Source organism: Lutra lutra, chromosome X (genome assembly GCF_902655055.1).
Source record: "Lutra lutra chromosome X, mLutLut1.2, whole genome shotgun sequence".
Lineage (NCBI taxonomy): Eukaryota > Metazoa > Chordata > Mammalia > Carnivora > Mustelidae > Lutra > Lutra lutra.
Genome location: NC_062296.1, coordinates 27,532,040 through 27,673,462, shown reverse-complemented (window position 1 = coordinate 27,673,462; position 141,423 = coordinate 27,532,040). Strand labels below are relative to the sequence as shown.

At 44.9% G+C, this 141,423-nt stretch overlaps 6 protein-coding genes, 1 long non-coding RNA gene, 1 other non-coding gene and 1 pseudogene across 11 annotated transcripts; 4 read left to right on the top strand and 5 right to left on the bottom strand.

Annotated features, from left to right (window-relative positions):
• Positions 1–3,310: 3,310 nt before the first annotated feature.
• Positions 3,311–4,851, top strand: LOC125091440 (partitioning defective 6 homolog beta-like; annotated as a pseudogene).
• A 4,124-nt stretch (positions 4,852–8,975) lies between these two features.
• On the bottom strand, positions 8,976–14,092 carry RPL39 (ribosomal protein L39). Its single transcript, XM_047714933.1, has 3 exons — positions 13,847–14,092; positions 12,120–12,223; positions 8,976–9,223 (listed from the first exon to the last, which is right to left on the bottom strand). Exons 1-3 carry the CDS (start codon positions 13,847–13,849, stop codon positions 9,175–9,177), a joined length of 156 nt encoding a protein of 51 aa, XP_047570889.1. The 5' UTR covers positions 13,850–14,092; the 3' UTR covers positions 8,976–9,174.
• On the bottom strand, positions 9,722–9,853 carry LOC125092543 (small nucleolar RNA SNORA69). Its single transcript, XR_007124997.1, has one exon. It is a non-coding gene; the product is annotated as a small nucleolar RNA SNORA69 (small nucleolar RNA).
• A 14,516-nt stretch (positions 14,093–28,608) lies between the features above and the next one.
• On the bottom strand, positions 28,609–45,953 carry UPF3B (UPF3B regulator of nonsense mediated mRNA decay). 3 transcript variants are annotated; one of them, XM_047714928.1, is made up of 12 exons: positions 45,691–45,953; positions 44,697–44,803; positions 44,225–44,331; positions 39,903–40,001; positions 38,510–38,620; positions 36,808–36,851; positions 36,150–36,332; positions 35,706–35,744; positions 33,772–33,932; positions 33,150–33,450; positions 29,521–29,628; positions 28,609–28,734 (listed from the first exon to the last, which is right to left on the bottom strand). In XM_047714928.1, the coding sequence occupies exons 1-12, from the start codon at positions 45,844–45,846 to the stop codon at positions 28,726–28,728; spliced, it is 1,425 nt and encodes a 474-aa protein (XP_047570884.1). In that variant the 5' UTR covers positions 45,847–45,953; the 3' UTR covers positions 28,609–28,725. The 3 variants fall into 3 exon arrangements, with proteins under 3 accessions (XP_047570884.1, XP_047570883.1, XP_047570885.1); XM_047714927.1 differs by having other exon boundaries at positions 28,609–29,628; positions 45,691–45,951; XM_047714929.1 differs by lacking the exon at positions 35,706–35,744 and having other exon boundaries at positions 28,609–29,628; positions 45,691–45,949.
• Positions 45,954–46,152: 199 nt separating this feature from the next.
• LOC125091364 (uncharacterized) lies at positions 46,153–58,342 on the top strand. Its single transcript, XR_007124659.1, has 4 exons — positions 46,153–46,256; positions 46,973–47,177; positions 51,757–51,822; positions 57,254–58,342. It is a non-coding gene; the product is annotated as an uncharacterized LOC125091364 (long non-coding RNA).
• A 22,001-nt stretch (positions 58,343–80,343) lies between these two features.
• Positions 80,344–81,603, bottom strand: RNF113A (ring finger protein 113A). Its single transcript, XM_047714930.1, has one exon. The coding sequence runs from the start codon at positions 81,443–81,445 to the stop codon at positions 80,399–80,401; it is 1,047 nt and encodes a 348-aa protein (XP_047570886.1). The 5' UTR covers positions 81,446–81,603; the 3' UTR covers positions 80,344–80,398.
• Positions 81,604–81,646: 43 nt separating this feature from the next.
• On the top strand, positions 81,647–85,840 carry NDUFA1 (NADH:ubiquinone oxidoreductase subunit A1). The gene is made up of 3 exons (XM_047714931.1): positions 81,647–81,860; positions 82,977–83,066; positions 85,720–85,840. Exons 1-3 carry the CDS (start codon positions 81,759–81,761, stop codon positions 85,738–85,740), a joined length of 213 nt encoding a protein of 70 aa, XP_047570887.1. The 5' UTR covers positions 81,647–81,758; the 3' UTR covers positions 85,741–85,840.
• A 687-nt stretch (positions 85,841–86,527) lies between these two features.
• AKAP14 (A-kinase anchoring protein 14) lies at positions 86,528–114,054 on the top strand. Its single transcript, XM_047715779.1, has 6 exons — positions 86,528–86,741; positions 97,786–97,952; positions 98,308–98,399; positions 110,970–111,149; positions 113,252–113,304; positions 113,866–114,054. The coding sequence occupies exons 2-6, from the start codon at positions 97,796–97,798 to the stop codon at positions 113,948–113,950; spliced, it is 567 nt and encodes a 188-aa protein (XP_047571735.1). The 5' UTR covers positions 86,528–86,741; positions 97,786–97,795; the 3' UTR covers positions 113,951–114,054.
• On the bottom strand, positions 93,710–140,268 carry NKAP (NFKB activating protein). Of its 2 annotated transcripts, XR_007124759.1 has the most exons (13): positions 139,755–140,268; positions 136,952–137,032; positions 126,198–126,268; positions 125,869–126,009; positions 123,725–123,788; positions 122,004–122,113; positions 121,830–121,905; positions 120,694–120,843; positions 116,881–117,019; positions 109,606–109,718; positions 99,536–99,615; positions 98,293–99,222; positions 93,710–96,910 (listed from the first exon to the last, which is right to left on the bottom strand). XR_007124759.1 is itself a non-coding variant. In XM_047715778.1 (9 exons), exons 1-9 carry the CDS (start codon positions 140,138–140,140, stop codon positions 116,845–116,847), a joined length of 1,254 nt encoding a protein of 417 aa, XP_047571734.1. In that variant the 5' UTR covers positions 140,141–140,267; the 3' UTR covers positions 116,427–116,844. The 2 variants fall into 2 exon arrangements, 1 of the variants encoding a protein (XP_047571734.1); XM_047715778.1 differs by lacking the exons at positions 93,710–96,910; positions 98,293–99,222; positions 99,536–99,615; positions 109,606–109,718 and having other exon boundaries at positions 116,427–117,019; positions 139,755–140,267.
• Between the last annotated feature and the right edge of the window lie 1,155 nt (positions 140,269–141,423).

The window sequence follows — 141,423 nt, the reverse complement described above, 5'->3', positions numbered from 1 at the left end:
GAAGAGGCCAGTGTGGCTGGATCCAGCTTAGAGTGAAGAGGGGGTAGGAACTGTGCCGTGCTTTTTTGGGGCACTTTTAAGACTTGACCCCACAAGGAGTGTAAAGTGGTGGGAAAGGGGTGTGGTGTGCTGAGCAGTACCTGTGTTTCCTAAAGCTCCCTGAGGCTGGCTGCCATGCTCGTAAGCCAGGATTTCTCAGACTCATCACTATTGACCTTTGGGGTCCGACAATTCTTTGCTTCTTTGCTGTGGAGGAATGCCTGGTGCATTGAAGGATGGTTTTTTATGTTTTTGTCTTAAAGATTTTATTTATTTATTAGAGAAAGAGAGAGAGAAAAAAAAACATGAGTAGGGGGGCAGGAGGAAAGGGAGAAACCAACTCCCCACCAGGGAAGGAGCCCGATGTGGGGCTCCATCTCAGGACTCCAAGGCCATGACCCGAGCTGAAGGCAGACACCTCACCAAATGAGCCACCCATGTGCCCCATATGGAAGTATGTTTAGCGGCATCCCGGGCCTCTACCCACGACTTGTCAGTGACACCTTCCTTCCCACTGTCATAAGCCAAGAGGTCAGACATTGTCAAATGTCCCCTGGGAGGGGCAGGGAGGGCTGCAAGCCGCAGAATTGCTCCCAGTGAAGCATGACTGTCAAACCATTTATTTCGGTCAGGCCAGTCCGTTCTCCCAGATGAAGGTCTGCTGCCATCTCTCCCTCTTTCCCAGACCTGCACAGACGAGGGACACAGGCACATTAACAGCTGCATGCGGCGCTCACCGCAGTACTCTTTCAGGCCACACTGGGCTCTGGTTGCCCAAACACTCCTCAGGGTTTTGCATGGGTAGGGGCTGGACGTTCATGTCCCTGGCCTAGAAGAGGTCCGGTGAAGTGTTAACAGTTAACATTTCACTCCGTCCAATCTGGTTCTCATTGCCATTCCTGCTAACAGCAGCTAGCCAGCAGCTTAAGCACTCAAAATTTTAGCTGCTAGACTGGCAGGAATGAGAGTTGCAGAACCTTCTCGAACCAGTACAATGGGAGAACACTCGGTACAACAGATCTTTTATAGACATTTTCAGTCCTTACAAACCCAACGTAGGAATGATTTTGGCTAAGTCTCTCTCTTTTTATTTTATTAAAGGTTTTATTTATTTATTTGACAGAGAGAGAGAGAGAGAAAGAGACAGTGAGAGGGGGAATACAAGAGGGGGAAGCAGGAGAGGGAGAAGCAGGCTTCCCGCCAAGCAGAGAGCCCGATGCGAGACTCGATCCCAGACCCTGAGATCATGACCCGAGCCCAGGGCAGACACTTCACCGACTGAGCCACTCAGGCGCCCCTGGGTAAGTCTCTCATGAGATCAAGTTTGCACAGCTGGCCCAGGGAGGGAGCTGGGTGCAGGGCCCGGGACTGTCACTCTCATGTTGCCCTTGAGGGGTTCATATACTCCAAATCAGAATCCTGGAACTGGAAGGGAAGTGGCATCGATGTAGAGGCGGACACCGAGCCCCGACCTGACTTCTCCCTTGACCATCTGCCCCCTCACTAACGGGCTCTTTTCCTTAGCTTTACCCAGCATGTCACTCACATCGGCGGGGGACGGATGCACCCCGAAACTTCAATCCTGCTCACTCCCCAGCCCTCTTGTTTTCTTGAGGCTTACAGCCAGCAAAGGAAGGGCAGGGTTCGGATCCCAGCTCCGGGGAGGGGTAGGCAGCAGCAACACTGGGTCAACCCCACGTCTTGCAAAATTCGAGCACCCTACCTCTTGCGGTTTGTCAGTGTGGATCTTAAATGTCTCAAGCTCCCAGTATTCCTCCTCAGGAACCGATCTCATCCCTCCCATCTGGGAAATGGAACATGGGCAGGTGGATGAGCAGGGAGAGGCCACGGGAACCAGAACCACCTCCCAGGCTCAACAGTAACTCGTTTTGCACAAGCAGCCCACCCTCCTGTCCGCACCGTTTCCCCCTCTCATTTCCAACACTAGCTACGTAAGGTCCGTAGGGAAGCTCCCTCCGCATCAGTGCCACCTTCGCCCTGTCCCAGCCTCCTCTGAAGAGTGAGGTGAAGGTATTTTTTTTTAAAGATTTTATTTATTTATTTGACAGACAGAGATCACAAGTAGGCAGAGAGGCAGGCAGAGAGACGGGGGGGAAGCAGGCTCCCTGCTGAGCAGAGAGCCCGATGTGGAGCTCTATCCCAGGACCCTGGAATCATGACCTGAGCTGAAGGCAGAGGCTTTAACCCACTGCGCCACCCAGGCACCCTGAGGCGAAGGTATTTTTAATATTCCAAAACATCACATGCCATAACTGCTGATCAGACCAAGACCCTCCACTTTGGCCCTGTGGACACTTGTCACAGGCTGACTCTTACTGTCATCCACACAGCCACAGCTCCCAGGTTCCTAGGTTGGTGAGTTGGTATACTGTAGCTCACTCTTCCAATTTCTGGTCATCACTGGTCCTTAAGCGTTATGGTCATCAGAGCCTGCTAACGGGGTGCTAGGCTGGGGAGCCCTGTGCCATGCCACGCCTACCACTCGTTGCCTCCGCTACACCCAGCACGGGGTCCCTACAAACCAGATATAGGATTGCCCCCAAACTTGATCCCCCACTTTCTCTTGCTATAGTTTCACCTTCATTCCACACATAATTAGGAACTTTGTTTCCCTTCCCACCTTTTCCAGACGTTTGTTCTGGCTTCCGTAGTGGCCTGTTACCAGCCTGACATACAGGTGTCTATCTACCAGCTGCTCGCAGGTACCTAGAACAGTGCTTGACACATAAACGCCCAGTAAAGTAAAAAAGATTTAGTAAATGCCAAAATGGTGTTTTGATTTCTCTCAACCATTTAAAGATGCAGAAATTTAGTTCACAGGCTCTGCAAGACCAGACAGACCAGTTTGATAACCCCCCATTCAGAGGATTCCTACTTGTTTTAAAGACCCGTGGGGGCGCCTGGGTGGCCCAGTTGTTGGACATCTGCCTTTGGCTGGAGTCATGATCCTGGGGTCCTGGAATTGAGCCTTGCATCGGGCTCCCTGCTCGGCAGGAACCCTGCTTCTCCCTCTCTGACTCCCCCTGCTTGTGTTCCCTCTCTCGCTGTCTCTCTATGTCAAATAAATAAATAAAATCTAAAAAAAAAAGACTGGCATTAGTCCACCCCTTGGTCCCGGCACGTGGGGTGGCATGTCCCCAGCCCCCAAGCCGCGCACTCGCTCCCTGCTCTCTGCGGTCACAAGGGGTGGCCAGGCCTCAGCGTGAACCACTGCCACTGGCTGGGGCCGAGCAGCGGCTGCCTGGGCTCCATGGAGGTGAAGGGCAAGTCTGGAGCTGAATTTCATCAGTTTTCACTGGAAAGATTTAAAAAAAACCTGGAGAATTTGAGTTTTACAGGTTACTGCAACATTTTCATAAGATACCCAATGTTAGGGACGCCTAGGTGGCTCAGTCGGTTAAGCTGCTGCCTTCGGCTCAGGTCATGATCCCAGGGTCCTGGAATCGAGTCCCTCATCAGGCTCCCTGCTCGGCAGGGAGTCTGCTTCTCTCTCCACCTCTGCCTGCTGCTCTGCCTGCTTGTGCACTCGAGTTGTCTCTCTCGCTCTCTCTGACAAATAAATAAATAAATAAAGTCTTAAAATATTAAAAAAAAAAGATACCCAATGTTAATTTTTTAAAAAGATTTTATTCATTTATTTGCTAGACAGAGATCACAAGGAGGCTGAGAGACAGGCAGAGAGAGAGAGGAGGAAGCAGGCTCCCCGCTGAGCAGAGAGCCCGACGTGGGGCTCGATCCCAGGACCCTGGGATCATGGCCTGAGCCGAAGGCAGAGGCTTCACCCACTGAGCCACCCAAGTGCCCCCCCAATGTTGATGTTTTAGTAGGCTACGCAGACATCCATGGAGACTTACTACCTAGAAATAATGATAATTATCACAAAGCTGTCTCAATGGCCAATTCACTGCTTAGGATTTTTATACAAAAATATTAAGAAGGAGACTACAGTGCCTTTGGTACGGGCACACTAATAAAGAAGAATGTTGGGTTTGGTTTTTTTTACGATTTTATTTATTTGTCAGAAAGAGAGAGTGCGTACAAGCGCGGGGAGCAGCAGGCAGAGGGAGAAGCAGGCTCCCTGCTGAGCAAGGAGCCTGGTGTGGGACTTGATCCCAGGACCCTGAGATCAGGGCCCAAGCCAAAGGCAGCTGCTTAACCAACTGAGCCAACCAGGCGTCCCAATGAATAATGTTTTAACCAACCTACTGCATCCTGACAACCACAGAAAAAAACCACATATAGTCATTGGTATGCCCCAAGACTTCAGACCTGTGTCTTCTATTACAGACGTGGATATGCTCCAAGAATATCCAAGAACCCTCCAAGACGTAGGGTTCGTCTTTACAAATAGGGCACTGAGAAGCCCTTGGGATTCTACATCCGGATGGCTCCAGTGTCACGGTCACATCGCATGGCTTAGAGAAGGTCCCAGGGATCTTTATATCCAGACTACATCTGGCTCAAAGCCACAAGACTATTAGCTGTTAATGATGAAGTTTTAGTAGTTAACAGCATAGAAGTTTCAGGGAAGAGTCTTGTGCTAACAGCCGCAACCTCGTTATACCCGTGAGACCCGCAAACGAGAGGAATACTGTTGTTCGGAACAGTCAGACTTCGGCGGCTCTGGCCCATCCAAGAGAACAGCCTCCTGGGCTACCCCAGCAGGTAGAACTGAGCTTTGAGCCAGAGGATGGGGACAGTGATGAGGATGACATTATTGAAGGTAACAGAGTGCCGCAGCAGATTCCTAAAGCGGTTCCTAATACTGAGAGCCTCGAATCATTACCATAAATAGAACTCAATTCTGAGTCTGGACAGAATGGTTTTATCCCTTCTAATGAAGTGAGCTTAGCACCTGTAGCAAGTGGCAGAAGTACAGAAACACATGCTCCAGATCAAAAACTCTTAGAAGATGGAACGATCATAACACTATGAAACCTTTGTCCGAATGTCCTTGGAGTAAGGATGCCGCAGGGACTTGTAAATCAGGCTAGTTTAAAGCATATGTACCTTTGAACCGGAGACCTCCAGTAGGCATGAGAAAAATAAAATCGCAAGCTTAAAATGTTACTAAAGCAGTAGTTTGATCATTGTTAATACAAACTTTGGTTTGTCAGAGGTTTGTCTTAAAGGGGCCTTTGCTCATGAAATTATGTGCTTTCGCTATTTGTCTCTGCAGAACTGGATGTCAGAGCACTTTCTCAGAACCGAGAGGACCAGATCTTTTCCGTTCAAAGTGGTTGTCATTGCCATATTTAACCAGCTGTGCGGAACCCAGTTAGCATTCCCTTTACCTATTTTTTTAAAAGATTTTATTTATTTATTTGACAGACAGAGATCACAAGTAGGCAGAGAGGCAGGCAGAAAGAGGAGAGGAGGGAGCAGGCTCCCCGCTGAGCAGAGAGCCTGATGCGGGGCTCAATCCCAGGACCCTGAGATCATGACCTGAGCTGAAGGCAGAGGCTTAACCCACTGAGCCACCCAGGTGCCCTATACCTATTTTTTTTTTTAATTCTAATGTGAAGAAGACTGATTCTGTCCTTTGGTAGCTTGGGGACCTCAGCTCCTATGTTTATGGTTTTTTTAATGTTGTTCCTCTGTGCTCATTGTTATGAGTAATTTTTTCAAATGCTTTTTTTCCCTCTAATAAGTCAAACCGACTGCCTGTTTTGGGGAGTTGCTTCCTATGTCATCAAGCACTGAAGCCAGGTTCCTGAATTAAGAAACTCAAACAGCCATTCAAGTTCAAAGCTTGTCATCCTACAGCTTTCACATTTACTCACATTAGTCTCATTCCACGTGCATATAACTTAATGTTGCAAAAGGCAGTTCTGTAACTGGTAGTATGTGGGACTCCCTTAATCTCCTCTCATTCCCGTATCATTGGAAACCATTCCTTTTGTTGCTGGTGTGTGTTTTGTTGGTGTGCTTTTATACTCTCATGTATTTGAGCAGTAGGCATCATTCTGGATTTTAAAATGCACCCAAATTAAGAGATTTTTACACACAGGACAACTTGAGTGCTTTTTTATATGAGATACTTGATTTTTTCCTTAATGGGATTTCTAGGAACCCTGCCTACACTTTACAAAAAAAAATTATATATATTCACCTTGGACAGGTAGAGTTTATTGGTATTAATTTTATGAGGCTATTTATTACTTTCCAATGCATCCACTTAGAACAAGTGAAGGGTAAGGCTGCTAACTTCCATTCCTCACCCGATTTCCCTATACAACACGCCTGTATACAGAAACCCGGGACCGTGTGAAGTATTAATTTGCCTGTGGCTTATGGCTACTTCTCTAGGAGTTACTCATTTTATGGTAGGGCTAGAATGGGTATCTTTCTAACAGTTGCATGCTATGGAATTGGTTATTTTCTCTCCATGGTAAAGATGAAGAAGTCTTGGACTGAAGGAAGGTCACTTGACTCAGAATACCTATTTTGTTCACATTACCACTAGACAGATTATCACTGAACTATTAATTGCACATTATGTAATGCAATGTACCTTTTTGTTGAATTCACCCAAGTTCTTCCACTCCTACACCACCATTTGTTCATGGCATTCCAGCTTTAATCTTCTGTGAGGTATAGGAATTTGACTCTACATTGGCAAAATGTGAACATGTAGGTCAAATTTCATTTGTTGGTGCAGAGGCTCGACGTTTTGAGTAAAAATCCTTTCACATACTTTTTTTTTAAAGATTTCATTTATTTGGGGCGCCTGACAGTGGGTTAAGCCTCTGCCTTCAGCTCGGGTCATGATCCCAGGGTCCTGGGATTGAGCCCCGCATCAGGCTCTCTGCTCAGCGGGGAGCCTGCCTCCCCCTCTCTCTGCCTACTTGTGATCTGTCAAATAAATAAAATCTTAAAAAAAAAAAGATTTCATTTATTTGAGAATGAGAGAGCGAGCGAACATCAGAGGGTTAAGATCAGAGGGAGAAGCAGACTCCCCGCAGAGCAGGGAGATGATCCTGGGACTCCAGGACTATGACCTGAGCCAAAGGCAGTCACTCAACCAATCGAGCCACCCAGTCGTCCCATGTACTTTTTTTTTTTAACCAAGTTTTAATATCTGAACTTTTCTCTTGGGGAAAAAATACTTCAGGGTTTGACTTTTTATTCAAATTTTAACTATACAGACTTGTCTTGTGTGTATGCATGAAAATGGAAATCAAAGCTGCTAGTGCTTTTTAATTACCCTAAGGGTATAGATCATGGTGTTTAAACTAGATTTCTCATTTAAATGATTGGTGAAATAATTACTAGTTGTATTATAAAACCAACAGATCTTGGTTCTACAAAATGTCGATTCATTGGTAGTCTGAATCAATTACTTCAAGTGTACCTTAACGGAGATATCAGTGGATTCAACATAGAATTTTATAGTACAAAAGACAAGCCTAACTGAATTTTGTTCTGTATCTTGAGTAAATTTATATTGTTCTCAGCGATCAACAAAATATATGCACTTTTGTGAACTATGAATGTTCTAATTTTACCTGCGACGTTTTTTACATGAATGATGCTTTATGTTTCAACTATCAAATGTTTTTAGTACAGTTTTATTATAAAAAAAATGTTCATCATCGGGGCACCTGGGTGGCTCAGTGGGTTAAAGCCTCTGCCTTCGGCTCAGGTCGTGATCCCAGGATTGAGCCCTGTGTCGGGCTCTCTGCTTGGCAGGGAGCCTGTTTCCCCCTCTCTCTGTGCCTTCCTCTGCCTATTTGTGATCTGTCAAATAAAATCTTAAAAAAAAAAAGTTCACGGGCGCCTGGGTGGCTCAGTGGGTTAAAGCCTCTGCCTTCAGCTCAGGTCATGTTCCCAGGGTCCTGGGATTGAGCCCCGCATCAGGCTCTCTGCTCAGCGGGGAGCCTGCTTCCTCCTCTCTCTCTCTGCCTGCCTCTCTGCCTACTTGTGATCTGTCAAATAAATAAATAAAATCTTTAAAAAAAAAAGTTCATTATCACCAAATGAACTTTGATTTTAATCAAATTAGCTTTAGTTGTTTATTATGTTCTACAGTTATAGACTTGTATCACTTCTCAGCCTTTTGGCTAAGATCAAGTGTACAAATACAGACTTGTAAAAGAAAACTGGCATAGAGCAGCAGATAAAGATGCTATTTAAAAATGCACTATACTGGGCGCCTGGGTGGCTTAGTGGGTTAGGCCGCTGCCTTCGGCTCGGGTCGTGATCTCAGGGTCCTGGGATCGAGTCCCGCATCGGGCTCTCTGCCTGCCTCTCTGTCTACTTGTGATCTCTCTCTGTCAAATAAATAAATAAAATCTTTAAAAAAAAAATGCACTATACCAGGGCGCCTGGGTGGCTTAGAGGATTGGGGCCTCTTGTCTTCGGCTCAGGTTGTGGTCCCAGGGTCCTGGGATTGGGCCCTGCAGGGAGCCTGTTTCCCCCTCTGTCTCTTCCTGCCTCTCTGCCCTCTTGTAGTCTCTGTCAAATAAATAAATAAAATCTTTAAAAAATTTAAAAAAAAAAAAGAGAAAAAGAATGTGCTACACCCACAGGTATGATGACGACACATATATTCACTTCCCACAAGGTGTAAGAGCCATTAGCCACATGGAGCTTAATTAAAATTAAATAAAAATTCAAAAGTCAGTTCTTTATTCAAACTGGCCATGCTTTGTTTTTTAAGATTTTGTTTGAGAAAGAGCATGAGTGGGGTGTGGGGAGGGGCAGAGGGACAAGGAGACCCCCACCCCCCTCCCCAGAAGCTGACTGGAGCCTAACTAAGGCAGGCGCTTAAGGCACTGAGCCAACCCAGGTGCCCCCGGCCACAATTTACATACTTGGTCATGAAGGGACATTTCTATCACTGCAGAAAGTTCCGTTGGTGATCTAACAGGAGGGGGAATTCAGTACTTCACAAATCAGAAACACAACAGCAGTACAGCTCAAACGCCTCACATTTATTACCAAACCAACCGACTGGTGCAGAGCTATAGTAACAGAAAAATCTTTCGCTGATAAGTGGTATCTATTGGCCAGGCAGAAAGGTGTTTACAGGGTGATGGAATAGTGATCTTCAAGTAGCTTAATGAAATACGTGGTGCCCATTAGGTGTGACATCGCGTGATGTGGGACGCCTTAGAGACCCAGCTTGGTTCTCCTCCAGTGCCTCCTCTTGGAGTTGTACCTGCACAGAAAGACACTGCTGGTTACAAGGACAGTCTGACCTCAATTCCGCCGCCCCCATTCACCACAAACCCTGCCTTGTCAGTACCATAAAATCCTTAAAAGGCAACGGGTCCCCTTTTCCCTTCCTTTAACAGGTTTGGCGCTCTCTCTGGAGAGTAAACAGTGATTTGCTAGATGTGTTTAAGAACTCATCAATTCAAATCTTTACCTCTCAAAATGATTCCAGGCTAGGAAAACACACTGGTTCTTAAAGGAGACTGGACCCGTGGGGAAGCTCTCGCCCCTCCCAAGAGTACCCCCACCTATTTTGGATTCATACCCGGGGGCTAGACACAGACACATTTCTTTCGAACACTCCCCAACTTCATCCAAAGCAACATTTCTACCCATGGGTCACCCACAAGTAAAAGCCCCCACATTCATTTTTATGAAAGATCAACACCCCCGATCATTTCAGTATCAAAGCAAGAGATCTGCAGGGCTAAGGCTAACTCAGAATTGTCCATGTCACTCGGTCACGACTTTACCCTCATGAAGGCAAAATCAAACAGGACTGACACAGATTTTCTTTCAGCAGGATAATGTCAGTACGTCCACAAAAGGAAGCACTGTAATTGCAACCTGCTTTCAATACACTTTTTTTTTTAAAGATTGTATTTATTTATTGGACAGAGAGAGAGATCACAAGTAGACAGAGAGGCAGGCAGAGAGGGAGAAGCAAGCTCCCTGCTGAGCAGAGAGCCCGATGCGGGGCTCGATCCTAGGACCCTGAGATCGTGACCCGAACTGAAGGCAGAGGCCTAACCCACTGAGCCACCCAGGTGCCCCTCAATACACTTTTAAAAAGCTGCAAGACAGCGGACTTTAACAGAAAGATCATTCAACTGTTGCCAGTTCCCTGGGGCTGAGTTGTATACTTTTTTTTTTTAAAAGATTTTATTTATTTATTTGATAGACAGAGATCACAAGTAGGCAGAGAGGTAGGCAGAGAGAGATAGGAGGAAACAGGCTCCCTGCTGAGCAGAGAGCCCGATGCGGGGCTCGATCCCAGGACCCTGGGATAATGACCCGAGCTGAAGGCAGAGACTTCAAACCCACTGAGCCACCCAGGCACCCTGAGTTGTATACTTTTAACCACACATTTTTTTCATACCACGTAACACCCAAGAACAGCAGGTCCCACCACCAGATGGGTGTATGACAGAGAAACCGGTGTTCACGCCAACACATTAAAAAGGGGCTTTATAGGGTGCCTGGGTGACTCAGTCATTAAGCATATGCCTTTGGCTTGGGTCATGATACTGGGGTCCTGGATCGAGCCCCACACCAGGCTCCCTGCTTAGCAGGGAGCCTGCTTCTCCCTCTCCTTCTGCCCCTGCTTGTGTTCCCTCTCTCGCTGTCAAATAAATAAATCTTTAAATAATTCAAAGGGCTTTACTATGGATGGCTGAGATTCTCAACAGAAACCCATCATATGCATACAAGGGCTGAGCTGCCAAAGTAACCATTTGGCCAAGCGAATGGTTTTCTCAGCATCATTCTGACGGCAACGCCAGGGGTTTTAAGATCCAGCTGCAGTTCTAATCTATTAATATAAATATAAATGATAGAGGCCGGTGTTCAGTATACAGTAACGAAAGGCAGCAACTAACTGGCCTAGAAGGTGAAAGGGTGTGATTTTCACTTGTCTTTTTAACCAGCTAGAAGAATTAAGGAAACAGGCCCCCACATTCACATCTTGGTCTTCACACCAGCAAACTATTTCCACTTAGACTTGTAATTCAATCAAATCAGAGTCCATATTGGTGTCACGATCTTGGCATTCCTCAGCTTCCAAGTCTATCTTGTGAAAGGGACCCACTGGCTAGGCCCGCTCTATGGTCTCAGCTTAAACAAAAAGGCTTTTCAAATAAAAATTTGGTAATAGTATTTGCTTCCTCCTCCATTGTGGTCGTTCGGGCTCACTTATTTGGGAAAGCCAGAAAAATCTACTACTTTATTTTTAAAGATTTTACTTATTTATTTGACAGAGAGAGATCACAAGTACGCAGAGAGGCAGGCAGAGAGAGAGGGGGAAGCAGGTTCCCTGCTGAGCAGAGAGCCTGATATGGGACTGGATCCCAGGACCCTGAGATCATGACCCCAGCCGAAGGCAGAGACCTAACCCACTGAGCCACCCAGGCGCCCTACTACTTCATTTTAAACCAATCCAAGTTCTGGAAGGTGCTTAACACACAGGGGCTTATCCCTGGATGTAAGCCCTTGAGCAAATACCACCAATTTTTGTGATGCTTATTTTTCTTTCTTTGGAGACCTGTCTCAAGGTCCACCTGGCCCCCCAGAGAGCAGTGAGACTGAAAGGCGCACAGAAAGGCGCACAGGAGACCTGAGTTTTAGGTTTAGCTTTGCTTGTTAGCCTAGGTGACCCTGGAGGCCCTCTGTAGCCATTTGAATAATGTCTTTCCCCCCAAACCATCAATTCAACTACTTCTGCAGTGGAGAGCAATCACCCAATCTTTCAAAAAGATAAACACCTCAAGATGGACTGAGTGAGCAACATGGTCTTTCCCACTGTGATGAGTAAGGAAGGACAGCCTTCCACCTTACCTTCTGGCACAGACTGAAAACGACAGGAAATTAACAAATACTGGCCTGTCTACCCTGAATTCCAGCTGCAGCCTGGGCTGCTGTACAGAAACACGGAAAAAGCACGTTGTAAAAACGACCACAGGGCAACCCTCTCGGGTCCCCTCCCTCCTCGGGAGCTCTGTACTATCACTTTGCTATCACCCAATAAACCTTGCTTTGCTGCCCACCAAAAACCTAATTAGCTAAAAATAAACTAAAATACAACAGCAACCACAAAAACAGGCTGGTGGTTGTGGGGGCCTTACCTGATTTTATTACCAGTTTTCATCCGAATCCACTGGGGAATGGGACGATTCTGCTTTTGTTTCTTGGCCAGGAATCGCTTGATTCTGAAAGTCTTGTGAGAAGACTGGGAAGGAAACGTAATCAATTTAGACAGCAACACCGAGAGCTTGCTCCACGGATTCAAAGTCAGATGGCCTCGATCCACAAACATCTGAATGCTTCACCTATACCAAAACCAACGTTCTCAATGCTAAACTCATCCTTCCTTTGCTCTGTTCCTCAGAACTTCTGGAGGCAGATACCATAATCCCCACCGTTCGAGTAAAAATCAGCAATAAAAGTCAGGAAAGCAAGTAACCTACCCCAAATCAGAATATTAACGCACAGAGCTGGAATCCAAACCCAGGTCATGCATGCTCCAAGGCTAGGATAACTTCCAGTTGTCCCTGCTGCCACCCCAGGACCCAGAGGACCATTGGGGATGGCTGGAGAACTTGGTTTTCTCAAAAGAACACAGCTTTTTGTCAACCGGAACAATCTAGCGCTTGCAAGTCAAGCAGTTTCAGTGCGCAATGTAAAAACAGGGATAGCTAACCACACGGAGAGCGCACGCGCCAGAGCGAGCGAGGGGGCGGGGCAGGAGGAGTCTGTCCCCTGGCAGAGCCGATTCCTCGCTGAGGGCGGAGCCAGATGCAGGCCTGGATCCCAGGACCCTGAGATCGTGACGATAGCCGAAATCAAGAGTGGGCGGCTTAAACGACTGAGCCACCCAAGCGTCTCCCCGCCCCTTATCATTTTGGCATGAATTCTACTCTATTAAAATATATTTTCAAGGACGACTTTCCCAATTTCTCATTTCATTTTCTGCCTTTAAGAGCCCGGGTCATCCAAGTCCAACCTCGTCCACTCCCGCTCGTCCGTTTGCCATACAATCCGGAAATGGCAGGAGTGGTAGTCTCAAGTCTGGCCAACGTGGTCCAACACACCCTTGCACCTTGCATAACAGGGGCCCATTACAAAGAAGGCAAAGACTACATCCTTGTCTCCCAGCTCACTAGAGCAGCTGTAAATTTCCTGCCAACTAAAAAAACCAGATACCGATCCCTCTCCATACCTCGAAACATACAGCAATTTTAATTTCTCAGAAAACGATCACAGGTAAAACCCACGACCACAATTGTCCGCAGCTGGCATTTTACTAAGAACGCCCGAATGGCACGCAGATCCACACTGCGGCACCCCTCCTTCCAGGAGCTTCCACGGGGAGATGCTAAGTCCCTTAACAAAGGACTAACAAGTCCCGTAAGCTCCTAACGTGGTATGATCCTGGGCGCCACCTTAAAAAACTTCCAAAAAACCAGCAGACCCCATTCCCTTCTCGATGCCTGGCACGTGCGGCGGGCACCCCACTGTCTGGCCACGATTTCTGGAGTGGACACCCCCCCCAACCCCAGAACCACAGTTCGCTCCAGAAGGGCGAAGGCCAGTGGGAAGCCCTGCTAGCCGGGGCGGCAAACAAAGCACCACCCCTCGGCCCTCGCATCGCCAGATTAGCCAGCCCCTCCTTGATCCCTTGCTAGCTTCCCGCCAGGCCCGCGGACTGGAGCGGTGGCCGAACTCGACCTTCCCTGGAAAAAGGCTTTAAAAGGGCCCCCGCACCTCCACGCAGAGTGTGGCGCCGGCGAGCTCGCAGAGACCTCAGGTTTCGGGAAACCACCCCGGAGCCGATGGGAACGGATGAACTTACCATGGTCAATTAACAGCGAGCGGCACACAACAGGATGGCGGCGAAAAGGAGAAAGAAAGAAGCAGCCGGAAGGACGTGTTTAGAAGACGCAGCCGAGGGCGGAGCTTAGAAGCCAGAGCCAGAGGCCCAAATCCCCCGCTCCGCCCCGCGCGTATCCGCGCTGCCGTGGGAATTTGGCAAACCGGGTCTGCGGGTGAGAAAAGGGATTCGCTTTGCAACACTTCGTAAGTGCGTTCCTCGGGAGCCTGTCAGTGTGCTAAGTGCACCGTGCTTCGTGGGTGAGGCCCACGGCCCGTGGTAGATGCCACAGGGGGAGCCCTTCCCAAAGGCGGAGGGAGCAGAGCGGGCGGGGCTGACGTCCAGGGCGGGCGGGGGAGACGTCACGTCCGAGTACAAGGTCCTTCGGTCCTGGGCTTGGGAGGGAGCGGTGGGAGGACTAACCTCCGCCGGGGTGGCCCGGCAGCACCCATCTCCGCCCTGTCTTGATCTGGCCGGGCCGCACTGGACGGGAAGGGATGGCGATGATGGAGGAAGCAAGAGAGGGCGGCGGGGGCTGCCCTAGGAGGGTCCGGTAAGCCCAGGGAAGAGGTTGCTAATCGAGGTCCGAGCGGAGAAAGTTCGGGACAAGCTTTTCCTTGGCTGCTAGGAATGCCAGGCTTTTAACCCACTTTGCAAGATGTATGGGAGCTAATGGCATACGTCACCTCAAGCGGTTTTTGCATCAGTAGATTAAGGTGAGGGTTTTTAACCTGGGGTCCACAAATGGTCCACGGATAGAATTCACAGAATACATGAACTTGGATGGGAAAAAAAAAATCGCAACTTCGTTATTATCAAACTGTCTGAAATTTAACCCTTTATTTACAAACGTAGGCGGCGAACTGTAGTGGCATTAACACTACCTGTGACTTTGTCACCAATGGAAATCAAAGATGGTTTCATATTACATTGCAGTTGATGGAGGCCTCTTGAAATATCATTTATACACTCATCACTTCTTTGGAATTACAGTACAGTAGACCCTTGAACAATATGGGTTTGAACTTCGTGGGTCCACTTATAGGTGGATATTTTCAATTAATACAGTACAGAACTATAAATGTGTTTTCCTTATGATTTCCTTTTTTAAAAAAGATTTTATTTGACAGAGAGAGAGAGCACAAGCAGGGGGAGTGGCAGAGGGAGAGGGGGCAGACTCCCCATTGACCAGAGAGCCTGACATGGGACTGGATCCCAAGACCATGGATGGGATCATGACCTGAGCTGAAGGCAGAGACTTCACCGACTGAGCCACCCAGGCGCTCCCCCGTCTTTTTTTGAGAGAGAGAGAGAGTAGGGGAGCAGATGTGCAGAGGGAGAAGAAGAGAGAGGGAGAATCTTAAGCGGGATCCAGGCACAGTGCAGAGCCCATCTCAGGGCTTGATCTAATGATCCTGAGATCATGACCTAAGCGGAAATCAAACCGACTAATAATAATAGCAGTAGGGCTATTAAGTTTTGGGGGAGTCAAAAAGTTACATGCAGATTTTCCCCTGCGCTAGGTTGACACCTCTAATCCCTGCATTGTTCAAGGATCAGCTATAGTTATTAGACCCATAAGGAGAACTATGTTAAGAAGACTTTTAAAATAAATTTAGTCAATTTTGGGGCACCTGGGTGGCTCAGTGGGTAAAAGCCTCTACCTTCAGCTCAGGTCATGATTCCAGGGTCCTGGGATTGAGCCCCGCATCGGGCTCTCTGATCCACAGAGAGCTGTTTCCGCGGAGAGCTGTTTCCTCCTCTCTCTGTCTGTGCCTGCCTCTCTGCCTACTTGTGATCTCTCTCTGACATTTCAACCCACACACCAGCTCCCCCTCTACTCCCCCTCCACTCCCCCTCCTCTCCCCCTCCAGCTCCCCTCCAGCTCCCCCTCTGACTCCTACTCTTCAGCCTGTGTCCCCTCAGGGCCACCGGGAGCAGGTAGAGCAGGTACCGGGGAGGGTAAATCATCTTTTTAATTCTTACAGCTTTATAGGGGCGCTCTTCATTCTACCTGGATTTCCTTCTGCCTTGCATGCTACCCATTCTGTTTCTTTTGCTGATTCTTCCTTCTTTCAACTCCTTTTTGACATCAGAGAGCCCCAAGGTTCAGTTTTGGACTTCTTCTCTTTTCTGTATACACTCCCTCCTTTGACAATTTCATCCAATATCAAGGCTCTAAATTCTCTTGGTTGATGATACCCAAACATATATCTCCAGCTTGGACCTTCCTTGAACTCCTGCTACCTTCCCAACATCCAGTTAGATGTCATTTACACGTCTAATATCCAGTTAGATGCCTTAAACTTAATATGTCCCCAACAGACCTCCTGATCTTCCTCCCCCCACCCACCCAACAGGGTCCCTCAAAGTCCCCCATTTAAAACAATGGCACCTCCATTCTTCCTGTGGCTTGGGCTACAATTTATCTTCCACTTTTCTCTCTCACATCCCGCATCGGGTTTGTCAGCAAATCTGGTCAGCTTGACTTGGAGATGTATCCAGAACCCGAGGACTTCTCATCACCTCTGCACGGGTCCAAGCCACCCGCTCTCACCTAGATAGTTTTAAGGCTCCTCGCTGGTCTCCCTTCTTCTGTTCTGGCTTCTCTACAGCAGCTGGAGTGACCCTTTCGAGACCTAAGGCAGATCACATCAGTCTTCTGCTCAACACTCTCCAGTGGCTCCCCATCCCTCTCCTAATAAAAGACAGTACAGGAGGGGCGCCTGGGTGGCTCAGTTGGTTAAGCATCTGCCTTCGGCTCAGGTCATGATCCTGGGGTCCGGGATCGAGCCCCATATCAGGCTCCCCGCGCAGTGGGAAGCCTGCTTTTCCCTCTCCCACTCTCCCTGCTTGCGTTCCCGCTCTTGCTGCATCTCTCTCTGTCAAATAAGTAATAAATAAAATCTTTTTTTTTTTTTAAAGTACAGGAATTTTCCATGGCCTGAAAAGCCCTACCCAGTTGGTTGGACTACCTTACCTCTCCAACCCAACCTCCTGCTATTCTAACTCTCACTTAGTTTGCTAAAGCCTCACGGACCTCCTTGCCCTTCCCTACACACTCCAGACACAGTTCTCTTCACAGCCTTAGTCCTAGGTGTTCTCCCTGCTCGGGACTCCCATTTCCCCAGGTAACCCGTGGCTGGTCTCCTCATGTCCTGCAAGTCAAGGCTTAGATGTCTCCAGTTAAGAGAGACCACTCCCCCCAACATTCTATAGCCCCACTCCCTACTTTTCTCGGTAATACTTAGCACCTTCCCGCCTGTCATATCACTTATTGGTCATCTAATTCCACGTCGGAATGAATCTCAGTGGGGGCAGAGAGATTTTTTTTAAACTTTTTTTTTTAAGATTTTATTTATTTATTTCACAGACAGAGATCACAAGTAGGCAGAGAGGCAGGCAGAGAGAGAGGAGGAAGCAGGCTCCTCCCTGAGCAGAGAGCCCGATGCAGGACTCGATCCCGGGACTCGATCCCAGGATGCTGGGATCATGACCTGAGCAGAAGGCAGAGGCTTAACTCACTGAGCCACCCAGGCACCCCTTTTTAAAACTTTTTATTTTGAAATAATCGGGGGTTCATGAGAACTCCCCCAAACTTACAGAGAAGTCCTGTGCACCTTCCACTCAGCCTGCTGGAGGGTCCGTGTCTTGCTTCACTAATGTAAATTGACAGGAGAATTGACATTGGAAATTGACATTGGAACAATCCAAAGAGCTTACTCAGAATTCACCAGTTATATATGCACTTGTCTGTGTGTGTGTATGTCTGGTTCTATATAGTTTTATCCCATGTGTAACTCGCGGAACTACCACCATGGTAAAATACAGAACTGTCCCATTACCACAAGCCTCCATGAGGGCAGGGTGTTTTGTGTTTTGTTTTTTGTTTTTTTGTGTTTTTTTTTGTCAGATTTGTTTGCTCCCGTACCCCCAGCACCAAGACCCAAGCCCAACACATGGTAGGCCCGGGTGTCTGTTGAACTGAAAAGGGCACTAAGTGAAGGCTGGCCGACTCTGAAGCCAGGATGCCCGGAGTTCGAATATCAACAGCGCAATGCACAATCCACGTGACCTTGGATCCATCGCTCAGCCTGTCCATGCCTCAGTTCTCTCTTCCGGAAAATGGGGATAAACACTACTACTTAACTCCCAGCGCTCTGGCAAGGCTTCGCGGTCACCGCTCAGACACGTCAAGCACCTACGAAGCCCTGCATTCATATCCACCTGGCCCATGACCGCTGTCCGGCTCCGTACACGGCGGCCGTGATTAATTTCATTCCCTTGTGTTGTAACAGGGCAGACAGTGCTAGGAACCAAATAAACTATTACAAGAATGTTGAAGGGGTGCTGATTGCTGGCTAAGGGGAGGAGGTAGCATTTGAATCCAGCCTTAGAAGGGGGACAGTGGTATTATGGGCTGACTTGAGTTCCCCTATAATTTGTACGTGGGAGCCCTAGCCCAGTCCCTGAGAATGTGACTATTTGGAGGCAGGGCCTTAACAGAGGTGAATTAGTTAAGATGATGAGCCTTGCTCCTGTGGACCCTAGTCCAATCGGCCTGGTGTCCTTATCAGAAGAGAGTAGGACACACAGGAAGACAGCAGGGACGCTCAGAGACCATGTGAGAACACAGTGGAAGGTGGCCGGCCCTCTGCAAGCCAGTCAGGCCTCAGGAGAAACCAGACCCGCTGATGCCTTGACTGTGGCTTTCTAGCCTCCAGAACCATGAGAAGTTTCAGTCGTTTGATGTACCCAGTCTGGCATTTTGTTAGGGTAGCCCTAGCAGATGAATACAGGTGGGATGAGGACATGGGCAGTTGGGGAGGAGAGTGCTGTAGCCGAAGGCGCAGCATGTCACCAGAGTGCGGGAGGCAAGTTTCGGGGACCAGAATCTAGCAGAGCTGGGTCCCACAGGTGTCAGAAGGGACAAGGGCTGTGAAGAGGCTCCAGGATTTGCCCTCAGGTGCTCCCTGGTGCCTGTGAAAGGTGGGCCCCTACAGATGGGAGGCGAGGAAGGTGGTGAGAAGGGGAGAGAGTGAGCAGTGAGATGGGGCGGGGCTTGAGGGGACGGAGATGCTTTTAAGATGTTTGTGCGCATGAAGAGAAGGAGATAAAGAAGGATCCTTAGGGTGGTGAGCTCAAGAGCTGGTTGTTTTTGGTAGATCTGTGCAGAAGAAGATGGGAAGGAGAGAGATTAAAGTTGCAAGGAAGTGCAGGTATAGTGGGAACACATGGCAGGCTGAAGGGCATTGGAGAGGAGCTTCCCTTGAAAAGAACAGTCATTTCCTGCAGTGGGAGGGAAGACAAAAAACATGAAGAGACAATGTTTTTTGTAAATTAAGTTTCTAAATTCTGTAAATATTTGGGACGCCTGGGTGGCTCAGTTAGTTAAGTGGCTACCTTCGGCTGAGGTCATGATCTCAGGGTCCTGGGATCGAGTCCCACATCGGGCTCTCTACTTGGCGGAGCCTGCTTCCCCCCCCCCCCCCCCCCCCCCCCCGCTCCCCGCCTGCCTCTCTGCCTACTTGTGATCTCTCTGTCAAATAAATAATTAAAATCTTAAAAAAAAAAAGAGAGACTAAAACATTTGCCACCCTTTCCTCTCCAGCAATGACAACAAACTCCCAACTACCCAGGGTGGCGGCGCTAATCTCATAAACATCCACAAGCACGTGGTACAAAGGAAGCCAGACAAAAGCGCGAGTGCTGTATGATTCCATTTACGGAAAGACCCAAGCCAGTAGAACGGACCCTGTGCCATGAGAAGTCAGGGTATTGGTGATCCCTTGCAGGGTGGGGGGCACTGGTCATATTCCGTTCCTCGCTCTGGGTGCTGTATCCATGGGTGTGTTCGCTTTTGTGATGGTTCATCTAGCTGTACCCTCTGGGTCTGTGCACTTTTCTGTGTGGGTGTTCTGTTTCAATGTAAAGTTCAAAACACATCGACCCGGGTCTACAGACAAAGCTGTAGATGAAACGGTTCACAGACGACTTTTCTGCCATCCCAGTCAGCCCCAGCCACCCCATCGGCTATTTCATCCCCGTAGGTAATTTTTCTTAGCTGCTGAGTTCTCCCTCCATTGTTTCTTTGGGGAAATATCTGGATATTTTCTTTTTATTTTTCCCTTAAGATGTATTTATTTATTTGAGAGAGGGGGAGCGAGCGAGCAGGAGCAGGGGGAGGGACAGAAGGGGAGGGAAAGAGAGAATCTCAAGCAGACTCTCCTGCTGAGCATGGAGCCGGCCCGGAGCTCGATCCCATGACCCCAAGGTCGGGACCTGAGCCGAAACCAGGAGTCGGCCACTCAACTGACTGAGCCACCCAGGCGCTCCCTGAATATTTTCATTTTCATGACACCTCAGATATTCATATCATTTGAATAAGCCCCACCCCTGTCCTCCTATGATAAAAGCAGTCTGGCACATACAAGAGGGAGCCCGTGACAGGGATGGACGAGAGCGAGGGAGCGCATGGCAGGTGGGGTGGAGTGCAGGAAATGAGGCACCCCGGCCTTGTGCAGGGGGTGAAGGCCTCTGGAGGAAGTGGAGAGGATGCGGAATAAATGTGTGCACTCGCTGGACAAGTCGTATGCCGGTACCATGTGCAGTAGCGGGATGGACAGTACTATCATTTCCAGCCCAGGGTGGCCCATGTGCTGCGAGCGGTGAATGGGATCCCGGGAGAGCACAGAGCACCCCTTTCCCCAGCCCAGGCAGGAGAAGGTCAGGGAAAAGGTCTTCAGAGAAGTGGCTGACTGAGGGAAATCCTGATGAAGGAATGGGAAGGGGCAGAGAAAGTACGTGAGGGATGGCTTTCCAGGAAGAGGAACTCTATGTTTGCAAAGGTGTCGGACCCTGACCCGGTATCCCGGGCCCCCCAGGGCAGGCCCTGGAGGCTGAGCTTGATCCTGGAGGCCCACAAGCTGTGACTTCGACTTCGACTTTGACCTCTACTTCTACTACTACTACTACTTCTTCTTCTCCTCCTTTTTTTTTTTTTTTTAAGATTCCTTACTCATTTATTTGACAGAGAGAGAGATAGTACAAGCAGGGGGAAGGGCAGATGGAGAGATGGAGAAGCAGGCTCCTCACTGAGCAGGGAGCCTGATGCGGGGCTCAATCCCACGACCCTGGGATCATGACCTGAGCCGAGGCAGACGCTTAATGACTAAGCCACCCAGGCACCCCTCTCCTCCCTTTTTTGACCCTACCCCCTCCAGTTTCTTCTCAGTACAGCAACCAGAGTGATCCTGTTAAAAACCTGTCCCATTGTGTCACTCGTATTAAAGTGGCTGGCTCTAATGGCTCGTCACCTCACTCTGGATGACAATCCAAGTCCTTACAGTGGCCTGCAAGGGGCACACACTATCAGACCCTCCCATCCCTACCTCTGACTTCTCCAGCCACTCTTGCCTTCAGTTCACTCTGCTTCAGCCGTGCTGGCCAGTGACGATCTTTGCACTCGCTGTGCCCTCTATCTGGAAGCTTCTTCCGTCAGTCTCTCTAAGGCTTGATTCGCATGTCGCCTTCCCAGTGAGGCTTTCCCTAACCACTGGTCTGTCTACAATGGCAGCTTCTGCTCCCCGACCCAGCATTCCCTGCCCCTACTCCTGCTTTGTCTTCTCCATAGAACATATCTGGCTGGCATATGTTTTCTTTTTTTCTTGTCTGCCTCCCTCCCTAGAATGAAAATCCTGTGAGGTCTTGTATTTTGTTCGCATTTATTTTCCCTGAGCCCAGACTCGTGCCTCACAGAAGGTGCTCTGTAAACATCTGAAGAATGAATGAATGGGGTCTAATACATCAACCAGCCAACATACAGGAACGGGCTCCTCGGGGCAATTTACATCTTCATTGTTTGGCCTGGGCACTTCTTGTTTTGAGGAACCCCTGAAGCACTTTGGCCCAGCCGAGAAGGTTCCTCAGTATGGTTTCAAAATAACAGTTGAAGGCAAATGGGAGCCACTGGAAGCTTTGGAAGGTAAGCGACACTCTCTCTAGAGAACCTGCCGGGAGGCTGTGTGGAGAGCAGATGGGGGCAGCGGTAGGAGTGGAAACAAAGAGACCCATGAAGGGGGTTGGGGCTGTGTTCTCTTTTGTTGCGGTTCCTGATTCTCTCCCTCCCACTCCTTGCCGACTTAGCTCCTGCCTCGCTGGCTCTCTCTCGGACACCCCTGTCGTCCCAGTTCTCGGGGAGTGCAACATGCATGTGGATGCCCCCAGCCGCTTGCCTCCTCTCCTCCAGTGATCGTGTCCTTCCCACTCCGCAGCCACTCGATCCCTCGCCATACCTCTGACCTTGGCGTTAGTCCATTCTCACTCTCCTGCCGCTCACCGCCTCAGCTGCCCCCAGCCCTGGCCCTACGTCCTTCTCATCCGGCCTCGCTCCCATTCTCCTAGAGCAGTGCATCCCGAGGCTCTTGGGCGCACACGAGTCACCTGGGGTTCTTGGCAGAATACAGATTTGGAGTCTGCATTTGTGACAACTTCCCAGGTAATGCGTGTGCTTCTGGGCCGTGGAGCCACTCTTCGAGTAGCAAGGGCCTAGACCAGAGGCTGGATAACTCCTCCATTGGTAAGTATCTTAAACTTCCCAGGCGACCATTCAACTCCGCGGTTGCAGCCAGACACTAGGACACCGAGGGGTGTGGCTGCGTCCTAATAACATTTTAGTTACGGGCGCTATTTGAATTGCAGAGAATTTGTGGCTGTTGCAAGCAATTCTTCTGATTTTTTTTTTCAACCATATAAAAATACAAAAACCCTTCTTAGCTTGCAGGCTGTATACACAAGGGCAGCGACCAGGTGTGGTCCACAGCTGGCCAGCCTGTGGCCGGGATGGCAGTTTTGAGCCTCTTCTCTGTCCTCAGCATGTGTTACTACTTTGTTCCTTTTTACAGCTAAACAACATCCTGCCCCATGGACGTTATCATTTTGTTGGTCAGCTGACAGACACTAGGACGGCTTCCATTTTTTGGCCATAGTGAATCGTGCTGTAAACGCCGGCATGCGGTTATCTGTTTGAGTACCTGTTTTCAGTGATTTGAGGTATATACTTAGTAGTGGAATTGTTGGGTCCTATGATCTCTTATCAACTTAACGATTAACCTTCTGCATAACTGCCAGACTGTTTTTTCCACATTTGCTGCACCATTTTACACTCCTCCCAGTAATGTAGGAGAGTTCTGATTTCCCACATCCTTGCGAATGCTGGTTATTTCCCATTAAAAATAATTTTTTTTTAATTTTTTTTAAAGATTTTATTTATTTATTTGACAGACAGAGATTACAAGCAGGCAGAGAGACAGTCAGAGAGAGGAGGAAGGAGGCTCCCCACTGAGCAGAGAGCCCGATGTGGGGCTCGATCCCAGGACCCTGGGATCATGACCTGAGCTGAAGGCAGAGGCTTTAACCCACTGAGCCACCCAGGCACCCCCATTTTTTTTAATTTTTAAAAAGATTTTATTTATTTATTTGACAGAGAGACACACAGCAAGAGAGGGAACACAGCAGAGGGAGTGGGAAAGGGAGAAGCAGGCTCCCCGCAGAGCAGGGAGTCCGACGCGGGGCTCGATCCCAGGACTCTGGGATCATGACCCCAGTCGAAGGCAGATGCTTACCAACTGAGCCACCCAGGTGACCCCAAAATATTTTTTTTAAAAAAACATTATATTTTTTAAAGATTTTATTTATTTATTTGACAGACAGAGATCACAAGTAGGCAGAGAGGCAGGGGGAGAGAGAGGAGGAAGCAGGCTTCCTGCTAGGCGTAGAGTCCGATGCGGGGCTCGATTCCAGGACCCTGGGATCATGATCCAAGCCGAAGGCAGAGGCTTTAACCCACTGAGCCACCCAGGTGCCCCGTGCCCCAAAAATAATTTGATAGGCATCCTATCCTAGTGGGTGCCTGTCCTCTCAGGAATGCACTCCAATTAGGTTTTCACCTATCACTCCAACTGAAACTGCCCAAGATCACCAGTGACCTCTCTGTTGCTAAATCCTAAGTTAATTTCTCTGCTAGGATCTTATTCGACCTATCGGCTACATTTGTCTTAGTTGACTTCTCCTTGAAATACTGCCATCACTTGAAATAAGGCCCTCTCTTGCTGACTGCTCCTCAGAATCTCTTTCTCTGGCTCTCTATCTCACGTCTAAATGCTTGAGCGCTCCAGACCTCAGCCCTCGAATCTCTTCCCTTCAATCTGTGCTTACTGTCACAGTGATCTCAGTCTCATGGCTTCACATGTCCACAACTGAGTGCCCCCGGTAGCCCCCTGCACCTCCAAACACACATGCACACACACCATTTTTCTTGAAGTCTTCCCCATCTGAATTCTTTCTCCATCCTTCCCGTTGCTTAAATAATCTTTGACTCTCTCACCCCCCAAATCTGATCAGTCAGCAAATTCCGTGGGCTCTAGCTACAAAATATGTTCGGAATGTGATCACTTCTGGCTACTTCCACTGCCACCATCCCGGGCCAGGCGACCATCATTTCTCCACTGGATTACTGCAATAACTTATCCTTTGTCCTTGTTTCCCTTGCGTTGGTCTGTTTTCAACACAGCAGCCAGAGTGATCCTTTTATTTTAAAAGATCAAGTCAGATTATATCACACCTCTGCTCAAAACTTTGGGGTGGTTCCTATATCACTGGGAAGGAAAGTCTTGACTCTGACCTGTAGGATCTTGCCCCCGTTAGCTCTGACTTTACTCCATCCCTTTTGGCAGACCTTCTCCTTGCTCATTCTACTCCAGCTGTCATGGCCTCTTTGCCGTTCCTGAGCAGGCCAGGCACATTCCTACCCCTTTTTCACATACTTTTTCCTTTGGAGGCTTGTACCCCCCAGATACCCATGGAGCTAGCTCCCTCATTTCCTTCTCAAGTCTTTACTCCGAAGTCACCTCATTTAGGCCTTTCAACCCCCAACCATGAACATCATATTCCCTTTCCCTGACATTATTATTATTTTTAATTTATGACAGAGAGATAAGCGATAGAGGGAACACAAGCACAGGGGAGCTGGAGAGGGAGAAGCAGGCTTCCTGCTGAGCAAGAAACCCAACTTGGGGCTTGATCCCAGGACCCTGGGATCACGACCCGAGCCGAAGGCAGACGCCAGACTGAGCCACCCAGGCGCCCCTCCATGACTTATTATTTCTCTCAAGCACCTGCCACTTTCTTTTTAAGTAATCTCTACACCTGACATGAGGCTCGAACTCCCAACCCGGAGATCAAGAGTCACATGCTCTACTGACTGAGCCTGCCAGGAGCCCCGCACTTGTCACTTTCTGATAATGCTTATTTTGCTTGTTTTATTTACTTTCTCCACTTGAATATAAGCTCCATGAAGGCAGGAATTTTGTTTTGTTCACTGATGGAACTCCGAAGTCTAGAACATACATAGCTCATGGTGTACGCTCAAGAAGTAGTGAATGAATGAATGAATAATGGGAACCCGCACAAGGGCAGTGAAGGGAGTGGGGGGGGAGAGGAATTGGACAAACGATACAGTGATTGGCTGTAGGGAGTGAGGATGGAGTCAAGTGCGACCCTCAATGCTTAGTGGGTAGGGGGTTGACATCCTCGACGAAACAGGACGGGGAGGAACCTGAGTTCAGTTTGGGACCAGAGATCCATGGCGGTCATTTGGGCATAGATGTCTAGTAGACAGCTGCATCTGAGGTTAGGGGGGTGGTCAGGGCCAGAGATACTCAAAGTCTAGAAATACAGATGTTATGCCTTACATTACAGTAATAATGGACAATTATGTATTTACCCATCTCCATAGTAGGAACTTGATAATTACTGAAAATTATTTGGTGATTGAATAAATGTGAGTTTTCTAAGGATGGCTAATCCTATGTATGTAGCTGTCAATATATTCTCTCCAAGAATTCACATGGGAACCTAACTTTGCTACCTTGCTTTCTTTAATAATGACGTAAGTGGTCGTAATAGATTTTTGTGGTATGGAATACAGCCCCAGAGATTATAAAGAAAATTCTGGGCAGGACCCATAAAAAGATAAAACATACAGAGTTTCTGGGGCACCTGGGTGGCCCAGTCGTTAGGTGTCTGCCTTCGGCTCAGGTTATGATCCCAGGGTCCTGGGATCGAGCCCTGAGTCCTACATTGGGCTCTCTGTTCAGCAGGAAGCCTGCTTCCTCTCCCACTCCCCCTGCTTGTGTTCCCTCTCTCGCTGTTTCTGTCAAATAAATAAAATCTTCTATAAAAAAAAAACGTGCAGAGTTTCTGTATAGCAACAAACGGGCTACAAAACTCTTACTAACCTTCCTCCTATGGAATTAAAGGTAGCATCTGTGAATAGCACAGAGAGTTAGATCTTCACTAATTACGAGTTGAATTACTACCTCGGGACTACCTGCTGTCTGCCTGCCGGGAAAAGGGGTGCGGGTCCTGATTTTGAAGGCCTGAGTACCCAAAGCCATCCATTTGTCACTGCCTTGAAGACCTAATCCCACTGCCCTCGCTCTTTGAATTTTTCTGCCTGCTTCCCTTGCATCACTGTCCACCAAAGCAGCAAGCGCCCCGGGGCTCTAAGTATCACGAGGGCGGGGACCTCGTTCGCTACCACCATAGTCTGTAGTCTTCGTGCCAGCACGCAGGAGGTGTTCCACGGATGTTCTGCTATCCAGTGTCTTAGCTGTCTCCGTCCTGTTGTTATCCCCCAAAAACAAACTGAACCTTTATCTGAAGGAGGCAAAAACAGAACGAATGCTTTCCTGTTGTTTGTAGCAGCTGGTGTTCACAGAGACCTTAAATGATGAGTTACGAGGAAGTGGTCCTCGCCCCCTCCCTCCCAGGAGAGCCAGGGGAGTCGGCCAGGGAGAGCAAGGCGGCCCTGCGGGAAGGAATTCGGTGAGATTTCAACTGCTGGGCAGGGCGGAGGGCCCTCCGGTAGTCTCGCCGGTTGATCTGGTTGCGGGGTTGTCTCTGGCAACACTTGGCAGCTTAGGGGCAGGTGCGGCCCACACCTGGCCGTGCCGTCCTAGCCCTCCTTACATGGTGCACCTCGCTCTGGTGATTTCTAGTTGCTTCTTGCCACCACCAGACTATGGTTTCTCAAAGACAAGGACTCGGGTCCTGGACCCCCGGGGCCTAGCCTACTGCCGGTGATCAGTGTTTGCGGAAGTGAATATGTAAATGGAAAAACGTTAAGGGGCGTAGGGAAGCGCGGTTTACCGAGTCCGGCCTGGCAAGGGTGAGTAGAACAAACGACGGAGGTGTTGATGGGAACACAGCCTCGAGAGGCCTGGCTGCAGGTCCCAGGCTGGGGAGGGAGGCAAGTGACACCAGCTCAGGACTGGCGGCTGCGGGGCGTTGCTTCTCCTTCTCTCCCCCGTGCTGCCCTGCTGTCACCTGCCTTCCCAGGAGACCTAGTGGACAATCGCTTCCCTTGGGTCTTTCTGAGGTTTCCTTTTGGCTTCTAAACATGCTTTGGTAGTTCTCGTATTTAAAATAATCCTTCCTGGGCGCCTGGGTGGCTCAGTGGGTTAAGCCGCTGCCTTCGGCTCAGGTCATGATCTCAGAGTCCTGGGATCGAGTCCCGCATCGGGTTCTCTGCTCGGCAGAGATCCTGCTTCCCTCTCCCTCTCTCTCTGCCTGCCTCTCCATCTACTTGTGATCTCTCTCTGTCAAATAAATAAATAAAATCTTAAAAAAAAAATAATAATCCTTCCTCGCTGCCATTTACCTGTCTCCATTTTTCTCACTGCCAAACGTCTTATGCTGTAACCATTCTCAACCTAGTCTGGCTTCCAGTCCCTGTAATTCCAGGTCATCAGAGATTTGTAGAAAACCATGGCCTTTTTCTCAGGCATCACACTTGACCTTCCAGCAGCGTCCAACCCTAATGGCCACTTCCTTTGCCTTCTTCAATTTTTCGGGTTAGGGAGTATTGGAGTCTGCCGGTTTCCCACCTCCTCTCTGGCTATCCCTTTTCTGTCTTTGACGGTGCTTTTCCTTACCTGTAACCTTATGGTTCTTCAAGGCTGGGCCCTAGGTCTGCTTGTTCTTTCTTCACTTGCTTTCCCTAAGTGACTAAATCTAGACCCATGGATTCAATGGTCATCTAAAACAGACGAATTCCCCATCTGTACCTCCAGCCCAGACCTCTTCTCTGAGCTCCAAGGTCCATTCATCCAGCTGCCCCATCCACATTTCCTACCTGCCACTCGCCCCTCCCTGTAACGTGGTTTCTGCCTCAGCAGTTCACTACTGACCTCAATACTGCCAAGCCCGGTGAACACATCTCAGCTTCCCTGACCTCTCTGAGGCGTGGGCCGCTGCCAGCCATTCTCTTTGAAATTTGCCCTTCCCGTATTTTAGTCTCTTTCCCAGCTGAGGACCATTCTTTTAGTCATCTTCGATCCTCTTTACCTGCCTCCCGGGATACTGGTTTCTCAAAGCTGAGTTAAACTAAAACGGTCACTTACTAAGTAAGGGCAGACTGATGCCACGTGAGGAGAAGCCGGCAGGATGGACATGAAGCAGCAGCTCAAGGATATTGTCCAGACATTTTGTTTTTTGTGGAACAAGAGTAGTGAGCCATGATTTGATCTTCTTGGTGGGAAGAATAAAGGCATAATGCCAGTGAAGGCAGAAATGAGTATCCTTCATCCCCTTTCAAAATACCGAAGAGGTAAATTCAGTATCGAAAATTTAATGTCTCAAAATGAGTAGCTATTTAGTAGTTAACAAATACACTGAGCTTCACACTTGAGCGATGCTGTTATTTATTGACATCAATGCAAAACAAGCCAGGACTAAAAGTTGCTATTTGACAGGAACAAATATTGGTACGGTTTCCTTCCTGGAGAGGGTGTGCACTCAGATCAAGAGACCTAAGATTAAAACAAAGACTGGATTGTCAAGAACCAAACAAGGGTTAAAATTTTACTTATTAATATAAAAACTGCTAAAGGCAAAAAAGGAGATGTTTAAAAATACTCTTTGTGCTAAGCTCATGTAAGCAAACAAAAAACTAAAACTAATCCTAAAACTTTAGGACACAGGATATAGACACGACAGGACTGTTTAAGTTTTTGTACAGGCAAAAATTTGTTATATCCTCCACTGTCCTTGTACTACAATTACATGTTTGTTGCACCTACACTACACAAAGTCAAGTTACCACCGACAATGAATGTAACTAGATCTGAACAAGACTTCACAGTGACTCTGTTCCACTCAAATGAAGAGAATTCAATCCAGGATTTCACAAACCTTGCTTTCAGAACCAGCTGTCCTTTTTCCCCCCTCCTTGTGTCATGCCTAATGAAGTCCTCACCTGACCTTTCCTGCCTGCAAATTGCAATGCATGTCCTCTCCTCCATCTTTGTCTGACACTTTAAAGTTAATTTGTAGGAACTGCATAAAAAATGAAATTGAACTTCCAACCTGAACCTGCGGTCAGGTTCCTGCTTTGACGCAAAGAAAAAAAACAGACTCCTCCGCAGTGTACCCCACTAGCACAGCGATCCCCTTTCTCTCTCTCTACTCCTTTGCCCTGAAGGCACTTCTGGATTGCTTAATACATGCTCTTTGGCTGCCTAGACAGTCAGGACACCAAAGGCCTTCTGGACTTATCACTCCTCTCCTCCTTCTTTTCTATGGCTAATACCACTTTCCTGCTTTTTTTCTACTGCTGAATCTCCAGACTTGGTGCTGTCATCAGGCGGACAGAGTCGATTTCGGCTTCGAGCTCCTGGTTGGTAAAGCTGCATTGCTGGGCGATCCTAAAGTAAAATTAAATGTTAATGTTACAACACTGCTACTCAACATTTATAGGGGATTTTCAGAGTCATAAGTTATGTATTGATGTATACCAAAAACAACTCCTACGAGATCAAACCGACAGTACTGATGGTTAATTTGCCTCTAACTGCCCACTTCCTTTCCCCATCTCCAAATAAAAGCAATCATTTTCTAAGTATTATTTTATATCCCTACGATACGTTTTCAATACATCTAATTTTCTTAACCATCTCAAGATAAACTGAATTAGCTTGAATTTCCTTTATTTTGAAACCTCAGCCATTGCCTGTCTCTCTTCCCCATCAGTAAACTGACTTTAACATTCACTACCACGTAAGAAGATCATAGGAGTAAAACAGTAATAAAGAATGCAGTCTTAAGTGGAGACCTCCCTGAAATTATGAGCTCGGACCCTATGCAACTTGCCACAAACATGATTATTTCTTAATTCATGTATGGCAACTTAACACCCCAGCCTGAGACTCTCTAGGTGGCATTTTAGATCTCAAATTCCTAAATAAGCCTCAATAAAGTCATCACGTACCTCTCAGTTCAAGTAACGTGTGTGGTTTATGACAGAAGGATCCTGGGAAACTTAGACGTTAGGCCCTTTTTGAATTCAACAAAAAATCACATGAGCCTTCCTTACCCTTTCTCCCTGGTGTATGAGAGTTAGCCTTAAAGCATTATTCTCAACTGAACAATTCCAGCAAAATGTTTCACTATTTTTATAAGATGAAATGTTGAAACAGGTTAAGATTCCTGCATAGTATTTAATGAAATGGATGATGGGGCTCCCACTGTGCAAAGAAGGAACAATGTAAACATCAACAAGGACAATGACTGGTAACAACAAGTTGGAATGTGCCAAATATTTCTAAATCCACAAATTATTGCGACAAAACAAAACTCACTGATTACCTAGAAGTGGCTGGGACACCAGCTCATTACTCTGAATGCTGGTACATAAAGGGAAAGGAACAAGTGTTTATCCTGCCTTTCCTGTATAAACTGAATTTTGGGCTAAATTTTTTTTAAAATTTTTTAAAGATTTATTTGATAGAGAGAGAGAGAGCACAAGTAGGCAGAGAGGCAGGCAGAGAGAGGGTGAAGCAGGCTCCCCGCTGAGCAGAGAGCCCAATGAAGGGCTCAATCCCAGGACCCTGGGATCACGACCTGAGCTGAAGGCAGAGGTTTAACCCACTGAGCCACCCAGGCGCCCCTCAGGCTAAAATTTTTTATGGTAGATGGATCAGGCTTTACCATACCTGAACCTACTGATCAGTTGTTTTTTCAACTTTATCACCTAGAGAAATTTTAAATCTATAGAAATGTTGCAAAACTTGTGCAATGAATACCTAATACCCTTCTCTTAAGAAGAGAAGGAGAAGAAAACATTTTGTCACATGCTCCTTCTGTCTCTAGTACACATATATACATGTGATTTTTACAGAATCATCTGCGAGCAAGCTGCAGATGTTACGACCCTTCATCCCTAAATATTTCAGCTTGTATATCCAAAGAACAAGGACATCCTGTTCCGTAACCACAATACAATTGCTATTGCTTGATCAGAACATTACACTAGAAAGACACCCATAGGTCACATGCTTCCTGATATGATGCAACAGGAAGTACACAACACAATCTATGAAGTATTCTCTTTTTCAGATTTTATTTTTAAGTAATCTCCACACCCAGTGTGGGGCTTGAACTCACAACCCTGAGATCAAGAGTTGCATGCTCTACTGACTGAGCCAATCAGGCACCCCTCCATCTCATGAAGCATTCTTTTTTTGTTTTTTAAGATTTCTTTCTTTATCTGAGAGAGAGACAGTACAGAGAGAGGGGCAGAGGGAGAGGGACAGGAGAAAAGCAGACTCCACTAAGCACAGAGCCTGATGTGGGGCTCAATCCACAACCCTGAGATCATGACCTGAGTCAACTGACTGAGCCACCCAGGTGCCCCAATCTATGAAGTATTTTTGCCAAAAACAGAGCCTGAATATATTCAGGCCTGTAGGTGAGGAGCCACCTTTTTTTATGAATAGTCTGATTGGCACACATACTCATTCTTTGACATATTATCTATGCCTGCTTTCCTACAGAGTTTAGAGGTTCAAACAGAGACTATATAGCCCACAAGGCCTAAAATATTTACCATCTGGCCCATTTACAGAAAAAAATCTGCTGACCCCTGCCCCAGATAGAACTACTAGTTTTCAAGGAAACAGAGAAGATAGAGAAACATGTTAAATGGTACCACAGGGATATAATTAGCCCAACCAATTTAGAGCCGAGAGCTCCTCTGGACAAACTGGTTTCTGAAGCAAATAAATGGCAGGAAAACAAAAGGAGGGGAGGTTATTTAGATTAAGAGACTTGAAGGATACAATTTGTGGACATTGTTTAGAGCCCGTAAAGAAGTTATTAGTGAGACAATTCGGAAAAACAACATAGTAGCTAGGACATTAAGGAATTATTAGGGTTTTTTTTTTTTAGTATGAAAATGCTATTGGGATTGTATTAAGAAAAAGAATCTGGGGGCGCCTGCGTAGCTCAGTGGGTTAAGCCTCTGCCTTTGGCTGAGGTCATGATCTCAGGGTCCTGGGGTCAAGCCCCGCATCGGGCTCTCTGTTCAGTGGGGAGCCTGCCTCCCCTCTCTCTCTACCTGCCTCTCTGCCTACTTGTGATCTCTCTGTCGAATAAATAAAATCTTAAAAAAAAAATCTGTCTCTAATACTGATGTATTTAAAGAAGATGATATGTCTAGGATTTGCTTGAAAATAATCCAGCGGCTCCTGGGTGGTACAGTCGGTTTAGTGTCCGACTCTTGATTTCGGCCCCAGTCCTGATCTCGGGGCTGTGAGACTGAGCCCCTTGTTGAGCTCTGCACTCAGTGTGGAGCCTACTTGAGATTCTCTGCCCCTCTCCCTTTGCCCCTCCTGCTCTTGCTCACTCTCTCTCAAATCAATAAATAAATCTTAAAAAAAAAAAAAAAAAAGAATCCAGGAGAGGTAGGGATGGGGCAGAGTAGAAGGGTTGGCCACGAGCTAGTAAGTGCTGAAGCTGGGTGATGTGTGTGTCATATTCTCTGTTCTACTTCTGTGTCTGTTTGAAATTTCTACAGTGTTAATAAAAGGACCCAACTGAGACTGAAAAAAAGTTGCAGATAGTTCAACTTCCTCTTTAAAAAAGTCTGTCATGGGGCACCTGGGTGGCTCAGTGGGTTAAAGCCTCTGCCTTCGGCTCCGGTCATGATCCCGGGGTCCTGGGATCGAGCCCCGCATCGGGCTCTCTGCTGAGCGGGGAGCCTGCTTCCCCCTCTCTCTCTGCCTGCCTCTCTGCCTACTTGTGATCTCTGTCTGTCAAATAAATAAATAAAATCTAAAAAAATAAATAAATAAAAAAGTCTGTCATAAACAGTGAGCTGGCCCTTTCCTTTACACTTGCAGGCAAAAAAAAAAAGCCTCATGAAAAGAGATACAACGAAAAGCAGCACCTTGTTTCTTATGCGATCTCTCTTAACCACTTCCTCTTTCTTTTCAGTTTTTTCTGAGCTGCTTACTGATTCTGTGCTTTCAGTCTTCTTTCCTTTATCCCGAAGGGCTTCTTTCTCTTTTTTCAATTCTTCTTCCTTTCTTTTAAAAGCCTTCTCCTTCTCATAGCGCTCCTTCTGCCTGCGGCGCTCCTCTTCCTGCCGCTTCAGCCTCTCCCTCTCCCTCTCCCGCAGGATGCGCTCTTGGTCTCGCTCGTAGTCCCGCTCCCGCTCCCGGTAGTCTCGGACACTCTCCTCTTCGGGCCTGCATGGGAAACAGATCTGAGCGGACACCCTCAAAGCCTGTCTGGTCACGCATGCACATGTCTCTGATTAGGACTTGGCCACTACAGTGAGGAGGCACTTCTGGAGCAGAGTAAAAAAATACTAGCATTTTGAAAAACAGTTAAAAAAAAAAGTGCACACCAGAAGTCATTTGCCCAGATTGAGGTGCTAGAATGTTTGAAACCTCTCTTCTCATCCTCCTACCCCTCATAACTCAGGCACGAGTCTCGGACACGGCAGTAAAACTAGCACGTAGAAATATGCCATAAACAAGGGTACCAAAGAGCCCTTGACTACTGACCTCTTAGGCTTTTCATCTTTAGGTTCACCATCAGAGCGCTTGGGCAGGGTACAACTCTGCCCACTGGCTCTTTCATCATTCAGATTCTCTTTGTCCAGTTTCTTGGCTTTTTCTCTTTTATCTAATTCTTTTTCATCTCCTTTTTCTGGCTTCTTGAGTAGCTTTAAAGAGAACAAATTTATTCTTATTTTGAAGGGTGGGACATTTTCTTCTGATTCTATCAAAGAAAATAATATACTAAATATTTTGAATCTAGGCTATAGAAGGCCTCTTTCTGCAAATACTCTTCAACTTACAGGTGAATGACTAGAGCACAAGAGCAGTGATTGACCAAAAAGATGCCATTAATGTGAAAGTGTCATCCACTCAAAGTGGTTTAATCACTTGTGGCAATGGGATCAACACTCCTTTGGCTTTGGATGGGTCAGCCCACTTCCAAGTACTCCCTCTGTAGCAAATTGGCATATTGATATCACTTGATGCGGAAAATAAGCCACAAATTTAAAATGCTAGGCAGATTGCTGTTGGACCGTTTTCTGGTAGTACTTGGAATGACGAATGCCTTTGTCACCAAAGGAGAGATCCATTGCAAGAATAACCTTGCCTTGAGCCTGAGAATAACACACTTATGATGGTACAATCATAGTTTTCATTATTTGATTTAAAAATCCAAATACCTCACAGGACTGTGAAGTTCCATCTCTACTGAGTAGGAACTCTGCTCAATGTCATATATATGAGACACACACATATATGTGACAATGCAGTTCTAAAATAAATGTGCTTTATAAAGTCCAAATTGCTAACAAAATAGTTTCTTTCTCACACCACTGCCACGAACCTCTCTAGAATACCCCCAAGCGTCGGATATTCAGAGAGATTCTTAGGCAAAATGGAAGAATTTCGAGTCTCAGAGTGAAGGCATCACACAAAGCTTCGTCTCAGGGTGAAGGCAGCACACGGGTCACCAAGCGAAAGGCAAAGCAGCACAAGACTGAAGCGCGAAGTACTTCAGCGCGCAGCCACGGCAGACGGCAAGCCCGAGCTGGACACCGAGGAGGCACCAATGTAAAGCAAGGGCTCCCCGTGAGGCTTCATCTGGAGTGTTCTTATTTTTCCAATGAACATCTTTGTTAGAAGCCAGGATGTTCATTACTCTCTTAAGAACATTGATGAATGTTTCTAGTATGGCTGGCTCTACCTTCTGCCTTGCTGACAGGAATAGCAAGTCAGGTCGCATGTGGCATGGCAGAGAGAGAGATCACTAGAAGGAATGAAGATGGGAACCTTCCACCCCACTGCCAAGCTCCTTGTTGCCAATAATGAGCCCGGGAGAGCCTTGTGGGGAATAAACCCTGGCCTGCTTAGTTTTGTGGAGATAAAAGGAGACCCTGCCACCACCTCTGTGAGATTTTTTCTGACCTTCTCTAAAGTACTAGGTACTTCCCCAGAACGTTTGTGGGAGCAAGAGCTGCCCAAGCCATGCCCTCAGAAGGGAAGCAGTAAGGCTGGGATTTTTCTACAAGTTTTCCTCTTCCTAGATGCAGCGTGTCCATCAGAATCTGCCGCTCACAGATTCCCGGTAGATGAAAGAAGGTAATGGGGAAGCATGTGACACAGGGTATTTATCCCTAAATACTCCCACAAGGCAACCAGTTAGGAGGGGCACGTGAAGAGAAAGAGCTCTTTAGGCACAGCTGTCCTCTAGCTGTATATTGTGGAAGCTTCTGGGTACCCAGCAGAGCATCAGGAAGGCACCTGGGCTTCCTTCTAAGGTAGGAATTTAAAATGGCTCAGATTTGAAGAAGACTCAAGTCAGGGAAGAGTTTTCTACAGGTTATCATTACCACCACCACCAAAAGGACTTATTATTAACTAAGACCTGTGTGTGTGACATGATACTAGATGCTCTGTATCATGTACTTGGTCCTTACATTTTTCTGATTCACAGCTTGTAACAGAAACCTGTGTACCTGAAGACAGTGGAAAACAAACAGATGAGGCAACTTCATGTATCAAATGTGAAGGAAAAGCTGAATAAAACCCACACTTCATGCCAGCCAGCCCTAAGCCCTTACTTATGAAGAACTGAGAGAATAATAATCCAGACATTGAACATTCGCAATGATAAAAATAATGCAGATCTTCACTGAAGAAATATCATGTAAGTTACTTAATCTGTTGAAATTATCTCGAATTTTAAAAAATAATACTATTAGCAGTATTGAAAAGATTCCTGTTGGTTCACCTCCCCCCGCCAAAAGACAACAACAAAACCAAAAAACTGTATTCACACCAACACAAGATGCACGCATATTTAACGAAGTAGACACATGCGATTTTTAGCAACATGCAGTCAATTTAAGTTATTTTCATACCTTAATCTTTGGTTCATCCTTTAATTTGTCCCTTTCTGGAACTCTGTCTATCTTCTTCAGCTTTTCTATGTCTTTCCTTTTTCGTTTTTCTTCTTCTTTCCATTTCCTCCTCTCTTCTTCCCTTTGTCTTTTCCTTTCTATTTCTCGCCTCCTCCTTTCTTCTCTTTTTTCTTCTCTCATTCTCTGGAAAGAAACATCAACATAAGCCTTCCAACAAGATAATCTCCACCAGAAACTTAATCCCGAAGGTATGGTGGGCACCCACTAAATTGGATCGTCTTTCCTTCCTACTTTCTACAAAGGGGCATCCTATCTCTTTAACCCCCTCCCCACCCCATTGTGAATATGAGAATAAAGACCAGGGCCTGCTGGTATCAGTCTCCCACTGTTGACTTGCTATATTTCCAGAGACTTTCAGAAAATCAAGGGAGTGTCTCTGGAATAAGCTAAAGACTCTCTGGGTTTGCAGAGTGAATCCTTGGCCCAACAACCAGACCGAAGGAGCGGGCCAGAGAGTGAGGCCAGTGAGCCAAATCTTTAAAGAATAAGGGTGGAAAAAGCAGCTATTTCTCCTCTAGGATCCCAATGCTCATATGTTTACAGACCATGAACCAATGAAATAAAAGTATTGAGAAAACTATAAAAACAAAAGGTTTACCTGCTTGTTTTTCAGGAAGCTCAAAAGTGGGGTTGTCTTTTTAGCTACATAAATGTAAACAGATTATTAATAATACTTATCCACCCCTAGAAAGGATTCCATTTTCTGACATTCCCTGCCAACCACCCAAGGTGGGAAAAGTATACCCCTTAAAACAATTCACACGTACGTTATCAGAAAGAAGTTTCACAATATTCTACTTCAGTTCTGAAGGTTTAAAATACTTTTTAAAAAGTGAAGAAATTCAAATTAAAACAATTTCTTAAAAGAGCAATTCCCAGTGTTGGTGAGAATGGAGTGCAAAGGACATTCTCTTGTTTTACAGATGGAAACATAAATCTGTTCAACTGGGAAGAAACTGAAGGAGCTAAAAATATCTAATCTTTCTGACCCCACAATTCCACTTCTGGGAATTTATTCTAAGGAAACCATTAGAGATGGGCTTATATTCTGCATCTATCAATAAAAACTATTTTAGGGGGCCCGTGGTTGGCTCAGTTGTTTAAGCATCTGCCTTCAGCTCAGGTCATGATCTCGGGGTCCTCGGATTGGACCCCGTGGGCTCCCTGCTCATTGAGGAGTCTGCTTCTCCTTCTGCCCCTCCCTCCGCCCCCCTCCCCGCTTGTGCTCTCTCTCAAATAAATGAACAAATCTTAAAAAAAAAAAGTTTTAGAAGAATATGTAATTCTCAATATTCTGAATAATGCTATCTAGTCTTGTAATTAGGGTTTTTTTTAGTGTTTTGTGTTTTTGTTTGTTTTTAGAGAGACAGAGAGCAGGGAGGGGCAGAGGGAGGGAGAGAGAATCTTTTTTTTTTTTTTTTTTTTTTTTTTTAAAGATTTTATTTATTTATTTGACAGAGAGAAATCACAAGTAGGCAGAGAGGCAGGCAGAGAGAGAGGAGGAAGCAGGCTCCCCGCTGAGCAGAAAGCCTGATGCGGGGCTCGAACCCAGGACCTGGGATCATGACCTGAGCCGAAGGCAGCGGCTTAACCCACTGAGCCACCCAGGCGCCCCAGGGAGAGAGAATCTTAAGCAGGCTCCATGCTCAGTGTGGAGCTCAGCGCGGGGCTTGATCTCATGACCCTGAGGATCATGACCTGAGCCAAAATCAAGAGTCGGGATGCTTAACTGACTGAGCCACCCCAGCACCCCACCTTATAGCTGGCTTTTTGAAAGCATACTTCCTTTGGATAAATTCCTAAGAGTGGAAATCTTGGGTCAGGGGCTTTGCTTATGATTAGAGCTGATAGAGGAGTGACCATTTATTACTAGAAGAGTGACAATTTACTACTAGAACATCCAAACTAGACTTTCTCAAGAAGTCTTCAATTTTGCAGCAACTAATTTCACCTTTTGATATTTTCAATTTTTTTTCAGGAATGTGAGCTGCTTGTTACTAGAAAATACCAGTTCATCTTCAAAGGCTTACCAATATCTAAAGGTCCCATGGGTCTTTAGACTTTTTCCATTTATATTTATGTGACATTAAAATAGGTCCCAGAGAATTTTGCCCATCTTCTCAAAGCATTTACATAACCCTGTGAGGCAGGTACTATCTGCATTTTACAGCAGAAGAAACAGAGGCTCAGAGAACTTAGTGCCTTCCCCATGGTCACACAGCTAGTAACTGCCAGAAGTGGGAATCAGACAAGTCTTCTGAAGAAAAAGCAATTGTCCTTAATTCCTATTGCCCACTTACCTATTAATTCTCTATTTTTTGCTTCTATTTCCTCTAGCAGTGTCTCTGGAGTAGATGTCATTTTCTCATTATCTGCAGCATAACTTTCCAAAAATTTTCTATATTCTGGATCTAAATCATTGTTTAAGTAAACAGAAAATATAGTAGACTTTAACAAAACTTTCATGGAATATTAAAAATAAACCTAAACACACCCACTAGACCATTTAGGGCTTTTTCGGTCCCTTACTCTCAGAACTCCTATCCCCCGTACATACTAAGGGAGCCTGGTATAAGGTGGAGTCAGGGATAATTAGACGCCACAGGAATGTTAAGTAGTTTGGTTTTAAAAGTCACTGCTCCAACTAACCCAGAGTCACACTTACGTGAGAACTGAAAGTTGTAGTTACGGGACCTTCACAGTATTAACAGATAGCATGTAAGCAATTCCTGTGTATGTATACCTCGCTTTAAGTAAACCCAACACCTGAAAATCAGGTGTTCCAGAAAGGTAATTTGAGGTCCTACATGCTGCACTGGAGTTGATGGTAATTCCTGGAGTTGTTTTTTAGATGCATCTGACATCAGAAAGGGTAACACATCTGAGTCATTCCATGGCTTGTATTTGTGGAGTTTCTAGGCACTGGGAAGCTTATCACTGATCTGGTCTCCCAGATCTGAATCTGTGATATAACCAGTAAGTACCTGTGTGTTGAATCTTTTCCATGTTTTCTTTATAAAATACCTACTATAAAAAATAATGGAAATCAAACTAGACGATTCCAAAATGTCAATCAGATATAAAATATTACAGCTAAGGCCTTATCCAACATAACATTACACAGAGCTCAAAATACGGACCCAGTTTACCCCATATGGCAATTATTCTAGTTTTTCAGTTCCTCTATTCCAGTTCAATATAATTACTATGTGTGCAGTTTGCTGCATATTCAAAACCTAAAAAAAAAACAGGCCACTTCAGCTACTTTATATTGTTACCTGAGTATAAAAATTTTTCCATCCCATCTCTCAATGATAAACCTCCCCTCTATAAAAATGGAAACCAAAAAAAAAATCATAAAACAGTATGAGACCTTAAGGAGTTGCACTTCGATACATCTCATTTTCCCCCACTAATCAACAAACCAGTGGTAATTTACTGCTCAACAGTCAACAATATATTGCTCGACGGTGGAGGAATGAAATGGCAGTAGCTGGAAGAGTGGGAATTCTACAGGAAACCCACTTCCATTGTAACAATTAAACAAAGCTTTCAGCAGTGAATTACATTTCTCATGAACTGTATTCTGTATGTTTTCCTATTTAAAAGACTGGAATCCAATTAATTCCCACAAAGATGATATTTTTTAAAAACCCATGGCAAGAGCATGACATAACTAGAGCTATACTGTACCATCATCGATAGTCCCGACTTTGGTATCTCTTTTCTTAGTCTTCTTTTTTGCAGCTTTTTGAAAAGGTGCAAATTCTACTATAGCAGGATATTCCTGACCTGTTTAGAAAAAATACCACACTTGCTGTAACAAAAGAAGTCACAAAGTGGATGCAAGAGAGTCAACCCACTGCTCTCTAGGCCTCTTTGGTTGGGAGTCATCTGAATAGGGGCCTCTCAATGGGCATAAATCACAGGGGCACAACTAAAATCAGTGCGTTACCAAAGGAGCCCAAATTCGCACTGAAAACATAACGCAAAGATATGGCAGGGAAATACAATATTCACTTAAATTCAACTTCTACAAGTGTAATATTTTGATTTGTGGAGGGAAAAATCTACAGATCAATTTTCATTTAAAAAATACAATCAGGGGGCGCCTGGGTGGCTCAGTGGGTTAGGCCGCTGCCTTCGGCTCAGGTCATGATCTCAGAGTCCTGGGATCGAGCCCCGCATCGGGCTCTCTGCTCAGCAGGGAGCCTGCTTCCTCCTCTCTCTCTGCCTGCCTCTCTGCCTGCTTGTGATCTCTCTGTCAAATAAATAAATAAAATCTTTAAAAAAAAAATACAATCAGAAATCTCTAGACTAATCTATAGAGATACAAAGAAGATCAGTGACTGCCCAGAGCGGGGGGGGGGGCATAGTTGGGGGAGAGTGGGGAATGACTGCTAAGGAATATGGGGTTTTTCTTTGGAGTGCTAAATGTATTCTAAAATTAGATTGTGGCAATAGCTGCACAACTCTGTGAATATACAAAAAAACACTTTAAAAGGGTGAATTTTATGGCATGTGAATCACATCACAATAAAACTGTTATTAAAAAAAATACACCAGGGGGGCGCCTGGGTGGCTCAGTGGGTTAAGCCGCTGCCTTCAGCTCAGGTCATGATCCCAGGTCCTGGGTTCAAGCCCCACATTGGGCTTTCTGCTCAGCAGGGAGCCTGCTTCCTCCTCTCTCTCTGCCTGCCTCTCTGCCTACTTGTGATTTCTCTCTGTCAAATAAATAAATAAAATCTAAAAAAACAAAACAAAACAAAAAAAAAACACCAGGAGACACCAAAAGCACAGGCAATGAAAATGAAAAATAGGTAAATTGAACTACATCAAAATTAAGAACTTCTGTGTATCTAAGGACAAAACAGAGTAAAAAGGCAACCTACGGAATGGGAGAAAATATTTGTAAATCATTTAACTGATTAGGGATCAATATACAGAATATATAAAGAACTCCTACAACTCAGTAACAATAAAAAACCCAATTAAAAAATGTTCAAAAGACTTGAATAGACATTTCTACAAAGATGATATACAAATGTCCAACAAGCATATGAAAAGATTAAAATATTACCTCACATCGGGCTCTCTGCTCAGCAGGGAGCCTGCTTCCTCCTCTCTCTCTGCCTGCCTCTCTGCCTGCTTGTGATCTCTCTCTGTCAAATAAATGAATAAAAAAAAAAAAAAAGAAATGCTAAAAAAAAAAAAAAAAAAGGGGGGCGCCTGGGTGGCTCAGTGGGTTAAGCCGCTGCCTTCGGCTCAGGTCATGATCTCAGGGTCCTGGGATCGAGCCCCGCATCGGGCTCTCTGCTCAGCAGGGAGCCTGCTTCCTCCTCTCTCTCTGCCTGCCTCTCTGCTTGTGATCTCTCTCTGTCAAATAAATGAATAAAAAAAAAAAAAAAAGAAATGCTAAAATATTACCTCACTAACCATTAGGGAAATGCAAATCAAAACCACAATGAGGTATCACCTCACACCCATTAGAATGGCAGCTTTTAAAGGAAAAAAAAACCAGAGAATAACAAGTGTTGGCAAGGACATGAAGAAATAAGAACCCTCATGCATTACTGGTAGGAATGTGAAATGGTGCAGCTGCTATGGAAAACAATATGGTGGTTCCTCCAGAAATTAAAAATAGAATTACATTATGACCCAGCAATTTCACCTTTGGGTATATATTCAAAAGAAGTGAAAGCAGAGACCTGAATAGATGTTTGTACACTCACATTCACAGGAGTATTATTTACAATAGTCAAAAGGCGGAAGCAACTCAGATGTCCCTCAACAAATAAATGGATAAACAAAATGTAGTGTGTACGTATACACACAATGGAGTATTACTCGGTCTTAAAAAGGAATTTCTGACACACCCTATAACAAGGATCAACCTTGAGGACATTATGCTAAATAAATAAGCCAACCTCAGAAAGTCAAATACTATATGGTTCCACTCACGAGATACCTAGAATGGTCAACTTTATACAGAATGATGGTTCACAGAGATAGAATGGTAGTTGCCAGGTGCTGGGAAGAGAAAGAAATGGGGATATGGGGACTTACTATTTAATGGGTATAGAGTTTCAGTCTTGCAAGATAAACAAGTTCTAGAGATTGGTTGCACAACAGTGTGAATGTACTCAACACTACTGAGCTATACACTTAAAATGGTTAAGATAGTAAATTTTATTTATGTGTATTTTACCACACTTAAAAGAATGTAAACAAAAAAAGGAATCAGGTTATAATATATGCAATAACACAGATGAATCTTGAAAACATGCTAAGTAAAAGAGGCAGTCACAAAGGCTACATATTATATGATTCTGTTTATATGAAATGTCCAGAAGAAGGAGAAGGGGAGATGATTGCTGACAGTTATAGCATTCTTTTTGGAGTAATGAAAACATTCCAGAATCACATAGTGGTGATGGTTGTACAACTTTGTGAGTATACTAAAAACCACTGAATTTTATGGTATGCGAGTTATATCTCAATACAAAATACCAAGTGACTGCTGGAAAAAGAAAATACACCAGATCCCTGCTCTAGAATAATGTCATAAACGGTATAAAACACTATCATTGGCATGTAGATGTGAGCCAGAATAGAGTAAGCAGAAATGACCAGAAGGCATCACAAAGTGGTCAGGGAGGAAACATGATCTTGGAAATCCTAGGGAATGCAGAATCAGATTAGCTTATTAACTGATCTATTTGAGAGAAGCAATAGGTAAACCAGACTGAAGCAGAATGAACTGTGGAAGAGGGGCTGGGAAAAAAAAAAACCAGAAGTGAGGCCAGGCTCTGAAGGACTCTTGACTACCAGGCTAAGGAATTTGGACTTTTCCCCCCTGCAACTGCTATCTTAAATCACTATTTTCAAAAACCCTCATTTCATGACAATATAACGGACTGAGTTAGTCATACAAAAATGAAAAAAGAAAAAGAAAAGTCAGTAAGTTTCGAGACAATGGTTGTCTAAGCATTAGGAGGAAAGGACACAATGTGAAAGTATTAGTAAGTAGACGAACAAGATATTCAAAAACAATAAATTAACAAGATCCATCACGTGTTTAATTATATGGAATAAGAAAGAGAAGAAAAAGTTAAAACACAGCTCAGATTTCAAGGAACACATTGCTATCTACTGGAATAAAGCTGGAGTGGATAAGTAACTGCTTTTGGTGGGGGAAGGGGACTGGGGATTAATAAAAGCTGATCAAACGTAGTGGCAATCCTTCAACTTTTATTGGCATATTCCCTGACAAAGATTTCATTTTTACCAACTTTGAAGTAATACTGAGAAACAGCCCAACAAAAAGATACATCATTTACCTATGATCACAAAGCCAAAAGAAAAGTGATAAATGGCAGCTTGGACATTCTCTGGCTAAATTCCCTGACCACTTTGCTGCAAGTGGCAGATAATAAATAAAAAGAGAGTTAAGGCTGAAGTTTTTCTTCCCTACAGACTCCTGGATACAAAGTGAGAGATCATCCAGTTCGATGTTTTAAGTACAAATACAAATTAGAAAGTTGAACCGTATTCCAACTGGGAATTACTGGCTTAAAGGATTTAAATTAAAATAAATAAATCAATGTTGGCCCTTGAAGCAAGATGTCAAGTAAATATTTAAAATATGTCGTACAAGTTCAAAGAGTCATTTATCAGTATTTACTGCTATAACTAGTAAATAGTCAAAACAACAGATCATCTAATCCAGGGCAAACAAAACTGCCACAGGAAGAGAAAGCAGTGGTAATTTCATTCAGCGGATCAAACTACAAAAGTAACAGGTTAATAAAAATACCCAAGGGCTGTGAAAAGTCACACATCTGTTTTTAAGACTGCAGTAAGCTCAGCAAATGTGTAAAACTCTCCAAATGTTGCACATTTTATCACCCAGAATTTTAGAAAAGCTATGAAGGCATTGAGAAAACACTGTGATACACACATTGTCTTAAACATACAAATGACAAAGAAACTCCCCTTCAGTTACAAGGACTCACCTTTATTGTCAAGGAATACATAACCATCAAAGCGATCCCTGAACAAAATAATGTCCTCTTGGTTTTTAAAGTTGATGTATGCTCTGGCATACATATGAGGATACAGACTGCAGAGAGGAAAGCAATTATGTAAATGTGCTTGCAGGTGTCTGGCTGAATTACAAGTATGCATATATTGTAAGACACAAGTTCAAAAATCAAATAGAAACAATACGATAGGGGCGCCTAGGTGACTCTGTGGGTTAAACCTCTGCCTTTGGCTCAGGTCATGATCTCAGGGTTCTGGGATCCACTCCCACATCGGGCTCTCTGCTCAGCAAGGAGCCTGCTCCCCGCCCCCCTTTCTGCCTACTTGTGATCTCTCTCTCTGTCAAATAAATACATAAAATCTTAAAAAAAACACAGTAGGATAAAAAAAGAATGGATGAAAAATTTTCATTTACCCCCACCCTCTTTTATTTATTCATTTTACCTAGTATCATTAGAAAAAAATTCAAAATAATCATGCTCCGGCATAGGCTGAAGATGTTCCTGAAGTTGCTCCTTGGTCAAAGTGGGAGGTAATCTCCGAATTACCACCTTAAGAAATGAATGAGGAAAATCAAATTAGTACAAATCAGTTTTCTGTCATACCTGAATCACTGCCCCTGAAAATAGACGGTCTTTAAAAGATGAGCTCACTTATAAAAACCCAGTAGAAAACTATTCTAATGCCCAGAATTACTCAAACATAGTAATAATGCCGTTTTTATAAACTCTTAGAAATGAGAACTGCATGGAGAAAGGAAAATCTTAAGGTTCTATTAAACGGAAGCCCCGCAGTTCACTTTTTTTTCTCATCATTTTCTAGCACCCATTTTTCAATAGATGTATTAGCAAGAAATTAGTAGGCTAACCCTGGTCTTTCTGGGTGCCAGGAACATTTGACTTATTATCGCCCTACCACATCCGACACATCGTAAAACAAAATCCTTCCTCATTCAGCGTAAAGAATTAAAAACTCTAAGGAATACTAAAAGTTCCGTCGTTGCTCCCCAAATAGGATGAAACTGACCTGGTCCCCGGACCATTAATCCCCCCCCACTCACGCTCAACTCGCCTCCATTAATACTCCTCCCACCCCTGCTGGCCCCCTCACCATTTAATAATCCCCCTCCAATTAGCCTTTTAATTCCTCTTTCTCTTTACTGTCGCTCCCCCTCCATCATCTTACAGCTCTGACCTAAAGCTTCTCGTCTGGGAATCCCCCCCCCGCGTTTTCTCTCACTCGCACCCCGGGGCTTGGCCGAAAGGGGAACCACCCCCCCATCTCGGACGAATGGATGAAAACAGGGTGACGCGATTTCCACTCAGGTGAAGAAACAGAAGCGCAGACTGGGAGAGGAAGAGGGCAGCCCCATTCCCAACCATCCTCGCGGGTGGCGGACCCGTCCCGCCCTCTCCCGGGCCAACAGCCGGCCAAGCACCTTGCTCAGCGCCTCTTTCTTCTCCTTATTTCGATCCTGCTTATCTTCCCCTTTGGCGGTGTCGCCCGAAGCCCCACCGCCGCTGCCTGTGGCCCCCGGGGGAGTCAACAGGGTTACTCGCTTCTCTTTAGGCCTATGCTCCTTCTCCTCCTTCATGGCCACGGCTTCGCTCCTCACAGAGGCTGCCCGGCCTAAACGCCGCTACGCCGGGCACCTACGACGCCCGGCCCACTCCCGTCGAGTTCCGCCCCCAACAAGCGCCCCTGGTGATAAGCCAGGCCCCACGTTCCATTGGGTCCCGCCAAAATCTCGCGAGACTTCAGGGCGCTAAGCTTCCTTTGAAGGAAAGGTTTTAGCACCTGGTCTTAACTTCCCGCCTGTCGACTCCCCACACCGCCCAATCCCCTAGCGGCCCATACTCCCTCGGGGTCGCTATTCTCACGTCATTAACAACTCCGCCATGTTGGCTAGAAGGACTCTTTAACGGACTACAAATCCCGGCATACAGAGTAGTTAGCCGCTTCTGGCCGCGCGTTCTGAAGCCTGTTATATCAGTGTCTCTATTTGTAAGTAAAGAGGGGTCTTTACTCTTGAAAGTTCAGTGTTTTTCAGATCAAAAGATAGAAAAAAAAAAACAACTTTTTTTTGGCAAAAAAAAAAAAAAAAAAGCTAGGTTCTGCAGGCTTTGTTTCCCTCAGGGAACCCGATGTTATCCAAAGTTTACCTCGCTGGGGGAACGACTTGTGCTTTCTTTCTTTTTAGATTTGTATTTTTTAATTATCGACTCTAAACTGTACTTTCAGGAACTTTGGAATTTCTTTTCCTTAACTTGATTAGGATTCACAGATACTTAACACCATTCACTGATAATTAAAGGAGTAATATAACCAAAATGTATGAGATTTGTTTTCCTTATACTTTTTTTTTAAAGATTTTATTTATTTATTTGTCAGAGAGAGAGAGAGAGAGAGCGCGAGCACAGGCAGACAGAGTGGCAGGCAGAGGCAGAGGGAGAAGCAGGCTCCCCACAGAACAAGGAGCCTGATGTGGGACTCTATCCCAGGACGCTGGGATCATGACCTGAGCTGAAGGCAGCGGCTTAACCAACTGAGCCACCCAGGCGTCCCTCCTTATACTTTTTTTAAAGTAAAAGGATTCTATCATGGTACTCACGCCTCATGGGGAGGAGAAAATAAAATATAATCCAACTTGTTTTAGATGGGTTTACCCTTTTTCCCACTTTGAAAAAGGCTGATTATTCTTTTTTTTTTTTTTTAAATAGCCGCAGACTGGAAACAATTCAAATATCTCAACTGGCGAATGGACAAACAAAAATGTGATACATCCATAGGATGAAATGATACTCCACGGTAAAAACGAACTGATAAGTCTGTCAACATGAATGAATCTGAGAATGATTATGCTGCGTGAAAAAATCCAGGCACAGCACATGCTGTACAATCTCATTTTATGAAATTCTAGAAAAGGTAAAACTAGTGATAGAATGCAGATCATTGATTGCAGGGGACAGGTGTGGAGAGAAGGGATTGGCTGTCTAGAGACTCCAGGAAACGTTTTTGGAATGATGAAAATGCCCTTTATCACAATTGTGGTGGTGGTTGCATGTCTATACATATTTGTGTAAACTCGTTGAATTGTACACTTAAAATTAGTGACTATTATTATTATTTTATAGCAAATCCCTCCAGTCCTTTTTTTAAAAGATTTTAATTATTTATTTGACAGAGAGATCACAAGTAGGCAGAGAGGCAGGCAAGAGATGGGGGGAAAGCAGGCTCACCGCTGAGCAGAGAGCCTGATGCAGGGTTCGATCCCAGGACCCTGAGATCACGACCCCGAGCCGAAGGCAGAGATTTAACCCACTGAGCCACCCAGGTACCCCTCACACTATCAACTTCTAAGATTCATCTTAATTTTGGAGGTGTTAAGATGTGGGGGAAAAAATGTCAGAATCAATTGAATGTATTATTTCTGTATTATGTGCAATTAAGGAAAAAGAAAATGAAATAGGAAAGAAGGGCAAATGATAAGCTAGAACAATGCACAGATACCCACGGGGGGCAGGAATCAAGGTAAGGATGCAATGGAAGCCCAGGGCAGAAAGCTGGCTCAGAGCCAAGGTCCCATCTTTGCTGACATCTAGAATATATTACCCAGACTCAATAATCCTTAAATTTTTCTCAACCTCTATTGCCAAGCAGATGCTTGATTCCTCTTGCCAAAATTGTTTCTTCGTATTTGAGATCTGTTACTTCTGTCTCCAGTACCTGCCTGTTCTTATAAGCCTAGCTTAGGTATCTGCCTCTGTTTTGGAGTGCTCACTAGCTTTTTTTTCCTCTTCTTTTTAAGATTTATCTATATATTTGAGGGGGGAGGGGACAGAGGGCGAGGGAGAGAAGATCGGGCACAGACTCTGCACTGAGCATAGAGCCTGACGCAGGGCTCTATTTCACAACCCTGAGATCATGACCTGAGCCAAAACCAAGAATTGGATGCTTAACTGGCTGAGCCACCCAGGCGCCCCAGAGGGCTCGCTAGCTTTAAACACCTTATGTCAGCTGTGAGAACTGGGTGTCCCAGAGGTCAGTCCTTAGACCTCTTTTCTTTTCTTTTTCTTTTTTTTTTTTTTTTAGATTTTATTTATTTCTTTGACAGACAGAGATTGCAAGTAGGCAGAGAGGCAGGCAGAGAGAGAGAGGAAGGGAAGCAGGCTCCCTGCCGAGCAGCAGAGAGCCCGATGGGGGGCTCCATCTCAGGACCCTGGGATCATGACCTCAGCCGAAAGCAGAGGCTTTAACGTACTGAGCCACCCAGGCGCCCCCCTTAGACCTCTTTTCTATCTATACTCACTCTTTTGTTAATCTCATCCATTCTGTGGCTTTTCGCTCTTCACTGACAACTCAGAAATTTGTACCTCCAGCTGCTACCTCTCCCCTGAATTCCAGACTCCTATGCGGCTGCCTGTTTGAGATCTCCGCATAGCTGTCTAACATGTTCAGATTCTCTGAACACATCAAAACTGAACACTTGATTTTTCCCCACACCAACTGTAGTAGTTTCCTTTTGCTGCTGTAACAAATTACCACAAATGTAGTGGGTTAAAATAACACACCTTTATTACCTTGCAGTTCTGTAGATGAAAAGTCCAACGTGGATCTCACTGTACTAAAATTGAGATGCAGGCAGGTGCACCTGCAGACTGAGTTCCTTGCTGGAAGCTCTAGGAGAGAATGTAGTTTTTTTTGTCATTTTCAGAGTTTTGAGGCCGCTCATCTTCCTCCACTCATGGCCCCTTCCTCCATCTTCAAAGCCAGCAACATAGCACCTTTCTCTGACCCTGCTTCAGCTACCTCTTTTTCACTCGCTCTTCTATCTCCTCCTTCCACTTTTTTTTTTTTTCCGAGAGAATCTTAAGCAGAATCCATGCCCAGTGTGGAGCCCGAGACACAGGGCTTGATCTCACAACCCTGAGATCATGAACAAAGTCAAGAGTCAGACACTTTACTGACTGAGCCACCCAGGCACCCCCCCCCTTCCACGTTTAAGACCCCTGTGATTATATTGTTCTGAAAAATCCCAAATACTCTTCCTGTGTTAATGTTAGGTGATTAGCTACCTTAATTCCCTTTGCCATATAATTTATGTTTAAAAATGAAATTCAGGGGGTGGGGGATAGGGATAGGGTGGCTGGGTTATGGACATTGGGGAGGGTATATGCTATGGTGAGTGCTGTGAAGTGTGTAAGCCTGACGATTCACAGACCTGTACCCCTGGGGCTAATAATACATTATATGTTAATGAAAAGATAAAATAACAAATATATAAATAAATTAGACATTTCTATACTAAAAAAAATAAATAAAAACAAAATCCAGTTGGCTTTATTAAGGGATTCATGAATTGGGCAGTATCCCACCTAGCAAATAGCTGCTCAGAAGAGCTGTACAAAATGGAAGGTTTTTATAGGTAGGAGGGTGGGGCATGGAAGTTACTAGCAAAAGGAAATAAATGACTGTTTGAGGTTCAGACATCTTTCTGAGAGGAAAGGAAAGGTAGGGTGTTTATCGTGCTGATTACCTCACTAGTGCTAATCTGGAACTTTCAGCTTGACTGTTAAAAGGTCAAATTCCTGGGATAGATTGAAACTGGAATTACATCTAGTTTGCTCTTGTGGTCGGGGGATGGTGGAATTGACTCCAGCTCATGGCTGCTCTTTTTTTTTTTTTTTTTAATTCTAAACACTTAACATAGAGCTTCTAGGGATTAGGGTGTAGACAACTTTGGGGGGGCATTATATTATCTATCATACATTGTAAAGTTTCTTTTTTTAAAAAATGATTTTAGGGTGCCTGGGTGGCTCAGTGGGTTAAGCCTCTGCCTTCGGCTCAGGTCATGATCTCAGGGTCCTGGGATCGAGCCCAGCATTGGGCTCTCTGCTCAGCAGGAAGCCTGCTTCCCCCTCTCTCTCTGCCTGCCTCTCTGCCTACTCATGTTCTCTCTCTCTATGTCAAATAAATAAAATCTTTTCTTTAAAAGATTTTATTTATTTGACATAGAGGGAGCACAAGCAGGGGGAGCAGCAGGCAGAGAGAGAGGGAGAAGCAGGCTCCCTGCCAAGCAGGGAGCCCAGCGTAGGGCTCAAACCCAAGACCCTGGGATCATGTCCTGAGCCAAAGGCAGACACTTAACTGACTGAGCCACCCAGGCGCCCCATGTAAAGTTTCTTTTTGTAATTAAACTTTTTTTTAAAAGATTTTATTTATTTATTTGACAGAGATCACAAGTAGGCAGAGAGGCAGGCAGAGAGAGAGAGAGGAGGAAGCAGGCTCCCTGCTAAGCAGAGAGCCCGATGCGGGGCTCGATCCCAGGACCCTGAGATCATGACCCGAGCTGAAGGCAGAGGCTTAACCCACTGAGCCACCCAGGTGCCCCTGTAATTAAACTTAATTAAGGTATAATACCTGTACAGACAAGTGCACAAATAATAAATGTACAACTTGCTAAATTTTCACAGAGTGACCACACTCTCGTAACCAGCACTGAGAGCAAGAAAGAGCATGGCCAGCAATCTAGATGCTCCCTTGGTTTCCCTTCCAGGTCACTTCCTCTACCAAGAATACCACCATCCTGACTTCTCACACATTGGTTTATTTTGCCTGTTCAGAAATTTATGTAAACTGAACTACGTGGTGTGAATTCTTTATGCCTGGCTTCTTTCTCTTAACATTTATGGCTGTGAGATTCATTTATATTCTCACATGTAGCTTTGAATTGTTCGTTTTCATTGCTGTATAGTATTCCATTGTGTGACTCTACCACAGTGTATCCATTTCGCTATGTGGGGTGCTGCACTGAATATTCCAGTACATATCATTTGGTGATCAAATGTATACGTTTATATCAGATACATATCTAGCATTGGAATTGCCAGATCATACAGTAAGCATATGTTCCATTTAATAAGGAAAAATTTTACTTGAACTCTTAAGATTCTTCTAGGTGGCCTAAGAATTAAATTGACATAAGACAGATTAATAGGAGAAAAAAAGCCAGAGTTTAATTACATGTGCATAGAAGCCTAATATAAAATTGAGACCCAAAGAAATGACCAAGACAGATAGCTTTTTAATTTTTTTGCAAACAAATCTGTAGGAATTGACAGGACAAAGAAAACTTATGTTCAGGGCGCCTGGGTGGCTCAATCAGTTAAGCATCTGCCTTTGGCACAAGTCATGATCCCAGAGTCCTGGGACTGAGTCACACGTCGGGCTTCCTGCTAAACGGGGAGCCTGCTTCTCCCTCTCCATCCTCGCCCCTGCTCATTTTCTCTCTGTCTCTCTCTCTCTCTCTGTGTCTCTCTCAAATGAATAAATAAAGTCTTTTTTAAAAACTTATGTTTGGGAGCTTCGATTAGTAAAGAATTCTAGACAGAGTTTGGGTTGGGGCAGTAAACTAGTAAAAGTAACAAGACTTGTTTATACAACCTTCTTGTTTATGAAGTCTCTATTTCTGATGATAAAGATGTCTCTTTGCCTCCTGGTACAGGAAGGGTACCTTTCGCATGGGAGATTTATTCCTTGCTTTCTGGAGACAAAAGGAAGTCAGAATTTCGTGAGTAATTTTAATTCTATGTAGTCACTCTGCCAAAATGTCACATTTGATGCAGCCTACCCTTGGCTTGCACACTGCCAAAGAGCTTTCCAATGTGTTTGTACTGTTTTACATTCTTTTTTTTAAAATTTTTATTTATTTATTTCACAGAGAGAGATCACAAGCAGGCAGAGAGGCAGGCAGAGAGAGAGATAGAGGAGGAAGCAGGTTCTCCGCTGAGCAGAGAGCCCGATGCGGGACTCGATCCCAGGACCCCGAGATCATGACCTGAGCCGAAGGCAGAGGCTTAACCCACTGAGCCACCCAGGTGCCCCCTGTTTTACATTCTTTTTTTTTTTAAAGATTTTATTTATTTATTTGTCAGAGAGAGAGAGAGAGCGAGCACAGGCAGACAGAGTGGCAGGCAGAGGCAGAGGGAGAAGCAGACTCCCCACAGAACAAGGAGCCCGATGTGGGACTCGATCCCAGGACGCTGGGATCATGACCTGAGCCGAAGGCAGCGGCTTAACCAACTGAGCCACCCAGGCTTCCCCCTGTTTTACATTCTTAAGAGCCATGTGTGAGTTCCAGTTGCTTGATACCCTTGTGAAAACTAGATGAGCATATAGTGGTAGCCCACTGTTGTTGGTTTTCTTTAAGATTTTATTTATTTATTTGCCAGAGAGAGAGAGAGAGCAAGTGTACAAGCAGGGAGAGCAGTAAGCAGAGGGAGAAGCAGGCTCCCCACTGAGCAGAGAGCCTAATGTGGGGCTCGATCTCAGGCCCGGGACATCATAACCTCAGTCAAAGGCAGAAGCTTAACAGACTGAACCACGCAGAAGTCCCCCCTTGCAGTTTCACTTGGCACCTCTCTAATGATTAATGAAGTTGCCCACCTTTTCATATATTTCTCACTGTACATCTTTTTAACCTTTTGGTTATTGTACCCTGTTAATATATTATTTATTCCAAAACAAAAGGAAAAAAACAAACAAACAAAACCCAAGGGGAAGGGTGTGGTATGGCCCCTTTTCGCCAGTTAAAGGGGAGAATAAAAGACAGAGAGAGAGAGAGGTAGAGAACTCTTCCAAAGTTCCTCACATCCTAGACTGTCACTGTTTCACTGTATAGTCCAAGATCCTTCTTCCCACTTCCCAAGCTAGGCATTATCGTGGTTGGGGTTGTCTCCCCACCTGGAAAAGGCAGAAGGGAAAATGTCTACATACACACAGAAAAACCGTACTGTTTTTCTTCTGAAATTCTACTGAAATTCTTCCCTGGCCTTACTTGAGCAGGCCATTTTTTTATAAGTTGTAGTGCCCCTTTTATATCTACTCCTTTCACAAATAAAACTCATGGGACTCATGTGGGGACTGCTTGGTGTTCAGCTTCACCCAGCATAATGGGAACTGTAAGACTACCATTGTTTCAAGATCAAAATGATCTTTATTTATTTATTTATTTAAAAAAGATTTTATTTATTTATTTGACAGAGAGAGAAAGAGGTCACAAGTAGGCAGAGAGGCAGGTGGTGGGGCGGGGGAGGGGGGAAGCAGGCTCTCCGCCGAGCAGAGAGCCTGACATGGGGCTCAATCCCAGGACCCCGAGACCACGACCTGAGCCGAAGGCAGAGGCCCAACCAACTGAGCCACCCAGGTGCCCCCAAATGATCTTTATTTAAACACTCTTGTGTTCACTGTTGTTTGAAATTAATTCCTGACCCAGATCAGCTCTGAAATTACCCAGATCCCAAGCAGACATTTAGGAAAGGAGTTGGATGATTTATAAAGTACAAAAAGTTATTTCACATAAATACTTGCTGATTTTAATGTTATCTGTAAAGGAAGGATAATATTTTATTTTATATATTAGTCGAGGTATTAAAGGTATTTTTGAGGACTTTGGATTCCAACATAAAAAGGAGGCTTACAAGGTATAATTATTTAAAATACCTTACCATCGGGGCGCCTGGGTGGCTCAGTGGATTAAGCCACTGCCTTCGGCTCAGGTCATGATCCCAGGGGCCTGGGATCGAGTCCCAAATTGGGCTCTCTGCTCAGCAGGGAGCCTGCTTCCCTTCCTCTCTCTGCCTGCCTCTCTGCCTACTTGTGATCTCTGTCTGTCAAATAAATAAATAAAATCTTTAAAAAAAAACTGGTGAATCACTGTATTTTATGCCTATAATATATTACTATATGTTAATTATACTGGAATTAAAATTTTGTAAAAATTAAAAGAAAAGGTGTCGTTTATGTTATATTATAAAACATGAAGAGGTTTCATGTCAAATAGTAGACAAGCACTGTAACACATTCTATAGGTATAGAAGTAAAGGAAGACAATTAGATAAATAACAATTTAGAGAAATTCAGACTGGGAGGATTTGGAGCTTTTTTTTATGATTTTATTTATTTCTTTGACAGACAGAGATCACAAGTAGGCAGCGAGGCAGGCAGGGGGTGGGGAGCAGGCTCCCCACAGAGCAGAGAGCCTGATGTGGGGCTCGATCCCAGGACTCTGAGATCATGACCTGAGCCGAAGGCAGAGGCTTTAACCCACTGAGCCACCCAGGCATCTAGGATTTGGAGCTATTTAAAAAAGCCCAAAGTAAAAAGAAAAATCAAAGAATAATTAAAAAAAAAACAAAAATAATAAGATCAGAAATGTTTCTCATTTATTTATGGTAAACAGCTACCAAGCAGCCACTACTAATCCTAAGGGGGAAAATGGTTCAAAGTTAATAATACTTTTCCTAATTTCTAGTAGGGCAGTCCCAAAGACCAAAAAAATTAAAAAAAAAAAAAGCTTCCAATGTTAAAAGATCTCATGTTTCTCATTTTGTCTTTTTTTAAAAGGTTTATTTATTTATTTGAGAGAGAGGGAGAACACGTGCATGAGCAGGGGGCTGGGCAAGGAGGGACAGAGGAAGAGAGAAAATTCTAAGAAGTCTCCCTGCTGAACGAGGAGCTAGACACGGGGCTCAGTCTCACCACCCTGAGATCATGACCTGAGCCCCAAAATCAAGAGTCAGATGTTTAAACTACTGAGCCACCCAGGTGCCCCCACATTTTGCTTTTATAGACATTAGAGGCCCTTTGCCTTTTGGTTGCTTCAAATACTATAAACTTTGGTTGTTCACATAATCATATGAGTATGTAATGTATAATGGTGAATTTAAAAGTGAAATCGTTTAGAGACATCAGCTAAGAATAGAGTATTCAAAATAGAAAAGCTTTATTGTAATGATGTTAAGATGAATACTTCATTTTTTTAGAGAAGAAGAGAGAAAGAGGAGGGTCCGAGGGAGAGAATCTGAAGCAGACTCCATGCCTAGTGTAGAGCCCAACACAGGCCTTGATCACATAACCCTGTGATTGTGACCGGAGCTGAAATCAAGTCAGATGCTTAACCGACTGAGCCACACAGGCACCACCCCCCAAGATGAATACTTTCAAATTAGTCTTGCTGGGGTACCTGGCTAGCTCAAGAGTATGTGACTCTTGATTTTAGGATTGTGAGTTCAAGCCCCTTGTTGAGTGCACAGGTTACTTAAAAAAATTTTAAAAAGAAAAAAAGTTAGTCTTTCTGGGGTGCCTGGGTGGCTCAGTGAGTGAAGCGACTGCCTTTGGCTCAGGTCATAATCCCAGGGTCCTGAGACGGAGCCCTGCATCGGGCTCCCTGCTCAGTGGGGAGTCAGCTTCTCCCTCTCCCTATGCATCTGCCCCCACTCGTGCTCTCTCTCTCTCAAATAAATAAATAAAATATTTTTTAAAAACTTAGTGTTTCTGCTGCTGTTGGAGAAGAAAATTTTTCCTCTATCCTCAAGACTCTCTACTTGGTCTAAGAATTAAATTGCCTTGAGACAGGTAACAGGAGAAAAAACCCAAAGTTTAATTATGTATGCAGAGGCCCAATAATGAAATTGAGATCTAAAGAAATGACCAAGGCAGACAGTTTTTATATTTTTTAGACAAAGAGACAATGTATCTGTGAGGAACGGACAGGCCAAAGAAAACTTATGTTCAGGAGCTTCAACTGGTAAGGAATTCTGAACAGAATTTGAGCTGGGGTGTTAAGTTAGTAAAAGTATAAGGTTTGTTTATACAGCCTTCTTGGCTCTGAATTCTTTCTCTGGTGATAAGGATGTCTGTTTACCTCCTGGTACAGTGAGGGTGTACCTTTCACATGGGAGATTTATTTCCTGCTTTCTGGAGACAAAGTTGAGGGGTGGTGTCAGAGTGTTCTTGTGCTGGCTATTTCTATTTTTTGACAGAGAGAGACACAGCGAGAGAGGGAACAGTTGGGGAGTGGGAGAAGCAGGCTTCACTCCCAGTAGGGAGCCCAGTGTGGGGCTCGATCCCAGGACCCCAGGATCATGACCTGAGCCGAAGTCAGACACTTAATGACTGAGCCACCCAGGTGCCCCTTGCACTGGCTATTTCTTAAGTAAATTTATTTTATTTTAAGATTTTTATTTATTTGTCAGAGAGAGAGCACAAGCAGGGGGAGTGGCAGGCAGAGCAGGCAGAGGGAGAAGCAGGCTCCCTGCTGAGCAAAGAGCTGGTTATGGGACTTGATCCTAAGGCCTTGAGATCATGACCCGAACTGAAGGCAGGCGCTTAACCCACTGAGCCACTCAGGCATCCCTTAAGTAACTTTTTTTTAAAGTTGTTATTTATTTATTTGAGAGAGAGCGCATGAGAGAGAGCGCAAGCAGGGAGAGGGATACAGAGAGAGGGAGAAGCAGGTTCCCCACTGAGCAGGGAGCCTGATGCAGGACTCAATCCCAGGACCTTGGGATCATGACCTGAGCCAAAGGCAGACGCTTAACTGACTGAGCCACCCAGGCGCCCCTTAAGTAACTTTTAATTAAAAATAATCAGTATGCCCAGTGGTACACTTTGAGATGACCTGCCCTTGGCCCCTACCCTACAATTTTAAAAAAGTTATTTGTTGGGGGCGCCTGGGTGGCTCAGATGGTTGGGCGTACCACTCTTGATTTTGGCTTCAGTCATGATCACAGGGTTATGAGATCAAGCCCCACATTGGGCTCTGTGCTCAGCCAGGAGTTGGCTTGAGATTCTCTCCCTCTCCTTCTGCCCCTCCCCCTGCTTGTGCTCTCACTCTCCCAAATAAATAAAATCTAAAAAGTTATTTTTTTCCTAAATTAAAAAAAATTTTTTTTAAAGATTTTATTTATTTATTTGACAGAGGGAGAGATCACAAGTAGGCAGAGAGGCAGGCAGAGAGAAAGGGGGAAGCAGGCTCCCCGATGAGCAGAGAGCCCAATGTGGGGCTCGATCCCAGGACCCTGAGATCAAGACCCGAGCTGAAGGCAGAGGCTTAACCCACTGAGCCACTCAGGTGCCCCTGGTTTTTTTTCCCTAAATTTAAAACTCAAACCAAAAGATTATTTCCCTAATTCTCCAAATCCTTTTCCTTTTCTATTCAGATTTATACAGAAGCAAAGAAGAGAATTATCTGTTGAATTTTGTTGAAGATGAGCATTGAGTTCTCCTATAGCTACCACATCCTGCAAACACACACGAGTTAGAGTGTATGAGAGGAGAAATGGAGAATACAACCATTTGTACTGTCCACTCCCAATTAAAAGGGAAAAATGGGTGAGGCGTATTGAACACACACAAAACACTCTTTTCAACCTGAAATTTCTGTTCATTTATGTGCTTTGCTATAGATTGCTTTTCTAACTTTACTTATTAAAAAAGCTGGAGGGCACCTGGGTCGCTCAGTCCATAAGCGGCTGCCTTCCGCTCAGGTCATGATCCCAGGATTCTGCGATCAAGGCCCACATCGCGCTCCCCGCTCAGCAGGAAGCCTGCTTCTGCCTCTCCCACTCCCCCTGTTTGTGTTCCCTCTCTCTCTCTGTGTCTGTCTCTATCAAATAAATAAACAAAATCTTTAAAAAAAAAAGCTGGAGAATATTTAAGACCATAGGAGCTAAATAAGAAAACATGTTGCCTGACTAATCATCTTGAAAGCACGTTTCTAAGGAAGAATAAATTTGACTATGTTTTGTTCTTTATCATAAGCTGCAGGGAACCTCTTTTTGTGCCTTCCTGACATTCAGTATAAGGAGATAAGGGTTCTTCTCATAATCTTTTCCTAAAGAACCTGCCTTTACCCATTGTGTGTTAAGGCGTGTATTGGCTCCAATAGCTTGTAAGACATGTTTTGGAGAATTTCATGATGTCACAAACATGTCTATTGTAGAAAATAGTTCCAGCTCACAAGTTGTATCTGTTATTAATTACTCAAGTCATGGCAGACTGGCAAACCACAAGTAAAAGATAGTAGTGTTTCTAATGGGATTTATTCACAATGCAAAGTCTTGCATATACTTCCCCTTACCTGTTTTAGTTGAAGTTTTTGGTCAATCATAATTCATTGTTAACATTATTATGATAATTTATTGTTGTTCATAGCTGAGACATATAATACAGTTGACCCTTGAACAACATGGGTTTGAACTGCACAGGTCCCCTCGTGCATGGATTTTTTTCAGTAAATATACATATAGTACTGTAATTGTATTTTCCTTATGATTTTCTTTTTTTAAGATTTTATTTATTTATTTGACAGAGATTACAGTAGGCAAAAAGTAAAGTAGGCAGAGAGGCAGGCAGAGAGAAGAGGAGGGGGAAGCAGGCTCCCTGCTGAGCAGAGAGCCCGATGCGGGGCTCGATCCCAGGACCCTGAGATCATGACCTGAGCCCAAGCAAGGCAGAGGCTTAACCCATTGAGCCACCCAGGTGCCCCTCCTTATAATTTTCTTAGTAGCATTTCTTTTCTCTAGCTTACTTTACTATGAGAACACAGTATGTAATGCATATACAAAATATGTGTTAATCCAACTGTTTCTGTTATCAGTAAGGCTTCCAATCAACAGTAGACTTTTAGTACTTAAGTCTTGGCGGACTCCGAAGTTAGACTGTTGACTGTGTGGGGAATTTGGTACCCTTAATCCCTGCATTGTTCAAGGGTCAACTATATATTCTTATTATGCTGCTTTTCAAATATGACATTTTGTTTTATCTAGAGTTAATAATTACCTTGGTTATTTTGTTTAATTGATTTGTTTTCTTGTACCCATTAGTAATTATTCCACCAGACCCCTCCAAGGATGTAAAACCCTACTCGACAAGGTCAAAGGAATCAGGTAATCCTTTAGTATTCATTTTCATTTTGTTTTTTTATTTGGAGACATATTTCTTCTTGCCATCTACCCTTATACAACTGTAACGATTGACTGATCTTTAGGCCTGCTACACAGATGTCATCCTGGAAATTCACTTTGCCTTTCTTAGATTCCTGTTTTCTGGATGTCATTCTACTGATTTTGACCATTTGAATTGTTTCCAATTTCTGGCTATTAAGTAATGTTATGTAAATTCTTTTTTTTTTAAGATTTTAATTATTTATTTGACAGATAGACATCACAAGTAGGCAGAGGCAGGCAGAGAGAGGGGAGGAAGCAGGCTCCCCGCTGAGCAGAGAGCCTGATGCGGGGCTTGATCCCAGGACCCTGGGATCATGACCTGAGCTGAAGGCAGAGGCTTTAACCCACTGAGCCACCCAGGAGCCCCGCCCGTGTACATTCTTATATATATGTTCCTTCTTGGAAGTATTCCCATTGGGTATATATTTAAGAGTGGACTTGCCGAGCCACAGGTATGTTGAACTTGCGAACTCGGTTGGAAAAAAGTTACCTCTTATATTTTCACTAACCATTATGTGAAATTTAGCATTTCCTTCAATTATGAATGTAGGCAACGAAGCATAGCAGTATCAGTGGTACTTGTGTGACGGAAATCATAAATCTTTTCCCAGCATATTACAGTTGTTGTACATAATGTGAAATAGTGAATATGCCGATACCTTTAGTTCCTCAACTTTCGTGGCTTTCTGCAGCACAAATTGGATTATATGTTGTTGGCTTCCCCGATATGCGTACTTAGTTTCAAAATTCCTCCATTCCGCTAAGCAAGTTTTATGACTTTGTGGGTCCATATCTTTTATATTTATATATTATCATTTTAATTAATTAATTTTTATTTTTAAAGTAATTTCCATGCTCAATGTGGGGCTCAAACTCATGACCCTGAGATCAAGAGTCTCATGCTCGGGTGGCTGGGTGGCTCAGTCGTTGGGCGTCTAACTTGGGCTCTGGTCCTGATCCCGGGGTCCTGGGATCGTGTCCCATATTGGGCTCCTTGTTCTGCAGGGAGCCTGCTTCTCTCTCTGCTACTCCCCCTGCTTGTGTTCCCTCTCTCTCTGTCTCTCTGTCAAGTAGATAAATAAAAATCTTTAAAAAAAATAAAAAAGAGTCGCATGCTCTACCAACTGAGCCAGCCAGGCACCCCATATAATTATTTATTATCATTTTAGTGGGATTTCAGGATGTTGGGGAAATGAAAACATTTTCATTCTGTCATGTTTCCAAAATGTTCTATATAGCTTTTAATTTTAATTGAATCTTGTAGTTATATCTTTTTTTTCAGTATTATTTATATATACCGTTCAGTGTTTTATTTTTTTTTTAAGATTTTATTTATTTGAGAGAGAGAATGAGTGAGAGAGAGTATGAAGCAGGGAGGATCAGAGGGAGAAGTAGACTCCCCACTGAGCAGGGAGCCCCATGCAGGACTTGATCTTGGGATTCCAGGATCATGACCTGAACAGAAGGCAGTTGCTTAACCAACTGAGCCACCCAGGCACCCTACCTTTCATCGTTTTAAATAGGTCAGTCTTCATAAAGGTAGATCATATTAGTCTTTCCAAAGAACCAGCTTTTGATTTTACTGATATCTCCACTCTTTATGTATGCACTTATTAATTTTTACTCTTCTCTGTATTATTTTTTTCCTCTGTCCTTTTAGGTTTGTTCTGCTCTTTCTCTAGCTTCAAAAATGGAATTCTTGGGGTGCCTGGGTGGCTCAGTTGGTTAAGCGTCTGCCTTCTTTTTTTTAAGATTTTATTTATTTATTTGACAGAGAGAGATCACAAGCAGGCAGAGAGGTAGGCAGAGAGAGAGAGAGAGGGAAACAGGCTCCCTGCTGAGCAGAGAGCATGATTCCGGACTCGATCCCAGGACCCTGAGATCATGACCTGAGCTGAAGGCAGAGGCTTAACCCACTGAGCCACCCAGGCGCCCTAAGCGTCTGCCTTTGGCTCAGGTCATGATTTCAGGGTCCTGGGATCAAGCCCAATGTAGGGCTCCCTGCTCATTAGAGTCTGCTTCTCCCTTTTTATCTCCATCTGCCTCTCCCCCTCCTTATGTCTGCTCTCTCTCTCTCTCAAGTAAATAAGTAAATAATCGCTTATTTAAAAAAAAATGGAACTGTTGGGGCACCTAGCTGGTTCAGTTGGTAGAGCATGTGACTCTTGTTCTCAGGGTTGTGAGTTCAAGCCCCACACTGGTCATGGAGACTACTTAAAAAAATAATAAAAATAGAGATGAAAATAAATATTAAAAATAGAACTCCTTATGCATTGATTTGCCATATTTTTTAGATTTTATTTATTTGACAGAGATTGAGAGAGGGAGAGAACATGGAAGGGGAGAAGCAGACTCCCCACTGAGCAGGGAGCCCAATGCACGACTGGATCCCAGGACCCTGGGATATGACCTGAGATGAAGGCAGATGTTTAACCAACTGACCCACCCAGGCACCCTAATTTGGCATATTTTGGAAAAAAATGTATTTAACACTGTAAATTTTCTTCATGATTCCATTTTAGATGCATGTCACATGTTTTTATATTTTATTGTCATTCAGTTTTAACTTTTTCATGATTTCCACTACAATTTTCTCATGAGCTCATTGGCTATTCAGGGTTGTATTTTTAATTTTTTAAATGTATGTTTTGCTTGTTTTTACTCTCTCTTGTAGTATTGATTTAAAATGTCAACATACATGTTTAATTTTTAATAAGTTTAGAGTTAATAAGTAACTACATCATTCTTGCAAACAATACATGAAATTTTCAGGGCTTTAACTCCAATCCTTCCCATCACGCCATCTACTTAACTGTGTTATGGTTGTGAGGTATTTGAGTTTCATTTTTTAATCCTGCCTTTATATGTGAACAGTTAGTATTCATTTCGATTTTGCAAAGTTGGGGCACCCGGGTGACTCAGTCAGTTGGTTAAGTATCTGACTCTTGGTTTCAGCCCAGGTCATGATCTCAGGTTCCTGAGACCCAGCCGCACATCAGGCTCCATGCCCAGTAGGGAGTCTGCTTCTTTCCCTCTCCTTCTACACCTCCCCCCATTCTCATGCACACACTCACTGTGTCCCCAAAAAAGTCAATAAATCTTTAAAAAAGATTTTGTAAAGCCTTTGCTCACCATTTCTTTTTTTGCTTTTTTCTCTTTTTGCCTTCAGTTTCCTTCTTGCAAAAATTTTCATTTTAATAGTTATATCAGTGAATGTGAGTAGTGAACACCCACAATCTTTATATGTCTAAAAATGCTCTTGTTTCTCTCTCATGCCTAAATAAATACTTATCTGGATACATTTCCATGAAGTACCTCACCTCCTTCAGATCTTTGCTGTAATGCCACCTCCTTAATGAGGTGACCCTGACAACCCTTTAATAACTTCCATCCCATTTCCCATCTCAGACCATCTTAATTCTCTTACCTGTTTGGGTTATTTTATTTTTTTTAAAGAGAGCGAGCGAGCACGGGGCGGGGGGGGGTATGGGGGAGGCAGAGGGAGAGGGAGAGAAAGCCTAGCATGGAGCCTATCATAGGGCTTAATCTCACAAACCTGAGATCATGACCTGAGCCAAAACCAGGAGTCAGAGGCTTAACTGACTGAGGCACCCAGGCTACCTGAGGACATGGATTTCTGTCTATTTCATTTGTTATGTATCACAATCATTTAGAAAAGTGCCAGACACAGAGAAGGTGTTGAGTTTTGAAAAAATGAATTCACTGCACTTGCTGAGTCTGTTGAATGAATGTAGAATTCTTGACCGACTTTTTTCTTCAGTACTTGGAAGGTATTATTCTTTTATTATCCTATTATCTCTGATACCTTTTTTTTTCTTGAGAAATCTGTAGTTATTTTTCTATTGCTACTTAGTTGGTAATCTCTCTCTCTCTTTTAAAAGATTTTATTTATTTATTTATTTATTTATTTTTAAAGATTTTTTTATTTATTTGTCAGAGAGAGAGTGAGAGAGAGCGAGCACAGGCAGACAGAATGGCAGGCAGAGGCAGAGGGAGAAGCAGGCTCCCCGCCGAGCAAGGAGCCCGATGTGGGACTCGATCCCAGGACGCTGGGATCATGACCTGAGCCGAAGGCAGCTGCCTAACCAACTGAGCCACCCAGGCGTCCCTATTTATTTATTTTTTGTCAGAGAGAGAGAGAGTACAAGCAGGGGGAGCAGCAGGCAGAGGTAGAAGCCGGCTCCCTGGAGCTTCATGTGGGACTCGATCCCAGCACCCTGGGATCATGACCTGAGCTGAAGACAGATGCTTAACCAACTGAGCTACCCAGGCATCCTGGTAATCTCTCTCTCTTATTTTTTTTTAAAGTTTTTATTGATTTGTTTGAGAGAGAGAGACACAGCCAGACAGGGAACACAAGCAGGGGGAGTGGGAGAAGGAGAAGCAGGCTTCCTGCTGAGCAGGGAGCCTGATGGGGCTCGATCCCAGGCCCCTGGGATCATAACCTGAGCTGAAGGCAGCCGCTTAATGACTGAGCCACCCAGGCGCCCTCTCTCTTATTTTTTTAAGATTTTCTCTTTGATTTTTATGTTCTTCAATTTCAGTACAACTTGTCTAGGTGTGGATTTATTTTTATTTATCTTGCTAAGTATTTGAGGTTGCTCCTCTGGCTTGAAGACTTATTTCTAAAAAATCTCTTAGTCATGGGGCGCCATATCTTTGCAGGTGTTAGAAATTTGAACCCTATCCCCAGACACCTCTGGGCATGAGGTATCCTTGGTATCACATCCACCTTTTGCATTATTTTACTCTTAATACTGTAAGGGCCTATATGGCCAGAGCGGCCCCACCTTGGTTGAACAGCCATTTTGTTGTTTATGCAGTAAAACTTAAATTGACCTCGCCCCCCCCCCCCCCCCCCCCCCCCCCCCCCGGGGAACTTATTTAAAAGCAAGTCCGGGAGACCAGTCCCAGGTAATGGCCCAAATACAAGGGTGGATCAGGTCAGGTGGAGACATTCCATCAGTGGGGGCGCATACTGCCTCCTAGCTACCAAGGTGATAGGCTAGTTTCCATAGCTACCATGGGTTGAATTGTAATTCACTTAGCCACCTGTGTGTGGCCAGGCCCAACCACAGGGCCTTTGCTCTATAAAAGTTAGTCTGGAAAGCAGGGAGGGGTCGTCCTCTCTGTAAGGGGCATCCCCGACTGGTCTGTTTGAGGTCGGTCTGATTCTTGATGCTTGGAGCGAAATAAAGCTTTGCTTGACCTTCGCTTTGTATCAGTCTCGCTCCTTTGACCATGGACCCATTATTGGGGGACCCAACATTGGGGACCCAACAATACAAATTGCCTCATCCATCTAGGATTCTGTTTTGCTCTCAGTCCAAGCTCTTCTGCTTTTGGTCTTCCCAACTTAATTATTTGAGGTTAAGTTTAACTATATTCTAGACAAGATGAAAGTGTTTTATGCTATAAAGTCAGAAGACATGAAGTCCAAGGTGAGTTGGGCGGTTTTGTGCTCATCATGGACACACGCTTGGTCTTTATTGTTTCTCTATAGTCCTAAGTAGGCTATAGGACAAAACAGCTGCTTGAGCTCCAGCCACTTGATTTGCATTCCAGCCAAAGGGAAGAAAGCAAAAATGAACTTGTCCTTTCTTTTAAGGGGCACATACTACTTCCACTTAAATCACTTGTCAAGGACTTGTTCTGTAATTGTAATGGAGGTTGGGAAATGTTTTTACTAGGCAACTATCAGTACTGCTTTTATTTAAGACAAAAGGAGAGAAAGGACAGTAGGGGGTAATAGTTTCTTTCACACCCATTAAACTGTTAACAAACTTAGAGTGGGGATCCTGTTTTGTACCTTTTATAAAAATCAGTGCTCACAAGGAGCTTAATAAAAATCTCTTAATAATGACAATTAATCCTTTCAGCAAACATTTATCTAGTACCTATTTTATGCCAGGGACTGTGTTAGGCACTGGAGCTACAAAAATGAACACAGGAAACAAAGAAGTTGGTGCTTTAAGCAGTTATTTGAACCATTAACAAATGTTGTCAGGCAGAGGAGAGGGAAGACATTCCAGGCAAAGGGGATAGTTTATGCAGATTATCAAAGGTACGAAACAGCATGTCATGTTAAGAACTGCTAGTTGTCTGGTATACGTAGACCAGTGGTCTTGATCATGGGCTATATTTTCCCTTTTAGGGAACATTTAGCAAAGCCAGGGGAATATTTTTGGTTGTCAAAACCAAGGGAGAGCTACTCGTGTCTGGTGGCTGGAAGACAGAGATGTTGCTAAAAATTTTATAATATGCGGGTTGTGAGCCTTACAAGTAAAACAGCCAGTTATTTTTACCAGCAAATGGGTTTATTCAGGAATAGCAGAATAATTGCAGTTTGGGACTAGCGAGCCATAGGAAAAGCCACAGGCAAGTTCAGAGAACAAAGGAGAGGAACACTCTAAGAGAGGGAAGAGGAGAGTTGGGAGGGGCAGTTAAAAAGTCCACTGGAGGTGTGCCTGGGTGGCTCAGTGGGTTAAAGCCTCTGCCTTCAGCTCAGGTCCTGATCCCAGGTTCTTGGGATCAAGCCCCGAATTGGGCTTTCTGCTCAGTGGGGAACCTGCTTTCCAAACCTCTCTCTCTGCCTGCCTCTCTGCCTGCTTGTGATCTCTATCTGTCAAATAAATGGATAAAATCTTAAAAAAAAAGAAGTCCATTAGAGTAAACTGGGAGTTCAAACCATAGTGTAGGTTTCTTTTAAAGATTTATTTATTTGAGAGAAAGATAGTGAGCACAAAAGCAAGAGGGGCAGAGAGTGAGGGAGAGGATCTCAAGCAGACCCCTCTCTGAGTACAGAGCCTGACTTGGGGCTGCGTCTCACAACAGAGATCAGCAGCTTCCCAGAAACCAAGAGTTGATTGCTTAACTGCACTCCCAGGCGCTCCTGATGTTCCCATATAGAATCTTCCTTCCTCGTGTTAGAGTAGGAACGTAATAGGACTAGTGAAGTGCATCTCCTCCTGTTGAGGTCCGTAATTGATGTGGTGTGGTAGTGCATGAGGGCTTCCCCTCTGGCTTCCTGACTCTATTTTATTCATTTATTGAAAAGATTTTATTTATTCATTTGAGAGAGAGAGAGCACAAGCATGGGGAGAGGGAGAAGCAGGCTCCCCGCTGAGCAGGGAGCCCGATGCGTGGCTCGATCCCAGGGCCCTGGTATCATGACCTGAGCCAAAGGCAGACGCTTAACTGACTGAGCCACCTAGGTGCCTCAGTTTTATTTTGTAAACTTTTATTTATTTAAGTAAATAAAACAGCTGTGGGGCCCTAAGATCAAGCTTGACTCCATTTTATTTATTTTATATTTTTAATTTTTTTTTATTTTTAAAGATTTTATTTATTTATTTGAAAGAGAGATCACAAGTAGGCAGAGAGGCAGGCAGAGATAGAGGGGGAAGCAGGCTCCCTGCTGATCATGACCTGAGCTGAAGGCAGAGGCTTTAACCCACTGAACCACCCAGGTACCCCTATTTGTTTTATTTTTTAAGGATTTTAATTATTTATTTGAGAGAAAGAGAGGGAGGGAGAGAAGCAGATTCCCCACTGAGCAGGGAACCCAGCACGGGATTGGATCCCAGGACTCGGAGATCCTGACCTGAACTGAAGGGAGACGCTTAACTGACTGTGCCCCGGATTTCCTTTTTTTATTTTTAAATACTGAATGATATTCTGGGGTGCCTGGGTGGCTCATTATCTAAGTTGGGATAATATTTGTTATCTCAAATAAATAAACAAAATCTTTAGAAAAAAAAGACTGAGTAATAATATACATTTCCTTTATCCATTCATCTGTTGAGGGACATTTTATTGGTTTCTACATATTGACTATGAATAGTGCTGAACATAGGAGTGCTAATTCTTTGAGATCTTGATTTTAATTTTCTTGGATATATACCCAGAAGTGGGATTTCTGGATCATATGGCAGTTCTATTTTAATTTAATTTTAATTTAAAAATATATATATATATTTTTAAAGATTTTATTTATTTGACAGAAAGAGGGATCACAAGTAGGCAGAGAAGCAGGCAGAGAGAGAGGGGGAAGCAGGCTTTCCGCTGAGCAGAGAGCCGGATGTGGGGCTCGATCCCAGGACCATGGGATCATGACCTGAGCTGAAGGCAGAGGCTTTAACCCACTGAGCCACCCAGGCGCCCCTAAAAATATTTTATTTATTTATTTGCCAGAGAGCGAGAGAGCGCACAAGCGGGGATAGTGGCAGAGGCAGAGGGAGAAGCAGGCTCCGGGTTGAGCAGGGAGCCATACACGGGGCTCTATCCCAGGACTCCAGGATTATGACCTGAGCTGAAGGCAGATGCTTAACCGACTGAGCGACCCAGGTGTCCCTTAATTTTAATTTTTTAAAGAACTTCGTACTGTTTTTCCTTACCAGCTGCACCAGCAGTGTACAAGGGTTCCAGTTTCTTCACATCCTTGCCAACACTTGTCTTTTTGTTGTTGTTGTTAGCCATCCTAACAGGTTTATGGTTTTGATTTGCATTTACCTGATAATTAGTGTTGTTGTGTATCTTTTCTTGTATCAGTTGGCCATTTGAAAAATGTCTAATTGGGGCACCTGGGTGGCTCAGTGGATTAATAAGCCTCTGCCTTCGGCTCAGGTCATTGTCCCGGGGTCCTGGGATGGAGCCCCACATTGGGCTCTCTGCTCAGCAGGGAGCCTGCTTCCCTGTCTCTCTCTGCCTGCCTCTCTGCCTACTTGTGATCTCTGTCTGTCAGGTAAATAAATAAAATCTTTAAAAAAAAAGAAAAATGTCTAATCGAGTCCTTAGCCCATTTTTAAATTTTTTTTTCATTTTATTTTATTTCTTTTCAGTGTTCCAAAATTCATTGTTTATGCACTACACCCAGTGCTCCATGCGATACGTGCCCTCCTTAATACCCACCACCAGGCTCACCCAACCCATTTTTTAATTGGGTTATTAATTTAGTTGGTTTTTCTTCACTATTGAGTTATAGGATTTCTTTATATATTTTGGAGATTTGGGGCACCTGGGTGGCTCAGTTGTTAAGTGTCTGCCTTCGGCTTGGGTTATGATCCTGGGGTCCTGGGATCGAGTCCTGCATCGGGCTCGCTGCTCAGTGAGGAGCCTGGTTCTCCCTCTCCCTCTGCCCCTGCTTGTGTTCCCTCTCTGGCTGTCTCTCTCTGTCAAATAAATAAATAAAATCTTTAAATATATATATATATATATATATATATATATATATATTTTTTTTTTTTTTTTTTGGAGATTTGCCCCTTATCAAATACCTAGTTTGCAAATATTTTCTCCCATTCCTTAGATTGCCTTTTCACTCTGTTGATTGCTTCCTTTGTTGTACAGGAGCCTTTGAGTTTAATGTAGTCCCACTTGTTTATTTTTGTTTTTGATGCCTGTCCTTTTAGTGTCATTACCATGAAATCATTGTTAAGACTAATGTCATGATGTTATCTCCTGTGTTTTCTTCTAGGAGTTTTAACAGTTTCAAGTCTTATATTTAAGTCATTAATCCATTTTGAGTTGATTTTTATGTATGGTATAAGATAAAGGTCCAATTTCAATCTTTTACATGTGGATGTCCAGTTTGCCCAGCAACATTGGCAAGACTATCCATTCCCCACTGTGTATTTTTGGCACCCTAATTCAGTAAAGTTGCAGGATACAAAATTGAAATGTAAATATCACTTGCATTTCTTTCTTTTTTTTTTAAAATATTTTATTTATTCATTTGACAGACAGAGATCACAAGTAGGCAGAGAGGCAGGCAGAGAGAGAGGAGGAAGCAGGCTCCCTGCTGAGCAGAGAGCCCAATGCGGGGGGCCGATCCCAGGACCCTGAGATCACGACCTGAGCCGAAGGCAGAGGCTTGAACCCACTGAGCCATCCAGGCGCCCTCTTTCTTTTTTAAAAAAGATTTATTTATTTGTCAGAGAGGGAGAGAGAGAGAGAGAGAGAGAGAGAGAGAGAGAAAGAGCAAGCGGGCACAGACAGGGAGAGTGGCAGGCAGTGGGAGAAGCAGACTCCCTGATGCAGGACCCTATCCTAGAGCCCTGGGATCATGACCTGAGCTGAAGGCAGATGCTTAACCAAATGAGCCACCCAGGTGTCCCAAACAGTTGCATTTCTATATACTAACGATGATGTATCTGAATAGGAAAATAGGAAAACAGTTCCATTTACAATAGCATCAAAAAAATGAAACACTTAGGTATAAATTAAGGAGGTGACTTGTACACTGAAAACTAAAAATACTGATGAAAGAAATTGAAGATGCAAATAATTGGAAAGATATCATGTTCATAGATTGGAAGAATATTGCTAAAATGGCCATATTACCCAAAACAATCTACAGAGTCAATGTAATCCCTATCAAAATCCCAATGGGGGGGGTGCCTGGGTGGCTCAGTTGGTTAATCGTCCAACTCTTGGTTTTGGCTCAGGTCGTGATCTTGGGGTCCTGGAATTGAGCCCCATGTCAGGCTCTGTGCTCAGGGTTGAGTCTGCTTGGGATTCTCTCTCTTCCTCTGCCCTTCCCCCCACCCATGTGTGCACTCTCTCTCTCAAATAAAAAAATAAATCTTAAAAAAAAATTCTGATGGAATTTTTTACTTTTTTTACAGAAAAACAATCCTAAAATTCATATGAAACCACATAGGATCCTGAATAGCCAAAACAGTCTTAACAAAAAACAAAGTTGAAGGCATTGCACTTTGTCATTTCAAAATATATTATATTAAAACAGTATGATACTAGGGCGCCTGGCTGGCTTAGTCGGTGGAGCATGTGACGCTTGGTCTCAGGATTGTGGGTTGGAGCCGCACATTGGGTGTAGAGAGTGCTTTAAAATCTTTTTTTAAATAAAACCTTTAAAAAAACAGTATGGTACTGGCAGACAGACGTTAAGACTGATGGAACAGAATAAAGAGCCCAGAAATAAAAACAATGATCAGTATTTTGTTGATCTTATTTCAACTATCACTGAAGGACTTTAAACAGAGTTTAAAAGAGTTGCACGATGAGGTTTGTATTTTAGAGAGACCTCTGACGGCAGTTTCCAGGCCAAATTGAAGGGGGTGAGACAGAGGAGAGAGCCAAATGAGGACAGGGCCAAATTCCTTACTACCCGCTGCCTTTTGAGCTCACTTCAATAAAGTTCACCCTGCCTCCCAGCCTGAGGATCTGTACTTGCCAGGGTCATCCACGGCCTCCCTTCCTGCTGTCAAAATCCAGCGGTGAATTGTCTTACTGGACCTCCCAGTGGCATCTGACATAGTCACTCTGTCTTCCTTACCACCCTTGCTTCCCTTGGCTGCTGGGACACCAAGCTCTCCTGATCTATCTCTAATCTCCCCAGTCAGTCAGTCCTCTGTGCCTTCTGTGGTTTCCTCTTCCCTCCAACCTCTACAGTCTGGAGGTTGGAGAGCCCTGGACCTAGAGCCTTCAACTGCCTCTCTGTGCTCTCACCTCCTCAAGGACCTCATTCAGTCTCAAGCCTTTAAACACTGTATCTGCAAGGACACCTGCTGCCCGGAACTTTCCTTTGGGTTCCAGACAGAGCGATCTAGCTGCCTCCTGGCCGGCTCCCTTTGGAGGTCTAATAGGCCTGTCAAACTTAGCACATTCAAACTGAAGTCCTCCTGAGCCTTTCCGCCAATATCGCCCACATCCCTTCATGGCACCTCCATCCTTCTAGTTGCTTGGGTGAAAGCCTTCACGTCATCCTAACACCTAACACCTCTCACAGGTCCACAGGCAGACTGCCCAGAGCCACCAAGACCCCGCCCATGATCAAGTCTACGATAATGATCAATTTGACCTTCAGGGCCTATGGGCGTGTGCCCACCCACTTTGCCCCACATTTTCCTAACAAACCTGCAAGTATTTTCGGCACTTTGGAGACAGTCTTTTGAGACGCTAACCCACTGTCTTCCTGGTTTTGGCCTCACTGACATAAATTCATTTCTTGTTTTCACTACCAGTCATTTCTCTGCCTTTGGATTTTATCAGTGATGAGCGGCCGAGCCTGGTCTGTTTGGGACCTCTGGAGGGACATGCTCTTGGCAGCCCTGCACACCGGCAACAAGCATGGTGGGGCTGAAAACACTGGGACCCTGATCACCCTGTCCTGGCTGGTAAGGTGGGTCCACACTGGCAGAGGCAAGAGACCTGAGGCTACTGCCCCTCTTCCACCTAGCACCCCCAAAGTGGGGATTTCACTCAGAAGCAAGTCATTCATCTTACCCAGCTCCATTCTTGGCTTGGAGATTTTTCCTTGGGGGAGAAGTAGTCACAAACAGACGGCTCTTAATCTCGTCCTGAAAGACCCGACTTCATCGAAAACAGGATGAGGACGGTCAAGCTTAGCCTTTTTTTTTTTTTTAAAGTAAACTTTACCCCCAACTTGGGGCCCAAACTCATGACCCTGAGATCAAGAGTCGCTTGCTGTACAAATTAAGCCAGACAGGTGCCCTCAAAAACAGTGGTACTTATGGTGAAGGGGAATTGGGAGATAGATTCAGTGGAGAGAGAAACTAAACTGCAGGCCAGTTAATCTGCAAGAGAAATGGGTAAGGAGACAGCTGGGAGAAGCCCTCCGGGGGTCAGAACAAATCTAACACTGACATCAGGATCCCTTCTCCAAAAGAATTCAAGCTGGATTAAGCTATCTATCCAGCAGTTTAAGTCCCAGGGTATTGCTGGAAACAATACAGTAATCATCCTGCAGTTAGTGGAGTTTAACATTTGGGCATAGTCAGGAAAAGAGGCAAGGAGAAACCTGTCAAATCCATTGTCATCTCAGGGTGACTGTGTGTGTACGCCCAAGGCCACACCCCTTGAGGACCAACATAATAGGTTTAACACTGGTGTGTGTTTTGGCGGGGAGGAGGTGGCAGTGGTAGCAAGAATAGACTTAAATAATCCAGCTAGTTACTACAAATAATAATAACCTTGAAAGAAGGGGCAGAGAGCCTTTACCTAGAGTCAGTACACAACCTAAAACATCTGGTCTCCAGGGTGTCTGGGTGGCTCAGTAGTTAAGCGTCTGCCTTTGGTTCACATCATGCTCTGCATTGGGCTCCCTGCTCAGCAGGAAGCCTGCTTCACCCTCTCCCACTCCTCCTGCTTGTGTTCCCTCTCTTGCTGTCTCTCTGTCAAATAAATAAATAAAATCTTTTTTAAAAATTATATTACAAAATATCCAGTTTCCAACAAAAAAATTTTTGATATGCAAAGAAACAGGAAAGTGTAAACCAGAAGGTGGGGCGGGTCTGGGAGGCTATGGAAAAGCAGGTCACAAAAACTACCTGTGAGAATAACCAGAGATCATACTTCTTTTTCTTTTCTTTTTTTTTTTTTTAAGATTTTATTTCTTTGTCAGAGAGAGAGGGGAGGAGAGAGAGGGAGCCCAAGCAGTGAGAACAGCAGGCAGAGGGAGAAGCAGGCTCCCCGCTGAGCAGGGAGCCTGATGTGGGACTTGATCCCAGGACCCTGGGATCATGACCTGAGCTGAATGCAGACACTTAAGCAACTGAGCTACCCAGGCCCCCCCTCTTTTTCTTTCTTTTTTTTTTTTTAAGATTTTACTTACTTGAGAGAACAAGCAAGCACAAGCGGTGGGGAAGGGCAGAGGGAGAAGCAGACTCCTTGCTGAGCAGGAAGCCCGAGTCAGGGGTCCCAGCACTCTGAGATCATGACTTGAGCCAAAGGCAGATGCTTAACCAACTGAGCCACCCAGATGCCTCTACTAGATGTCATATTTAACAAAGTCTTCAAAGTAGCCATTTTAGGGGTACCGGGCTGGTTCAGTCAGAAAAGCATGTGACTCTTGATCTCAGGGTTGTGAGCTCAAGCCCCACGTTGGATGTAGTGATTACTTAAATAAATAAAACTTAAGGGTGCCTGGGTGGCTCAGTGGGTTAAAGCCTCTGCCTTCGGCTCAGGTCATGATCCCAGGGTCCTGGGATCGAGCCCCGCATCGGGCTCTCTGCTCCATGGGAAGCCTGCTTCCTCCTCGCTCTCTCTGCCTAGTTGTGATCTCTGTCAAATAAATAAATAAAATCTCTAAAATAAATAAATAAAACTTAAAAACAAATAGCTATTTTATTTATTTATTTTTTTTAAAGATTTTTATTTATTTATTTGACAGAGAGAGATCACAAGTAGACAGAGAGGCAGGCAGAGAGAGAGAGAGAGAGAGGGAAGCAGGCTCCCTGCTGAGCAGAGAGCCCAATGCGGGACTCGATCCCAGGACCCTGAGATCATGACCCGAGCCGAAGGCAGCGGCCCAACCCACTGAGCCACCCAGGCGCCCACAAATAGCCATTTTAAATATGTTCAAGAAAATAAAGGAAACCATGATTAAAGAAAGAAAGGTATGATGATGATGTCATTTAAGAGAATACAATAGATAGAAATTATACAAGAATAAGAACCAAATGGGAAATTCTAGAGTTGGAAAGTGTAGTAAGTGAGGTGAAAAGTTCACTACAGGGGCTTGTATTAGTTTGCTAGGGCTGCCATAGCAAAATGCCATAGACTGGGTGGTTTAAGCAACAGATACTTATTTTCTCACAGTTCTGGAGACTAGAAGTCCAAGATCAAGGTGTCTGCAAGTTTGGTTACTTCTGAGGCCTCTCTCCTTGGCTTGCAGATGACCCTCCTTTCACTGTTCTTCACATGGCCACTCCTCTGTGAACAGGTGCCCCTAGTGTTTCTTTTTGCATCCAAATTTCCTCATCTTACAAGCATCACTTAGACTGGATTAGGGCCTCCAGCGACAAGATACAGTAAAGCTCATCAGGCTGAAATCAAGTGACCTCAGACACTAATTCAGATTAATTCAGATCCATAGCAAAAACAAAGAACACAGGTAAAGAAAGGTACTAGTTACAGGAGGTCATTGAGAGATTGTGACTGCTAGTTGACCTGTGAGCTATGGGAGCTGGACAACTGGAGTTGCTTCAGGCCCTCCCCTGTCCTTGGAATGTACATTCTGCCTGCCCGTCCTACAGTAGGAGCCCTTTCTTGTTTTCTTCCTTTTTCTTTCTTTCTTTCTTTCAAAGATTTTATTTATTTATTTCATTTGTCGGAGAGAGAGAGAGCACAAGCAGCTTAACTGACTGAGCCACCCAGGCATCCCAGGAGAAGCCATTTCAAGAGAGTAATGTGTTACTGAGACCATCTGGACTGGATCCGTGACTGATCCCTGTTAAGGCCTCTGTGTAAACTTTTAATATTCTGGTGGGCAGGTGTGGAGATTTACTCATCTTGTGGCCATCCAAGACAAGTCTTGTAGGTAAGTTCCCTTGCTTCGTAAAGCCACCACCTACCGATCTGGAGTGATCTGCCTCTTTCTTTGGTCTCTCCTTGCCCTCTGTGTATGGGGTCCAATTTCAGATCTCATCCGGGGACCTCCCGAGGTTATGAACCAACAGTAGTTATGTCATTATTAAAGACCATATAAATGCATATTTCTTCACTTTTCTTACCTTACTGATTTAAATAGTAACTGACTAAAATAATCTGTATATAATGGTTTGTTGGGCCTATAACATATAGAAATCTAATGCATTTGCTAATCGCAGCACAAAGGAGGGAGGTGGAGCGAAGATGTAGTGGGCTAACTAAATGATTTCATTTAACTCAAACCTACCAGGGGGCGCCTGGGTGGCTCAGTGGGTTAAGCCGCTGCCTTCGGCTCGGGTCATGATCTCAGGGTTCTGGGATCGAGTCCCGCATTGAGTCCCGCATCGGGCTCTCTGCTCAGCGGGGAGCCTGCTTCCCTCTCTCTCTGCCTGCCTCTCCGTCTACTTGTGATCTCTCTCTGTCAAATAAAAAAAAGAAAGAAAAAAAAACCTACCAGAATAACAAGAATCAGAAATGATAAACAAGGTTAATATAACAGAATATATGTATGTATATATATATATACCTTCTTTCCTTTCTTCCCTTAGCTCCTTTAAAAGTCATAAATTTATATATACTATAACAATGTATTGTTAAGTCTGCAACACCTGTAGATGTAATATTTTTAACATTATCACCAAAAGGGGGAAAGAGGGGCGCCTAGGTGGCTCAGTCAGTCAAGCTTCTGCCTTTGGCTCAGGTCATAATTGCAGGGTCCTGAGATCAAGCCCCACGTGGGGCTCCCTACTCAGTGGGGAGCCTGCTTGTCTCTCTCCCTCTGCTGTTCCCCACGCTTGTGCTCTTTCCAAATTATTTGAGAGAGAGAGAGAGAGTGAGAGCACGTGCACGGGAGTGGGGGAAGGAGCAGAGGGAGAGGGACAAGCAAAGTCAAGCTGAGCGCAGAGCCTGACACAGGGCCGGATGTGGGGCCCGATCGCATGACCCTGAGATCATGACCTGAGCTGAAATAAAGTCGGGTGCCAAACCGACTGAGCCACCCAGGCACCCCCCTGCATTACTCTTCTTACCTCATTTTAGAATTTTTTCCTTTTCCTTGAGTCCACTCCAGTTACATTTCTTCCTCGCTGTTCCTAGGACATGTCAGGCCCTGCTTCAGGGCCTTTGTGTTCTGTCTGGAATGTGCTTCCAGACACCTGCTTCATTTAGGTCTCTGCTAGATGTTCCCTTATCAGAAGAGGCCCTCCTTGATCATCGTATGGAAATTAGCTTTGCCCCCACACCACTGCGCTCTTATTCCCTTACCTTGCTCTACTGTTCTGATAGTACTTATCTCAATCTGGTATTGTTGATATATGTGTGTATAAATCTGTAACTGTATCTCATGTAAGTTCTGTGAGAGCACGGACTTGTGCACTTGTTAGGGCTCTAACCCCACAGCTTACGTCAATGCCTGGCATACAGTGGGTGCTCAGAAGCTATTAGATGCATGTCCACGGCCTCCAGTCTAGTCCAGTCCACTATCCTATCACCTGAACTAGTGCTCCAGTCTCCTAAATGATCTCCCTGTCTCGTGTCTGATTCCCTCAATCCGTTCTCTCCACTGCAGAATTCTCTTTTTAACATTCAGATCGGATCATCTCACTTTCTTTCTTCAAACCTTTTAATGGGATCCCTTTGCCCTTTGGATAAAGCCCAAAGTCCTTAACATGACTTGCAAGGTGCCCGCTCTTTGGCCCGCTTACCTGGCCACATTGTTTGCTTCCTGCGGCCATGCCGGACTGCTTGGAATTCTCCATTGAAGCCAGTCACTCACGTCAGGTCCTTAGTATGTAGGTACTTACACCTCTGCCTGGGACACTCTTCTGCTCCCCTTGTAGGTCTCAGTTTGAGGGTCATTTCTAGGGGAGCCTTTGCTGACCTCTCAGACGAGGTTTGCTTCTTCAGCGTCTGCTGCAATCTTAGCACTATCGGCATGGTTGCTTTTCCCCCCACATACTTAAAAAAAACCTTAAGAACAAAAGTTTAGTTTCTATGAAATGAAATTGCACCATTTAATTAAAAGTGATAAAAAATAGTTGACTTTGGGGCTCCTGGGTGGCTCAGTTGGTTAAGCGTCTGCCTTCAGCTCAGGTCATGATCTCAAGAGTCCTGGGTTCAAGCCCCACGTTGGGCTCCTTGGTCAGTAGGGAGCCTGCTTCTCCCTCCCCCTGTGCCACAACCCCTGCTTGTGTTCTCTCTCTGTCTCTCTCTCACATAAATAAGATCTTTAAAAAATAGTTGACTTTAAAAAAGGTCATCATAAACTTGTAAATACGAAAAATATTTTGAGTACACTATCGATGCGTGTGCTTTTGTGGTTATAGTCCCTTTTTTATTTTCATATTTTTTTTTCATAAATTATTTTCATATTTTTAAAAGATTTTATTTACTTAGTTGTCAGAGTGCAGAAGGCAGAGGGAGAAGCAGACTCCCCGCTGAGCAAGGAGCCCAATGCGGGACTCTATCCCAGGACCCTGAGATGGTGACCTGAGCTGAAGGCAGACTCTTAACCAACTGAGCCACCCAGGTGTCCTGGTCCCTTTTTTTTTCTTAAAGATTTATTTACTTTTGTGGGGCGGGGTGGGGGGGAGGAAGAGAGTGGGGGAGGGACAGAGGGAGAGGGAGAGAGAATCCAAGTACACTCCCCACTGAGCACAGAGCCTAACACGGGGCTAGATCCCAGGACCCCAAGATCATGACCTGAACTGATTTTTTAAAAAAGATTTTATTGGGGCACCTGGGTGGCTCAGTGGGTTAAAGCCTCTGCCTTCGGCTCAGGTCATGATCCCAGGGTCCTGGGATCGAGCCCCACATCGGGCTCTCTGCTCAGTGGGGAGCCTGCTTCCTCCTCTCTCTCTGCCTGCCTCTCTGCCTACTTGTGATTTCTGTCTGTCAAATAAATAAGTAAATACTCTTTAAAAAAAAAAGATAAAAAAGATTTTATTTATTTATTTGACAGACAGAGATCACAAGTAGGCAGAGAGGCAGGCAGAGAGAGAGAGAGGAGGAAGTAGGCTCCCCGCTGAGCAGAGAGCCCGATGCGGGGCTCCATCCCAGGACCCTGGGATCATGACCTGAGCCGAAGGCAGAGGCTTTAACCCACTGAGCCACCCAGGTGCCCGACCTGAACTGGTTATTAAGAGTCAGATGCCCAACTGACTGCCTTTGGCTCAGGTCGTGGTCCTGGAGTCCTAGAATGAAGTCCCACATCAGGCTCCCCACACAGCAGGAAGTCTGCTTCTCCCCTGACCCTCCCTCTCTTCGTACTCTCTCCCACTCAAATAAATAAATAAAATCTTTAAAAAAAGAATCTGTTGAATGTTGTAGATTCTAAGAATAATCCTCACATGCGTGTATCTTGTATACTTTTTAAAAATCCTGTGTACTCCTAAGATTCAGAGGCAGGTATTAAAACATGTGGAGCCGGGGCGCCTCCGTGGCTTAGTTGGTTAAGCATCTGCCTTTGGCTCAGGTCATGATCTTAGGGTCCTGGGATAGAGCCCTGCATCAGGTTCTGAGCAGGGAGCCTGCTTCTCCCTCTCCTGCTCCCCCTGCTGCTCCCCCTGCTTATGCTCTCTTTCTCTGTCAAATAAATAAATAAAATCTTAAATTTTTTTTAAAAATGTGGAGTAGTAGACAAATGTCAGCTTTCTTCTATTTTTTCTCTCAGCTCTTGATGACTAACTGCTTGATCTGGGCCTTCAGTCCCACCTTGTCAATTCTGGAGCTTAGTCTCCAGCTGCATTCTGTCCCTTTCATCTTTTTCTCCTGAGCCATTTCCAACATAAATTCTCAGGAACAGAAAAAAAAACACCCCACTATTTTGCACCTCATCGATGGTTTTTTTTTTCATGACACTTTTTAGAACACTTCCTTCCTTTGCCTTCTGTGGCAGTGCGTGTTGCTACTTCTCTGTTCTCCATTGATACATTCTCTTATAAAATGTATCACTTTGTGTCGAGTAAATTGGTGATACTGAATTCCCGCAAGGCTGGGATTGGCTTAACCCTAACAGGTCAACCCAGTGCACTTTTTGTCTTGTACTCATCACATCTGTCGCTGTTTTTTTTTTTTTAAGAGATTTATTTATTTATTTGGATTTATTTATTTATTTATTTATTATTTATTTGGGCAGAGAGAGAGAATCTCAAGCAGACTCCCCACCGAGCACGGAGCCTGACATGGGGCTCCATCTCACAACCCTGAGATCATGACCTGAGCCAAAGTCAAGAGTTCAACGCTTAACCAACTGAGTCCCCCAGGCACCCCACACCTGTCATTGTTTGATGTGTAGCTCCATGAAGACAGGGGTTGGGCCTGTCGTTTGCTAATATCCCCTATGCCAAGCACAGTGCCTGACACAGTGGGTGCTCAAGGAGTATATTTGAATGGAGTAATGAGTGTGAATTTAAAAACTCTAACCCACAACTTATTACTGCATCTGTTTTCTGGGATCAGCACAAATACTAAGCAGATCAGTGAAAATTTATTCATCATTTGGTCTAATTGGTCTCCCTGCCTCTTATCTTCCATCTTCCTGTAATCTATCCAATAGCCTACAACAATAGTAACATTAAAAAAAAAAGTCTGATTGTGTTCCCCTCCCCAAACCTCTGCTATCTCATGACCTATAGAATATAGTCAAACCCCCTCAACCTGGATTTGAGGCTTTGGCCCCAATACTCCTTTCCAGACATTTCTGGGTTTATTTGTTTATCATATGCCAAGCACTGGGTTAGTCACTGAGGACTTTCCAAACTAGCTGGGAAGACAGGTACGTAGATTAATATGACCAGCTCTATTGTGAACACAAATAATTTCAGACAGTGGATTATAAAATGTTAGTTTTTTGTTCTCTGAACTTGGCTTACAAGTTCAGCTTAGAACTGCAGTGTCCAATATAGTGGCTACCAGCCGCATTTGAGATACTCAACTGCCCCCTGAAGCTGGTGGCTATCATACTGGACAGCACAGCATAAGCCATTCCAATCATTTGTGGAAGGGGGGGTTACCTACAGTAGTTTATTTTTACTTAAAGATTGTATTTATTTGAGGGGTGCCTGGGTGGCTCAGTGGGTTATAGCCTCTGCCTTCAGCTCAGGTCATATCTCAGGGTCCTGGGATCGAGCCCCGCATTGGGCCTCTCTGCTCAGCAGGGAGCCTGCTCCCTCCCTCTCTCTCTGCCTGCCTCTCTGCCTACTTGTGATCTCTGTCAAATAAATAAATAAAATCTTAAAAAAAAAGATTATATTTATTTGAGAGCGAGATTGAGATAATATGTTGGGGAAGGGGCAGAGGGAGAAGCAGCCTCCCTGCCCAGCAGGGAGCCCACCATGGGACTGGATCCCACCACCCTTAGATCATGACCTGAGCGGAAGGCACGGGTTTAACCGACTGAGCCCCCCAGGCACCCACCTGTGGTGCTTTAAGAGAGCAAGGACCATTTCCCATATGTGCACTCTGGTGCTAGCCACCAGCTCCCCCACCCAATTCTCCCACTCCCACCCCACCCTCCAAACACACAGCCTGGCGGGGGCAGATTTTGTAGTAGTACAGGCTTCCGGTAGAGCTCATACATGGAGGTACTTTGGTAAACTACTAAGTGATACAGAAACGTGATGTAATAGGTTCAGTTCTTGCTTTCATCAGTCTTAGTTCAAGCGAATTTTAGGTCTTTTCTCGAACTTCCCCCATCCCCGGAATTTATGCCAAAGGGCTCTGAAAAGTTATGTCACACCCAGGCAGCATATGTAACAGGTAAAAATCCAGACCGAACCTACCTCAAGGCTTTTATAAGCCATCCATCCAGGGCCCTATTTCACCACCTGCCTTTTCCTTTCACTTTCCCTAGAAAGGAAGGACACGACGAATTAAGATTTCCAAACAACAAAAGATTTATTTTGAGGTGTGAGACTAATAGGGAAACTAAGTGATGGGGATTGGACTCTCATCGGGGTCTTCTGGGAAATGGGAAGCACCACCCTCTTCTGCAGCTCGATGCTTCTCCAATTTAGCAATCAATTCTTTCGCTGGATTGAAGACGCCATTGGTCTGCTGGTCACAGACATAGCAGCGAGGGGTGGTGCGGAAATGCTGCAGTGCACAGCTCTCGCAGAAATAATGCCTGCACTTGGTGACAACTGGATTCCGGAAGGTCTGGCGACAGATGAAACACTTGAATGGTATTTCCTCATCATCGCTTCCCACTTCATAGTTTTCGTCCTCATAGACACCATAGCGACCCTCATCAAGCTCACGTTCGATCTGCCACCCATGCTTGTAATCTGAACGGTCATGGAGGAACTTGCAGCTGTCTCCGAAGCCGCAAAAGCCAGTCTCCTTGTAGTCCTTACAAATGTCGGGCTGGTAATCCCAGCGCACGGTGGCACGTAGATGCTCGGGAGCTCGGATGGGGCCCTTCCTCACCATCCCGGAGGAAGCATTGCCCATAGACGTATCCTTGGGCTTCATGAATTTCTGGTAATTATTGATTCCCCGATAGATCTTGTCATCTTCCTTGCCCCTCAGCTCCTCCTGGATCTTCTGGCTGCGCTCAAAGATGGCTTGTGCATCACGCTCCTTCTCTGTGTCTAGCTCATAGACAGCAGTCGCCCCCATATCCTCTGGTCCCACGGGTTTTGCCGATCGGGTGGACTTGTACACCACGCCAAGACTCTCGGGCTCTTTCTCCTCCTCCTCCTCCTCCTCCTCGCTGCTCAAGTTGCCGTAAGCCGCCTTCTGTTTACCACTGCCACGAGTCTTCTGTATCATCGGATTGTGGATCGCCCGCTTCTTCTCCGGGCGAACCACAGTGCTGCCTTCGTCACTGCTGCTGCTGTTGCTGTCCCCGGGCTCCGAGTAGCAGACCGGGCGCTTCCTGCGGCCCGCAGCCCCTTTTCGCCCACCAGGCTTTTTGAAGAGGAAGGTGCACACCTGGTCTGCCGTCTTGGCCGGAGAAAGTTGCTCTGCCATTTTAGAGTCCGCAGCTCCGGAAGGCTATGGCGTGCTGGGCCTCGCGGGGCCTCTTCACGTCACCGCACGTCGCGCGCCCGGCCTCCAGTCGGAGCGAGATGGGCTGCCCCAAGCGGACTGCGGGCATCCGCGGGGGCGAGGATGCGAGCGCGCACCGCCCCTGAGCCCTGCCGGCCCCCGTCGCTTCCTCCCGCGGCGTGCGCGGCCCCGCCCCGCCGGCTGGCTGCCGCGGAGCCTACTGGGAAGGGGCCGAGGCCGGGTCACCTTTAACCGGGCCGGGAACGAGGGTTTTGGCGTTGGCCGCCGCGGTGCGATGTGGTTCGAGATCCTGCCCGGGATCGGCGTCATGGCCGTGTGCTTGGTCATCCCCGGCATAGCCACGGCGCACATCCACAGGTTCACCAACGGGGGCAAGGTAAGGCGGCCTCTCCCGCGCGAAGGCTGACTTCGCGGACGGGCGGTGGGAGGCCACTGGGGTCCGGAGCCGCTCTCCGACCTGGGGGACACCAGGCTTGCATCCCCCTTCTTCTGGTTGCCTAAAAGCAGAGGCTTGCGGAACGAAAGCCGACGGAAACCACGTTCTGCTCTAGCAAGAAGCAGCTAGTTGTTGGGTGGAGTGGCCAAGACGGCGTTGTAGGTTCGGGGGCTGGAAAGGTAGAGGAGAAGGTGGGTCCGAACTCCTGGGCCTCGCTTTAGTCTTGCCTTCACCCCCTCGGATCTCTAATCTTTTGATTGTAATGTCTCGCGTCCGCATCTTGGTACCTTCTCAGTTTTTAACCTCTCTGCTCTTGATTAGGTTTTTACTTTGACATTTTTTATCTCCACCCCCCACCCCGCCTTTTCCCAAGCCTTGAGGAATTTACCGTTAAGATCCTGCTTTTCAGGGGCGCCTGGGTGGCTCAGTGGGTTAAGCCGCTGCCTTCGGCTCAGGTCATGATCCCAGGTCCTGGGTTCGAGCCCCACATCGGGCTTTCTGCTCAGCGGGGAGCCTGCTTCCTCCTCTCTCTCTGCCTGCCTCTCTGCCTACTTGTGATTTCTGTCAAATAAATAAATAAAATCTTTAAAAAAAAAAAAAGATCCTGCTTTTCATATCAGGATTTCATTTTCCTCTCTTCCAGGCCCATCACGTTATCCCTAGAGTACAGGGCATAATGTATTTGCTTTCTGGTTTTGTGATTGTTCTTCACGTGTGATCTGCTGCTATTGTTTCTTCTCTTTGAGGTCCCAAATGGAAACAAGTAGTCAAGTCTTTCAAATAAGGGGGTGGGGGGAAAGGAAAGGAGGAAAGGAAAAAAAAAACAGATGCTGGTTAAAATAGAATGTGTAAAGACTCATGGTTACCATCTCAATTTTGAAGCTTAATGGTCCGATTTTATTTAGGATTTGGTCTTAATTTGGCCTTAATTTGGCTTGTTTCAGTGATGATTCCATTTTCCTAGAATGCCACTTAATAAGTTCTGATAGCCCTCTATTATAATAGAGTCACTCATCTTCGTAAACATTGTGCAATAATGATTTCTTTTAATTGTAGGAAAAAAGGGTTGCCTATTATCCATATCAGTGGAGTTTGATGCAAAGAGATAGGCGCATATCTGGAGTTGATCGTTACTATGTGTCAAAGGTAAGATGGCTCTGATACTAGACATCCTCCGGGTTGAGATGGGTTCTGGTTATGTTTTGCCAAATGTCTTAACAGTGCTAATTGAATTTGAGTTGTCTTGTCTTCTGGCGAAGTTGAGCAGCCTTTCAGAGATTTAATGATCGTTTGTGTTTTTATTCCATGGATTGTCTGCTTGTGTGCTTTGCTTGTTTTTTTTTTTTTTTTATGGGGGTTCTTTATACGTTATGGTTATTAATTTTCTGTCTGTTTTACATGTGGCAGATCTTTTTTTACCAGTCTGTCTCCACTTTATGAAGCCTCCCATCAGTTTTTAATTTTGATGTTCATTTTATCATATTTTGTCATTCAGGATTTTGAGTTTTATGTCTTGCTTACAAATGACTGTCCTACCCAAGATTATAAATAAATTTTTAAAATTTCTCCAAATATCTTTTTTTTTTCTTAAAGATTTTATTTATTTATTTGACAGAGAGAGAGACAGAGAGGGAACACAAGCAGGGGGAGCGGGAGAGGGAGAAGCAGGCTTCCCGCCGAGCAGGGAGCCTGATGTGGGGCTCCATCCCAGGACTCTGGGATCATGACCTGAGCCAAAGGCAGACGCTTAACAACTGAGCCACCCAGGCGCCCCTCCAAATATCTTTTTTTTAACGTTTAGTGCTAACTTGTCTATAGGTCATTGGGGGTATAATGTGAAATCACAGGATTTAACTTTACTTTTTTCCAAGAGATAGCCAGTTGTCACAATTATCTAGTTATGGAGCAGTCCATTTTTAATTTTAATTTAATTTAATTTAAAAAAAGATTTTATTTATTTATTTGACAGAAATCACAAGTAAGCAGAGAGGCAGAGGGGGTGGGGGTGGGGTGGGGGAAGCAGGCTCCCCACTGAGCAGAGAGCCCGATGCGGGGCTCGATCCCAGGACCCTGGGATCATGACCTGAGCCGAAGGCAGAGGCTTAACCCACTGAGCCACCCAGGCGCCCCTCCATTTTTTATTTGAAATACCATTCGAGTGAACCAAATTTCTGTATACACACGGTCCTGTATCACGAATACACTAATACTTCATGAGTTTGCCGGTTCGTGCACCCAGTACCATATGTAAAGAATTACCATAATTGTGCATTTGAGTGAATCCTGTGGAATTGCTGTTTTTGTAGGTCAGATATAGGCAAGCAGAACATTTTCATATGATTAAACCTGGTAGTATGTTCTTAGATCTTGTAGGAGTTCATCGCCATTATTCTTTAAGGAAAAAAAAAAGTAGTTTTTAATATTTTCTCCTTGCTCGTTTATTCTTCACAGTGAACCTAGGTTAATACTCATTTCATTTTATAGATGAGAAAACAGGGTCAGAGTGGTTCAGTGACACTTAAGGACTCAGCCTAGGTGATCTGCCTGTCAGCACGGCGCCCTTTGAGAAGCTGACGAACATGGTGATAGAGGTCTACTTGACTAAGGCAGGATTTCCCAGTGTGGTCCAAGAGTGTCCAGCACAGTCGGCCGGCGCACAAGATGGAGAGAAGGTTCCCGATTAGAATTTCTGCAGGGCAGCTCCTAGGACTCTGCAGGTCTCATTTCTCTCAAGGTGGTTCTGCCTACGATAGTAAGCGGACTACCTGGACTGTGTTATTTAACACTTGGAAGAAATGTCGTCCCTGACTGATGTTTTACTCTCCAGTTTCTGAAGAATTTGGTCGTGAGCTAAGAAAGAGTGGGTCTTCTGAACAAACAGTGTCACGCTCACAGAGAAAGAGTTCTGGAGTTGGGGGGTCCCTGACCTTGAATTCTGGCCCTGCCACTTCCTTGCTGACTTCCACAAGAGCCTTTTAAGCTGAGTCTCCATTTGTTCATCTGTAAAAACTAGAATGAGGTTAATGGTCTCTTCCTCACGTTGGCTGTTATTTTTTTGTAATGATTTGACCCGATTGTCTTCACTCTCGGAAGGATCCAGCCTGTCACTGGTTTTCCTTTTGATGGGCGGGGCACTTTTCGTATAAAGTGATGTTTGCTGCGGTCAGAAACTGGAAACTAGAAATCACTGTAGGTTATTCTTTGTACCTCAGTGATTAGAAAATTCAGTTCAGCTTACTGTTGCATCGAGAGAAAGGTGGGGTGTGCGGGTACGTCCTTAATAACAGAGCAGGCCGCTGACGCCAGAGAGCACCCGCGCGCCTCACTGCGTGTACGGATGCCGGGTGTTGGTGCACATCGAAGGTTTGGGGCAGCCCCGTGTGGAGCGAGTCTGTGGGTGCCGTTTGCCCACCAGCATTTGCTCACTTTGTGTCTGCGTCACGTTTTGGTAGTTTTCAAACTATTTCAAACTTTGTTACTGTTGACATTTGTCATGGCGATCTGCAATCTGTGCTTACAGCTCAGAGAGAACTCAGATGGTGGTTCCCGTTTTTTAGCACTAAGGTTTTTTGAAATTAAGGTATGCACATTGGTTTGTAGACGTATGCTGTTGCACACTGAACAGACCGCACTGTCGTGCAAACGGGACTTTTCTATGCACCGGGCAACCAGACCCGTTCCTTCCGCTCACTGTACCGCAGCGGTCTGGAACTGACTTGTGTCCCTGAGGCACGCCTGCGTGTGTACATTTGTGGCCGCAACAGAATTCTGACATTTCCCTTTTGATTCTATTTTTCAGGGTTTGGAGAATATCGATTAAGGAAGCATCTTCCTGATGGATGAAAAATAACTCAGTCATGCTCATCTAGCCCTTCTAAAGGTTATGCAGTGTATTAATGGAGTGCATAATAAAAAAGTAATCAAAGGCTTTCTTGACTTTTTTTTTAACAGTACTACACAAGCTCAAACAGTCTACCCAAATGGAGCTTTTTCGCCTTAAAAAGAAAACTAGGAGGCAACTGAGGCTTAGAATTATAGCTAGAATGTGTAGCAAGCACCTGTCCCTGTGCCCACTGCCCAGCCTGTCATACATGGTAGTTAGTACTGTTGGGATATATATATATAATTTGTTGGAACAAAATATACTGTTGGAATATTTAAAAAGACATTTCAGGGGGCCCTGGGTGGCTGAGTGAAGTGACTGCCTTTGGCTTGGGCAGGTCGTGATCTCAGGGACCTGGGATTGAGCCCCACCCCTACCCCCCTTTTCAGTGGGGAGCCTGCTTCTCCCTCTGCCACTTTCCCAACTTGTGCTCTCTCACTCTCGCTCTCTCTCAAATAAATAAAATCTTAAAAAAAAAAAAAAAAAAAGATCATTCCTTTAGAGATTGCTAGGAGAATACAGAAAAAGTAGTACCTTTTTTTCCCCCCTGTAGTTCCTTTCCTGGGTGATTCCTGTTGTGTGAAATTCCAGGTAGAAATGCTTTTATTTTATTTTTTAAAGTTTTTATTCTTTTTAGTGATCCCTACACCCAGCCTGGGGGCTGGAACCCTGAGGTCGAGAGTCTTGCGCTCCTCCCATCTTCTACTGTCACGTCTAACAGCTAGGATGCACTGAAGGGTTGATTTTCATTTCTGTGGAGAGCAGCTGACAGCAAGTTTTACTCAAATGCGCATACTGACAACTTGAAATAGAGTTGCATGTTCACCCCTAAAGGTAAACCAATGGTACGAAGATCTGAAAAGATGTAACTTCCAGAGAGAGGGGAAATCCTGCTGTGGGTGTAGACCAACCCCCCCAGATGATCACAGGCCCTGCAGGTGAGAAAACTCAATTGTTTTTCATCTCCCATCTTGGACCCATTTTAACCTTCGATGTGCTGGTGACCTTGAACCCTGCGCTGGGTGCTTTCCATTGAACTCAAGCATCTGGGCATGGCCTATAGAGGAGGCAGGCGGCGGTCACACTGGGGGCATGACCCTCTGACCGGCCACCCTGTGATGAAGCTGTTGAAGGAGAGCCACGGTCAGAATGACAAACGTCACACGGCTCTGGTCCACACTTAGCTGCGCACGGGCCTCAGCCCACGGTTACGAAGACGCTCTGGGAAGGGAGAGGGCAGGCAGTGCGGACAGGCCTGTGGAAGATGGGGACGACTGAGCCACGGCTAAGGCTCTGGGGTTGTGGGTCTGTCACCTGTCTGCTGTGCCTCTACCCAGGGATCAGCCACTAAGCTTACCTCCTTATCTGGATTCAGGCCTGGCTCTGAAGGGCCACAACCTGGCAGGTGGCAATCGGTCGGTCCCGCTCTGCACCTGAGGCCCAATCCTTCACCTCCCGTTTCTGTGGCACCTGCTATGAAATTCAGCCTCATCACCCCCCGCTGCCAGCGAGTGAACCCGATGAAAACCCTGCAGCTAGGGGACTGTAGTGGTGGTTTGTAGCCTGCATTTCTCTTGATTTTTTGCAAGTGCTATTAACCAGAAGCATTTTCTTAGAGCAGCTCTGACAGAGGTGGTCTGGCCACTGACCCCCTCCCACCCACCCCTGATCCACAGGTCACTTGCTCTTAGACTGAAATGATGTGGGGCGCCTGGGTGGCCCAGTCAGTTGACTCCAACTCTTGATTTCGGCTCAGATCCTGATCTCAGGGACTTGGGAATGAGCCCCACATCACACTCCCAACTCAGTGGGGAGTCTACTGGAGATTTGCTCTCCCTCTCACTGCCCCCCACCCCCAAATAATATATCTTTGGGGGGAAAAGATTGAAGTGATGATTGGGAAACAACACCACTCAGGTGGCTTTATTCACCATCTTTTTTTTTTTTTTAAGATTTTATTTATTTGTCAGAGAGCACAAGCAGAGGGAACAGCAGGCAGAGGGAGAAGCAGGCTCCCCACTGAGCAAGAAGCCCCTTGCGGGACTCGATCCCAGGACTCTGGGATCATGACTTGAGCCGGACGGAGGCAGCCGCTTAACTGACGGAACCACCCAGGCATCTATGTTCACTCTCGTTAATTGTTTAAATACTGTATTCACATAGCTCACGCATCGAACAGTATAAGGTACTGAGTGAAAAGGCTTGCTCTGATCCCTGGCCCAGCACCTCCCCATGGTCACGTCATCCCAGAGGGGCTCTTCGTGGGTGCATAAACAAACACAAACACTTGTTCTTCTGTCTTCCATCAAGGTAACGTGACACAGTTTTTGTTACTTGTTTCAAAGAATGGTTCTTGTTTGGAACAATATCTACGAGGCTGCTGCAGTTATTTCTAGAGTCCAGTGAAATAGTCAATAGGAAAAGCCTTTGAAAAAGGTTAGAGGAAAGTCATACACATTCAAAAGGGGGAGGAAGACAATGGCCCTGCCCTTTGGAAGCATTTTTTTTTAAGATTTTATTTATTTATTTGTCAGAGAGAGAGAGGGAGAGAGAGCGAGCACAGGCAGACAGAATGGCAGGCAGAGGCAGAGGGAGAAGCAGGCTCCCTGATGAGCAAGGAGCCCGATGTGGGACTCGATCCCAGGATGCTGGGATCATGACCCGAGCCGAAGGCAGCTGCCCAACCAACTGAGCCACCCAGGCATCCCTGGAAGCATTTTTAAAAAAGATTTTATTTATTCATTTGAGAGAGAGAGAGCACAAGCAGGGGTAGTGAGAAAGGGGAGAAGCAGACTCCTCACTGAGCAGGGAGCCAGACGTGGAGCTCAATCCCAGTACCTGGCGATCATGATCTGAGCTGGAGGCAAATGTCCAACCATCTGAGCCTCCCAGGCGCCCTTGGGAAGCAGTTTTAAGTGGACTATTTATGAAAAAACATTCTGGACTCAGCAATCCACTTTCTGAGGACCCTTAGGCATTCAATCCAAATTCTGATTCCCCAGATGAGGAAACACAGGTTCAGAGATGGGAAGCGATCACTTAGCTAGCTAGTGGCAGAAGTGGGACTAGACTCCTGGTGTTTTGACTCCCAACCCAGTGTACTTTTAACTGTTCTCCCAGGTTCAGTAAACACTGCTGAGTAAATGCTACCCGCCAGGGGTGCCTGGGGGGCTCAGGTCAGAATCCCGGGGTCCTGGAGCCTACTTCTCCCTCTCCCCCTGCTTGTGTGGGCTCTCGCTCTCAAATAAACAAATCTTTAAAAAAAGAAGAAAAAAAAAAGGCTACATACCAGGCGCTGTGCCTCGGATTTGAGTAAGACCCAGCCTTGCCCTTCAGGAACTCACAGCAGGCATGACGGGATGGGGTGTGGAGTGCTAGGAACAGAAGTTTGCAGGAGGTGCGGGGAGCAAGACGGAGGGGCTGACTCAGTGGGGGCGGGGGTGGGGGGGGGGAAGGGGGTGGAGGAGGCAGGGAAAAGGCTTAGGGTAGGCTTCCAGATGATGCCCACACCAAGCCGAGTCTCGGAGGTTGGGTAGGATTTACGAACTCAACCACCGAGGGGGGACCCCGCACGCAGAAAAACGGCCCGGCTGGGGGCACAGCCTACCTAGCACGGCTGTGCGGGAGAGACCTACGAGCAGGGGTGGCGAACTAGAGCCAAGGGGGAGGCGGCAAGGAGGGGGAAGAGTAACCGGAGAGGCCGGCAGGACCCAGAACCCGAAGAGCCTGGTCTATCACCCTCAGGGCGCTGGACTCGCTCCTTGGGCAGCAGCGAGCCTCCGCAGGGCAGGAAGGGGACATGCGACGTTGACAGGCACACCCCTGCCCCGCTACTCCGCAGAGCGCGGACCGGAAGCCAGGACTACTCAGTAGTCTAGCCACTTTTCATGGGGTGCTACTGCCACCTAGTGGGTAGAGGCTGGCAATGCTTCTGATGCCCAGGACCACCCTCTCCCTCCCCCTGACCCATGACAGTTTGTTTTCGGGAGGAAGAGGGGATGTGTGATGCAGAGACTCAGGGTGCCGCGAGGACCAGCGCCTGGGGGCGGCCCCGCCACCTGGGGCCTGTGTGACCTTAGGTATGTCGCTGCACTGCTCTGAGCCTCAGGTGTCCCGTCTCTCAAGTGAGGCGGGTATGTGCCCTCACCGGTCCCTGGGGCTCAGAGACGGCCAGGAAGGTGGTCTGTAACTACAGCCCCTGCTCGTGGGAGGGACCGTTGCTGACACTGCAAGCACCCCCTGAAGAGCCGTCCAATCTACTCCTCGGTTCCCAGAGGGATGTCAGGGCACCCTCAGGCCCAGCACATGACCAAGTGCAGCATCCCAGGGTTCCCTCCTGGAATGAACGATCACAATGAAGGTATCCCCAGAGCACTGCGATCCAAGACAACAGACACCGATTGCTCTGAAGGTGTTTTCTGAGAGCAGAGAGCACAATCCAGCCGAATGCCACCGTGAGAACCGAGTGCCCCTTGCCCCTCCAGGCAGTTGCCACCTACTCCCTTCTATGGGAAGGTGATGAGTGGACGGGATTGAAGCCAGCCACCTCAGCAGGAAGCTTCTGGATGAGGACAGAGAGTAGGGGCTGAGAGCTGGGCGTCACTTGCTTTTCAAGATTTCCTCTCACCCTGATAACTTTTGTGATAATTTTCGTGACCCGAGAAAAATTACTGTACTTTTGTGGGCACAAGACACATGCAACAGAGTTTCTTCTTCCTACCTAGGTATGTTGATGTGGACTTTCAGGGCGTGCTCTTCCTTTCTTTTTTTAGTTTTGTTTATTAGAGAGCCTGAGCAGGGCAGGGGGAGAGGGAGAAGCAGACTCCTTGCTGAGCAGGGAGTCCGATGCGGGGCTTGGGATCAGGACCTGAGCCGAAGGCAGACGCTTAACCGACTAAGCCACCCAGGTATCCCACTGGAACACATTTTGTGCCTTCTGTTGCCTTGTTTCTTGACAGATCTTCCTCAGGTCCAGAAACCGTGAAAAAACCAGTTATTACCTATGGGCCAGGTAATAAAGCTTACAAACAAGTAAGCAATTTCAATGGTGATCCCAAAGAACTACAATCCCAAAGACAACAGGAAAAGGGAAAGACAGCGGAAACACTGAGCATTACGGCCCCAAGAAAACAAAAATCTTTCCCGTGTATTTAAGGGTTTCTTTGGTACCCCTTGCCCAGGCCGCCGCCTGTGCGCCACCTACACGTGGCTGGGAATGTCTGTTTCATTCCACAGAAAATTTTCCTTCTGGGCCTAATACCCTTGGCTTCCAGAGGCCAGAAAACAGGGCATCTCCCAGAAGCCCCACTCTCCTCTCTTACCTGTAAGAGCCCCGTCTTGGGAGTGGGGTGGCTCAGGTCTCCTGGGCAACCCTGGAGTTTGCATCTGGGGCCTAGAAGTGCTTATGAGTGGGGACGAGAATCAGGGCAGCACTGGCAAAAGTCCAGCTGCCCGGAAACAGCTCTGCCACTGGGCTTTTGTTCTGACACAGTGTTCAACGAGGCACTCGCCCTGTGGCAGACGTGTGTGCTCAGGGATGGCTGGAACATTCTGAGAGGACTTCAGGACAGTATGACTTTCAGGAACCCGCCGACCTGGGACGGACCAGCATTGGACTCTGGGTCCCGGGCCTTTACTGCTGGAGGACAGGCCTCAGCCTGGAAGAGTCCCTGGGCTCCTGCCTCCTCGCGCCCCTTCCTGGGACAGCCTGGTGGCCTCTCAGACCTAGAGCGCCATCATACAGCCCTGCTTGCTTAGAGCCTGCCCGAACCCGACAGGCTTTGCTACCTTTGACTTGCTCATTCTCTCTTCGGGGGGCTTTCCTTAGCTTCCCAACTAGGCCAAGTGCGTGGAGGGAGGCTGGGGGCCTTGTCCTCCCTTCACCCTCACTTGCCTACAGTGCCGGCCGCCCGTGCGCATCGCGGGGCCTTAAAAGCTCCGCGCGGGCTCTGCCTCACCTCACCGGACAGGGTCAGCGCTCAGCCTGGGCTCCGAGGAGGAGAGCTGAGCGCCTTGCCAGGGAGGGAGGAGGGCAGGGTGAGCAGATAAACCAGGTGGGCTGCAGGGGAGGGAGAGGGAGTGAAAACGACTGAGGGGACATGGAGGGCAAGAGTCCGATTCAGGGCCCAGGGTGTGGGCTCCCCCAGAGCGAGGTGCCTTCCCCTCTCCCCTCCGGCGGTGTGCCCAGCGAGGCCGCCTCAGAAGGCCGCATGCACACGGCGTGGCCTATCCCTCCTGCTCTGCCCATTGGTCTCCATGGACGTGGACGTGGACGCGGAGCAGCGGCCTGGCCCACCGCTGGCCCAGGAGCCTCCCTCAGCATGACCTGAAGGGCACGGGTTGCGCTGTGGCAGCAGGCCAGGCTCCCCATTTCTCGGGCAAACAGAGGGGCATCACTGGACTACAAGCTGGTGTCCAAGTGGGGGCCTAGGGCCTGGGGGGCTCCGAGGAGGCAGGACGCCCTATGTGAGGAGAGGCTCACAGTGGACTGGGGGGGGCAGCAAGGTGGGGACTTGGGTTTGGGGCTTTCTGGCCTGCTGCATCTACTTCCTCCCTGGAACGAGGGGCTGAGCTGGGCTCCTCCTGGGCCGGGGGGGAGCAAAAGCAGAAGAACCCACCCTCAGCACTGCCTGGCATCAGAGGCCGCTCCATAAGGAGGGCCCAGGGCCAGGATCTGTCACTTGGGGAACAGGCTTGGCTGAGGGGGGTGGGAGGGGAAGGTCAAGTTCTGGCCACAGAGTTTAAGCTTCTCATTCAAAAAGGCACCTTCTCGCCCGGCTTCCCCCATGAACGCATCTTGCCTCCAAGGAGCTTCTTGTCACTTGCCCGCACGTCCTTCTCCTCTGGGCGAATAAGAATCCCGGTGCCAGATCCTCGGCCCACACTTCTCACCCCTCACCAGTGGCCCCACAGCTTCTTGGGAAAGGTCCTGCTGCCTCTGCCCACCAAAGCCTGACACAAAGGAAGCTCTGTGGGGCCCAGCAGCTCCCACTTCCCCACTGTCCCCCAGGGAGTCCGGAAGGGCAGGCCTGCTGCGGCACTAGAAGGTTCGGAGCCGCTGGTCTGATGGGCTGTGTGGGAGGAGCACTGAGGCCGGTCATCATCACTGAGAGTACTGGCAGCTCTGGAGCCTGAGCCCACGTGCTCACCAGTGAGCGTGTCACACAAGTCCTCTTCCTGGCTCGGCGGCTGGGCACCCGGCCTACACAGCAACAGCTCAAGACACACCAGTCCCTCCTGTCTCAGGCACATGTGCCCTACGTTGTGGAAGCGGTGGACTCTTTCTGACCCCTCTAGGTTTTGATTCTGCCCGTGGTGGCTCGTCTCCACCAACCTGACCATGGGAACTAGCGTTCATTGCGCACTTCGGGTGTTTTTCCTTGTTCTGACGGCTCCCCACGAACCACCTCGTTTCACCTTATCAGGGGTAGGAAGGGACTGTAAGTAAGATCCCCACGCTCAGAGACGTGACACAACCTACCTAAAGTCACAAAGCCAGCCTGTGGCAGAGCTGGGATGTGAGCCCCTTGTGTGGGATCAGAGGCTGAGCTCCTGCAAACCGCACCATTCCCTCCCACCCTTCTCCCTTCCAGCCCCAGCCCCCATGTCACTGCGCCATCACACTAGCAGGCTCTGTGTGCGGGACCGTCTTCCAGGCACAGCTCAGTGTTCGTCCTGGGTGAGGAGGACACTTAGCAAATCGCTCTCCTTTCTTCACTGGGATGGAGACTGTCATGGGGTGAGAAGCCTAGCACTCCGGACACAAAGCAGGGCTTGTGAGATGGAGGGATTTCACAGAAAATTAATAAAATAAAACTGATTCTTAACACAGGGCCAACAACTTTTTTTCAAGATTTTATTTATTTGACAGAGAGAGAGAGAGAGAGAGAGCACAGGTGCACAAGCAGGGGGAGCTGCAGAGGGAGGGGAGGGGGAGAGGGAGCGCAGGGAGCCTGAGGATGACAACGACAACAAGTACAATGACGATGACGAGGACTCAGGGCTCTATCCCAGGGTCCCAGGATTATAACCTAAGCCCAAGGCAGACGCTTAACCAACTGAGCCACCCAGGCGCCCCAGGGCCCACAACTTTCCATTTTACCATTTAAAAGAACACTCTACAGTACTACTGCTATTAGTGATAATACTAGAAAAACGATCTGGTCAGTGTGAAGACCGCTTCTGATGCACCAAGCACTGTTCCCAGTCTTGACAGGAATCGCGGGATCCGGTCCTCCTGCGGACCCCTATTCCACAGGCACTATGATCCCCATTTCGCAGACAAGGAAACTATGAAACGCGCAGTAAACTGTTCCCGGGTCTAGGCTGATAACCATTATGTTGGAAGCTCATCCGTGATTCACAAAAGACACCCCTGAAAACAGTCAAGCACGCAGGGAGTTCCGAGCCTGGGAATGTGGGTCTCGAGAAGTAAGGAGTTCCATCAGTGAGGCCAGCGGCCCTGGGTCTGATACCCTGGGTGCCTTGCTGTGTCTCCTGGTAACGCAAACACTACTGGTGGCCAGCAGGCTGCCAGGAGGAGGCGGAGACCACACACACACACACACACACACACACGCACACACATGCACACACACACGGCGCTGCACCCAGTGGCCCAGAGAGCAGACCCCCATCACCCCCACCACATGCCGCACCTGCCATCCCTGCTTCTCCAGCAAAAGCCCTTTGAGCTCCCCCACTGCCGGAGGAAGCTGGCCATGAGTGCCACAGGGCAGAGGTCACAAGGTTGCTGGGACGGACTATCCCTGCCTTCACTGGCAGAAGCGGGTGGCCACTCAGGGCTTTGCTTCCCATTGGTGGGAATGGGTGTTGCCCGGGGAGCACATGTCAACATTCTGTCTGGCAGGCCTGGGCCAGAGCGGCCGGGAGTCTGAGGCTGACCTGGCCGGTACTGCTCCAAACAAGGATCTGCTCACTCAGGTACTGGGGTGGGGAGCTTGTGGGGGGTGGGGGGTGCTGCAAAGAGGCCTCACACTGGTTCTCTGCAGCTGTCACCTGACCCCGGGCTCCACCACACGCCCGGCCTTTCCTGCCCATCTGGCCTCCTCCTTAGGCAGGGAGGGGAGACGAAGCATGAGGACAAGTCAGTCGGAGGGACGCTTATGAAGGATGCGTGCCCATGGATGTGCAAGGGCACGATGTGAGCCCCTGCTCCCCTTTCTCCCTCCTGCCGGAATACAGGGCTCCCTAGGGAAGGTCTTAAGGAGGTCCTTCCATGGATGAGAACCCCCCACCTCCTCTGCCTGGTTTTGGAAGTTACATATTTGGCTTCTGTTCAATTCATCAAGAAGCAGTTTGCTGAAACCCAAGTCACTGAGTGACCGAGTCGCCACGTGGGCCATTCGTTTAAAGGATCAAGCTGCTGTACGGTTAACTCACCAAAGCCTCCTAAATTTACCGGTTTACCAAAAAAACTCCACTGTTGTCTTTAACTACAGAGTTTATAGCAAATTGCTGTGGCCTAATTGGCCCAATTCTTAGGCTGGGGACAGCCAGTTCTCTAGCTCGAGGGCCTTTGGACTCCCTCACTGGCCAACCTTCAGGCTCCCCTCACTGTCTGGGACGGGCAGCCTGGGAAGACTCCGTCCTCCCCCGGTACACGGCCTCGTCCACCCCCGGAGAGCAGCCACAGGGAACTGAGGCAGATGCAAACCGAGCCACAAATGCTAATATGAAGACCCAAATGAACACAAGTCAGCATTACCCAAGGCTTGAAAGGCTGTTCAGACCATGCCTGGACTGACGGCCCCAAGAACTGGGCTGCCCTGGACAGCCCCCAGCACACCCTGGAACCAACAATGAGAAAGGGAGCGGAGGGTGCCTCTCCTCGAAGGGGCTCACAGAAAGCAAGTGAGCACATTCTGAACTTCAGGAGGGCTTCAGACTCTGGAGTCCTGGAGGGAAGAGAGTGGGGTAGTTGAGTGCATCAGCCGCCGAGCCAGACAGTCTGGCTGTGAGCCTGGCCTCCTCCTTTCATGTGGTGACAAGAGTCTCTCTGTGTCGCAGGGTCCCACCAGGAAACCTGGCGTACTAAGAGCAGTGCAGGTAGAGAAGGGTTAAGCGAACGGAGTGTTTACGAAGGTGTGGGCGGACAGGAGGGCTACAAGGGCAAGTGCAGCTCCCCTGGGGCTAGAACAGTTGGGCTGTTCTAGAACGGGGCTGAGGGGAGAGCATAACTGCCCTTACAGGGCTGAGAAGTGAGACCCCTGCCCTGGGACAAGCAGGGTCTGCTCCAGCCACAGGGGACCCTGAAGGCGGACTGCTCCCCAGAGAACATATCACTTGCCTTCCTTCTCCTCCCTCAGCCTGGTCTCCGCATTGTGCAGAACCTCCTGGAAGCCAGAGGGAAGGGGAGAGCCCACTGATGCAGTCCAGGCAGGTCAGCCTTACAGGACAGAGAGCAGGGGACACAGGAGGAGTGGATCTGAAAGGGCAAATGGAAGGTGTCTAGTGCACGATTTCATGGAGTAGGGCTGAGTTAAATGAAACAAGGCACATTAAACACCCCAAAATTGGAAGCAGTAACTACAGAAGAATAATGAGCTCCCTTTGGAGAGAGACACCCACTTTGCTACAGCACCCCCCCCATGCCACTGGCCACAGGGATGCATAGCTGTGCTAGAAGGAAGTGATTTGTCAAAAGTGAAGAGACTTAAATAGTAGCCAGGAAAGAAAGAGAATCCAAGACTCAAGAGGAAAGGATGGAAAAAAGACAGAAAAGGGGCAGAGTCTTACACTGTGATGAACCCTTGTTCACAGCCCGAATAACGATTAAGTTTCACCATTTCCGTAGATGTTAAAAACATCTGGAAAATTTTAGTGATCATTTATGATAAACCTCTTACCAGAATAGGAGCAAAGAGATTCCCGATGTGACACATCTGTCACCATAAACCAGCAGCACACGTTATGATGGAACAGCAGAAAGCACGCCCACTGAAGTCAGGAGGCATGTTACCTTCCCTTTCACTGAACAGTTTTCTGGAAGTGTTCACCAAACCAAGTACTTATGGAAGTATATTACCTCAGGAGAGGAGATGGTAAAAAATGATAGTTTCAGGCAGATGATATATAATTTGTACACCTGGAGAATCCAAGAGAAAAAAACTGAAAACCCATCCCCATCCTATGCTGTATTGCCTCTAATGATTTTAATTCACATTATCCTTTAAAAAAAAGATTTATTTATTTATTTATTTGAGAAAGAGAGCGAGCACGAGCAGGGGGAGGGACCGAGGGAGAAGGAGAGCATCTCAAGCAGACTCTGCACTGAGCGCTGAGCCCAACACAGGGCTTGATCCCACAACCATGAGATCATGAACTGAGCCAAAATCGAGTCCAAAGTTTAACTGACTGAGCTACCCAGGTGCCCCAGGGCACATAGCTCCAGGTCTCTGGGTGGCTCAGTGGGTTAAGTATCCGACTCAGTTTTGGCTCAGATTCTGATCTCAGGGTTGTGGGATCGAGCCCTGCGTTGGGCTCGGTGCTCAGTGGGGAATCTGTTTCTCTTTCTCTCTCCCTCTGCCCTTTCCCCTGCTCATGTTCTCTCTTTCTCAAATAAAATAAATAAAATCTTAAAAAAAAAAAAAAGGGCTGGGCATGTGCTCTCAGTTGCCTAAGCAGGGATTGAGGTTCTATTAAAGACTCAGCTAGAAATCCATATTGTTAGAACTCCAAAGAAGTTCGGACTCATTCTACTACACCTTGATTGAACTGTTCATGGTTCTAAGAATCTGAAAACCCTTGGTTTTCAGGAAAAACAGATCTCTGAAGCTAGGCACAAAGGATAAACCATAAGGCCTCACTCCCATCCCCACCCTTAAGCCTTTGTTGCCCCCTAGAGGCAACAACCATTTCCTACATCTTATCCTTCAAGTGGAGGTCTGAATTTAGACAAGTGCTGTAGGCAGATGCACGCACACATGCGCAAGGGCTAACTTGTTAAGCTTCTTTTTCCAGGGGAAAGAAAATGGATGGGACCAAAAATTACAATATCCAGAAGATGGATGTGGATCAAAGTCCTACAAGCCAGGAGACAGACAAAGAAGATGACAACGGCGATGTGAATAAACTAGCGCTAGAGTTAGTGAAGAGTGCCATCCACGCTGCTGTTAAGAGTATGGAAGGTAGGGGCGCCTGGGTGGCTCAGTCGGTTAAATGTCTGCCTTCGGCTCAGGACATGATCCCAGGATCCTGAGATCGAGCCGGGCATCGGGCTCCCTGCTCAACGGAAAGCCTGCTTCTCCCTCTCCCACTCCCCCCGCTTGTGTTCCCTCTCTCACTGTGTCTCTGTCAAATAAACAGGTAGAATCATTAAAAACAAATGAAAAACCTGACATTTAAAAAAGGAAACCCCACATTTAAAGAAAAAAAAAAAGACTGTGGAAGGTAGTCATCCAGCTTGGAGGCCTGAAGGACAGTCCCATTAAACAATGCCACACCACCAGGCAACTGACAAATTCTCACCTCCTTTTCTTGCAGAAGCTGAAAAGCCCACCAAAAGCATCAAATGGATCACACACGGTGAATTCACAGCAGAAAGGGGCCGCAAACAGATTGAGGAGTTCGTCCTGGTAAGTTAGTGGACCGCTCCGGATGGGCATACAAGGGCGAGGAACAATGAAAAGGAGCATCTGATGAAAAGTTTCAGACCCAGAAATCCTAGATGATTTCAAAGGAGACTAAAAAGTAAACAATTGTCCCCCATCTGGGTTCCAAGATCAAAATGGTATGGCTCGATGGGTGAGAGGCACAGTCGTCTTTCCTTGTTTGTATCTTCCTAACCTTACGTCTCCCTCGGCAAATCCGAGAGGCCCGGTTAAGCCATTTTCCCATGCTGGCTTTCAAACCAGGAATTCTCCCGTCACCAACTTTAGAGACCTCGTATTAACAGAGGGGATGCCGATGGATCTTTCTGAGTTGGTTTTGGAACATCATGCCTGCACACTGTGATGTGCATGTCTGTGAATTCCTGTCTCTTTTCTGCCTCTGCCTGGGTCTGACCCATTTGTGTGGCTTATCCTGGAGCGGCTTATCCAGGTTGCCTTGCATACCTGGCAGGGTGGGTTAAACCATGACCTGAAATCCCTACTCGCTGTATTTCCTCAGTCCCTACTCGCCCACTGTATTTCCTCAGAAGACAGCCGAGCCGGAACAGGTGGAGGCAAACTCTTCAGCCCTCGAGAAGCTTCCTGCTGTCTCTGCTTCTCTGGCCAGCCCGTCACGGCCTACAGCCCTAAGGGCAGTTCCCTAGGCCCAAGGAAGGCCCAGTGAGGTGGAAGCGAGGTGCACGGCACAAAGTACTACTTACTCTTGGACCTTCTTGCTTTGGAGAACGTCCCCCTTTGGAGTCGGGCGAAAGCCTCTGCCTACTGCAGCCAGGGTTTGTGAATCAGGCTGGAATGGGACACAGAACAAGAAGAAAAATTTCCCCCAACAATGCCACCCATTATTCTGAGTAAAAGGCAAAAGTCAGTCCTGACAATGGCCTACGGAGTGTGAAGTGATCGGACTTCCCTCTTCCCTCCCAACTTAGCGCCCAGAGTCATCGCCTGCTACCTTCTCCCTTTTCACCTTTCTAACTGCAGCCACACCCGTCTCCTTCCTGTTCAACTGCCAGGCCTGCTCCCACCTCAGGGCCTTTGCACTGGCAGTGCTCCCTGCCTGGAACCCTCTCCCCTGGGATCTGTTCTCATGGTTCATGCCTTACCTCTCTTGAGATCTTTGTTAAGATGCCGCCTGTTCACTCACTCTGAGAGTGACCTGAAGACTAGAAGAGCTCTTCCACAGCTAAGGATATGAAGAAAAAGCCATGTTAAGAAGGGTAGCAGGGACAGAGACAAAGTCAGGAGCTAAATCCCTGCACAGCAACCCACACATGGTGGGGCTATCACAGGCAGACAGGCCCTCCCTGAGGAGCGGGAGGTCCAAGCCCCACCTCTGGTACCACCCACCACCCTGAAGACTGCACCAGGAAGATGAGCCCCCTAACATCTGGCCTTGAGAATCAGCAGGGCTTCATCCCAGGGACTCTGAAAATCGGGGGGCTGCTTGACCAGAGTATTATGGAAAACCAAGACTCAGCTCTTAAAGGGCCCACACGCTACCATTCTTTCTGAGACCAAGCACAGAGGCAGTGGTTTGAAAGGTGCCTGAACTATTTGCGAAGGGGATTTATCATGTCATTTTAAGGTTATGTGCCAAAGGGGCAGGGTCTGTAGGAACATCCTCTGGGAATGAAAGTGCTGGTGGGTACCAGTTCTGACATTTCTCCATCTACCTTGCTAGGCTCCTGACCCCACCCTGGCAGGTGCCCCTTTGAAGCAGCTCCTGGCCCGCCACAGCAGGCAGGCAGCCTCACTTGGGACCAGCATCTTCCCAAAGTCATTACCACCCTGCCACAGCTGGTGGGCAGCCTTGACCAAGACCAGTGTCCCTCCAAAGCAACTTATGCCTCAGGTGGGGTGGAGGGGTACAGCCCTACCTACCAGCACACCCACAATAGCCACCAGTAGGCACTGCAGCCAGCAGGGCCAAGGGCCAGCCCCGCTCACCAGCACCCCCACAGCACTCATAGCGGAGTCAAAATAGGACAGTGCATTGTGGACAGTGCAGTGGGCTGTAGCCCACACGTGGGACACCCCCGGAGTGCCTGGTTCTGGTGATGAGGGCTGATGATATTACTGGGCCCCACAGAACACCTTCTATATAAGGCCGCTACTTTCAAGACCAGGAGTCAGAGCTGATGTACCTAATACATAGAAACAAACACAGAAAGTCAGACAAAATGAGGAGACAGAGAAACAAGAATAAGACAAAATCACAGAAAAAGGCTAAAAATGTTGATAAGCAATTTACCTGATAGAGTTCAAAGGAATGGTCATAAAGATGCTCACAAGAGTATAAGAGTTGGGAGACGAATGGATGAACTTGGTGAGAACTTTAACAAAGAGATAGAAAATATTTTTACTTTTATTTTTTGAGAGACAGAGAAAGCTCAAATGGGGCTGGGGCAGAGGGAGAGGGCGGGAGAATCCCAAGCAGGTTCCTCACCTGACGCGGAGCCCAACGCGGGGCTCGATCTCACGATCCCGAGATCATGACCTGAGCTGAAATCAAGAGTTGGACACTTAACTGACTGGGCCACCCAGGTGCCTAAGAAGATGGAATTCTTAAGAAATGGGAGTAGGATAAGGTGCCACTGGAACAACACCAAGCATACGAACATCTGCATTATCGGGGTCCCGGAAAGAGAGAGAGAAAGGGGCAGAAAACATTTCTGAAAATGCAATAGCTGAAAACTTCCCTAACGTGGAGAAAGAAACAGACATCTGGGTCCAGCGAGCCCAGAGAGTCCCAAATAAGAGGAACCCAAGGAGGTCCACACCAAGACACATAATAAGTAAAATGGCAAAAATTAAAGATAAAGAGAGAATCTTAAAAGCAGCAAGAGAATACAAATAGTTATGTATCCGAGAACCCTCATAAGGCGATCAGCTGATTTTTCTGCAGAGTTCGCAGACCCAAAGGGAGTACTGTGATACATTCGAAGTACTGGAAAGAAAACCTACAACCAAGAATACTCCACCCAGCAAGGTTAGCAATCAGAACTGAAGGAGAGAGGAGTTCTCAAACAAAAGTTAAAGGAGTTCATCACCACTAAACCAGCATTCCAAAAAATGTTAAAGGGACTTGTTTAAGTAGAAAAGGCCATGATTAGAAGACAATTACAAAGGAAAAAATCTCACTGGTAAGAGTAAACATATAGTAAAGGTAGTGAGTCGATCCCTTAGAAAGCTAGAGTGAAGGTTAAAAGACAAAGTAGTGTCTCAATTATAGCTACAATAATTACTTATGAGGTACACAAGATAAAAAGATGTAAAATATGATGTCAACTACATGAAATGGAAAGGGAGTAAAAATGTAGCACTTTTAGAATGTGTTCAAAATTAAGTGACCATCAACTTGAAATGCACGGCTCTATATAGTGTGTTATATGTGAACCTTCTGGTAACCACATCCCCAAAATCTAGAATGGACACACAAAAGACACAGAATCCGAACATCACAGTAAAGAAAGTCACCAAGTCACAAGGGAAGAAAGGAATAGAAAAGAACTACAAAAACAGCCAGAAGACAATGAACACATTAATCATAAGTACATGCCCAGCAGTGATTACTTTAAATGCAAAGAGACTACAAGTTCCAATCATACGACACAGGGTGACTGAATGGATAAAAAAACAAAACCCAGGGGCACCTGGGTGGCTCAGTGGGTTAAAGCCTCTGCCTTCCGCTCACATCGTGATCCCAGGGTCCTGGACTCGAGCCCTGAGTCGGGCTCTCTGCTCAGCAGGGAGCCTGCTTCCTCCTCTCTCTCTCTGCCTGCCTCTCTGCCTACTTGTGATCTCTGCCTGTCAAATAAATAAATAAAATATTAAAAAAAAACAAAAACAAAAACAAAACCCACCTATACGCTGTCTACAGGAGACTCAGTTCAGACCTCAAGATACATACAGACTTAAAGTGAAGGGATGGGAAAAGATATTCCAAGTAAATGGGAGAAAAAAAAGGAAAACAGGGACAAACAAAATAGACTTTAAAACAAAACCTGTAACCAGAGGCAAAGGGCATTACACAATGATAAAGGGGTCAACCCAATAAGAAGATATAAGACTTGTAAATATCTATGCACAGGAGCACCTAAATATATAAAGAAAATATTGACAAATATAAAGGGAGAAATTGACAGTAGTTCAGTAATGTTAGGGGACTTTAACACCCCACTAATATCAACAGATCATCCAGGTGGAAAAGTGACTTTGAATGACACATTAGACCAGATGGACCTAACATATATCCAGAACATTCCATCCCAAACCAGCAGAATACACATTCTTTTCAGGTACACATGGGACATTCTCCAGGACGGATCTTGTGTTAGGCCAGAAAACAAGTCTCAAACTTAAGAAGACTGAAATCATATCAAGCATCCTTTCTTAGCACAATGGCATGAACGTAGAAACCAATTACAGAAGAAAATTGGAAAAACACCACAAACTACAAACACCTGGAGGCTAAGCATGATACTAAGCAATCAATGGCTGAACCAAGAAGTCAAAGAGGAAGTAAAAAATACCTCAAGACAAATGAAAATGGCAACAACAGAGTACAAAATCCAAGCGATGTAGCCAAAGAGGTTTTACAAGGAATTTTTTTTTAAGATTTATTTATTTAGGGGCACCTGGGTGGCTCAGTCAATTAAGCATCTGCCTTTGCTCAGGTCATGATCCCTGAGACCCAGGATGGAGCCCTGCATCAGGCTCCCTGCTCAGCGGGGAGTCTGCTTCTCCCTATGCCCATCTCCCCGCTTGGGTGTGTTCTCTCTCTCTCTCTCTCAAATAAATAAATAAAAATCTTAAAAAAAGATTTATTTATTTGTTTGAGGGGGTAAGGGGCTGAGGGAGAAGGAGAAAGAAACTTAAGCAGACTTCACGCTACGGGAAGTTTATAGCACTACAGGCCCAACTGAAGAAATCTGCAAATCTCAATCTTATCTTACACCCAAAGGAAGTAGAAAAAGAACAAAGCCCAAAATTAGTAGAAGGAAGGAAATAATAAGTATCAGAGAGAGGATAAATGAAATAGAAACTTAAAACATTAGAAAAGATCAATGAAACGAAGAGATGGTTCTTCGAAAAGATAAAACTGGAAAACCTTTAGCAAGACTCATGATGAAAAAAAGAGAGAGAACTCGAATGAAAAAAATCAGGAATGAAAGATATCATAACTGACACCACAGAAATACAAATGATTATAAGAGACTAGTCTGAAAAATTATTCGTTGCAAACAAATTAAACAACCTAGAAGAAATAGATAAATTCCTAGAAACAATCTTCTAAGACTGGAATCAAGAAGAAATGGAAAATCTGAACAGAAAAAATGTTAATAATGAAATTGAATCAGTACTCAAAAACACAAGACATCTGGGACCAAATGGCTTCACAAGTGAATTTCACCAAACATTCATTTTTTAAAAGATTTTATTTATTTATTTGAGAGAGAGAGAGAGAGAGCATGAAGGGGGAGGCAAAGGGAGAGGCAGGAGCAGACACTCTGGTGAGCGGGGAGTCTGATGCAGGGCTCAATCCCAGAACCCTGGGACCCTGACCTGAGCTAAAGGCAGACGCTTAACCAACTGAGCCCCTCACCAAACATTTAAAAAGGAGCTGATACTTATCCTTCTCCAACTATTCTGAAAAATTAAAGAGGAAAGGTTGCTTCCCAATCACTCAATGAGAACAGCATTACCCTGATACCAAAACCAGACAGACAGACAAAAAGAAAATTCCAGATCAGTATTCCTGAGAACATAGATGCAAACATCCTCAATGACATATTAACAAACTGAATTCAACAATACATTAAAAGTATCATATAAACCAAGATCAAGTGGGATTTATTCCAGGGATGCAAGGATGATTTAATATTTACAAATTAATCAATGTGATACACCATGTTAACAAAATAAAGGATAAATACAATATGATCATCTCAATAAATGCAGAGAAAGCACCTGACACAACTCAACATCCAAATATGATAGAAACTCTCAATGAAGTGGGCACTGAGGAAACATATCTCAACATGAGAGAGGCCAGATATGACAAATTCAGGGCTAACATCATGCTCAAGAGTGAAAGGCTGATGGGGCGCCTGGGTGGCTCAGTAGGTTGGGCCTCTGCCTTCGGCTCAGGCCATGATCCCAGGGTCCTGGGATCGAGCCCCACGTTGGGCTCTCTGCTCAGTGGGGAGCCTGCTTCCCTTCCTCTCTCTCTGCCTGCCTCTTTGCCTGCTGCTGATCTCTGTCTGTCAAATAAATAAATAATTTTTTTAAAAAGTGAAAGGCTGAAAGCATTCCCTCTGAGATCAGGAACAAGACTACAATGCCCACTCTTGCCCTTTCTATTCAACATATAGTGCAGCGCCTAGCTGTAGCAATGAAACAAGAAAAGGAAATAAAAGGCATCCAAATTGATAAAGAAGAAGCAAAACTACCACTGTTCACAGACATCATGATACTATATATAGAAAACCCTAAAGACTCAACCAAAATACTATTAGAACTAATAAATGAATTCAAGGGGTGCCTGGGTGGCTCAGTCATTAAGTGCCTGCCTTTGGCTCAGGTCATGATTTTAGGGTCCTGGGATCGAGTCCTGCATGGGGCTCCTTGCTCAGCAGGAAGCCTGCTTCTCCCTCTCCCACTCCCCCAGCTTGTGTTCCCTCTCTTGCTGGGTCTCTCTCTGTCAAATAAAAACAAAATCTATAAGAAATGAATTCAGTGAAGTAGCAGGATACAAAATTAACATGCAGAAACCTGTTGCTGCATTTCTATACTCTAATAATTATCAGAAAGAGCCACTGAGAAAACAATCCCATACACAATTGCATCAAAAAGAATAAAATACCTAGGAATAAATTTAACCAAGGAGTTGAAAGACGTGTATTCTGAAAACTGTAGGACAGTGATGACAGAAATTGAAGATGACAAATAAATGCTCATGGAATGGAAGAATTAGTATTATTAAAATGCCCATACTACCCAAAGCAATCTGCAGAATTCAATACCATCCCAATAAAAATACCACTGGCATTTTTTTCATTTTAGAACAAATAATCCTAAAATTTACATGGAACAACGTAAGACCCTGATTAATCAAAGCAATCTTTTTTTAAAAAAAGATTTTATTTATTTATTTGACAGAGAGAGAGACAGCGAGAGAGGGAACACAAGCAGAGGGAGTGGGAGAGGGAGAAGTAGGCTTCCTGCTGAGCAGGAAGCCTGATGTGGGGCTCGACCCCAAGACCCTGGGATCATGTCCCCAGCCGAAGGCAGATCCTTAATGACTGAGCCATGCAGGTGCCCCCAATCAATGCAATCTTAAGAAAGAAGAGCAAAGCAGGAAGTAGTATGCTCCTGGATTTCAAACTATACTACAAAGCTATCGTAATCAAAACAGTATGGTACCGGCACAAAAGCAGACCCATACATCAAAAGAACAAAACAGAGTCCAGAAATAACCCACACTTATATGGTCAATTAATCTATGCCAAAGGAAGCAAGAGTATACAACAGGGTAAAGACAGTCTCTTCAATAAAAGGTGTTAAGAAAAATGGACACCTACATGCAAAAAAAAAAAAAAAAATGAAAATGGAGGAGTGTCTGGGTGGCACAGTCGGTTGCATGCCCGACTCTTGGTTTTAGCTCAGGTCATCATCTCAGGAGATCATTTTGTGAGATTGAGCCCTAAATCAGGCTCTGCATTTGAAGCACAGTCTGCTTGAGATTCTCTCCCGCTGCCCCTCCCCCTGCTCATATGCTCGCTCTCTCAAATAAAATCTAAACAAAATGAACCAAGTGGTGGGTATTGGAGAGGGCACGGATTGCATGGAAGCACTGGGTGTGGTGCAAAAACAATGAATACTGTTACGCTGAAAACAAAACAAAACAAAACAAAACAAAACAAAAACCAGACCATTTTCTAACACCATATACAAAAATAAGCTCAAAATAGTTTAAAGACCTAAATGTAAGACCTGAAACCATAAAAATCCTAAAAGAAAGCACAGGAAATAACACTTGGAAATCAGCCTTAGCAATATGTTCCTCGGTGTGTCTCCTCAGGCAAGGAAAACAAAAACAAAAATAAACAATTGCAACTACATCAAACAAAAAAACCTTTGCACAGCAAAGGAAACCACCAATAAAAGAAAAGGCAACCTACTAAATGTGAGAAGATATTTTACAAATGATATGTTTGATAAAGGGTTAATATCCAAAATACATAAAGAACTCCTACAACTCAACACCAAAAAAGAAAAAAATCCATTTAAAAAATGGGCAGAGGGCCTGAATAGAAACTTTTTCTGAAGACATACAGATGGACAAGAAACACATGAAAAGATCCTCAATGTCATTTATCATCAGGGAAATGCAAATCACAAGCACATCACCTCACACCAGTCAGAATGGCTAATGTCAAAAAGACAAGAAATCACAAGTGTTGGTGAGGACATGGAGAAAAGGGAAGCCTCGTGCACTGTTGGTGGGAATGTAAATTTGTGCAGCCCGATGGAAAACGATATGGAGGTTCCTCAGAAAATTTTATATAGAAATATTATATGATCCTGCAATTCCACTACTGTGTATTTTCCCAAAAACAAAAACATGAACTTGAAAAGATATACACACTCCATGTTCATTGCAGCATTATTTGCTCTAAGCCAAGATGTGGAAGCAACTTGAGTGTCCATCAGTAGATGAATGGGTAACAAAGATGTGATATATATAAAATAGAACAGTATTCAGCCATGAAAAAGAAATGAAGTCTTGCCCATGGATGGACCTAGAGGGTATTATACTAAGGAGTAAGTTAAAGAAAGACAAATAATACATGATTTCACTTACAAGTGGAATCTAAAAAACCAAACAAATGAACCACCAAAATGAAACAGAAACAGACTCAAATACAGAGAACAAACTGGTGTTACCAGAGGGGAGAGAGGGGTATGATTTGGGTGGAACAAGTGAAGGGGATTAAGAAGTACAAGGTTCCAGTTACAAAATGAACTAGTCACAGGGTGCTCTTGGCTCAGTTGGTGGAGCAATGTGACTCTTGATCTCGGGGTTGCGAGTTCAAGGCCCACAATGGGCACAGAGATTACTTCAAATCTTTAAAAATAAATAAAATAAAATAAAATAAAATAAAATAAAATAAAATAGTCATGGCGATGGGGCACCTGGGTGGCTCAGTTAGTTAAGTGTCTGCCTTCGGCTCGGGTCATGATCCCAGGGTCCTGGGATGGAGCCCCGCGTTGGGCTCCCTGCTCGACAAGGAGCCTGCATCTCTGTCTCCCTATCCCTGCTGTTCCCCTACTTGTGCTCTCTCTCTGTCAAATACATAAATAGAATCCTTAAAAAAATAGTCATGGGGATGAAAAGCACAGCAGAGAAAGTAGTCATTATAGTGTCATAATTTTGTATGGTGACAGACCTAACGTGATCATTTCATAACATACATTAATATTAAATCACTACGTTGTACACCTGTAACTAATAGAACACTGTATGTCAACCATAGCTCAACTGAAAAAAGATTCCACCTGCTCACTGAGGACTTTCCTGGTCACCTCATCTAAAACTGCAACCCGTTCTCCGGCCCTGATTTACTTTTTCCCTTAGCATTCGGCTCTACCTAAGATACTAGATTTTACTTACTTACCCTTTGCCTTTCTTCCACCTACAGATTATATAGACCATAAGGGCAGAAGCTTTTATCCAATTCTCAGTCCCCAGCTCCTAAAAGGTCACATACACACAGATGCTCTAAAATATGTGTTGAATACGTGAACAGATTTGTTCTTTCCATACCATTATTTGTTCACAGATGAAGAGCTTACCTACTGCGTAGGACCATTATGAGGATAAGATGATTAGAAAGTAGAAAGTTCACTGAAAAGTTAAAAGCTCTATAAAGCTACTGACAGAAAATCCCCTTGTTCCCAGACCTGCTAACGCAGCGAGCCCTGGAAGCGAAGTCTGTCCTCCAGGGGTCAGACATTGCTGATGGAGAGCTTTCTCAAACTTAATGCAGATTTCCCAGAATGCACCGTACACCAGGTGATGGCAAATGAGTAGTTACCATTTCCTGAGCATCACTGTGTGTCGAGTACTGCTAAGTACTTCGCATGCATGATCTCATCTAATCCCCACAACGGACCTGCGTGTAGGTACATCAGTGTACCCATTTTACAAATTAGAAACCCTGAGGTTCAGAGAGGTTGGACAATTTGCCCAAAGTCTTAAAGACTGTATTTCTTTATTTATTTCAGAAAGAGAAAGTGTGCACAAGCGAGGGGAGGGGCAGGAGGAGAGGGAGAGGTAGAGAATCTCAAGCAGACTCTGCCCTGAGCATGGAGCCCATTATGGGGCTTGATCCCATGACCCTGGGGATCATGGCCTGAGCCAAAACTCAGTCAGACCCTTAACCGACTGAGCCACCTAGGCACGCTGGTCCTAAGTCTTTCTGATCAAGCAGCAAAATAAAGTTTTGATCACAGGTCTGATATACTTTGGCCACCATAGTAGGAAAAGTTCTTTCTTTTTTTCTTCAAAGATTTTATTTATTTGAGCGTGCAAGAAAGTGAGCGAGCATGAGTGGGGGGAGGGGCAGAGGGAGAAGCAGACTCCCCCCTGAGCAGGGGGCCCGATGTGGGACTCAGGGCTCTATTCTGGGACCCTGGAATCATGACCGGAGCTGAAGGCAGACACTTAACTTACTGAGCCACCCAGGTGCCCCTGAAAAGTTTCTGATGACAAAAATAATGCAGAGTTTTACTATCAGTGAAAAACGTAAATTCACAAGATTCTGAGGTATTACAATGTGAATAAGAATGATGAAACCTGGTATCCAAAGGCTCGTGTGTTTTGGGGAGGGAATAGGTACAATTATGTATTGCCAATGGGCACAATTAGTTTATTCTCTCAAGGAACACAATCTGGCAACAGGAATACACAAATAAGTTCTTTATATGAGAAAAGTTGGAAAATCCCCAATGCCTACCACCAAGTTAAAATTATTTTTATAATAAAATAAGACATTATAAAAAAAAAAACCCAAAAAATCCCCAGTGAGCAAAATGACACAAAGTAGAAAATGAAAGCTCCCCTTTGACCCCCACAATACCCAGTTCTACTCCCTCGAGGGTCACTTACCATTGATAAGAGTTTTGGGCATGTACTTCCAGGTGCCTGTTGATTTTGAGTGTCCAATAATATGTAATTGGCTAAGCCATCCATGGGAGAGTAGCACAATGAGAAATTGTTTCCTGGAAGCGAGTATATGAAGCAATGTTATGTAAAAATGACAAAATACAAGATTAACACACACTTACTGGAGCTACGTGAGAATCAGCTGCCTGAACAGTGATAAAAACGGGGACCCTTCTGATGGTACAGGGTCTTTGATGGTGTAACAGATTAAACATTAGGGCTGAAGAAATATATTCACATAGGAAGGTTGGAAAGAAAGGCATGCTCCAGTGGGCCGCAAAGGGTTAACTAGCGGGCTCCTTCACTAACAGGCATGACAATCTGTGTAAAATACAATCCTGATCTCCAGGAATCTATAGAGTCTGGGGCTCCTGTCTGGATGACTGAAACGATCAACTTAAGTTTGAAAGAAAGTAAGCTGAGGGCGAACGCCAACCTGTTTTTTTTTTTTTTTCTAGAGGGCCTGAAATCTTTAAGCCATCTCCCTCTGACTGGCCCTCCGCACATCACTGAAACTGTTAGACCGTCCCACTTCCTTCCTTCTGTGGCCCTTCAACTCAATTCAGGGTTTTTTGGTGGTTTTTTTTTTTTTTTTTTTTTTTGGCTGTGGAAGCTTCCTGTGCCCCCAACCCAAGGGGCTTCAGTCGAATTGAACTTAGGGCGCTGGAGCTGCACTGTGACTTCTCCGGGCCCTAAGTGCTAGTCAGATTTGTGCTTTTGAGAGAAAAACTTCTCCAAGGGGGTCAAATAGGGATCTGAGGGGTCTGGAGGATCCTAGGGCCTGACTCATTCCTTTCCTAAACTTACTTTATATACCACCGACGGCTGTACTGAAGTGAGCTGGATTTTCAGAAACAGCTTGTGAAATCGGCCCCATTACTTTCCAGTCACACCTTTAGGGCTCCCAAGGAGTGAGCAGAACACAGGTTCCGATCACATTCTCATTACTCTCCAGTTAACCACGCTTGTCTCCCGAGTTAAGGGCCCGGAGGGAGGTCGCATGTGTACGTGCGTGTGGCGTGCGTGTGGCGTGCATGCGCCCCTACGCATCTGAGCGTGGCCTCTGTGTTCCAAAGCCCGATCTCCAGGGACGTTGCATTCGTCACTCATGCGGGCTCCGCCTTTGCTCTCCTCCACTTGTGGAGATAATTGGGAGTTGACTCTAGTTTGAATCCCAATCCAAAACGGTAGAAACGGATGCCCGAAGCCAGGCTGTAACCCCTCCTGTTGTGTGTTGCCTTTACATAGAGGATTCGAATGGGAAGTTTGCTTTTCTCCATGTGCTCTTTCTCTTTTATATGAAACAGACGTGGGAGTATCAGGACCGCTGGGTGCACTACACACAGTTTATAGAGAGGGAAGACCTGATTCACAGCTACCACTACATCTACTGTGTACGCTGGAGCATCCCAACCGCTAAGAGACCCATGCCGCCAGTCACTGCCTCTGCCTTCTTCACCATCAAGATCACCAAAAACAAACCTCCAGTAAGCTCTTCCTTTTCTCCCCCTTTCGCTTAGATGAGACCTCAATGAAAATGGAGACGTCTCTTGTCAAGGTCATTGATGACCCCTTCTTTGTAAAACTCAAGTCCTATTTCTGTCCTCATCTTGCTTGGCCCATCTATAGCACTTGCCAGAGCTGCTCACTCCTGGCTTCATGAAACGTTCCATTTGGCTGCTAGAACCACACACTATCTGGGTTTTCCTTCTGCCTCACTGCTCATTCTTTCTCAGTCTCTACTGGTCTTGAAGCTGTCCTCCATACTCCTCTCCTTGGTGGTCTTACTGCCTTCTGGCTTTAAATGCCACCTCTAGCTTCTGCTTCCCACATCTGACCTCCAGCCCAGACCTCTGCCACTCAGATGTTTAATAAACATCTCACTTAAACTGAACTTCCAATTTACCCTTCCCGACCTGATCTGCCCGCAGACCTCTCATTTCCATTCGTGGCCCAAATCCTTGGCATCATCCCTGACTCCTGTCCCTCATATCCAACACATTAGGAAATCCTATTGGCCCTATCTTCAAAATAGGTCCTGAATCCAGCAACTTCTTACCGCTCCTTCTACACCTTGGTACGAGACACCATCATCTCTTACCAAGACTGTTCCAGTGGCCTCCTAACTGGTCTCCCTGCTTCCACCCTCGCCCTCGTTGTGTAGCTTTCCAAAACAGCAAACGCCTGCCAGAGTGAGCCTGATAAAATGAAATTATGTCACTCCTTTGTTTAAAATGTTCCCATGTGTTTCTCTAACTCTGAACTGCATGCACATTAGCTGATCTTGTTGAAAGGAAGATTCTGACTCAGCAGGTCTGGGGTGGGGCCCGAGACTCTGCATTGCTAAGAAGCTCCCAGGCGGTGCTGCTGCTGTGGGTCTGGAGTACACTGAGCAATGAGGGCCTACCGGGCCTTGCGAGGCCTGGTCCCTTGTTATTGCTCCTTCCTCTCCTCCCTCCCTCCCTCCCTCTCCTCCAGCTGCTGTGATCTCACGGCTCTTTAATAACCCAGATAGAGTCCCACCTCAGGGCCTCTGCACCTGCTGTTCCCTCTGACCTTCTTCCCTAGGGATGGGCACACCCAGCTCTCTGTCCTACATCACACTTTCTATCCCTTCCTCCACGCTTTCACTTTTTCTCCCTAACACTTTCTGACCTTCTGATGGTCTACGGGATTGTCTGTTCTGCCTACTAGAACGTAAGCTCCGCAAAGGCAGGAGTTTTTGTTTTTCGTTTTGCTGTAAAACGAGGCCTGGCAAGTAACAGGCACTCGATGAATACTTGAAGGAATTGCGTGTAGCCGCCAGGGAGACGATGAATATGAGACAGGCTGATAGCTGGTGTGAAAGGAGTCCAAAGAACATCCACGAATCCAGGGTTAGGGTCAGCAGAGAAGCGGGTCTGGTTCCAAGCATGATGCCTGGAATACAGCCGACGTGAACACGTTACTCCCCGCCTTGCCGTCCATCCTTTCACAGAAGTTATCTGGGACTCTGTCTGCCTCCATGAGCTCTCGCCGCTCCTGGTCACCTATCCTGCCATCAGCTGTCTTGCTCACTGGCAAGGTTGGAGACCAGGAAGTAAGGCTGCTGGAGGAAAGCAAGACTGTGACCAGAGCCTGTACACTCAGGGCTTAGGAGAAGGGCTCTGGCTCGAAATTCCAAGTAGAATTTTGGAAGGGAGTATGGGAGGGGCCCACAGAGATAGTATTATAGCCCCCACTGCTGCTCTAAAAATGTTTTCAAACCTTGCTTATCTGTATTATTTCATTCTGATGCTACTCCCGAGAGGTAAATACTGTCAACTGAGCAGAGTGGAACATATGGAGAAGGTAAATGAGTACTTGTGAGGAGCACAAGCCTTTCCTGACTTGTTTCCAATTCTGCAGTGATCCTTCAAGTATTTGTTGCCAAAAGGATCTTTTGGGGAACAGAGATTTGAAGTGACAAAGAACTACCACCTACAGACATCCCAGTAAGGAGGATGAATTCTAGCAACTTCAGAGTATACGTAAGGACGAATGTAGGGATGGAAGGAATTATGAGTTGGTTTGACTGGTATAGGCTAACGGTTATCCTTTTCTCTCTTAGGATATGCCTATTGAGATCTCTTATATCTTTGAGGGCCTTTCGTTAGTTCACAGGTAATGAACATTTGGAGACCTTTTTTTTTTCCTTTTGGTAATCTCTACTCCCAACATGGGGCTAGAAGTCATGGCCCCAAGATCAAGAGTCGTATGCTCTACTGACTGAGCCAGCCAGGTGCCCCGGGGAGACTTATTTTTTAAAGGGTGGTCACTTTTCTTCTTTGGCCCACCCGTCCCATCAGGATGGGCTCGAGGGGTTCTGCCATTGTTCTAGAAAATTTGTTTTAATGTCCCGTTTTTCAGTCATTAGAAACTTGAGGATTAACCGCTAAAGGAGGGTGGGGGCAAAGTGGATCATGTCTATTGTTTCTATGAGAAATTCAGTTACAGGGAATTAAGTCTTTAAATCTTTGATTTGTACAGCAGCTCTTTTAAAGAATGTTTACATAGAAATGCACTAATCCTTTTACTGATTGGGCCTATGGAATAGAGACAACCTTTGCTCCCCACCCCAAATGACTTCTTGCTCACTAGGAATATAACAGAATAAACAGGGGATCCCTGGCTCAATGTTTTATGTTAAAAAGTTTTGGTATGTTTATTTTCCTTCCTCTGCAGACCAGGAATGACTCGCTTTCGAGAAAAATGGCTGAGGGACATTATTGAGGCCAAAAATATTTTAATGGAGTCAATTCCCTTCTAATTCAATTGTGTCTAATTCTTACAGAATGTTTTAGGATTAGACTTCTAATCAGAATGTATTAAAAATACGATACTGCACATCAAACCACAGAACATTTATTGAATAATAAACTTGTGGCAAACAATCCGGCTGCATGTTTTGCATTCATTCATTCACTTTCCATTTGGCAACTTCCATCACATTAGCAGAGTAACCAGCAAGCTGTTTTCCATTTCTAAGTGGTCTTTCCCATCACTGTCTACATCACTTGAGTCTTACAGGTACAGAAGCCAAGTTGAGAGATTTGCTAAAATTCCCCTGTCAGGGTAAAAACTGAGAGTGGTCCTTGGCTGCTTATCCCCCCATCTGAGCCTGATTCTCTAGTAGACACTCCTCTTTAATGGGCATAACTGGGGAAAAGGAAATGGTGGTGACAGTTCTGCCGCTCGTAATAGAGCCAGTCTAAAGATTTGCCCACTCACAGACCCCTTCACGCAGGGTGACGTAAGCCTCATGGTTAGCCAGTACACTCCCACACCGCCACCGGGTGTGCTGTGCACCACACAGCATCACAGCTGTGACGGCAGCGGGGCGGCTTCCTGACAGGCGGCAATCAAACAGGGAAGGGCTGACTGCCACCCTCACTTATTTCTGGTCCTCTTTCCTTCCGTCCTCACACCAGATCACCACTTGTTCCTACCATCCCTGGGAGGCTTGTCTTGCCTGACTGTAAAGGTTTAAAACACCAAAGACAAGATTACATTGTGGGTGATTACTTACAGGCATGTCAGAATACATATTTATGCAGACAAGCACTGGAAGGGAACACAGAATACTAAAGACAACTGTGGTAAGACTGTGGGTAATTTTTCTTCTTTAACTGTTACATTTGTGCAATAAACATAAAAGAAGGGAAAATCTTATCAGAACAACAGGCAAGGAGGTGGAAAACTAGATAAGTCTTCCTGAAGAACAAAACATACATTTCAAATACAACACGTCCCCTATTGGGCTTATGGCTCAGATGACTCAACGCAGTCTGAAGCAGTAACTCTCATGAGCTCAAAATAAAATACTTTCAGTCCTTTTATTCTACCCTCCTCTTTGCCAAAGAACATGCTACTGAAGCTGTTCTTTGGCAGATCTTTCCTGAACAAACCCTGATGAAAGAAATGACAAAGTTCTGAAATACATCAATATGCTTTCTTTCAGTTACTGAATATCTACTCTGTGGAGGACACAGGAAAATCCAATAAAAACCCACAATAATCCTCTATCACAGAGTTGTTCCACTTAAACAGCTTTGCCTACTGAAAATAAGAGTGCAAACTCATTCAGTCTCTAGGAGCCAATAACAAAAAATAATGTTCTTAGAGAACAAAATTCTTAAATAAGGATTATAAATTTAGGTTTTATTATGCAGGGAGTAGATGGATTATAACTCATAAATTTGGAATCTAGCTTCCTTTTACCTTTTGGAAACAAGATATTTATCAGGTTAGGCAGCAACGATGACAAACAGAAATCACTTCAGATTCAGGGGTCATAAATGTTGTTACACGCCAAGTGGTTTAGTTCCTCAGCTGTGGGTTAAAGGCAGACACTTTCCTAGAACACATGTTAAATAGTAAAACTTCTTATCTATGCTTTGAAATATGACTGCCTTATTTTAAAACTCAGGGGAAAAAACACCTTAAACTATTACAAAGAGAGGGGACGTTTTATAACCACAGAGTTAGAACTTCCCCATCCCCTAGGTAATTTAGACTTACTCTAGATACATAACAACACAGCTCAAACAACCTTAACAGGAACAGCCAAAGCTTCCACTGTCCCCTTTCCCTTCACCTAACAACTCAAATTGAACAAAATAATAGGAAAAAAAAGATCACGAACTGCTAGTCCCATTTCTCCAAAACTTAAAAGTCAATAGCAGCCATAAAAAAAGTGATAAAGTGAGGAGTTCTATAAAAAGTTAAACCAAATGACAGATGTAAAAAGTAAACCGAAACGTTTAACAATGTTTAAAATGAAATATGCTTATTACATAAAGCACAGTTAAAATATATTTAATATCACTTTAACTTCATCCTTACAAAACTAAATTAAAACCAATGCTTCAGTATATTTTTCCTTATTAAAACTCCTAACCATAGTTGACTCCCATTTATTTTCAGTATTCAAATCCATAACTTAGATGGATAATGTACTTATATTGGCACAACTGTACACCTCCCAGTATTTTATATTTGAAGAAACATTTTTAAGAACTCAAAATTTTAAGAACTTAAAACACTAACATTCACATTTTCAACTCAGTAAGTCTGTGGGTTAGTCTTTTTGGCTTGTTTGTTGGATTTGGGGTAGAGGTAGGGACTAAAACCAAAATACAATACTTCCAGGGCAGACTATATATTATACAAGTCGATTTTCAAATTCCAGATTTGCTTTTTTCAGCAATGCCTTCAACTTGTTAACAAAAGTGGACTCCTGTATGTTTCTATCAAGTCCATTTGTAACACATTCAACAGAGAGGAATGATGACTTCCCACCAGTTCAGTGGGGGTGGGGGTGGGGGACGGGCATCACATAGAGCTAATAGGAGCACTGTCCCATGATTTGAGAGTTTCTGATCTTACTGACACTTTCTCTCAATGCCACCTCCCCAAGTACAGTATGATTTTATTTGTAATTTGGATTTTTAAACCAGAAAGTTATTATGGTCAATCCAAAAATAACCCAAAGAACTTGCTAAAATTATATCAATAAGCAGCTTTTTATTGAAGGACTGAAAGAGTTTAATAGAAGGCACAGGAGCACTATAAAGCTTTTTCAGATCATAGTAATCTTTTTGTATGTATATATGGAACCCAGACTTTTTTGTTAAAAATGTCTGCTGAACAATCAGAAAATGCCTATTTGTCATCTTTCCCTTTAGTTTTTCTGTATACCATCTCTCGAAAACTGGCCAAAATCTTGTTTTCTCTCTTTCGCCTCTCTTCTTGGTTAAAGGACGCCAGGGCTCTCTTCTCATCAGCACTATAGATCTGGTTCTCTTTCCGCAGTCGCACGGCCTCCATTCGGCGATGCCTGCAGATAATTTTATTTTTGGCTTAATTTCTCAGTAATTATTCTCATAGTACTTCTGCACTTACCCTTCTTAATACAGAGTGGTCTATTTAAAGAACTGATAAATAGAAATTGTTTTGGTAATGGGCTGAATTTTCAAAAGAGCATGCATTTTATCTGCCAACGTGTGCTCTGATTCATTTCCAGTATTCAAATAATGATCTATTGTTCTGTCAACATCATGAATGTTATTAATTTCAAACACCAAGGTCATAAGTCTAGTTCTGTTGTTTCTACTAAAACAACCAGAAACTAGCAAATTATTAAATTTCCTATGTGCTATGTGGAATTTGCCTTTGGGGAATTGACAGTAGGACAGAAGAAAGGTTTAAGTTGTCATCAATCAGGTAGAAGTTCCTCATGGTTCTAATTTATTGTACAACCAAAAGGACTAGGTCTAATACCGTAATAGAATTTTTTGATGAGTTTTGTGAGTGGATTTAACTTCCTCAGAATCCAGTAGCAGCTCAAAGAAGAGATTTATCACAAAGGCCAAATCAGGAGTATAGGGGGCAGAGGGAAACTACGACATTATCTTCAAAGGGTCTGCTAAATTAGAGGGAAAACTCCATGAAACTCTTTTAGGTATATGTAACCCAATCCTACAAAGTCAGTTTGATATAAGGCTTGACCTATGTCTAGAAAAATAGAGAAAGTGGAGTAAGGAAAAGAGGGGAAACTCATTCAAGATTAGTGTGACAGTGGGGGAGCAGCAGGACGGAAAGACAAGGAGAGGACACTGTACTTCAGGTTGCTCACTATACAGTGAATAGAGGGGTTTGTTTAGAACATCAAGTGCTATGTGAACAACGTTGTAAAACATCTATGTACGTGTCTCCTAGTACACAGGAAAGAGTTCCTCTTGGGTATCTAGGAACAGAGCTGCTGGGACATAAAGCTTACAAACGCTCTACTTTTCAAGATGATGTCAGACTGTTTTCCAGAGTCGTCGTACCAATTTATATCACCACTAGCAGTATTTAAGAGATCCTGTAGATTTACATCTTCTCCAATGCTTGGTATTGTTAGAATTCTGAACTTTTGTCCATCGGATAAATGTAAAATGGTATTTTAGCATGTTCTTGATTTCCATTTCCAATGATAACAAACATTTTTTTATGTATGTGTAGGCCATAAATTTTTTTTCTTCTAACAAATGTTTGTGTCCTTTTCCCATTTTTCCTTTGGGTTTTTGTATGTATTCTTTACACTCAATACTAATTATCAGTTTTAAAATCCTATCCTGGCTTAAAACTTGTCTTTTTAATTTAGATGTCTTCTGATAAACAAAAGTTGTTTCTTTTAACTTAGGCAAATTATCACTATTTTATGATAAGTACATTTTTTGGGATTCTTCCTTAAGAAACACTTTCTTACCCCAAGATCTATTAGATATCTACTTATACGTTAAACTAAGAGTGTTAAAGTTATTTTTTATTATTATTTTTTTTAATTAAAAAAATTTTTTTTAAGTAGGCTCCACTCAGTGTGGGCCTTGAGCTCACAACCCCGTGATGGCATGGTTTAGTGAGCCAGCCAGGCACCCGTAGTAGCACTGGTTTTTAAATATGGCCATGTAGGGTTCTACTTTCATTTCTCCAAACAGATAACCAGTTTTGTCCTGCTCCATTTACTGCAGAGTTCCTTCCTTCCCCAGTGATCTGACATGCCATCTCTTTCATACAACTAAGTTCACACATGTAGCTCTGCCCGAGCTTTGTATTTTATCCCACTGAACAAGTCATTTGTTCTCCTATACTTTCTAAAGTTCTGTAAGCTTCATAGTAAGCCTTCATACGTGGTAGGCCAAATCTTATCTTCCTGTCCTTCTTCAAAGGTGACAGGGTTATTCTTGGCCCTCTAGTCTAACATAAATTTTAGAACCATCTTATTGGGGCACCTGGATGGCTCAGTTAAGCATCTGCCTTCAGTTCAGATCATGATCCCAGAGTCCTGAGACCAAGTCCCACATCGGGCTCCCTGCTCCACAGAGAGTCTGCTTCTCCCTCTCCCTTTGCTGCTCCCCCTGCTTATGCTCGCTCTCTGTCAAATAAATAAATAAAATCTTTAGAAAAGCCCAAAACCACCTTAAGTTTCACAAAAAGCTCTTCTGTGAGTCTGATTGGAACTACACTATATACAGACCAATTTGGGGAGAACTGACTTTATAACTGTCTTCCTGCATGAACATGGTATCTCTCCACTTATGCGTTCAGTAATGGCTCTCTTTTTTTAAAAAATATTTATTTGAGAGACAGAGAGAGGGTGAATGGAGAAGGGCCAGAGGGAGAGGGCACGAATCTCAGGCAGACTCCCTGCTGAGTGTGGAGCCCGACACGGGGCTCAATCTCACAACCCTGAGGTCATGACCTGTCCTGAAACCAAAAGTCAGACACTTAACCAACTGAACCACACAGGCGCCCCTTTAATGTCTCTTAATGTTTTCTAGTTTTCCCTGTAGAGGTCTTGGACATTTCTTGTTAAGATCTATTCCTAAATCCTTCATATTCTCTGATACTATTATAAATGTTGCTTCCTTTTTATTTAATTACATTTCTAACCATTTCCTGGTACACAGAAATGCAACTGATTTTCATGTATTAACCTTATATCCAACCATTAAACCCTCCTATTATTCAGAATCATCTGAAGGTTCCTTAGGATTTTCTATGTAAAAAAAAAAAAATCACTCACAAAAAATGAGTTATATCCTCCTTTCCAATGCCTATGACTCTCATTTCTTTTTACCTTTTAAGATTTTATTTATTTGACAGAGAGATAGAGCCAGAAAGCACAAGTGGAGGGAATGGCAGAGGGAGAGCACTGAGCAGAGAGCCAGACACAGGGCTCGATCCCAGGACCCCAGGATCATGACCTGAGCTGAAGGCGGACGCTTCACCATCTGAGCCACCCAGGCAGCCCTCATTTTGTTTTGTCTTACTGTGCTGGTCCTCCAAATCCCGACATTCTGGAGGCGCTTCAGGGGTTTTGCAAATACCTGCTTCCAACTTTATTTTAAAATACTCACTTACTTTAAATAATTTATAAAGTTTTAAAAAATCCAAAATTCAGTTTGATCTTTGTACTGATGTCCTATTCGTTTACTCTCCTCATTCTTCCTGGTACTTTGCTTTCTCCTCCACAATTTTATATTCATTTCCCCATGCTGTCATAATCCTTTCCTGCTCTTCATTCTCAGAGTCCACAGAGAATTAGAGTCCATATTCTCTGCCTCTACAGAGAACTAGAGGCAAACTCCGAAAACAGGAAACACTGTCTCATGAAAATGATTTCCTACTACCAGAATGCCATATTCCTTATGGGGCAGTGATAAATAACTGAATTAACTATATCCTCCAGAAGATAAACTGTTAAGTACCAAAATACAAACTAGGACAGGACAGCAGAAAGACCGATTCTCTGAAGTTGGGAGAGACCGCTGGTTTTGAGGCTGAGCTACACATGGAATTCTAGCCAACCATGTTTGTATCAGTAAAACCAATATTAAATCAAAATTTATACCCTACTTTTCATTAGGAATGATCACTTAATGAAAATCAATTGCCAAAATATAATTCTGGTAGTGAGAAAGGAAAAGCTCATCGTGGAAACCAACCTCGATGCCAATAACTTACCTGCTACCACTCATTACATAACCCGAACATTCAAATGATGCAATTTCTTCACTCGTCAAGCCAATTTCACCTCTTCTTGGGATACGTTTCCCCGCTTTCACATATTCAGCCATAGCTGCGCCCTCACCAGGTAACAGCGCATGGCCATAGCTACAACGTAATTCAGAAAAGGTTCATTATAAAAAGCTCACCATTATAAAAAGCTCATCATCTAAAGAGAGCACAAGAAGATTTTCTCTCAGAAAACAGCACAAATGATGGCTGCTGAATGGGAGCATCCTGGGAAGCCCAATGTGAATTACTTTAATTAGTGAACATTGCACTCTGATCTGCATAACGAACCCAGGAATACAGACATGCTTTGGAGGAACAAAAGAACTGATGTGAGTGAGTCTAGATTCATGGTTTACAATTATGGATCGATATATCCCTATGGGCACTGCCTTTATGGTTTCTGCCTCCAGTGAATTCCTTTTTCCCTTCAAGAAAGAAAAAGAGAAATAATATATCTCAAATTAACATACTTTTTAGAGTTGTAACGAGTAATAATGCTATACAGTAACAATTACCTATTAACTTTCACTCGGGAGGACTTTAAAAACTACCATCCCTTCCTTCAATTCATTCACTGCATCTATAATACCTATTAAACTCAAAGCTTGTAACACAAAAATGATCTCTGTTCTTATGGAATTTATATACTGATGGGGACATAACTACAACACAAGGTAGAACATATAAGACACTCTCGAAAGAAACAGAAAATACTGTGAGGACTAGAGGATTAGAGAAGGGTAGGAATCCCATCTATTTGTGGAGGGAAGGTCCTGGGAATCAGCACATGACCCCTCCTTTTGAAAAGAGCTTTGAAAGATGGTAAGGATTTTAACAGGAAGAAATTGGGAATAGCAAGGAAATAAGGGCAAGGCAAAGAAGTGAGGGCATGCTGGGGGAAGACATAAGGTGAACAAGGTACAATGTGGGAAAGTGCACAGTCGATACAGGGAAGTCCTGGTTCAGCTCAGCTGGAAGCTGGCATGTAAATAAGGGCGTACAGGGGGATACAGTTGGAAAGGCAAGTTAGGGCTGTACTTTTAGGAAGGAACTTTAGATATTTTAAATACACTGTTACTTACTTCAAAGGTTTATCATCCTGAGAGGCAAGTGTTTTTGGAGCCTCTGGGCCAATTAAGTCTGAGGGTTCTTCAGGCTCTGCAGGAAAGAGGTTCAGACACAGATTCACATTTTGACTAATCATTTAAATTTAATGTTTTATCTGTCGTGAATCAAAGTCTACCAGAAGAACCTACTTGATCGATCCTTCCAGGGATTCTCCAGAAACTCTTCCTGGGAATCTTTAGAGCTTGAATCACTGGAATCTTTTCTATTCTTCTTAGACTTCTTTTTCTTGTATTTCTTCCTATAATTATAATTTGATATAAATACACTTAATAGTCCCACATTAAAGGGACTCTCATTTTTTAAGGCAATGAAAGTGATTTAAGTTCTCAGCTGATTACAATTTTTAGAGCAGAATTTTAATTAAAAGATTTCAACTTATTTAACCAAATCATGTTTCACTACTAAAAAAGATCTCTCAAGGGGACAATGAAATAGTTCTCATGTTTCAGAAAGATAATAAAGCAGTTTAAAAAACAGCTCTTACCAATTTGAGCATCAATAATTTGAAGTGTAATGGGTTAAAATACATCAAATATGTTTGAATCCATGGGTTCATAACAATACGAAAAAAAGTCCAACTCATTATTTTGAAAACTCATAAAACAAAAAAAGTTAAAAAGAAATTATCCTGCCTTCCCTATACAAACTGTACTTCAGAGTAACCAAACAGTTGACGAGGATAGGTTTCTCTTATAGAATTATTCTACCCAATAAATGAAGAGAGCAAGCCAGAAAGGAAAAAAAAAAAAAAAAAAGAAAAGAAAGCCAGAATTAGACTATCACAACTCTGCAACCCCTAATGAAATAAGGGATCTAGGCAATAACCATCCATGGCTGTTAATATGACAAACGGAGACGACCAGACATTAACTGCCTCCTGACGAAGTACACAGCACCACCTGCGCAGCACACGCGCCAAAGACTCAAATCTGAGCCTCATCAAGTCTCTAGACCTTACTATCAATACATAGGAAACATACAAGACAAAGACCATGTTAAAACCACACCATAAAAATACAGTCAGGAGGGGCGCCTGGGTGGCTCAGGGGGTTAAAGCCTCTGCCTTCGGCTCAGGTCATGATCTCAGGGTCCTAGGATTGAGCCCCACACTGGGCTCTCTGCTCAGCAGGGAGCCTGCTTCCCCCCCTCTCTGTCTGCCTCTCTGCCTACTTGTGATCACTCTCTGTGTCAAATAAATAAATAAAATCTTTAAAAAAAATACAGTCAGGAATGTTTGGCTGGCTCAGACAGTAGAGCACATAACTCTTGCTCCTGGGGTCCTGAGTTCAAGCCCCATATTAGGTGTACAGATAACTTAAAAAAAAATCTTTAAAAATAAAGAAATAAAAAATTAAATATAACCATCAAAATCTATACTGCGGGAAACTCTATACGTAAATGGTTTCTTTAACAAATAAACTGCAAGAACAAAAATGGAAGGGAAACCAACTAATTTAAAGAGCTATAGGAGACATACCAACCAATCATAATTTATGGGCATTATTTGGATCCAGATTTAAATGAACTATATAAAAACCTGCTGAGAATTGAGGAATTGTTGCTAAATATCTTAGGCATGATAACAGTATTGTAGTTATGATTTCTTAAAAAGAATGCCGATCTTTTAGAGAAACATGCTGGTTTATGGACAAAATGATCTCTGGAATTGGTTTTGAAATAATGGGGGGGCAGTGGAGATTGTCCAAGAGTTGAAATTATTAAGCTGGGTGATGGTTACACAGGGGATCATTACACTATTTTATTAATCATTATTTACTTATTACTTTGTCTTATGTAATTTTATATATATTTTAACTTTTCCAAAATAAAAATTTAAAAGAAAACTAACGATCTATGTTTCTTCTTCTTTTCCTTTTTCTTGGCTTTCTTTGCTCTTCTTTTTGTATCTTCATCTGGAAATTAAAGCAGATTTTAATTAAAAACAAAAGTTTAATTTTAAAACCCCAGTAATTTTGAGTAAATATCCTACTGCTGGCCTATTTGTTGTTACAGAGAAATTAACCAATTCAAACATTTATTGCTACTAATCAGGGTATGTACTAGGCGCCAGGGACACAGAAATTAAAGTTATACTAAGTCTTCAGTGATACAGAGTATATTGGGTGAGATAATAGTATGGGTAAGCAGGAAATGTCCTTATTTTTTAGAAATGGACACAGAAATCTTTAGGGTGACAGTGTGATATTGCTAATCTATTTTGAATATCTCAGAAAAAAAAGATATTTAAAGCAAATGTCAAAATACTAAAGATTGTTAAAATCTAAGTGATATATAGTATAATACTAACCTCCTTACTTTATAATGTTTTAAGCATTTTCACGATGAAAAAAAGAAAAAAACCCTATGTATTTGGGGCCAGGGACATGCCTTCTAGGAGCTCAGTCTAACAGAGGAGACAGAAGTAAGAGATAAACAGAATCCAGAGTGATACAGGGAAGCATGGGGTGCTCTGGGCATACAGAGAAGTCTCATTATCAGGCTGGTTTGGGGACGGTATTTAAGGAATGGTGACTCTTAAGCTAGTTCTTTTTTAAGATTTTTAAAAATTATTTGAGTGAGAGAGAGACAGCACAACAGAGCAAGCAAGCACAGAGCAGCAGGGAAGGGTAGAGGGAGAGGGAGAAGCAGACACCCCACTGAGCAGGGAGCCCAACGTGGGGCTCGATCCCAGAACCCCAGGATCATGACCTGAGCCGCAGGCAGACGCTTGCTTCATTGATGAGCAACCCAGGTGCCCCAAGCTAGTTCTCTTTAAAATCGGTTTTATTACAAAAGTACTGCATGCCCACTGTTGAGGAGAGTAAGCCAGGCCGCCCGCAGGGAGAGACTGGCACTGCAGGCCGATGGACTCTGTATCAAGTCACAGAAGCAAGAGAAAGAACATGGAAGACCGAGGAGACTGTCGTTCTCAGGCTAAGAGGATGCTGCAAAAGGGACAGGGTATGTGTGATCAGAGAGGGATCAATCAGGGTCCCAAATTCACCCTGAAGACGACAGAGAGCTGCTGAAGGATTTTTAAGTAGCGACAGATGTGCTCACATCTGAGCTCTCAGAAAGTTCATCGGGGCACCTGGGTGGCCCAGTCGGCTAAGCGGCTGCCTCCTCATTTCAGCTCAGGTCACGATTTCATGGGCAGCGGGATCCAGCCCTGGGTCAGGCTCCATGGTCAGTGGGGAGGTCAGCTCCAGATTCTCTCTGTCGGGCCCTCCCTCCCACCTGCACACCTGCACACTCTCTCTAAAATAAATAAATCTTTTTTAAAAATAAAAGGTAGTTCACTCTCCCAGCAGTGAGGAAGAAAAGTAACAACAGGAGCCAGGAAACCCCAGTGACATCAGGGGAAGAGACACCTTTATGCAATGTCCCCAGAGGCGGGGGGGGGGGGGGGTCAATCATCCTGTCAACCATCAGCCAGAAGGCACAAAAAGGGGGCTTTCTGGGAGGCACCACGCCACGGGGGGTGGGGGTGTCCTCCATAAATCAGCTGCCAGCCGGCAGGGGGTCCTCTGAGGTGTGCCTTTTGGAAAATGGCACAGAGGTGCCCCCTGAGTGTGAGGACGACACAAGAGAGCTGCTCCCCGGGCCTGACGCAGCCCCATGGGGCTGGCTTTGCTGCCACACGTCTCCCGGCCCGACCCCGCCTCGGTTCGGTTTGCTGCCACGACGTGCCTTGTACGGCTAGACACCACCCATCTGGGGTCACAGCGCTCGGGTCTGGATCTCAGCTGTGTGAGCCTGAGTGCGGTGTCGCAACCTGCTCTGAGCCCCATTTCCCCATCTCTAAGATGCAGTCTGGAGGCACGTGTGGACTGAGCAGCACTGAGAACAGCCAGCGCTTAGCGGGGCTCCTGGCACCGAGACAGCCAGTGCTCAACACCTCTCGGCCACTGTCCTTAACCTTCCTCTGCAATCAGTTCTACGAAGGAAAACGAGTTTTGAAGCCAGGCCTGCAGAGTGATGCCGCCTTCTTACCACTGGAGTCTGAGTCAGAGTCAGAGTCACTGTCGCTGTCATCAGAGTACTTCTTGCGTTTTCTTTTAGAGGATTTCTTCTTTCTCTTTTTCTTGGACCTCTCTTTCGAATGATTAGACTTCTTCTTCTTCTTCTTTTCTTCTACATGAAGTACAGATATAAAATTAACTTCTAGGCAAGTATTACGATTATCAATTTTACTGTATCTGAAATACTGAAAAAGAACAGATGACGGGCAACTTGATTTGTAAAAGCAAAGTCTACTGTTTGACTATAAACTTTTTTTTCAACTTCTCAATACAGCAGCTCTGTAGTAGTTAAAAAAATACCTTCTGAAGTAGAAGCTGAACTGGTGCTTTTCTTTGGCTCATCGTCCTCCACTGGTGTGTGTTCATCAGAGCTGAATTTAAAGAAGACGGTTGTAAGAATCAGAAAACTGATAAACCGTGAATCATGGAGTATAAAAATACAGAATCAAAAAAATTTCAGTAATGACACCGGTTGTCCAAGAACCATCAAAAGCAAACACTGGAATGACTTTGTAAAGGTACAGTTCAAGAGTCTACCACCTTCAAAATAACATAATAATCATTTACATTTGCATGCTTTAGCGTTCACAAAACACTATTCAAACTGAAAGCAACATGTAAGATTTAATTTTCAGAAGCCACAGATGAATGTAAGGAAAGATGAAAAAACTAGAGACAGGAAGACCAAAGAAGACTACATTTTATTATATGCGTATAAAGGACATACGGTAGAGCAGCAACCGTTCTGTCCCCAGAGCAAGAAGAACCTAACACACTACAATATAAGCAGATTTCATTCTATTATAGATAATTCTGAAAATGAGTACTATTAAAATTCTATAATCGTTTAGAAGAGGATGGGGAGCCTGGGTGGCTCAGGCAGCTGAACGGCCAAATCTTGGTTTTGGCTCAGGTCATGACCTCAGGGTCCTGGGACTGAGCCCCACATCCAGCTCTGTGCTCAGCGGGGGGTCTGCTCCCTCTCCCTCTGACCCATTTGTTCTCTCTCTTAAAATAAATAAATCTTTGGGGCGCCTGGGTGGCTCAGTCAGTTGGGGGTCTGCCTTTGGCTCAAGTCATGATTCTAGAGTCCTGGGATAGAGTCCCACGTTCGGCTCTCTGCTTTTCAAGTACCCTACTTCTCTCTCTCTCATGAATAAATAAATAAGGGGCGCCTGGGTGGCTCAGTGGGTTGAGCCTCTGCCTTCAGCTCAGGTCATGATTTCAGGGTCCTGGGATCAAGCCCCGAATCGGGCTCTCTGCTTGGCGGGGAGCCTGCTTCACCCCCTCTCTCTGCCTGCCTCTCTGCCTACTTGTGATCTCTGTCAAATGAATGGATAAGGGGCGCCTGGGTGGCTCAGTGGGTTAAAGCCCCTGCCTTCAGCTCGGGTCATGACCCCAGGATCCTGGGATCAAGCGCCGCGTTAGGCTCTCTGCTCAGCAGGGAGCCTGCTTCTTCCTCTCTCTCTCTGCCTGCCTCTCTGCCTACTTGTGATCTCTGTCTGTCAAATGAATAAATAAAATCTTTAAAAAAAATTAAAAAAAGAATGGATAAAATCTTTTAAAAAATGAATAAATAAATAAAATCTTTAAATAATATATTAAAAAAATAAATGAGGGCGCCTGGGTGGCTCAGTGGGTTAAGCCACTGCCTTCGGCTCAGGTCATGATCTAAGGGTCCTGGGATCGAGTCCCGCATCGGGTTCTCTGCTCAGCAGGGAGCCTGCTTCCCTCTCTCTCTCTCTCTGCCTGCCTCTCTGTCTACTTGTGATCTCTCTCTGTCAAATAAATAAATAAAATCTTTAAAAAAAATTAAAAAAATTTAAAAAATAAAAAAATAAATAAAAAAATAAATGAATCTTATAAAAATAGTTTAGAAGAGGAATTTTCATATCATATAGTCTTAATCTGAAGACCACATCTGAAGTAATTTAGGTATTGCCCGGAAAATTATTTGTAGTGTTCCTTCCAACTCTTTTAGTTCAGATTCTTTGATCATTTTCGACGGTATCTATAAGAACAAGTTTCAAATAATAATGCTATCACCCTGTCATAAAACACAAGTATACCTGTCAAGCACATTGTTTCAACTCAAAGTAGACTTAGAAATAGAGGAGAGGGAAGAAGAACCTTAGGAACAGCACCAAAGGGAAAAAAGAAAAGAAAAAAAAAGAATTAGGCTGTCAGATACTATTTAATACATGAAAACTAACCAGGAGCACCTGACTGGCTCAGCTGGTGGAGCTTGAGACTCTTGGTTGTGGGGCTGTAAGTCTGAGGCCCATGCTGGGCATAGAGATTATTTAAAAAGAAAATCTTTTTTTTTTAAAGATTTTTATTTATTTAATTGACAGAGAGAGATCACAAGCAGGCAGAGAGACAGGCAGAGAGAGAGGAAGGGAAACAGGCTCCCTGCTGAGCAGAAAGCCCGATTCGGGACTCGATCCCAGGATCCCGGGATCATGACCTGAGCCGAAGGCAGAGCTTAACCCACTGAGCCACCAAGGTGCCCAAAAAGAAAATCTTAAAAAAAAAAAGAAACCTAAACAAAACTGTATTGGTATATTCATTTTTTTAAAATCCCTGTGGGAACAGACTAGAAAGCCCACAAATAAACCCATGCATATATGGGCAATTAATCTATGACAAAGTACTAATGAATATACAGTAAGAACAGCCTCTTTATTAAATGGTGCCAGGAGAACTAGACAGCCACATACAGAAGAATGGCCCTGAGCCACTATCTTAAACCATACACATAAATTAACTCAAAATGGACTAAAGACTTGAAAACAAAAATTTACCTAGAAGAAAACATAGGCAGTTAGCTCCCTCACCTCCTCGTGGGAGTTGTGCAATGGTTTTCACATTTTTTTTTTTTTTTTTTTTAAAGATTTTATTTATTTGTCAGAGAGAGGGAGAGAGAGCAAGCACAGGCAGACAGAATGGCAGGCAGAGGCAGAGGGAGAAGCAGGCTCCCTGATGAGCAAGGAGCCCGATGTGGGACTCGATCCCAGGACGCTGGGATCATGACCTGAGCCGAAGGCAGCCGCTCAACCAACCGAGCCACCCAGGCGTCCCAGGTTTTCACATTTTTTTAAAAAAGATTTTATTTATCTGTTTGAGAGAGTGAGCGAGAGAGACAGCACAAATGGGGTAAGTGGTAGAGGGAAGGGGAGAAGCAGACTCTCCTGCTGAGCAGGGAGCCTGACGCAGGGCTCGAGCCCAAGACCCTGGGATCATGACCTGAACCGGAAGGCAGATGTTTAACTGACTGAGCCACCCAGGTGCCCTGGTTTTTAGATTTCCTGGAAAGAACAAAGGTAACAGGGGCACCTGTGTGGCTTGGTGGGTTAAGCGTCTGCCTTCGGCTCAGGTCATGATCTTGGCATCCTGGGATTGAGCCCCATAACAGAATCTCCACTCAGTGGGGAGCCTGCTTCCCCCCCACCCCCGCCTGCCTCTCTGCCTGCTTGTGAGCTCTGTCAAATAAATAAATAAAAACTTAAAAAAAAAAAAAGAACAAAGGTAACAGGGGCACATGGGTGGCTCCGTCAGTTAAGCATCCAACTCTTGATTTTGGCTCAGGTCATGATCCCAGAGTTGTGAGACCAAGTCTGCTTTGAGCTCCGTGCTGAGTGTGAAGCCTACTTAAGATTCTCGCTCTTCCTCTGCCCCCCCAACCTCCACCTCACGCACACATGCTCTCTCAAAAAAAAAAAAAAAAGCAGAGGCTCTGAATAGATGTTTTCCAAAAACATATAAATGGGTAACCAGTAAATGTAAAAATGTTCAATATTACTAATCATCAGGGAAATGTAAATCAAAATAAAAAATCGAGGGGCACCTGGGTGGCTCAGTGGGTTAAGCCTTTGCCTCCAGATCAGGTCATGATCTCAGGGTCCTGGGATCAAGCCCCGCATCAGGCTCTCTGCTCAGCAGGGAGTCTGGTTCCTCCTCTCTCTGTGCCTGCCTCTCTGCCTACTTGTGATCTCTCTGTCAAATAAATAAAATCTTTTTAAAAAAAAAAAATCAATAACACCTCACCTGTTAGAATGGCCATACTTGAAAAGACAAGAAATAACAAGTGTTGGTGATGATGTGGGAGAGGGAACCCTTGCACACTGTAGGTGGGAATGTAAATTGGTGCAGCCACTATGGAAAACAGTATGGAGCTTCCTTAAAAACTAAAAATAAAACAACCATATGATCCAGCAATTCCACTTCTGGGTATTTATCCAAAGAAAACAAAAACACTAACTTGAAGATATATGTACTCCCATGTTCACTGCACATTACTTACAATAACCAAGACATGAAAACAACCCAAATGTCTATGGAAGGATGTAGAGATGAGGAAAATGTAGTACAGGAGAAGGTACCAACATGGTGGAGTAGGAAATTCCTGAGCTCACCTCCTTCCATAGACACACCAAAACCTACCACTACATACAGAACTGTCTCTGAGAATGAACTGAAGACTAGCAGAACAGATCATATGCAACTAAGGATATAAAGAAAAAGCCACACTGACAAAGGTAGAAGAAGAGACACAGTCTGGTTAGGACCCACATCCTCGGCATGGCGACCAGCAGCAGAAGGGATATCATAACTGTAGAGTCCCTCACTGAGAAATAAGAGATCTCTGTTCCACATCAGCCTCCATAGCCTGAGGGACCTGTACCAGAAAGACAAGCACCCATAATATCTGGCGTTGAACACAAGTGGGGTTTATGTCTGGGAGAGCCAAAGGACAGTGGGAAACAGACTTCCCTCTTAAAGGGCACGCCAGTGCAGAGGCATTAGTTTGAAAAGCACCTAGGTTAGAGGTGAAGGAGAGATCCAAAGAGACTAAGTTTAGGGTGTGTGTGGAGGAGCAGGGATCTGTCTGAACATTCTCCAGAGAAAAGCATTGGTGGGCCCCATTTTCTTTTAACTTCCCTTACATCTAGCTGGTCCAGCGCTGGCAGGTGCCATTTCTGACGCTCTCCATCTCCTGTGCTAGCAGTACTGGCACAGCCCAGCAGACTCACCCCACCCGACCCACCTTCCCGGGGCCTGGCACTCCTCTCTAGCAGCTCCGTACCCATCATACCCAGCAGGAATCCTCAGCCAGGACCAGACCTTCCACCCAAGGGCTCCTGCCCTGGAGGCCCAATCCGACACGCTAGAGTGCCTGCATCAGTTGCAGCTGGACCTTGCAGCCAGCTGCACTGAAAGCCTGCCCTATTCAGCAGTGTTCATACCTCTCACAAGCAAGCCTTACAGCCAGCTGTGTCAAGAGCTGACCCCACACACCAGCATGCCCACAACAGTCGCAACCAGGCCTGTCAATCAGACAGGCCAGAAGCCTGCCCCACTCACCAGCATCCACAAAGAGGTCACAGCCAGGCCTAGCAGACAGCTGCACCAGGAAACAGCCCCACATACCAGTCTATACCAGTCTACACAAATTATGACCAGCCATAAGAGAGGGCACATGGCCCTACGTAGGAGACACTCCTGGGCTACCTGGCTTGGGTGACCAGGGGGGTTTGTGCTACTGAGCCCCACAGACACCTTTGGCTAAAGGCTCTCCTCCAAGTCTGGGACAACAGCTAATCTACCTAAAACAGGAACAAACACTGTGACGCAAATGAGACAAGACAGTATGTTCCAAGTGGAAGAAGACGACAAAACCTCAGAAAAAGAACTAAACAAGACGCAGATCTACCAGATGGAATTCAAACTAATGGCCATAAAGTTGCTCCCTGAACTCTATGGAAGAGTGGACGAGCACAACAAGAACTTCAACAAAGAGACAGAAAATATTTTTTAAATCAATCAGAGCCAAAGAACACAATAACTGAAATGAAAAATAGAGGGCATCAACGGCAGATTACAGGATGCAGAAGAACAGATTAACAATCTGGAAGACAGGATAGTAGAAACCACTGAATTCGAACAGCAAAAAGCAAAAAAACTGAATAAAATGAGGTTAAGTTTAAGGGACCTCTGGGGTAATATCAAGTGTACTAATAGTCGTACTATAGGGATCCCAGAAGGAGAAGAGAGAGAAAAGGACAGAAAGCTTATGTGAAAAAATAATAGCTGAAAAATTCCCTAACCTGGGGAAGGAAACAGACATCCAAGTCTAGAAAGCAAACACCCCCAAATGAGATGAACCCAAAGAGACCAAGAATCAAAGTGTCAACAGAGATAAAGAATCTTAAAAGCAGTAAAAGGAAAACAACTAGTTGCATACCAGGGAACCCTAAATCTATAAGCTGGTTTTTCAGCAGAAACTTTATAGGTCAGAAGAGAACAGCATGATATACACGAAGTGCTAAAAGGAAAAAACTTACAAGCAAGATTATTCTACACAGCAAGGTTATCTCTCAGAAGCGAAAGAGAAACAAGGAGTTTCTCAGATAATCATAAGCTAAAGGAGCTCATCAATACCAAACCAGCCTTACAAGAAATATTAAAGGGACTTAATTTTAAGTATAAAAGACAAATCATAACTACCAACTAAGAAAATTATAAAAGGAGGGGCACCTGGCTGGCTCAGTCAGTGGAGTACCTGACTCTTGATCTTGGGGTTGTGAGTTTGAGCTCCATGTTGGGTGTAGAGATTATTTAAGAATAAATTCTTTAGGGGCACCTGGGTGGCTCAGTGGATTAAGCCTCTGCCTTCGGCTCAGGTCATGATCCCAGAGTCTTGGGATCAAGCCCCGCATTGGGCTCTCTGCTCCGCAGGGAGCCTGCCTCCACCTCTCTCTCTGCCTGTCTCTCTGCCTACTTGTGATCTCTGTGTGTCAAATAAATAAATAAAATCTTAAAAAAAAAAAAAAAGAATAAATTCTTTAAAAAAACGGAAAATCATGAAAGTTAAAATCTCACTGGTAAAGGTAAACATAGAGTAAAGGTAGTGAATCAACCACCCACATAGCTAGGATGAAGGTTAAAAAACAAAAGCAGCAAAATCAGACCCACAATAATTAGTCAATGGAAACATAAAATAATAAGATGTAAAATATGATTCAAAAACCTAAAACACAGTGGGGGATGTAGTGTTTTTAGAATGCATCTGAACTTCAGTGGGCATTAACTTAAAATAGTTCGCTATATACTTAAGATGTTATAGATGAACCTCATGGTAACCACTGACCAAATACCTGTAACAGATAAACAAAAAATAAAAGAATACAAACATAACACTAAGGAAAGTCACCAAATCTCAAGGGAAGAGAGCAAGAGAAGAATGGAACAGAGAAGACCTCCAAAAACAGAAAGGGTGCCTGGGTGGCTCAGCTGTTTAAGTGTCTGCCTCCGGCTCAGGTTAAGATCCCAGGATCCCGGGATCAAGTCCCACATCTGGCTCCTTGCTCAGCAGGGAGACTGCTTCTCCCTCTGCCTGCCGCTCCCCGCTTGTGTGCTCTCTCTCTGACAAATAAATCTTAAAAAAAAAAAATCAGAAAAAAAATCAACAAAATGGCAACAAGTCCATACTTATCAATAATTTTTTTATCAATAATTACTTTAAATGTAAACTAAGTGCTCCAATCAAAACACACACAGTAGCTGAACAGATTTAAAAAAAAATACCAAATACCAAAAAAAAAAACCAAAACCAAAACAATTGTTTAAAAAAAACAATATGCTGCCTATAAGAGACTCACTTCAGACAGAGACTAAAACCGAAGGGATGGAAAAAGATATCCTATGCAAATGAAAACAAAAAAAAAGCTGGGATAGCAATACTTATATCATACAAAACATTCTAGAAAACAAAGCCTGTAACAAGACATGAAGGACATTATATATGATAAAGGGATCAATCCAACAAGAGGATATAACATTTGTAAATACCTATGCACCCAACATAGGAGCGCCTTAATACATAAATCAAGTATTAACAGACATGAAGGGAGAAATTGACAGTAATACAATAATAGTAAGAGACCTTAACACCCCACTTACATGAATGGATAGATCATTCAGACAGAAAATCAATAAGGAAACAGTAGCCTTGACCAACACATTAGACCAGATAGACTTAACAGATATACACAGAACATTTTATCCAAAAACAGCAGAATACACATTCTTTTCAACTGCACATGGAATATGCTCCAGGACTGATCCCATGTTAGGCCACAAGACAAGTCCTGATAAATTTAAGAAGACTGAAACTATATCAAGCATCTTTTCAGACTACAACAGTATGAAATTAGAAATCAATTACAAGAAAACTAGAAAAACACAAACACATAAAGGCATAACAACATGGAATTAAACAACCAATGGATGGGGGTGCCTGGGTGGTAGAGTCGGTTAAATGTCTGACTCTTGGTTTCAACTCAGGTCATGATCTCAGTGTCATGAGATCAAGCCCCATGTCAGGCTCTCCACTCAGCATGGAGTCTGCTTGAGAGTCTCTCTCCCTCTCCCTCCGACCCTCCTACTTGAGGCTGGGTGGCTCTCTCTCTTAAATAAATAAATCTTTAAAAACAACCAACCAACCAATGGGTCAACGAAGAAATCAAAGAGGAAATGAAAAAGTACCTTGAGACAAATGAAAATGGAAACACAACAGTACAAAACCTATCAAATGGAGCAAAAGTTCTATGAGGGAAGTTCACAGGCCCAACTAAAGAACCAAGAAAAATCTCAAACAATCTAATATTACAGCTAAAGGAACTAGAAAAAAACAAAGCCCTAAGTTAGTAAAAGGAAGAAAATAATTAAGATCAGAGTGAAAAATAAATGTAAGAGAAACGAAAAAGACAACAGAAAAGATCAATGAAACTAAGAGTTGGGTGCGCCTGGGTGGCTCAGTCAGCAAAGCATCCGCCTTCAGCTGAGGTCATGATGCCAGGGTCCTCGGATGGAGTCCTGCATCAGGCTCCCTGCTCAGTGGGGAGCCTGCTTCTCCCTTTGCCTCTAACCCTCCCCGCCCCTGCTCATGCATGCTCTCTCTCACTTGCTCTTAAATAAGTAACTTTTAAAAAAAGAAACTAAGAGTTAGTTCTTTGAAAAGATAAAATTGATTTAAAAAAAAAAACCTTTAACTGGATTCATCAAGAAAAAAAGAGAGTGCCCATATAAATAAAATCAGAAGTGAAAGGGAAGAGTTATACCCAATACTACAGAAATAGAAAAAAACTGTAAGCAACTACTAAGAACAATTATATGCCAACAAATGGAACAACTGAGAAGAAATGGATAAATCCCTAGAAACAACAATCGTCTAAATCAGGAAGATTACAATACAGACTGATTACTATTAATGAAATTGACTCAGTAATCAAAAAATTCCCAACAAAAGAAACTCCAGGACCAGATGGTTTCACAGGTAAATTCTACCAAATATTTAATGAGTTAAGACCTGTACTTCTTAAACAATTCCAAAAAACTGAAGAACAAGTTCACTCTATGAGGCCAGCATTATCCTGATACCAAAACCAAAGACACCACAAATAAAAAAAATTACAAGACAATATTCCTGATGTATGTAGATGTAAAAATCTGCAACAAAATATTAGCAAATCAAATTTTATACTACATTAAAAAGATCATATACCATTCTAAAGTAGAAATTATTCCAGAAATGCAAGGATAATTCAATATCCACAGATCTATCAATGTGGATATACCACATTAACAAAATAAAGGATAAAAATTCTAGGATCATCTTAATAGATGCAGAAACAGCATTTGACAAAATTCAACATCCAAAGAAGATATAAACTCTCAACAGAGTGAATACAGAGAAAACATACCTTAACTTAAGAAAGGCCATTTATAACAAACCCACAGCTAATATCACACTCAACAGTAAAAAGCTGGAAGCTTTACCCTAAGATCAGGAACAAGACAAGGATGCCTATTCTCGCCACTTTTATTCAGCACACTACTGAAGTCCTAGCCACAAGAAAAATAAAGGGCATCCAAATTGGTAAAGAAGTAAAATGGTCACTATTTGCAAATGATATATATATAAGAAAACCCTACTCTACCATCCATATTGTTTGTCAATTGTACCTCAAAAAAAAAAAAAATCCCTTTGTAAGGCTAACATGTGACACGTATTCTACTATTAGGTTGAGAAAAAACAACTCAAAATAATAAAAATGTATTTGTCTTAATACTGAACCCTTCTAGGAATAGGAAATTAGTACCACCATGAATTACAATTTAAAAAGAACAATTAAGGGGCGCCTGGGTGGCTCAGTTGGTTAAGTGGCTGCCTTTGGTTCAGATCATGATCCCAGGATCCCAGGGTTCTGGGATCGAGCCCTGTGTCGGGCTCCCTGCTCAGTGGGGAGCCTGCTTCTCCCTCTACCTGCCGTTCTGACTACTTGTGCTCTCTCTCTGTTAAATAAATAAATAAAATCTTTAAAGGTAAATATCTTTTGAAAGAACAATTAATATGTTAAAATCCACTAGCAACATGTTTTAAATTGTATTTATTTATTTTTAAAAGATTTTATTTATTCATTTGACGCAGAGAGAGAAAGACATCGAGAGAGGGAACACAAGCAGGAGGAGCAGGAGAGGGAGAAGCAGGCTTCCCGCTGAGTAGGGAGCCCCATGCAGGGCTCGATCCCAGCACCCCGGGATCATGACCTGAGTCGTAAGACAGCCGCTTAATGACTGAGCCACCCAGGCGCCCCTAGCAACATGTTTTAATCGTTAGGTATGTTCAGTGTTTTTAAAATTCCAAGGGGTATGGGGCGCCTGGGTGGCTCAGTGGGTTAAAGCCGCTGCCTTCGGCTCAGGTCATGATCCCAGGGTCCTGGGATCGAGCCCCGCATCGGGCTCTCTGCTCAGCAGGGAGCCTGCTTCCCTTCCTCTCTCTCTCTGCCTGCCTCTCTGCCTACTTGTGATCTCTGTCTAATAAATAAATAAAATCTTAAAAAAAAAAAATTCCAAGGGGTAGAATGGCACAAATCACAAAAAGAAGAGAAAATGTGAGCTGTACTTAAAAGTTCATTTAACAAAAATTTTGACAACAATCTTTGGATTTAAACAAATGTTACATTTTTACAAAGTATTTTTTAATCACTTACTCTGGTTCTGGATTCTTTGGAGAAAGTCCCCATACTTCAGGAGCTCCCAGTTCTCCAATTCTTTCTCTCTCACTTAATCTCCTAGAAGATATAGGCATATAAATTATAACTCCATGGCTAAACTGTTTTCCAAATATATAATCAATTCAAAGGAGTCCAGTTAAGTCTTATTTTCCTTTTTTAAAAGTTAAATTAATAAGCTAATACTCATTATAATTTGATGTTCTTAGTACAGACTACAGACAGCCTGAGGCCAGGCCAGAAATACAGCTTAAAAAGCCATCAAGAGCATGTCTTCTGCCTCCTGTATGACATAGTTCTTAACTGCTCATTTCATCTTCTGCAATACGTGACACAAACAGTTTTATATTTAGAAATAAATTCCTTTACACACATTTATGAGAGTAAAGAGCAGTCTCTACTTTTGATTTAGTCAAACCCGTTTTCAGAAACTCAGGAATTAATACAGAAAGTAAAAATGAAGCATTAGAAATAGAAAATAAAGAGAGGTCTGAAAATGAAAGAAAAGTTTTATTTGACAAAAACTGTCCTCAAAGAGATACAGGGTTTGTTTTCTCTGTTTTCCCTTTAGTTCCTTTTTTGGAAAAGGACTATATCCTCTATCTACTCTCAGAGGACAGGAAAAATTTATGTTTGTGATTTTTAAAAAATTTTGCTCACAAAATACAGAAAGAAGGCTCAATTCCTCAAAGTTTAGCTGCTTTGATTCCATTTGTTTAAACACACACACACACACACACACACACACACACACACCAAACTCTTACAAAATAAATTGGTTTGATTGCTTGAATACACAATTTTTTACTTCTTTATTCAGGAGAAAAGATATTATAATCATGCAGAATTAGACTCAGGTCTCCCACCTGAAGAGCCTAAAAGGGTTATACTTACCACCCAACCTGGAATCCATATGCAGGGGGAAGAATGACAGGCTGTAAGAACAGTTAAGTTCTCATCCCTGCTGCTACCAGCTTCATCTGCACTGTCTTTTTTTTTAATGTTATGTTAGTCACCATACCATATTCATCTGCACTCTTAAGATAAATTATTCATCTTCTAAATGTACAAATGCAAATTTCATCCAAGAAGTTTTGACATCTTTTGATGAGGATTGTCCAGTAGGACGCTGGTTGCTTAGGAGGTAACTGTCTGAAAAATTTAATTTGGAGAGGTAGGTCTCCAACCTAACTCAGTACTATTTTTATTGTTTCTGCTTCTATTCAGGAAGCCTAATGGCTAACACTCAAGTACTATTCATTATGTTCCAGGAACTAAATCATCACAACTCTAAAAGCCTTGCTTGGCGCCAACTTTATCCCTTTTTAAATGTTTACAAAATAAAGCTCAGAGAAGTTCAGAAACTTGCTCAAGGTCACACAACCATCAGGCAGCAAAGCCTGGTTTCAAACTCAAGGCAGTCCAATTCTGGAGCCTGTCCTCTTCATCACTATCCTTTATTCCCATTCTAGGAAAAAAAGATTTATGGGGACATCTTCCAGCTTTGGAATCCTAACCTGCCCCTCAATGCCTGTGATACTCTTAAATTTCTTTTCTAACACAGGGGATATGTAGGGGCGCCTGGATGGCTCAGGTGGTTAAGCCTCTGCCTTCTTCTCAGGTCATGATCCCAGGGTCCTGGGATGGAGCTCCTTGCTCAGAGGGGAGCCTGCTTCTCCCTCTCCCTCTGCCTGCTGCTCCTCCTCCCTCTGCTTGTACTCTCTCTCTCTGTCAAATAAATAAATATTTTTTAAAGAAAGAAAAGATTTTTAAAAATCTTAAAAAAAAGATTTTATTTATTTGACAGAGAGAGATCACACGTAGGCAGAAAGGCAGGCAGAGAGAGAGGGGGGAAGCAGGCTCTCCACGGAGCAAGGAGCCAGATGTGGGGCTCGATCCCAGAACTCTGAAATCATGACCTGAGCAGAAGGCAGAGGCTCAACCCACTGAGCCACCCAGGCGCCCCAATAAATAAAATCTTTAAAAAAAAAAAAGAGAGAGAGAGAGAGAGGACATGTAAAGCCCCTAGTACAGTGCCTGATAGAATTTAACACTCAAGCATTAGATATTAAAACTTAGATGGCAATAATTATAACCCTTTTCCTTTCTCCTCCTTAAACTACCCACTTTTCCACTCCAATATTCATTCCCGAGAGCGAATATCATTTTTCACAGTTGAATTAAGACCATTTAACAAGGCCTTTTTTCAACGTAGCTTAATCAACAGTTTGGCAGATCACTTTTCCCGCGCTCAATCATCTGGTCTCAGAAGGTTTTCTCCCCTCGGATTTAAACTCTTCCTCTCCAGCCTTCCCGACTCGCCCCAAAACATTTCCACCGTGCACATCCTGTGACCTCAAATCCGTCCGATCATTCAGCAAGCAACGGTGGCACGCCTACCAAATGCTAGGCACTGCTAATTTTGTGATCAATAAAATACGTCTCTTCTTGGCCACGAGCTCAACCGAGTGCGAAATAACAGCGCGCTTCCAAATAATAAAGACACAAGCAAGCGGGTACTGTAATTCGGGCAGGTCTGAGGCTCCCGACAGAACCGCTACAAGCCAGGAGGCAGAAGTAGTAGCGGAGACACTGGAGCGCGGTAAGAAGGGGCCCGAGGACGAGCGACAACCCAAGGGAAGAAAGGGGCGGAAAAAGGCGTTTTTTTGGTGGGGGGGACTGAAGGGATGGATAGAAAGGGGCGCTGGGCAGAGGCAGAAAAGCGAAAGTCCGACCGCGAAGTCGCGTAGGCTCCCGCAAGAGGTGTGCCCGCCTCACTCACTTCTGCCGCAGGCTCTCCTCCCTCTCCTTGTCCAGAAGGCTGGGCCATGGCTTGTCGCTCCCATAGGGGCGCGAGTAGCCGCCATAATACGTGGTCGAGGAGGCTGAAGCGAAGGTGTTGCCCCGCTGCGCCGAGGGCCGCTCCCGGGAGCGGGACCGCGAGCGGGAACGGTAGGACTGGTTTCGCGAGCCCTGACCGAAGCTGCCCAGCTGATGGCTGAGACCATTCCGAGAGCAAGAGTGCGAGCGAGATCTCGAGCGCGAGCGACGGCCCCGCGGGGAGCGGGCGGATCGGCTGGGCTTAGGGCTTCTGGACGAACTGCGACGCTTCCCCCCGGAGCCCGAGGCCGACCCCTCAGGGCTGCGCGAACCCGACACAGGGGCCATCGCGGCCGCTGGGTCCCCTAAGCCGCTAGAGAAGGGGGCGCTCTCGCGAGCCTAGGAAGATCTCGGTCGGTTCGCGTCTCTAAGCCGCCGTCGCGCCACCGCCCGAACCCCAGGAAACCTTGGTAACAGTTCCGGGTACGTCGGCAAATCCCTTCCCCCGACCTAGGTGGTCCTGCCCACGGGACGGGGATGTGTGTATCGGTATAAAGAAGTCCGTGGAGCAACCGGATCCACTCATCCTTCCGGTCCCGAGTGAGGCTGCTCAAATCTCAACTGGTTTTAGAGAGCGTGTCTTTTATCCTCGAGTTGAAATACCTGAAGAGAAGGGCGATAGGCTACAGGAGACATTTCACTGAGCGGCCTTGTGAATAACAAAGTCAAATATATCTATCCATCTAGATAGATAGATATAGATATATATATAGATATATCTGTGTGTAGGAGTACACCCACCTCCCCACACACAATTTTTTCTTTTTCTTTTCTTTTTTAAAGATTTTTATTTATTTGAGAGAGCGCACTAGCACGAGCGGGTGGGGGGGAACGGGGGTATGCAGAGGCAGAGGAAAAAGCAGGCTCCCCGCTGAGCAAGGAGCTGGAGGTGGGGCTCTAACCCAGGACCTGGGGATCATGATCTGAGCCGAGGCAGTCGCTTAAGGGAGCCACCCAGGCGTCCCCACAGTTTTTTCTTTCTACTCTCAAACAAAATAAGGAGGGTTTATCGAAATTGGCGGTGAGCTATATGATGTCTAAGCCCCATTTTGCTCAGTTAGCTTAGAGGGCACAAATTCTTTGTTAATAATTTGAGCCAGTTAAGTTCGCAGCGGAGAGAAAACTGCTTATTTATTCCCCAGAAATTCATCACCACTAATATGCACCAGCAAAAGGAATTTGTAACCCCCTTCTTGTCCAGCCCCTTAGACTAGTCCTATCATACGCTAGCTCAGCAATACATGGTTAATGGTTATCTATTCTGTTCATTTTATACTACTTTTATTTTATTTTTTAAAGATTTTATTATTTGACAGAGAGACACACAGTGAGAGAGGGAACACAAGCAGGGGGAGTGGGAGAGGGAGAAGCAGGCTTCCCACTGAGCAGGGAGTCCCATGTGGGGCTGGATTCCAGGACCCTGGGATCAGGACCTGAGCCTAAGGTAGCTGCTTAAGGACTGAGCCACCCAGGTGCCCCTTATACCGCTTTTAAATGAAAGAACATTCAAACACTAATTCTATTGACTTTAATTTTTTTAAGATTTTATTTATTTATTTGACAGACAGAGA

What these genes read in the sequence shown, in the direction of transcription:
- RPL39 (XM_047714933.1), bottom strand. An exon ending in AAAACTGGTAATAAAATCAG is followed by an intron (nt 9,224 to 12,119) that starts GTAAGGCCCCCA and finishes CTTTCTGTGCAG; the next exon opens with GTACAACTCCAAGAGGAGGC.
- UPF3B (XM_047714927.1), bottom strand. Translation starts at nt 45,846, where the DNA reads ATGAAGGAGGAGAAGGAGCATAGGCCTAAAGAGAAGCGAGTAACCCTG. An exon ending in TTTTTTTCTAATGATACTAG is followed by an intron (nt 44,332 to 44,696) that starts GTAAAATGAATA and finishes TCCTCTCTGCAG; the next exon opens with TCTGTATCCTCATATGTATG. An exon ending in TGTATTCCTTGACAATAAAG is followed by an intron (nt 40,002 to 44,224) that starts GTGAGTCCTTGT and finishes TTTTCTAAACAG; the next exon opens with GTCAGGAATATCCTGCTATA.
- RNF113A (XM_047714930.1), bottom strand. Translation starts at nt 81,445, where the DNA reads ATGGCAGAGCAACTTTCTCCGGCCAAGACGGCAGACCAGGTGTGCACC.
- NDUFA1 (XM_047714931.1), top strand. Translation starts at nt 81,759, where the DNA reads ATGTGGTTCGAGATCCTGCCCGGGATCGGCGTCATGGCCGTGTGCTTG. An exon ending in GGTTCACCAACGGGGGCAAG is followed by an intron (nt 81,861 to 82,976) that starts GTAAGGCGGCCT and finishes TTTTAATTGTAG; the next exon opens with GAAAAAAGGGTTGCCTATTA. An exon ending in ATCGTTACTATGTGTCAAAG is followed by an intron (nt 83,067 to 85,719) that starts GTAAGATGGCTC and finishes TCTATTTTTCAG; the next exon opens with GGTTTGGAGAATATCGATTA.
- AKAP14 (XM_047715779.1), top strand. Translation starts at nt 97,796, where the DNA reads ATGGATGGGACCAAAAATTACAATATCCAGAAGATGGATGTGGATCAA. An exon ending in TCACCAAAAACAAACCTCCA is followed by an intron (nt 111,150 to 113,251) that starts GTAAGCTCTTCC and finishes TTTCTCTCTTAG; the next exon opens with GATATGCCTATTGAGATCTC. An exon ending in GGCCTTTCGTTAGTTCACAG is followed by an intron (nt 113,305 to 113,865) that starts GTAATGAACATT and finishes CTTCCTCTGCAG; the next exon opens with ACCAGGAATGACTCGCTTTC.
- NKAP (XM_047715778.1), bottom strand. Translation starts at nt 140,140, where the DNA reads ATGGCCCCTGTGTCGGGTTCGCGCAGCCCTGAGGGGTCGGCCTCGGGC. An exon ending in TTCAGCTTCTACTTCAGAAG is followed by an intron (nt 126,010 to 126,197) that starts GTATTTTTTTAA and finishes TACTTCATGTAG; the next exon opens with AAGAAAAGAAGAAGAAGAAG. An exon ending in TCCCTGGAAGGATCGATCAA is followed by an intron (nt 121,906 to 122,003) that starts GTAGGTTCTTCT and finishes TCTTTCCTGCAG; the next exon opens with AGCCTGAAGAACCCTCAGAC.